This window comes from Scophthalmus maximus, chromosome 1 (assembly GCF_022379125.1).
Source record: "Scophthalmus maximus strain ysfricsl-2021 chromosome 1, ASM2237912v1, whole genome shotgun sequence".
In the NCBI taxonomy this organism is placed as follows: Eukaryota; Metazoa; Chordata; class Actinopteri; order Pleuronectiformes; family Scophthalmidae; genus Scophthalmus; species Scophthalmus maximus.
This window is the reverse complement of record NC_061515.1, coordinates 18,799,067-18,913,965: the sequence shown is the minus strand read 5'-3', so window position 1 is coordinate 18,913,965 and position 114,899 is coordinate 18,799,067. Positions and strand designations below refer to the sequence as shown.

Genomic DNA, 114,899 nt, shown 5'->3' with positions numbered 1-114,899 from the left:
ATTCAATATATGCTCATTATTACAAAATGAAGTATCCAAAGTTTTAACTTTATTGCAGAGGTGGGTTATTGATAATCAAATATATTCAACATATTTATGATCAGTCAACTCAAACTTAGATGAAGCACCAGAAGATGTAGGAGATAATAATTAGAGTGAAAGCTTAAATACTTCCAGTGGGTGAACAGTAGCTGACGCATAACTTTTGCAGATTTTTGCTAACATTCAGTCAGCTTGGTGAATGCTGGCCAATATGGGAGTTGAAAGCTTGACCTCGGTGGGCAGAATGTTTTTTTCTTTCTTCAGGCCTGCAGTTAAAAGCTTGGTGATGCTAAATGTTACATGGAGTGGAAGAATGTTTCTGCCATGTATTATTATTTAGATCATATGAACCCATAACCAGCCCTGTGCTCCATCCATTAGAGCTAACCAGCCATAATTATTAGACTTAAGTTTATTCCATAATTTATCTTGGGCAGGATGAACACCCTTGTGCATATTCAATCAGGTGCAACCCCCTTCCAGGTTGGTGTTGGTGGAAGGGAATTAGCTGCAATAGTGGGATTGCTACCCTTCCTCCCACATATAGATTTATGTTAAGCAATCAGCACTACAACATGCAAACAACAAACATTTTCTCGTTTCACCAGTCTGGGGGGGGGGGCTGTAGTCCCTTTCTTAAAGTTCTACACTCAAAACAATGTCGGACTCTGTAGATTTCTCTGGACCCCTGCCCAACTTGAACAGTGATGACATGTATAGCCGTACATCATCACTAAACTGCTGGTTGTCGAGGTGGTGTCCAGATAACAATGTGGGCTTCAAAGATAATGGGAGCACCTTTTGGAGAATTCCTGGTCTGATGCGGAGAGACGGCATTCATCCAACTTTGGATGGTGCAGCTCTCATTTGTAGAAACCTGACTCAGTTACCTAGACGGTCAAACCCGTGACATTTCAGAGTTGGGACCAGGTAGCAGAGTTGCAGTCTTACACGCTTCTCTGCGCTTCTATTACAGCAGTCGCCCCCACAAAACCCCAAAGAAACTGTTTCTGCCCCACGACCACTTCAACTATCTAAACCAAAGGTAAATAAATGAGGTGTAATTCACACAAATCTCATAAAGATCAACACAAAGCCTATAAATGAACCTAAGAATAGAACAATACAACGTGGATTATTTAATATTAGGTCACTCCCATCTAAATCTTTGTTAGTGAATGATCTGATAACTGATCAGCACGTTGATTTATTCTGTATGACTGAAACCTGGCTACAGCCAGAAGAATATGTTAGTTTAAATGAATCAACACCTCCCTCTTATAATAATACTCATATTCCTCGGACCACAGGCCGAGGTGGAGGAGTAGCAGCAATCTACCCAGCAGACTTATTGCTTAACCCTCGACTTAAACATAGTTTTAACTCATTTGAAAGCCTAACTCTTAGCCTCCTTCACCCAAGCTGGAAATGTCAAAAAACAGTTATTGTAGTCGTTATTTATCGACCACCGGGCCCTTACTCTGAATTTTTATCTAAATTTTCAGACTTTTATCTGAGTTGGTGCTTAGCACAGATAAAGTTATTATAGTGGGTGACTTCAACATTCATGTGGATGTTGCCAACGACAGTCTTAGTTCTGCCTTTAATTTGCTCATAGACTCAATTGGTTTTACTCAACATGTAAACAAACCCACTCACTGTTTTAATCACACCCTTGACCTCGTTCTGACCTATGGCATAGACATTGACAATCTAATAGTATTTCCTCAAAACCCTCTGTCCGATCACTACTTAGTTACATTTGAATTCTCCATTATTAACTTTACTGAATTTGGAGAAAAGTTCTATTACAGCAGGTCTAAATTCAAAGAAACAGTTCCTTTGTTATTTACTCCACTGCCATGTGTCGATACAGTGCAGGATAGTTATCAAAACTTTACTCCCACACAAATTGATGATGTTGTTGATAGTGCAGCAGCCTCACTACGTTCCACACTTGACACTGTCGCCCCTCTGAAAAAGAAGACAGTCAAACAGAGGAGGATAGCTCCATGGTTTAATGCACAGACACGTGCTTTATAACAGACGCCACATAGGTTAGAAAGGAAGTGGCGTTCCAATAGTCTAGATGATTCTCACCTAGACTGGAAAAATAGTTTAATTATATATAAGAAAGCCCTCCGTAATGCCAGAATCAATTATTATTCTTCACTAATAGAGGAAAATAAAAACAACCCCAGGTTCCTCTTCAGCACTGTAGCCAGGCTGACAGAGAGTAAAAGCTCTACTGAACAGTCTATTCCTCCAACTCTAAGTAGCAATGATTTCATGAGCCTCTTTACTAAGAAGATTATTACCATCAGAGAAAAAATTACCAGCTTCTTCCCACTAATAGCACAGACACAATGTCTTCTGAACCAACAGTGTCGCCTAATTTATATTTAGAATGCTTCTCCCCTATAGATCTGGCTGAGCTGACTTCACTTGTCACTTCATCGAAGTCATCAACCTGTCTTTTAGATCCTATTCCATCAAGGCTATTTAAGGATGTATTACCTTTAATCAATAATTCCATATTAGATCAGATCAATTCATCTATATTAACAGGCTATGTACCAAAGGCCTTTAAGGTGGCAGTAGTTATACCTCTGCTCAAAAAAACGACTCTGGACCCAGATATCTTAGCTAACTATAGACCCATATCAAACCTTCCTTTTATCTCTAAAATCCTTGAAAAAAACTGTTGCTAACCAGTTATGTGACTATTTACACAGGAATAGTCTGCTTGAAGACTTTCTGTCAGGTTTTAGAAAACATCATAGTACAGAAACAGCACTACTGAAGGTTACCAACAACCTTCTCATGGCCTCAGACAGTGGACATGTTTCTATTCTCGTCCTTTTAGATCTTAGTGCTGCATTTGATACCATCGATCACAAAATTCTGTTACAGAGACTAGAACACATTGGGATTAAAGGAACAGCACTAGAATGGTTTAAGTCCTACTTATCTGATAGATTTCAGTTTGTTAACGTTAATAACAAATCTTCCATTCATACAAAAGTGAGACATGGAGTACCACAAGGTTCTGTACTGGGACCGATACTTTTCACTTTATATATGCTTCTTTAGGCAATATTATATACACCACATCAATTTCCATTGCCAGCTGATAATACCCAGCTGTATTTATCTATAAAGCCAGATGAAACTAATCAGGTAGACAAACTTCAGGATTGTCTTAAAGACATAAAGGCCTGGATGACTTATAATTTTTTACTTCTAAATTCAGAAAAAACTGAGGTCATTATACTCGGCCCTAAACACCTCAGAGAAACATTATCTGATCATATGGTTACCTTGGATGGCATTACCTTGGCCTCCAGCTCTACTGTGAGAAACCTTGGAGTTACCTTTGACCAGGACATGTCCTTTGACTCACACATAAAACAAGTCTCTAGGACAGCCTTCTTTCACCTGCGCAATATCAAGAACATTAGAAACATCCTATCTCAAAAGGATGCTGAAAAACTAGTCCATGCATTTGTTACTTCTAGACTGGACTACTGTAATTCACTACTGCTAGGATGCCCCACTAAGTCTGTGAAAAGCCTCCAGCTAATCCAAAATGCCGCAGCACGAGTTCTGACAGGAACTAGAAAAAGAGATCATATTTCTCCAGTGTTAGAATCTCTGCATTGGCTTCCTGTAAAATTCAGAATAGACAGAGCTTACAGAGCTCCTAGTTTCATATTATCCCAATAGATCACTTCGCTCTGTAAATGCAGGACCACTTGTGGTTCCCAGAGTCTGTAAAAGTAGAATGGGAGGCAGAGCCTTCAGCCACCAGGCTCCTCTCCTCTGGAACCAGCTCCCAGCTTGTGTCAGGGAGGCAGATACCCTGTCTACATTTAAAGTTAAACTTAAAACCTTCCTCTTTGATAAAGCTTATAGTTAGAACTGCTCAGGTGTTTAATAAACCATTTCTTTATTATGCTGTTATAGGCCTAGACTGCTGGGGGAACTTATATCATGAGCATCTTTCTCCCTCTCCCGTTCTCTCCTTCTCCCTCTCTCTCTCTCTGCCCCCATGTATCTACATTACATGTCACTAACTCTGTTTTCTCTCTCACCTAGTAGATCTGACCCCAGAGCTGCAGGATCCAAACCCGTCATTATTATTATTACTATTATTATTATTATTATTATTAATAACATCATTGTATTTATAAGTATCAGTTTTCACATATTATAAGTATCTGGTAGAAATTAAAGCAACTGTTATACTACCCCCTATCCCCCGATATGTTTACAGTACATGTCACTAACCCTCTTTGTGTTTTCTATCTCTCCTAGTGTATCTCTGACCCCAGAGCTGCAGGACCCAAACCCGTCATTATTATTGTTATTATTATTATTATTAATATTAATATCATCACTAATAATAACAACAACATAATTGTATTTTTGAATTATAAGTATCAGTCTGGTAGAGATTACAGCGGCGGTTGTACAACTGTCCTCTCTCTCTCTTCTCTCCCACTGTCTCTCCTCCCATCCTCTTTCTGCCCACCTCTCCTCTGTTCCTCATTTTTCTCCTCACCCCAACCGGTCGAGACAGATGACCGCCCACAAGTGAGTCTGGTTCTGTCAGAGATTTCTTCCTGTTAAAAGGGAGTTTTTTTCTCTCCACCGTCGCCAAGTGCTTTGGTCATTGTGGGATTTGTTAGGTTTTCCCTGTAATATTGTAATATTGACCTCACTATGTAAAGTGCCTTGAGACAATGTATGTTGTGATATGGCGCTATACAAATAAAATTGAATTGAATTGAATTGAAAGCAGTCAGTTTTGTTTTCTTTTTTCTCACTTAAGTCACCTCCCCTCTGTCTGCACGAGCAATCAGCTACACCCACCTCATCACCTCACCTGGCCCCGCAGCTGCAGCTCATCACCAATCAGGTCTGTATTTAACCTCCTCTCACTCAGTTACTCACCGCCAGATTGTTCTTTGTACTCCATGTCAGACTTTCCAGCATTTACCCACGGACGGATCTCCCGGTTTCGACTCTGGTTCTGCCCCCGACTTCCCCGTATCGTCTCAGCCCTGGTTACGACCCTGCCTTTGTCCCTGGTTTCGCCTGAATCCCGGTAAAGACCTCTGCCTGCTGTCCCCGACCTTCCCATCTCGCCACGATCCCGGAAAAGACGTCTACCTTCTGCCCCTGACTCTGAGCCTTGCTTGTGTTCTCCACAATAAAGTTGATTACCGACTGAGCTACGTGTGTCTCGCGTTTGGGTCTAAACTGGTTCATTACATACAGACATCATTACAATTTAGCTGTGGATCTGTGTAGGAACAAGATTCAAATAGAACCCTCATTGGCTAAAGTTGTTTTAGAAGTAACTTACAAATTAGGGTATTTCTGACAAAATAGAATCAAACAGTAGTTGTACAATAAAGCAAAACAAACAGAAACAAAAATGACAAATAGAAAAATAAAAAATGTGACAATAACGAAAAATATAATATATTAAAAATCAACAAGGTGACATGAGCTTCCTCCCTTAATTGTAGTGCAACATCATGGTCTGATTCCCGTCCTCCTAATTTGTGGTGTCGTTCAGCTTTCCTTTACTCAACCCACTTTTCCCACATTGACTTAAATTTCCCCTCCTGGAGTCTCAGTATGTGTGAGTCTTTCCATGTCAAATATTTATTATATCCCCAGCCATTGTTCCTTTGTAGGTGGATCTGTTTTGTACCATGCTCTAGTTATGCCTTTTGTCTTTGGGGTTATGAAATATCTAATATTTTTCCACCCGAACTCCCTCCATACCCTTGAGCCAGTGGTTGAATGCTGTACCCGTTTTGCTCAGTAGCCTTGTTTATTTTTTATTTTCCTTGTATAATAGTCTCTCACTTGTAGATATCTAAAATAGTCACCTCTTTCCAATCCAAACCTATCTTTCAAATATTGAAACCTCAGCATTACCCCCTTTTCTACCATGTTGTACATTGCTGTGATGCCCCATCGGGCCGATCTCTTAAAACCTTGATCTTCTCTTCCCGGCAGAAATTTATTGTCATTTATTAACCATCTCAAGATCTGTCTCTTTTTCTAATTTGTATCTCCTTACTAGTGTGTTCCATATGTTAAAAGTGAATTTAGTAATTGGGTCTATAAGACTTTGTTGTGTCCAATCTTTAAATAGTTCTATATCTCCTACTAGGTGTTGAATTTGGTGATTACCCCTCCTCATTTCAATGTCTTTCCACTTGGCTACGTAATCCACATTACAACAACATACCACAGCTCTTATCTGTGCTGCATAATAATAATTGTTAAAACTCGGCACTGCCATTCCTCCTCTCTCTTTGGGTAACTGAAGTGTCACAAGCTTAACCCTGGGTCTCCCCCCCCAGATGAACCTTGAGATCCATTTGTCCCACTCCATAAATTGGCTTTGTGGCACAGGTACAGGTAAAGATTGATATAGGTATAATAGCCTTGGCAATATGTTCATTTTAACTATTTTGATCCTCGAACTGAAGTCCAGTGTCTGTATTGACCACCTTCCCAAGTCCCTCTTAATGTTCTGATTAATCTGGGTGTAATTTGCATTATATATTTTGTCTACCTCCTTTGTGATATTCACCCCTAAGTATTTAATCTTGTCCAAGTCCCATCTAAGGTTGTATTTGTCTTTGATCCTTGTTGTCGGTGTGTTGTTTACAGGTAAGATCTGTGTCTTTGTCACGTTAAGTTTATACCCCGAGTAGTGCCCATATTCCTCCAGTAAGTCCATAAGTATTGGAAGGCTCGTGTCTGATTGTCCTATATATGCTATAACGTCGTCCGCAAATAAACCCAGTTTGTGTTCTGAGCCTCCTACCTCCACCCCCTTGATGCCCTGGTTCTGCCTAATTGCTTGACCGAATGGTTCAATAAAAATATCAAAAAGGTGTCGGAAATAGACAACACCCCTGTCTAGTTGACCTCTCTAACTTAATCCGGTTTGTCAGACTCCCATTGACCTTCACTCTTGCTGTTGGTTCAAGATACAATGACTTTATGCATTTGATAGAATTTTAATTAAAACAAAACTTTCCTAAGACATTATATAAAAAGGTCCATCCCACACTATCAAATGCCTTTTCGGCGTCCATACTGACTAAAATTGCACTCTGCCAACTCTTTTGTATCGCGTCCACTACATGAATTGTTTTTCTTGTATTATCTTGTGCCTGCCTTCCTCTAATAAAGCCAGTCTGGTATTCGTCTATAATGTGAGGCATGAATGTCTCAAATCTTTTTGAAATTATTGAGGTATAGATCTTATAATCAACATTAAGAATGGAAAGTGGTCTAAAGCTACTGCAAAGTTCTTTATCCTTTCCTTCTTTAGGGATGATAGTTATGATGGGTTCTTTCCAGGACGGGGGTGTTTTTCCCTCCTTCATTGTGTACCTAAGTGATGCTAACAATAAGGGGCTTAATTCCTGTCTAAATATCTTGTAGAATTCGCCAGGGAACCCGTCACTACCTGGTGATTTGTCATTTTTGTTTTCATATGTAGAATTTGGCACTAAACATATGTATGGCCCCAATGAGTTCTATTTTGAAATGCTTTGCTATTGGAAACTCTTTTGTACAGAAATGATTTGTCAAAGGTCAAAGTTTACAAAAATCTGGTCAGGAAACTTAATTGCCCATCATTATGAAATGCCATAATTACAATATAAAAAACTTGAAATTGACTGATGGGGTTGGGGATGCTTTTCATCACTGGTAATTTCAATTCATATTGTGTGGCTATTTATTTCCGTAGTAATAAATCCAACGAAGTGACTACTAACTCCATAATTTAATGTTATGGTTTTTCTTTTTTCTGTTCCTTATTATTTTTTCCTTCCTGTGATCTCACGTTTTTACCTTCACTCATGTGAGTGTGGTTACTCTCCGGGATCACCAGGGGCGCTGTCGCACATCAGCGCAACTGGTCGACCGCTTCCTAAACTAAAGAAAGACTCTTGACTAGGCGTGCTCAAAGTACGCCAACTAAACCTTAATCAATGACAATGGTTTTCTAATAGTCACTCTAAGGCTAACGATGCGAACGAACTCACTGAACAGACAGCAGTTTTAGAGTATATTTTGCGGGGTATGTAACTCGACGTTTGTTGTGTCTTTATCCTGCGTGGTGGGCAGCAGAGCCTCCCCGGTTAGCGGTGCGTTAGCTCAGCTAGCATGCTAAGCTAATGCCCACCAACGGTGACAGCTGGGTGACTCAGTGTTACTTGATGAATGAAACACCCTGAAATTTGGTGATTTAATGTTTTTCTGCAAGGTGTAGTTTAGTTTTTATAGACGACAGCAAAGCCTGTTATAACGGAAACATTTAGAATAATGTAGATTTAACATTTGAGGCGAAACGATCTGTTTTAAACAGGCGCGTGTGTTAGCCACACTGAAGCTCGTTGTGACTTGATGTTGTCACACCAGCTATTAACGGTTAACTGCCGCTTTGACTTTAATTAAAGCCCACGAAACCGACTTGAGGAGTATTTCAGTTCTGTTTGATGGTGATATGTCGACGGTGTTCATGTATCTGTCAGTAAAAGACACGGGCAGCGTGCGTGCTAGCATGATGAAATAATGCTGGAGTCTCGTGCACACATCTGATAATAACATCAGAAGATACTTTATCACTTTGATGTGAAATGGAGGCTATTTTTTTATATAATCCCACTCGTGTAGTCTCGACAAGTACATTTTCCACAAACTCTTTTCCACTTCAAAATTCAACGATTATTCAATGAATCGAGAAGTCAGTCGACAGAAAATTAATTAGCAGCTATTTTGATGATCCGTTCATTATTTCAGCCAATTAGCAAGCAAGGATGCAAATTATTCACTGGCTTCAGCATCTAAAATGTGCTTATTCTTATATAAGTTTTTCTTTGTCATATTCATGATAAACTGACCGGCATTTTATTTTATACGGTTTATGAGTCTTGGACTGTCAGTTGGGCCTAACAAGCAATGCGAAAATGCTTATTTGGGCTTTAGGAAATTGTGAATTTTCCACTATTTCTAAACATATTTAAAGACAAATATTTGAATTTTTACTGTAGGAGCCAATTGGAATATTACCTGATAGCCAAAGTTGTTGGTTGTGGCTAGTATATATATATATATATATATATATATATATATATATATATATATGCAAAAAATCTGTAGACAGGCACTTAAATATATCCAATTTAAACTTGAAACTCCTTTTTTCAGGGGTGGACCTTTACAAATGATAAGCGATGCATTAACAAATTAAAGCAGTGTTTTCGTGTGGAAAGGGAATCATTTATATAATGACTTAATTGATGACTTTATTATCAAAACAGTTGGTCCCTTGTTGAATCAATAAATTAGTTAGTGGACAAAATACTAGTTACCTTAATATTAATACATTCTACTTGTATCTAATGTTTTCAATTTATCAGTGATAAGTCTTGTGTGGTTGAGTTATTTAGTTGAATGTAGGACAAATGGAACCAGCAAATTAATAGATAATGAAAATAATTATTTGTAGAAAACCTATAGTACCTGAAGTACCTATAAATTAATAAATATGTATATATGATTGAATTATTTGTTACCATGTAGGATTTTAATTATTTGTTTCTATGTTTGATTTGAAGCTGCAAAAAAACTTTTTGTGATTTAAACCACTTTTTATAAAATGTGTGTGCCCTGTGCCTTAAATAGTTCTGTCCATTTCTCTGGCTTGTATTCAGTTAATTTGTGATGGCTGCTATTGAGATGGTATCGAGTTCTTCAGAAAGCAGATCAGAGCACGGGACTGGAGACCCTGATTCAAAGTACCCACTCAAAGTTCTTTATTGTGGAGGTACAGTGTATTGCCTTTTACTAATTTTGGCATCTTAGCAAAATTCTAGGTGTGGCACCTTTTTAAAATGTGACACAACTCTCTCTCCCTCTCTCTGCAGTGTGCTCTCTGCCTACTGAGGTGAGTATAACTATCATACAGTTTGGATATCATGCTTCTGTTAAAAAGCTCACATATATGCTGCTGAATGTACTCTGTCGTATCTGCAGTACTGTGAGTACATGCCTGAGCCAGCCAAATGTAGACAGTGGCTCGAGAAGAACTTTCCTGATATATTTGCCAGGATGACTGTAGGTGAGTGCCACTTATGATTATTTCTTCAATTTCCACAATGTTCACATCGTTTACTTTAAACATCTGGGACCTAAGGATAGAGCTGGGCAGTGTAGATTTATGATTATTTATTCTTAAATTTATAATCATGTTTCACCACAATGACATGGCTTTAAAAACTTAAAAGTATATTTAATGGTACATATTATTTACAATACACTGTTCATGCAAAATCAAACTCACAATACACAAGTGTATTGTGAGTTTGGGTGTATAGGGATATTCACCATATCCCTATACACACAATGACATAGCTTATTTAATTGAAAAATTCCTGGTGGAAGTAAAATGTAATGGAAATGCCTGAGCTTGTTAAGTCATATCAGCTAATGTTTTCCTGTTTTGGAATAATTTTTAGTGCTGACAGCAACTTTTTATTGATATACTCCAATGTGGTAACATGCAGCATTTCTCCTCATCCTACACTTTCTGACTATCATATCCTGTTTATTCTGCCATATTTTCCTGCTGGTCATTGAAACAATACATGATGTAACCACTGAGTGAAATATTCATCCCACCATTTATTTATTTGTACCTTAATTCTGTTAAATAAATAAAAACCTCCTTAAATATTTGAAGAATTCAACCTGGCACATTGGTGTCTTTGGAAACTTTTGAGATTTGCGCACCCGGTTGTAGATTGATCAGTGTTTGGCTGCACACAGCAGTTTGTAATGATCACCTGCAGTTAGGTGACTTTGTTTGCATGAGCTTTCAATTAGTTGCAAGTTGTACTATTGACTTGCCTACAGTGGTTTTAGTTGTACTGTAACAGCCTCAAAGAGTAAAGACGTTCATGTTCAGCACAAATTACAGGTCCCCACGTCTCACTGGAGAGTCCTGAAGGTAAAATTAGATTTTACTTGAAGATGAGGGGAGACGTATATCAGAAATGTTTCTGATTAAAAATCTAAACACACATTTGTGAGTGTACACCTTTGAGAGCTAGGTCCTGGAATCATAATGCCTCTGACAAGGTTCAAAAAATTGTAAACAAGATTCAGAAATTGCGTCAAAATAAGGCTAAAACCATTTAAGTAATAGATTTATCTCTGAAGGTCTTTAATGATGTCAACTGGATTCTCAAAGGATTTTGGTGTGTAAATACATTGTATAAATAATTGAAAATGTAAGTAGTATTTTTGCTGGATTGGTTTTAATATCTCCATTGTACTTCTGTCCTACTGGCCCTGCAGCAAATGCACCCAAGCAGGAAACTGGCCCTGGAGATGCTGCCCCTGCAGGCGAGGAGGAGGAGAAGAAGAAACAGAAGAGAGGTATCTCAAAATCAAATATTAGCAGTCAAAAAACTCAGGATTAAGTGTATGAAGCTTATTGTAGTGTATTATGATGATTAAATATACATTGAAATTTCAGCTTACATCTCTTATTACTGTATCAAACGGCACGTGTGGTTCAGCACTGCAGCAATCTCATTCTAAGCAGCCACTTGACACAGTGCGAGTAGTTTTCCACACAGCCACTGGACACTGTTAAGTTGATTACTAGGCTAGTGAGGTTTGTAACCTGTCGCCTCAAGACTTGCACAAACATGGCCATCTCTTGTGGATTACATGATGCATCATAAGTAGGCCATTTGAATCCAGCATGGAAATGGTGGACACAGAAAGATAATGTAAATTAAACAGATGAATAATGCAGGAATGTTATATCAGACATGGGATTTGTTTTCATGGAACTATCAAAGGATTATAACTGACAAATTACATTTTCCTGCCGTCTGTATTTAAAGGTGACATATAATGCTCATATTCAGGGTTCATACTTTTAATCTATGTTACCACTTGAAAAGGTTTACATGCTCTAATGTTCAGGAAAGGCATCGGTGTTCTCATACTGCCCATTCCTGCAGCTCTGTCTGCTCTGATTGGCCAGCTTGCCCAGTCGGTTGTGATTGATCAACCAATTTCAAGACGTGTAGGAAATGTCACGCCCCTTCCCCAGAAAAATGGAGATTCTCAGCTTGCAGGCAGGGTTAACCCAAAAGAGTTTTACTGTGACATCAAAGGGGGCGAGAAATCTGAACTAGTTGTTCAGAGCCAGGCTGTAGGGTTTAGGCAGCTTACAAGAAAGGATAGGGTTGTCTTTTTCTCAGTTTGTGGGCCGGCAGTCTCCACAGATACCCACATATATCTGCACAAACACTGAAAAGTTGATTTTTGCATAATATGTCACCTTTAAAGTCTGTCTTGTTGAACGATTACAGTAACATTGTGAGTCTTTAATCTGGTTTAATGCTGTTTTTAAGGTGGAAGAGGCCAGATCAAACAGAAAAAGAAGACTGTGCCTCAGAAAGTTTCGATAGCAAAAATCCCAAGAGCCAAGAAGAAATATGTCACACGGGTGTGTGGCCTGGCAACATTTGGTGAGAGTCTTGTTTTATTGCTCTCGAATATTGTTTTATTCTGTTCTGTTTTTATTATTAATGGGAATCCTGTGTTGACTCTTGCAGACATTGACCTTAAAGAGGCTCAGCGTTTCTTTGCCCAGAAATTCTCTTGTGGTGCCTCAGTTACAGCCGAGGATGAAATAATCATTCAGGGAGATTTTACAGATGACATAATCGACGTCATTCAAGAGAAGTGGCCTGAGGTGAGCTGTCTTAACTTGTAGAAAACTTTAGTAAAGCATGTAGTACAAGTTTGAATTAAGCTGCTTTCAGACATGAACTGAAGTCCGGACATTGTCCTGAACTTCTCCGAAGGAACTGTATGTGAGAACGGAATAGTCTGCAGATGTAGCTCTGGACATTCTCTGGATTTATGCCTAGTATTATCTGTCTGAGAATGTCAGAGCCAGCCCATGTGAGAAAACAGCAGGAGAATCTCCAGAGAATTCACAGTGAGCGTGACTGTGAACAAAAACACTGCTTTCACAGCAGAGTTATCAGCGCCTCCTGCTGCTCTACCCAGACACCACAGAATGTTCCAGGGATTGTCCTGCTGTTTTGTCATACAGTGCATCTGCAAAGTATTCACAGTGCTTCACTTTTTTCACATTTTTTTATGTTACAGCCTTATTCCAAAATGGATTAAATTAATTTTTTCCCTCAAAATTCTACACACAATACCCCATGACAGTGAAAAAAGTTTGTTTGAAAGTTTTGCAAATTTGTTAAAAATAAAGAACGAAAATATAACATGTACATAAGTATTCACATCCTTAGCCATGATACTCAATATTGAGCTCAGGTGCATCCTGTTTCCACTGATCATCCTCGAGATGTTTCTACAACTTGATTGGAGTCCACCTGTGGTAAATTCAGTTGATTGGACATGATTTGGAAAGGCACACACCTGTGTCTATTAGTGTTTGACCGATTTATCGGCCGGCCGATAATATTGGCCGATGTTTGCGTTTTTTACGTGTATCGGCATCGGCCAATGCGCGGCTGCTATGTTCGCCGATAGTTTTTTTTTTGGGAGGATAGATCCAGTCTCCTATCGGGCCCACCCCCACTCCCTCCGGAACCATTTACCCAGCGCCGTCGCGGTGCCTCTGCCCTAGGCTGCCACGCTGCACGCCCGCCGGGTACCAACTCTCCTTCTCCTCCGGAGAGCGGGAGGGGGATTCAATGTCCGTCCGTCCGCCCTCGAACGGGATCCTCTGACCGCGCCGCAGGCTTTGCGCAGGGGATCCCGTTCGCTGGCGGACGAGTCCCGGTGTGGTGGGAACTCCCAAGATGCTCCAGAGCGACGTGAGCCTTGTCTCCCTCTACCTATTTAACTATTAAATTGAGGGAGCAAAAGTAGTATCGGATCCAAATATCGGCTCAAGAAATCGGCAGTCCTTATCAGTCATCGGCTAAGGCTGAAAAATCGGTATCGGCATCGGCCGATACCGATGTCTATATAAGGTCCCACAGTTGACACTGTATTTTAGAGCACAAACCAAACCATGAAGTCCAAGGAATTGTCTGTAGACCTCCGAGACAGCATTGTATCGTGGCACAGATCTGGGGAAAAATTTCTGCAGCATTGAAGGTCCCAATGAGCATTCCTCCATCATCCGTAAATGGAAGAAGTTTGGAACCACGAGGACTCTTCCTAGAGCTGGCCGTCCGGTCAAACTGAGCGATCGGGGGAGAAGGGCCTTAGTCAGGGAGGTGACCAAGAACCCGATGGTCATTCTGACAGAGCTCCAGCGTTTCTCTGTGGAGAGAGGAGAACCTTCCAGAAGGACAACAATCTATGCAACACTCCACCAATCAGGCCTGTGTGGTAGAGTGGCCAGACGGAAGCCACTCCTCAGTAAAAGGCCCATGACAGCCCGTCTGGAGTTTGCGAAAAGGCACCTGAAGGACTCTCAAGTCCATGAGAAACTAAATTCTCTGGTCTGATGAAACAAAGATTCAACTCTTTGGCCTGAATGCCAAGTGTCATGTCTGGAGAAAACCAGGCACCGGTCATCACCTGGCCAATACCATCGCTACAGTGAAGCATTTTGGTGGCAACATCATGCTGTGGGAATGTTTTTCAGCGGCAGGAAATGGGAGACTAGTCAGGATCGAGGGACAGATGACTGCAGCAATGTACAGAGACATCCTTGATGAAAACCTACTCCATAGCGCTCTGGACCTCAGACTGGGGCGAAGGTTCATCTTCCAACTGGACAACGACCCTAAGCACACAGCCAAGATAACAAAGGAGTGGCTACGGGACTACTTTGTGAATGTCCTTGAGTGACCCAGCCAGAGCCCAGAATGGAACCAGTTTGAACATCTCTGGAGATTTCTGAAAATGGCTGTGCACCGACGCTCTCCATCCAACCGATAGAGCCTGATAGGTCCTGCAAAGAAGAATTGGGAGAAACTGCCCAAAAATAGGTGGGCCACGCTTTAGCATCATACTCAAAAAGACTTGAGGCTGTAATTGGTGCCAAAGGTGCTTCAACAAAGTATTGAGCAAAGGCTGTGAATACTTACGTACATGTTTTATTTTTAATAATTTTGCTAAAATTTCCAACTAACTTTTTCACTTTGTCATTATGGTTTATTGTGTGTAGAATTTTGAGGAAAATACTGAATATAATCCATTCTGGAATAAGGCTGTAACAAAAAAATGTGAACGGCAAACTCAGGAGAATGTGTGAACGCAATTCTACGTTGTTCGTAGTTCATGTCTAAAAACAGCTTTAGTAATTTGGCTCTGAGTTTGAGCCTCTCTGTACGTCTACTGTGATGTTGTAAGATGTCTGCATGAGGATAGCAGGGGCTTAGCTGGATTGCTGAGACTAATCTTAAATCTATCCTCAACTTTCTTTCTGTAGTGAAAATTGCATTATTTTTAGAGCTCCAACTAACGATTATTTTCATTATCATAGAGGAGCAAAGAAATCTGAAAATATCCACATTTAAGAAGCTGAAATTTTACCTCTACTTTTTGATAAAAATGTACGTGAACCGATTAATCAATTATCAAAATAGTTAATTATTTTTAAAGGGAATAATGAATATTATGAGTAGGTATGCATCGATTGTGAAATTCTGGGCCAATACGATAACAATGTTTACAATAATAATTTGGCCGATACCGATATGAAAAATAACTGAACTGGTTTAAAGTCTATCAGCCCTTCATCACACTATCTTTAAATGAGCACAAATTCAATCATACAAATTTATGAAACGTTCACATTTATGTGTGAAAATTTACTTGAGTGACGGGACTAACATAAAGCCTGTCAAATAGATAAAATAACAACTTATTATGTACAGACAGACTGTTACCTAAAGCTCTTGGACTCTTCTGTTGTAAAGGGTTGTAGGTCATTCACTATGAACTTGGTCACAGTGAGGTGGAACTCATTCACCCTCTCCTCACTCATCCTCCCACTACCTGCACCTGTGAAAGACTTTTGGGTTTAAATTTACTTTCACTTTCACCAAATGTTTTGACAGATCGCTCGTGTTCCGCCTTTACTTGCAAAATATTTGTTACACTTGTGGCAACGAGCGTTGTCTCCAATGATTTTGGTGAATTACAGCCAACTTGAATGCGACGCAACAGATAAACATCGGCCACTGATATCGGTGAATGTTATCTTGTTTGCCGATAAACCGGCCGAAACCGATGTACAGCCGATATATCGGTGCATCCCTTATTATGAGTAGTTGTGGTAAGGTCCAACCAAACAATGGCTGTCCACTCAAACAAATTCAATGAGCTTATTGTCACTATAGCAACATATTTTTCTTGCTCAAACATTGATGTGTGAATGGGAGTAATGTGCCATTACTAAATACTAATACAATAGAAAACTGTTTTCAAATCACATGTTTTAGGTTCAGAAATTTATTTTAAGATATGTATGAAGACATTTAAACATAAACCCAAATATTGGACCATCGACTATTTTAAAAAAAATCGACGTAGACTTTGGATCCAGAAAGTGAAGCCAATGCGTAAGTGCCTGAAAGTTGTATTCTTTCGCATGACCACCAGAGAGCAACTCTACTTGTTGCAAAAGAAGTACGTTTATAGAAATCCATAAGAAAAGGACCGACTTCTCACTTACTAAACTTCTTTCCTGAGGAGTATATTCATCAATACAGCATGATGTTGATTTTTTTTAAATTATGGTGCCATTTAGAGAATTATAGACGATAAAAAAAATTGTATGTAATGGGGCGTAGATACCGTGTGATTGACAGCTAGCACCGTCCAATCGATTTAGGTGTAGGTGGAGGTGCAGTGTCCTCTGTCAGGCCACAGCCCCACTCCTCCAAATATGGTCACTTCTGGTGCCAAAAAAAGAATAGCGCTGACCAAATGCAAAACTTGTGGCTGCAAAATGACATTTCATAAATAAATCGGTGATGATTTATTGGACAAATTAAAAATACTGAACCTGATGGTGGTGCTGTAGAATTTGGGAGGATCTAATCAGAAGAAATGTTATACAATATTCATAATGATGTTTTTATCAGCGTATAATTGCCTGATACTAAGAATCGTTGTATTTTTATTACATTACAATGAGCCCTTTATATCTAGATGAAGAGCTGGTCCTCTTACATGTTGTCCCACCATTTACAGTAACCCTGAACAGAAAAACCAAACCCTGACTCTAGAGATGGCCTTTCACCTTTTCTTTAAGCCACTGTAGGTCTTCCTAAATGCATGGAACTGGAGGGTATTCCGTTTAATCTGCAACTTTTTTTCCCTTAGCATATAAAAAATGTTTCTTCAAATCACAAACACAAATCCTTAAATGCAACCTTTCTGTTTCAGGTGGACGATGACAGCATTGATGATCTGGGTGAAGTCAAAAAGTGAAGACCAAATATGCACTTTGAAACTGATGTGACCTGTAACAGCTACAACCTGGCCAAATGTACACATTAAGTCATTTTATACCTATTTTATTTACTGTACATAAAAAGCTGTGGACTTGGCCACTAACTTGGCATTTTTTTCAGTTGATAGCCACTTTCACTCGTTTGCCAAAGGTGTTGTATGGCCAGATTTCCTCCCCAAATGTTCTTCACTCAAGCAACTGTAGGCTAATAAATTTCAGTCTCCATCGCCTGTACTCAAGTCTTCTTTCCATATTTACTCTATCTTCAGTGCGTCTGTGTCTGACTTTCAAAACTTTTAAAGGGATTTGTTTTTCAGGGTCAGTAACCAGTAGTTCACCTATAGTCACCTTATTTTCTGGTTTGTAGGTTACTTGTTTTTCATACATCATTCATCGATACCCATGGGTGCACCTATTCCACAGCATAATAGTTTTATAATGAAGGCCGACTCCCCAGAGAGATAACATTTACAGTTGCCGCTGTGCTCCTCTGGGTCGTCACCACTTCCCCATAGATAACACAGTGCACAGAGGGTCACTATACTCGAGAATGAAGATGTTTTTGCTTATGCAAATGATTCTCAGACATCATTCCCTTCCAAAATTGTCACCTGGTAAAGCACATCTACGTTGACGCTATAAAGAGCAGCAGGTTGGCGTTGTGCCTCACTGGTGGTTAAAGCCATGAATCTTACACACTCTGTAAACTGCTGCGCCTTCGAGTCTCCCATCCTGGACCAGGTCTTGCCTCCAATACTGATCCTGGAGTTCATGTTTGGACTGATGGGGAACTTAATTGCCCTGTGGATGTTCATCTTTCACATGGACACATGGAAGCCCAACTCGGTGTACCTGACCCACCTGGCTGTCGCCGACTCCATTGTGCTGTTCTGCCTACCTTTCCGAGCAGACTACTACAGACGTGGAAAAAACTGGCTGTATGGTGATGTGCTGTGTCGTATCCTGCTCTTTCTGCTGGCAGCCAACCGTGCAGCGGGGATCTTCTTTCTCACTGCCGTGGCTGTTGATAGATACTTCAAGATCGTACACCCAATGAACTGGATCAATCAAATGGGCCTGGGCTATGCTCTCTGGGTCTCTCTTGCCCTCTGGGCTCTGATTTTTCTTGCGACCGGATACCTTCTAGCCAATAAGCACTTATTCCCCAGTAACAACCGCACACAATGTGAGAGTTTCAACATCTGCATGGGGTTCGGACCCCTATCTACCTGGCACAATGCCTTCTATATCATCCAGTTCTTCCTGCCCACTGTGATCGTCGCCTTCTGCACAATCAGAATCACTTGGCAGCTGAAAAGCAGGACTGTGGACAGAAAGGGGAAAATCAAACGGGCCGTTCAGTTCGTGTTGGCTGTGGCTTTGATCTTTATTACGTGTTTCTTTCCCAGCACTATATCGCGAATCGCGGTCTGGATCCTCAAGGTATGGTATAATGAGTGCAGATACTTTGAGGAGGCCAACCTGGCATTCTATACGTCCGTGTGTTTCACTTACTTCAACAGTGTCCTTAATCCTGTGGTGTATTATTTCTCGAGCCCTGCCTTCAGTGGCGCTTTTGATAAGGTACTGAATAAACTGCTAAGACGGAGTGACGACAAAGATCAGACAGAGTCTACCGACAATGACATTTCCACTGTTGATGGTAGAAGGATGTGAAAACCTGGGGCTTTTTTGTTCCCTTCTTATATCGCACAGAATTTTACCTGGTTAAGTAAAATGATAATGCACATTAAAGGCCTGGCTATTAATACGATTTCTGTTAAACCAGGTTATTATGTTATTTAAATGTTGGAAAGTGGTTTTGCTGTTGTTGTGAACAATAAAAATGACCCTCCCCATATTAATTGCAACTTAGTGCTGTATACCTTAATCTGTATAATATAAACCCTTGTGAGTGTGGTTGCAGTGTGTAATAAAGCTGATTATAATAGATCATTATTAACAGTGAATTTTAAGTGACTTATTTTTTTTAGATATTTACTGGAAAAGCTTGTAATTGATAAATCTGTTAAGAGCTATATATATGCATTTTCCTCAGTTAAGTATAAAACTTTCCTTTGTCAATCACTTTCATTTTAAACAGCAAACACTGATTTGCCAGAAGAAGAAAAAAATATTTACAGTATGAATCAGTTGAAGAGCCGGAGGGATGTTTAGATTACTTCAGTGATAATCAGTAAACTGTCAAAAAACATACAACCCATGGATCGGTTTGTGGATTTAGGATGGCAGAGAGAATATTTTGTAATACCTTATAATTTCCATTTGTCCTTTTGTGAACACATTTCAACTACCTTTTTTGTATCCTGACACATTCTGCTTTATTTTCAATAAATAAGAAAATTAGGACAACTAAAATTTCCTAGTAATTCAGTGCTATTTTCCCATTGGCTCTCTGGCACTCTCTTTTCCAACCAGATAAGACGTGTATCATTTTGCATATTAATATTTTTATTGATTTTCCAATGAAAGGTCTGACACGACGACAGAAACATCTCCACCTCGCTTCAGGGTCACACACACAATACATAATACTAGAAAAAAACAACTAAAGCACACAGTGGTGCGTCATCAATAAAATGAAAAGAAAATATATAAAGGAGCTTTTTGGACTGCTTGAATTGTAAACCAAAAAAGAAGGAGGTCCCATCTTCCAAACATACCATGTAGTACATTAAGCCTACGCTCACACAGGATGCTGTTACTACATTCTATCTGTCTATCTATCTGCCCGGTCTTTCCAATGCCTCAAAGCAATTCTGGATGTAAAGCCTCTGTCAAACCCATTGTATTAATGAAACAGAAAAGGCACTTTTTGACAAATTTGGTATTTGAGATCTGTCCTCTAATAAATATTAAACAAGAGGGAGAGCTAAAGAAACCAATAACGACTCCCATAACTAAATTAGTCAAATGAAGTGAATATCATTGAACGTTACAGCCCTGCTATTTCAAAATGTCCTCCTTCGGTCACTATTCTTCCTCTGTGGCTCAACAGGGAAATGAACGCAAAGAGATTTGTATATCATAAAAGGTTCTAACTTAGGAAAATACTCACTTTATTTGACCCGACTCGGACTGCTGATACATCACACTGTATAAGCTTTGGATCAAGGTTTTTTATTTTGTACAAAATTCACAAATGCAGTTACATAAATGAGTTTGTGTGTCAAAAAAGTGTTACAACAGAGATCAAATTCTACTGGTGATTTGACAACTCTGGTTTGAACAGTTTCAGACTGAGATCAGATGGTTTTTGTCTCATGGTTCATAATAACAATATCTGGGCTTTTCCAAAACACAAACGAATATGCTAATGAGGCTGGTGTCAGTCCACATCAGTTGCTGTTAGTTGTTTTATTGACAAACCTGAGGATCTTATGTGTAATCGGTTGCCATGCAGTTACCGTTCTGTGATATCCACTCCCAAGTCTTCCTGTCATTGTTTGCGAGGATCAACTGTTTAATGAATTTGTGTCCTGGGAATGGGTGAGGGGCCATTTACAAGTCTGTTCCCAGTGGTCGTCCATGGTGGCTACGATGAACAGGAGGAATAATTACAGCAAAGAAAATCTCAGACTAGAAAAAAAAAAATTTAAGACAGATTTGACGAACCAAATCTCAGATGCAAATCCCAAGGATATAAGTAATACCTAAATAATTCACTGGATGGCGATAATGATTCACGTGGTTGCGACTCGCCAGTGACACAAGAAGAAGAAATCTCAGCTGATGGTGACGATGTACGTGCTCATGTTTTGGTCCATGAAGGCAGCACTAGTTCCCAGGATGACGTCATGCAGTTGGGTTGGGGCTGGGAAAACATGGATCGGGAACTGGTAGAGCGATTCGGTGCACCCACCCACGACATCCCGCACTGAAAACCAGCTCGCAGAAAAAAGACCAAGTAAGCCTGCACGGAAACTTGTGTGTGTTTATTCTGCATAAATGTTGTCTCAACATGTCGTCAGCCTCCACAGCGTTAACCTCAGTTTAATGCCACTTCGCTAATCTGGAGCTAGCTAGCTTTGGTATTCCAGCAGGGACACTAAATGTGACGAGGGGTACAAAGTTAAAGCATCCACAAAGCTCCGGGAGTTAGCCGCCAGGTACCAGGTCTGCTCGCGGTTAACTGACACTGAAATGAAATGCGTAGGGTGCTGAGTGAAAGTTATCAGACCAGCTCCAGGGATGCAGTGTGTACGTGCGAAGAGAAAGAGCCCAGCCCAGACACTAACTCACGGGCCCGGTTTCATCGTCTATCTGCCAGCTGCAGCAGGGGTTTATGGTTGTTCTGTTCATGGTTGAGTGGCTGACTGTGTGAGGACTGGAGACAAAGCACCGGCAGCGCGGGTGATCCCTTAGAAGCCACAGGGTGAGGTTTGACAGCTCCGGGTGTGCTTGTTGTGTTGGTGTGGCAACACCGGTTGGGCGAGAGGAAAATGGTTCTCTTTTTACTTGATCCATTACTTGGGATTAGTAACCAACTGAGAAAAGCGGGCAACTATCTAAGTGACCCAGAAGCCACAGTTCTGCTCCACATCATCAAGATAGTAGGTGTGGTCTTGTAGAGGGCGCTCAGTGACGACATCTAGTTCATTTTTTCGTTAATATTGTCATATAACTGTCTATCATCACGTCTTCCTTTTTTTGACTGTCAGAAATTAAAACACAGAAAAACATCAAGCACATATTATTCCATCATAGATGTACAGTAAGGCTTCAACCAACAATTATTGTCTTTATCTATGCATCTACTATCAAACAATTTTCTCGAGTAATCACTTGATTGTTCAATCAATAAAATGTTAGATGATAGTGAGAAATGCCATAATTATTCCTTGAAGCCCAAGTAAAGCTATTCTGCTTTCTTTCATTGTCTGAAAACACACCAAAATGTTGAGTTTACTATCACATAAAACTGATATTTGAGATTCTGGTACCAGAGTGCAATTATAGTGAAAACACAGCAGATATTACTGAATGGATCATAAAGTTGGCCTTGACCTAGTTGCAGAAAGAGTGAATTACCAGCCTCATGAGAAAAATAGCAACCTGGTCAGGCCACTGTCCACCACCTATACAGACCAGCAGGGGGGAAAAAAATATCTGTCCTAGGTCGTTAAAATATTTTTTTACTTTAAAAATTAGTCACACTTGATTTGACGAGTGCAGTAAATGCCAATGCATGTGTATTCCTGGCTCTTGTGCAGGGACATTTCCAGAGTAACTAACATGTGCATGTGATGCTAGGTCACGTGTATTGAATGGGTGATAATTCATATCTTGGGAATAAACATTGGGATGGAACTTGTGGGAGGTGTTGGGGCCGTCCAGAGAGTTCAGAGGGTGGAGGCTTCGCTGAGCAGGGGAGCAGCTCCCACTGAGATCCTGTTGTATTTATGGACAGACAAGGTAGTCTGCTCCCTGGGAGGTCGTTATGTCTCATTGGTTTACAACATTGATTCAAAGATGATGAGGAATTTTTTTGACACACAAACTACTACTACTACTACTAATACTGACCAGCAGTAGAATAAAATGAGCCTTTAATGTCAAAGTGAAAACATATCTCAACAATCTGATGATCCAAATTTATTACAGATATGAAATACAAAATGCATCAGGACCTTTTAATATGACTCATCTAAGTCATTACTAGTGCAGCCATTTGGTTTTATAAGTCACATCCTTAGCATCAACTAATAAATCTCCTGTGATATTATTTGATTCATCATTTCAGTCACTTTCTTTAGCAATCATTGAATTTAAATTGAATCTCATCTTCTCCATGTAAGGATTTGATGCTCTTCTTTGTCATTTCTGTTAGTAGACTGAATAACTTTGGGTTTTGTAATAATCTGCAGATTAATGGATTATTGATGTAATAGTTAATTGCTGTCCTAAATTGATGAATTGTTTCCGTCATTTTTTTTAAACAAAAATTTGGTCACTTTTATTAGCATCTTAAATCCAAAGATTTGCTGATCTTCTTTGTTTTTTAACGTTGTAAATGTAACATCTTTATTTTTGTTGCATAATTCATTAACATTTATAATATCGAAATAGACTAAGGTGACCTCTTAAAATTTCTTTTTTTTTCTGGCCAGCAGTCCAAACCTGAAAAAGAAAATCACAAAATCCTCATATTCGAGAGGCAGAAACTAGTGATAAATAACTCAAATGGTTAATTGATTATAAAAGTTTTTTTGTTGATCAATTAAACGACTAAACATTTCAGCCAAAGGAGGTTTATACTGTATATGTTAGTCGTTTCTTATCAGTCCCTGCTCATGACTACATTGCCAAGAAAAAAAAAATTCTCAAAAAATGAAGCTGGATAAAAATTGACTGTGATGACTTAGGTAATTTTAAAGGTTTTTTGAGTGGTCGACAGCAATACGTAACTTAAAGTTAAAACAATACCAAATTAAGTGGCTCTTGTGTGGATGTTTTTTTTAATATTTGGATTGTCTGAGTGGACTTTCTTTTAACCTTTCAGCGCTCTTCCATCATATTGGGACAGTGTGTGGTGGTGGGGAATGCCTAGTCCTCCACCTTGATCAGGCTAGAAACCCCACATCTTCCCCCAAACAAGGCACCATGAATACATCAGGCAAGGTCAGCGGACTCAAACCCCCCAGTAAAATAGTCCGTACAACAGGGGTGGCATCAAGGACGTCTCCAGCATCTGGTAAGAACCAAGCAGTTCTTTAAACAATTTACGTTATAATATATGGGTGGCAATATGCCACAATATTTAGGATGTGGTGAGTATTTTTGTTTCAATACTAAAAGAATAAAACTCATACTGCAACAGGTTGAAACAGGAAAGGTAACTGAAAAGAAAATTTAAGAGAATATTTGTGTATATTAAATTAATGTGACTATAAGTGTTATATGTTGTGCTATTTGCGCCAAAGCAGGGCATCAAGTGGTGGCAAAAACAATTTATTTAACCCGGAGAGAACCCACACATACACGAGGTCAACATGCAAACTCCACACAGAAAGGCCCTGGTTAAACCGGGATTCGAACCCAGAACCTTCTTGCTGTGAGGCGAAAGTGCTACGCCACCGTGCAGCCCGTATATCACAACATATACAATATATATATAATATATGGTTGTTTTTTTTACAAACACACTTGATCACTCTTAAGCTAGTTATTATAATTTCTTAGCTCAAACCGGTTAATTAGCAATACTTTTTGAATAACAACCAAACAGTTCCTGTTGCATCAACTATGGAAAACTGTTAAAATGCTGAAAGTTTACATCTTATGTATTGTCACATAATTTAAATTAAATTAATTCTTTCATAATTTATATATTTGATAATTTAAACCGTGTTTTTTATATACATGACTGTGCAGGTTATTTAAGTTGTAAACACACATTGCTGATATAAGTAAATTGTGTATTTGTTTGAGACTGTTTTAAGTAGTGGATGGTATTTAATGTATTTCTGTAGCAGAGTATTGAAAAAATCAAGAATCAAGAGGTGACATTGAACACACATGATTGTAATCTTATCAACCTTTTTGTTGATTTCATTTTTTTAATATAATTATGCAGATTTTAGACATAATTTGATACTGTTCTCTTCCAGCTGTTTTGCATTAAACTACACATTTAAATGCCAATGTGTTTGAGAAATTCGGCATCTTTGTTTAGTATTAAATTGGTTTTGAAAAATCTTCCATTTTGAACTTAAATAATAAACTATCATTTGAGAGGATGCTACGAACTGTCTAATGGTTAAAACTACCAAACTCACAATGTTGCGGAGAATAGGCGAATAAAACAAAATTGTGATTGCAGGTACTCCAATGCCAGTTCCTCCTGAGAAGTCCCCTGGAAGTGTGACCCTCCCAACCCCGGATGGAAGTGCTGACTTTCAGGTTGGGGAGAGGGTCTGGGTCAATGCCAACAAGCCCGGCTGCGTGCAGTTCATTGGGGGCACACAGTTCGCACCTGGGCAGTGGGCAGGTATTGTGCTGGACGAGCCGATTGGGAAGAACGACGGGTCGGTGGCAGGGGTCCGGTACTTCCAGTGTGAGGATGGGAGAGGGATTTTCACGCGGCCTTCTAAGCTATCCAGGACGGACTTGCCAGAGAAGGAGGCAAACGGGGGCCATGCCATCCCAGCACAAGGAGCCACTGCAACAAGAGAGTCACCTGTTGGCTGTACCTCAACCGGTAACATCTCGCAAATTTATTGGTGAAATTACAAAAAACACAGATACTTTTGTTGTTCTTCAGTTAAGTAAAAGCAGTTTACGTCTCTACTTGTTTGATTTGTGCTTAATTAATTATGTCACATCAATGCACTGAAAACTGTTTCCTTTGTTCAGCTCAGGGAACTGGCATAAAGACGAGTGGTTTGCTTAACCGAATGTCCAGCGACTCTGTATCAAACCTGTCAGACACAGAATCCATGAAGAAGAACAGAAGGGAGCTGAGGCTGGGAGACCGCGTGCTGGTAAACCCATCTTAACAGTTAGTTTCTGAGCAAAAAGTCAGTAATCATTCAGAATGAATATTTCTATTGTCTTAAAGTCTTTTAGCTTCTTGCAACGGCAATTTTTTTCTGTAATATTTCCTCATACGAGTGCTCCATGTCAGATACAGCAAATTCTGTTCACTGCACAAATGTGTTGTAAATTGCTTGATTCATCTTGGTGAATGTGATCCTTTCACAAGAGATGCATGTGCAATTTGATCATTAGCATAATGTGAACTTAAAACAAGTTATTAAACCATTTCTGCTCCAATTGCAGGCCAGTTTCTCTCACAGTGTTTAGGAGATTTAAGTTTTATGATGTCAATAGTTCTAATCTGGACCTAAAATGTCCTTACAGCTCAAGGTGGCAAGTCATCAGAGCAGGATCATACTGTGACAGAAGTAAAGTAAATATACATCTACAATACCAGCTGCACCAGGGTATTGATTAGCACACCTGACTTCAATAGTCTAATCAGTCCCCTGGTTAAAACGCCTTGAGAAGCTTCCACAGGGGGAGAGAGACAAAGGAGAGAGACAAAGGAGAACATGTTTGACAGAAACCGACAGAGTCGCACATAGTTTAAGTTGGTTGTATGTTTTGTTTTTCCAGTAATAAAAGAGTTACCGGTGAATATCTGTTGTTCTGGTGTGTCTTGGGTGACCCGAGGTGGCAAGGATGGTTGTCACATATGCACTGGGGGTAAATGTAGATGTCCAATAGGAAGCAGTGTCTTTTTATCAAATCACAATGTAAAGAAAATGTAAAAGAAATAATGAATCGGCATCACCATGGCAACAATGTAAACAGTCCACCACATTTGCAATACGGATTTGAATTTGTTTTTTCTCGGGTTCTCATCCGCTTCTGTTTTGTAAATATAAGGAGTTTGTTCATTGAGATGAGGAGTACCGGTGACATTATACCACTACAGAAGAAGAAGAATTGGAAGCTGAAATGCAGGAAAACCCTGAATGTATTAACGTGATGAAAGCTCAGTGACGGACAGAAGGAGCGTTTCAGTCTCCTCATTGGTCCACAAAAGATTCAGCTTTGCTGTGACATTTAAGTCATTGGGCCTCATGCAAGAAGTGTTCGTACGCACAAATTTGTTCTTAAACTGGATGTACGAGTGATTTAGGAGAACTCCCGCAGTCATCTTTTTTTTTCGTATCTTATAATTTCTTTCAAATACGCACATAATTGACGAGTGGTCAAGACTTGTCGTAGGAGTCATGTGATTTAGTCTGCTGTTGATCTAACCACGTTTTTCTACTTATGAGTTGTTTTTAATAATTTTGAAGCAATTATGCATATTTAAATTAAATTAAATGGAGAAATTTAGGATTAGAATACGAACATGTTCTTCATGAGGCCCATTGGATCTCTGTACGTCATTATTTATTCACCGAATCTGTTTCTAACTACAGTAACCTTTTAACGATACACCAACTTTTCCACTACCCAAAAATAAAAACTTTTTTTTACGATATTTCAACCTGATTGAAATTTTCAGGTTATCCGCTCGTGTTTTTTGAATGCGCAAATTGAAAATGTGCAAGAGAAAATAGAGAATAAATAGAGAAAATGTGAAAGAGAAAATAGCCCAGCGTATCAGCCAATCAGCTCGTCTTACAGGTTTTAAGTAGAACAAAAACAATTATGCTAAGCCAAACATTATTTATTTATTTATTTTTTAATGTGCAGGTGGGTGGTACCAAGGCAGGAGTTGTGCGGTTTCTGGGAGAGACAGACTTTGCCAAGGGAGACTGGTGTGGAGTGGAACTAGACGAACCACTTGGCAAAAACGATGGAGCTGTAGCAGGGACCAGGTAAAGAGCATTGACAGAGGACAAATATATGATATCTGTTTTAACGGAATTATACAATAACCTGTAACGCAAATGTTCCTGCATCAACAGCTGTTATTGTATCTGTCTTCGGCCTCTGACTGTGCCATTGAACCTGTTTGTCCTCAGATATTTTCAGTGCATGCCGAGGTTTGGCCTGTTTGCCCCGGTCCACAAGGTGACGCGCATTGGCTTCCCCTGCACGACACCTTCAAAGGTGAAGAGCTCGCGGAGGAGGTCCACCCTCCTCGGGAGGAGCCCCAGTCCCTCCTCCATCAGCTCGCTCAGCTCCGCCACCTCCTCCATCAGCGGCAAGCCCAGCCGAGCAGGACTGGTAAGACACACTCTGTGTTGTTGGCTTTGTGCTGACTGGTGAAGCAACTCATTCCAAAACTTCACTGAGTCAAAGCTGAAAATTTCTCTCCAAATTTAAAAAAATGTTTGGCTTATTTCTTGAACCAAATTTGAGTTTCCCTTTTTTCCAGAAGTTTACATCTGCTGAATGATTTTACACACACAAATCATACTACTATTATGTAATGGAATATTGGCATGCATAGCTGAAATTATGCCACAATTATCCAAATCATCAACTGAGTTATATTTTATGTCAAACATTTAATGAATAAAAATATCTGGTAACCTTTTACTGAAAACATACACATTTAATTTGTTTCCTCATAATTTCTGCTCATCTAAAAGAAAGCATAATTTGAACATGCATGACATTTTTTATGCACCCACAGCAGTGTTACAGTGAGGGAAAGGCCATAGTGTCTTGGTTAAATGTTGACAAAGTGACTTGAAACACAAGACTGAGAAGAGTTTATTCAGCTGAAACCAAAATCTGTGTTTCAGTAACTTTAACTACAAGTGGGTGGGAATTCTGCTAAAATACAAAAGGACAATATTTTAAATGTTGCCAGTGAACTAAAGACGGATGGATATTCATATTTCCTTCACAATGTTTAAGGCAAAACAAATAAGTAGTAGATTATTGTAGTTTGTTGAACACAGGGCTGCTCACTTGGGGCTTGATTGTGTTTGGTGCTCTGCATTGGTTTATCTAAGCAAAATGGTCTGTTTTGAATGAAGATCATTCTTAATGAATGATTATTGTTTGATGAATACTTATTATTTCAAAGATATGTGTTTTACTCATGTTAAATCTGACTTTGTTGTGTGTGTGGTTACCTTGACCACACTGTCCTATTCCCTATCTCGTCACCTGCAGGGATCTCAGAGACAGTTTATACACTAGCAATATAAAATTCACTGGAAAACATTTGCACATTTAACAGTATGTTGTGTAAGTCTAAGTATACTGTGATTTTGCCAGCTCACGGAGACATCTGCTCGGTATGCTCGGAAGATTTCCGGCACAACTGCGCTGCACGAGGCTCTGAAGGAGAAGCAGCAGCACATTGAACAGCTGCTGGCAGAGAGAGACCTGGAGAGAGGTGAGGTCGCGAAGGCAACCAGCCACGCAGGGGAGGTGCAGCTGGAGCTGTCTCAGCTGAGGAGAGGGCGGGATCAGGTAAGATTCATGTGTGTCCTGTGGTTTTAACCCACACTTATTTATGTTTGTTCCACGCAATTCAATCAGAAGAATTTCTTAAATCTGAATGACTTTGGAGTCAGCAAACATGACTCGGGATGACGATGTTGCTCCTTGTCTCCTGGATGTGTGATGAAGCAGCTGTTGTTAAACATAACCGTAACCATAACTGTACATACTTGTATGTGTGTGTTGTGTGTTTTTGGGTTAGTATGCCGTGGAGATGGAGGCAAAGCTTGATCAGCTGCGTTTGCTGGTGGAAGCAGCAGATCGAGACAAAGTGGAGCTGCTCAACCAGCTGGAGGAGGAGAAAAGGTAAGGTGGTTCAACTTAACCTACAGCCTGCACATGATACTGTATATGGATACTAATGTCAGGGGTGAGAGCAGACACAGCAGACGGTCATGACAGTTTTCAGTTAACTAAGGCTTAAATGTTAAAATGTAATTTTCTCACAAACTTAAAAATCTGTTTTCGTGCATCTTAAAGATCCAGAGGTCTGATCGTAAGAGGTGGAGTGTACAAAGGTAGTGATGATAATACCTTACCTGAATCAATATGCAATTCAGAATTTATTTTTAACACCACTCCTCTTTTTGCTTTCATCATGTTACACATAGCAACAATAATGCTGGTTGATTTTATTTGCAATCACTTCACATACATCTTCATTGGGTTCACTTGCCAATGTTGTTCTACTGTAAGTTATCTCTCTGTTTTTTCTCTGATGTACACCAGCAGCAGAATATCTTTCTTGCTCAATATTTATTAATGGTTAAAAAAAAATTGAATAACAATATATCCGCTAATAGTAATAGTTGTAACAATTGACTCAGCTGATATCCTCAGTGATATATAATATTATATAAATATTATATTAGTAGTACCATTATATGTATCTGCACCAGCGTGTAATATGTACAATAGAGATGCTACTTTAGAGTTTGACTATCGTCCCTGATTGACAGAAAAGTGGAGGATCTGCAGTTTCGTGTGGAAGAGGTTTGCATCACCAAAGGAGACCTTGAGGTATCTGTCTGAATGTCTGTCTGCCTGACTGTCTGTCTGTCTGTCTGCCTCACTGACTGACTGACTGACTGACTAACTGACTGTATGTATGTATGTATGTATGTATGTATGTATGTGTGACTGCCTGTCTGTCTGTCTGTCCTATTTTCTAGTAATTATTTTTACTTTTACACCTATTTACTTCCTCTTTCCTTCTATGTATTGTTAATCATTTTCCCTCAGGGGATCAGAAAAGTTTTGGTTATGATTATCAGGCTGACGCTTTTAAATTAACGTCCTGACAAACAAGGTGACGAGTTGATTAACATATTTTACATTACCTCATCCATTTAGTTAGTATTAAAACAAGCCCTCCTTTGCACTATTTTCATAACTCTTTTGCTTTTAATAACTCTGTTCTCATTTTGCTAAGCACATTAAGTGAATTCAAAATGCTAAAAAAGAGGTCACTGATTTACATTACTGCTCATGTTTCCTCTAAAAAAACAACAAGATCTGACGATTGAATCAATCATCAATCAAGTATTTTCCTTTTCCTGTACTCTTTGACTCATTCATTTGCTTTCTTGTTCTCCTTTTATTTATTCATTCACGCTTTACTCACTTACCCTCCCTCTCAGATTTTCTACCCTCCCTCTCAGATTTTCTACCCATCTGTAGCACTCGCATTACCATCCTCTCATCAACTTTTCATCCGCACGCCTGTTCTTGAAAGCTGTTTTTGCCTCGCCTCGCCTTCCGTCACATTCTTTAATTTCCCTCTCCCTCATCTGCATCTTTGTCACTCTTGGAAGGAAATACTGCCTGAGTTAGTTTCCTTCAGGTGCTGGAAATACAAGCAAATGAGTGCCAGTGGGAGAGAAATAAAACATTTCTCAGGAAGTTAAAAATCAGAATTAGATGATCAAAAGAGTTGATTCCTGATGTTCCTCAGAGAAGATTAAATAAATTATCTTCACTTTTTCAACTGACGAAAATGAAAAGCTGGAAAACCATCAGTGCTTTCTTACCAACTGACTGCTCTTCTCTTTACAGTCGTGTCCTGTTTCTCTTTGTGGCACAAGGCTGGCATGTCAACGTTGCATTGGTTTGTTCTCTTCCTGCTCTCTCTGACTAACAGACGCAGACCAGGCTGGAGCATGCCCACATAAAGGAGCTTGAGCAGAGCCTGCTCTTTGAAAAGACCAAAGCTGAGAAACTCCAGAGGGATTTAGAGGACACTAGGGTAATGCTGGCAGGCCCGGTCACACCACAGGGCTGAGCGATGTGCTTTTGATTTACAGAATATTTTGAAGGAACCACAAACTGCAAACATTATGTAATTGTCCTATTTATCACAAGTTGCTTCCCATGTAGCCGAGTCCGGACTAGCTCTGGCACTCTCTCATCAGCCTCATGCTTTTCTAATAACCCAAGTCCACAATTCTGAACATTATGCATGTGTGCATGAAAGTCCCTTTACAGGACAGATTGTGCAAATGCCTGTGCTTTGAACATTGTTGGTCTGAAAGGAGAAGGCTAGCATTGTGCTGCATTTTCCCTCTTCAGCCAATCCCATGAAAAGACCAACAATGGGTTACTTCTTTCTTTCTAAGTTCCAACTTTGCTGCCTCTTCTGTTCTACTCAGAACCAAACCCATAGGTTCCACCAAAGATGTAAAAACACCTTACAAATATATAGTTTTAATCAGAACAAGTCTTGGTAATTCCCTAAAACAGCCTTTAATGCTTTAGTTTTATTTATTTTTAGAATGTGTCACTCAAACAGGAAGAAATAGTGCATTTATTGGGGACTATTTTCAGCTGTGGATTAATCCACATTCAGTGCTCTCGTGAGTATTTGGTGCAGCAGGACAGTGTTTGTGTGGAGATCAGTCAAGATAACCTATAGTGCGTGTAGGAAGATGTTACCCAGTGAATACATACATAGTTTTCTTCAAATTTAGAAGAAAGCAGGAAACGTTAACCTTTATTGTGTTTACTCACATATCCACTTAACCTATAACTTAATGACTAATTCAAAATGTTGATACACTGTCAGGTTAGGATGGCTTAACCATTGACCTTTTTTGGAATTTGTCTTATTAAATGCATTCCTATGTATTTCTGACTATGACTTCTCCCTGGTAAACCAGGAAAGATGAGTTAATGGTTGTAGATCATTTTTATATTTTATTCAGAAATGTGATAAATATTAAAGCTGAAAATTCCAGTTGATTAGATTTGCCAAATGACCACCAATAATTTTGATATTGGAATAAAATAAATGTGTTTATTAATATTAATAAATGGGGCTGCACGGTGGTGTAGTGGTTAGCACCTCACAGCAAGAAGGTTCTGGGTTCGAATCCCGGTTCAACCAGGGCCTTTCTGTGTGGAGTTTGCATGTTCTCCCAGTGTATGCGTGGGTTCTCCGGCTTCCTCCCACAGTCACAAGACATGCAGAATGGGGTTAGGTTCATTGGAGACTCTAAATTGACCGTAGGTGTGAATGTGAGAGTGAATGGTTGTCCGTCTCCCTAGGCTGGTGACCTGTCCAGGGTGTACCCCGCCTCTCGCCCAATGTTAGCTGGGATTGGCTCCAGCGACCCCCCGCGACCCTTAAATGGATAAAGCGGTAGACGATGAATGAATGAATGAATATTGATAAATGCCAAACTATGGCTTGTTCTCGTTTCTTTTTTTCTTCTTTTCTTTCTTGTAAATTACAACAAAATGATTAAGCCGGGAAAAAATTATAATGAAGATAATATTAGTTGCAGCCCTATAATTTTCACATTTTAAATGATTTTATATTATCCTTTTGTAACTTAACCAATTTGAGGTGAACCAAACACCACTGCTGCTGACAACTATTAATTTAACTGTTATATATTTAAATAAGTACAGAGCACAATAATCAGGTTGAAGCATTTGCTTCACACTATATATCCCAGGTGTCTTCTCCTATGTCAGCTCCTCCTGTTTCGCCCTCATGCCTCCTCTCTGCTTTTGCTGCTGTAGGTGGCCACTGTGTCTGAGCGCTCCAGGATCATGGAGCTTGAGAGGGAGGTGGCAGGTCTCCAGCTCAGGCTCCGGGCGTCCCAGCAGAAGGAGGATGCTGCGTCTCTGTCTCAGCAACAGATTAGCAGCCTCAAGGCCCAGGCACAGTCTCAAGAGAAAAGGGTTTGTGGGAAAACCTCAGAAAATAGGCATATGTCTTTGTAATGTGTACTTTAAGCTAACGTGGCAATGCATTATTTATGGCTCTACTCAGATGTACATGTCTGCATTGTATGTGCTACACTGTGTCCTCAACAGATCAGTGAGCTGAGTGTTGACCTGGAGAGCAAACAGAAAGAGCTTCAGTCTGTGCTGCAAGATAAAAGTTCTCTGGATCAGCAGCTGAACAGCCTGGTAAGAAAGGAAGAAACTAATACAAACAGTATATAATTAATCACCACAGAGGCCGAACAGTCCACTGAAATTCATTCGAGGCGCACCAAATTGCACACACACATAGATATCAGTCCCCTAAATATGCCTAATTATTTTCATGAAGATCCCTGAATTATTCCCTGGAAATGTCAAAAACACCAAATCTCACAATGTTAAAGAAAGTTAAAGAAATCCTTGACCCCCCCCCCAATATTCTTTCTTGTCCCATGTACCATCTTTCCACCAAGTTTCATGGATATCCATTTAGTGATTTTTGCGTAATCCTGCTGAAAAAAACAACTAACAAACAATCGGACAGGGGGGAAAGCATAAACTTCCTTGGTGGAGGTAACAAACAAAGAAAGAAAAAGTAACAAAAAAGAGTTGCAAATATGTATGTATATGTAAAATGTATCTGTATCTACAGTGCCCAAACAGTACATTTAGTATAACATCAAAATAAAAAACATTCACTGCTCAGTTGCATTCGAGTTGATTTGCTTTCTCTGATAATCAATAGAGGACAATGCCCTGTTCACTTTCATGTGAAGAGCTGTCTCCCTTCGTCAAACCTGTGAGGCTGCATTCAGACAGATGCGGTCTCATTCATTAAATATGGTCAGGCTTTTGGAACAACAGGTGATGCCAGTGGGGTTGGGGGGTATATAAAACAACAAGCACATTTCCACAAATAAGTGCATCATGTCTGTTGCTGGAGATCTGCCCAGGCTTTGTTTTTTTGCACTGGGAGGTGTTTTGCTCGTGGGCATCGTGAAGAGTTATTTCCTCCACAGAGTTTGCATTTTTTCTGCACCCGTTCATTATTGCCCGGTTAGCTCAAGGTAAAAGAATGTGACTTTGTAAGTGATTAGCTCGTAGTCAAGCTGATGTTTCTCCATTTCAGAGAGAGAGGCTTGAGGTCGCCGAGGAAGAGAACAGGAGGACAGCGAAGACCATGCAAGGTAAACATATATGATGCATCCCGACTGCCTTTATGCTCATTCGATTTTTAGATAGTTTCATGATGGTTATTACAGTTGACGACCTTCTGCTTTTTATCAGAGTTGGAGCAGAGGGTGGAACAGTCGAAGAAAGGCTATCACACCATGAAAGAGGAGAGCCAGTGCAGAGAGAAGGAGCTGAAAGCCCAGCTGACACAGGTAGGTTCACACACGTCCAGGAAAATCACTTCGTACTGTACTTTGAAATAAAAAATTGTGTAAAATGCATTGTCTAAAATTCAACCAGGGGTTTCCAGCACTTTTGGCCTGTGACCACTTACAAGAAAGCAGCCAATGTCAATGTTTCAGAGCTCATGTGTTGTTAGCAGTCCCAGCAAAGACACACTCCCCTGTAGACTTTGAAGATGGTTTCATTTAAATAACTGATTCAGGCCCAAAGAGAGAAAATTACCCAATATATCATGGAGAAGATGAAAGAAAATAACTCAATTAATATATAGATTTTTTTCTTATTCCTTGTCCTAATAATCATCTCACAATCCCTCAGATTTATCTCGTGAAACCACGGAACAAAACTTCATAACTGTATAATAAGTAGTTAAAACCAGCTCCACCTCGAGCAGCTACCACAATGAATTGCTGCAGAAGCACTAACGGGTCCTTATCAATAATCCAAAACCGTTTTTATAATAATATTTTATTGCAGAATGACTACCTCTGCTTTACTATTTAAATACATTTTGCTGATGATACATACTTCATGTACATCTACATCTTAGGTAAATGCATAGTGTACCTGAGATGTACATTTTACATTTACCGAAGTCAAATTTTGAATGCTGGACTTTTGGAATATTTTTTTTAATTGTTGGTCTTCCACCGCTGCATGTTGTGAGTTTTTAGTGCTTTACTGAATCAGTTGTTACATCAATTCAGTAGATGATACTGGTTCAACTCCTTCACCTCATGTGACCAGTCTCCTTATTATTGTACGTAAACTGCACACAGCAGAGCCTGGGACCTAATCTTGCTTTTGCCTCCTCTGTCCTGGCCTCCGACTGCAGCTTGAGTAATGCTGTACGTAGATGATGAATCAGTGCGTAAGCATTTTCAGACTCCCACCGCAGTAGCTCAGTGTGCTTCTGGCTTTCAACAGCAAATCATTGTTCGTATTCTGTATAAGGAAATGGAAAAGTGATCGTTCTGATTGTGCTAAATTCAAACATTTTTCCGGACCTTTAATGATCCCTCTTAAAGTAATCCTCCCTCTCCAGTGTGCTTTCATTCAGACTTAAAGAAGCTCTACTGCTTCAGAGCCTACACTCTACTCAGGCTAATTTAACATCGTTAAAAAAATTACTAACACATGCACACATTACACTCCTATTTGGTTTAAATAATACACAGACGACGACCACTCACTTTTTTGATTAAAGCTTGACAGTTTTCAAACTGGATGCTTATCAACACAGTTTCAGTGGAGTGATGTTTTAAATGTTTTATATTGTAATATTGGAGATTATCATGATGACATATTTTTTAAATGGCAGTGGTGCAATATTGATTGTTTGTCAATAATTGTAGAGGAGATAAAGACGGCAACCTGATCCGACCACATGCAGCCTTAAGGAATTACTAGGTATTGGAAATTCCTTCACTATTTTTTTTTTTACTTTAAAACCCCTGAAGACTCTGTTTTGAAAGCTTTGAAAAACCATTTGGATGTGGTTTTGTGATTCATAGTCACACGCCAACAACCCCACAGCTGTCATCACATTATGATCGATATAGATAGATAGAAACGAAAACTCGAGAACGAAACTCAGTTGGAGCAATCCACTTTGCAGCATAAAAAAATAAAAATAATATATAAAATATATACACATACACAAGCCCAAGCACATCTCTCACATGCCCGTGACCACATACCTAAAAAGCTTTAAAAAATAAAATGTAATAGATCAGTGTTTGGAGGGGGGGGGGGCACTGGAAGCAATACTTTGGAAAGAGGGGCGTTTGTTTTAAGGCGAGTTTACACCAAAGATTCGTTGTCCAGGGCGACTGCGTATACGCCCACCAACCCCACACCGCAGAAACCAAAGAAAAACATTTCATTAGGGGAGCGGCCTGTGCAGAGCCAGAAAAAACATTTGACAGCGTAGTCCCGAAGATAAGCCGCAATTCGGTGATACGGGAGTGTTTCGGGTGGTAAGGGACCTGGAAAATGGATAGGGGGACGGTGGCCCAAGAAAAGGTTGAGAACTACTGTAATAGATAAATAATGAATAAAGGGCAATGAAACACGTAAATTATTCCGGGGTCTGGGGGTTATGACAGTTATGATGCAAATGTTTCTAAACTGAGATGATTCACAGAGGAGCTTGACATTGCCTATTTAAAAAAGCAAAGAGGAAAACACAAACAGAGAAATCCCTCATTTGTAATATGCAAAACTTATTTGAAAAAGAAAGTTTTGTGTTCTTGTACGAACTCATCACCCAATGAATAAAATACAGGAACACTCTGCTTCAACTTATTTAGTATTAATGCTCTTACATTTCTAGTCATCTGTGATTTTGCACGTCAGACGTCTGTAGAAGAGCTGTAGAAAAGAGACTCCGTGCATTCACTGAGGGTCAATACAGCCTAAAAACGAACTATTGAATTGGAGGAGTAGTGCATACTGTACATGGCGTCCGCTTGTTCTACTGATCCTCTGCTTTTTGATGTCAAAATATAAATTACAGTCTGCTGTGTGACTCGGGAGAGCACCGCCAGCTGCACCAGGGGAGTGATTAGCACACCTGACTTCAATTGTCTAATCACTCCCCAGGTTAAAAAAAATCCTGTGAAGAAGCTTCCACGGAGCAGAGAGACAGAGAGACAAAGACGAGCGGTGTGACAGAAGCCAGGCAGTGTCACACTGCATTTCAGTTGATTGATGTTTTGTGTTTGTTTTTAATAAAAGAGTTACTGGTGAGCGGCTGTTGTTCTGGTGTGTGATGGGTAACCCAGTGTCGCAAGGATGTTTGCCACAGTGGCGCCCAACGTGGGACCCAACACCACCACACATGGAATGCAGCCGCAGCAGCTGTCAGTGACCATGCTGGCTAAATTTGCGAGGGAGTTTGCGCCGATGCAATGGCAGCAGGCGACATAGAACAGACGGCAGCTGGAGGCTCTTCAGGCACAGGCGCAGAGGCAGCTCCTGGAATGTCTCCTGGCCCGATCAGGGATCAGCACCTCACATTGGCTTGTGCCGTCAACTCTCTCTCCCTCGCTGGGTCACAAGTTACCTGCTCTCTCTCTCTCTCACATCGCTCCAACGTATTTACAGTCATTGCCTTTCCACCATGTGGATCACCACAGATGTATTTTACAGAAAAACCACAATGCTCCTATTCACAAGACTCCGATCTCAATGCGTCCTGAGTGTTTTCACCTGTACTTAGAGCTGTCCACTTGTGATCGGATCACTCAGGACGGATGTTACTGCCAGGTGAAAACGGGGTGTGCGGGGAGAGCTGAAGGTGAAATTACAACTTCTAAACCAGGTTCTGTTTTAGAAGTAAGAAAACCTCATTCAAATTCTTACTGGCATTTTTAACTATGCTAATAACTAAAAACCCGGGATAGGAACAGCCTTTCTCAACAGGATCAGTAATATCATTGTTGATTGAAATGTCGTTATTTTTTAGGTCAGGGTTTTTTAAGTGGCTTGTATCAAAAATAGATAAACATAGAAAGACAACTATCCAAGAAAAATTGGCTTAATTTTGTCAATTTTCTTAGAAGCTGTGGCTTAACTGTGCTCACAAAGTAATTTAATTTTCTGAAAGCTACAAAGTTTTCACCAAGACGGAAAGAAAGAAACGCTGAATGTGTAATGCCAGCAGCTAGTAACGTGTCATTCTAACATAACTCCATTTGGCTGCTCCGCTCGACGTACATACTCAGACAAGTCAGATGTTACGTTGTGCTTTCCATTTTTTAATGCTGCAAGAGAAGAGGCTTTTCGGATGAGGACTGGCTGATGCTTACACTTGTGCTGTTGTATTGCGTGGAAACTCTTTTAATAAGTTAGTAACGCTCACTACATCCCCATGTAAAACGTGCGCATGTGTTACTTTGTGTATCCACGGCCCCATGAAAGGATTTGCACGTGCACATAGAACAAGTTTAGCATCTGTAGCCTGCAGGTTTTTTTTCAGTGCATTCACATCAGAATTCCCACACTGACTGCATGTGACTGTGTCCCAGTCATCGGATTAATCAGTCACGCATGGACTACTGTAGTCTGCCTCTTCATCTCTCTTCCTGCTCTGATGGCCAGTACATAACTTCATATTTTCATAATTTCACAAATATTCAATGCCATTGCTTCAAACTGTGGTCCACCTACAGACGCTCAGTCAGTCTGTGGCTCTCTGCTGCCCTCTCTCTTGTCCGCTGTACACTCACCTCTGACTCCAGCTGCCTGTGTGCTCCAGATGGTCGGCCTCACCACAGCCAGAGAAATGCATAGGAGATTAGAGCGGGAGCTCGGGAGTGAACATAAACATGCTTCCTGTTTGGTTGTTTTTATATACGTCATTGTGTTGCTTTTTTTCCTAGATGTTTCTGCACTGCAGCTGTCCTCTACTGCTGTTTGTGGATATAAATATTTTACCTTTTTAGAAATTGACTAAAAGTGAAAACAGCTGTGAGAATGCTGTTTAACTATATCTCGATTTTCTACAGTAAGATTTTGAAATAAATGAAATTAACGTTCTCTCATCGTCTTCATCAGTTGATGGAATTTTCTCAGCTGTCATGGAAAGTGAAGGGTTTCTAGATAAATAAATCAATAATTTCTTTATACATCAAATAAACACATTTAGACTAATACAATAAGTAAATGTTCGAATTTTCATTTTATTATTTGAGGACATGATAGTATGTCTTTTATTTTTAATCGTTCATTGACTGTATGCCAGTTATGGATAATTCAGGAGATTTAGTTGTTGATTTATTTATTAACAATTAAAATGTCCTTATATTGACATCCAATCATTATTTTGTTATAAATCATTAATTGTACAGCTTTTATAAGCTTATACGTGCTTTATTCAGTTGTCAGGATGAACAGAAAATAAATGTCTCTTTCTCCAGGGAATAGTTGCACATCCAGTCAGTATAATTTCAGATAGGATAGTAAAGAAGAGTTATTATAAACGGTAATATTCAAAGCCTCTCAACAGGAGCACATGTGGAAAAAAACAAACATTTGCAGTATTAACAGTGTGAACGAATAACCAACTGGTTAAAGGGCCCATATTATGCTCCAGGCACCTTTTCAGCCTGCCTCCACGTATATTTCGTTATCTGGGGTGTCTGCCAGCCCACGGAAAATGAAAAGAAAACAATGAGTCGTTGATTCGTGGTTTGGGTGTTGTCCGTGCAGACGGTCTGTAAACGAGCCATTCACAGCCCGGGCGTCAAGTGACTAAGTTGACTCCTCCTACTGGGGCAACCACGCCCCCAACCTGAGCAGCACCTCCCCCTTGAAGTGCGAAAAACAGATCACATCTACGCCATAATTTTCTCCCCGCAAGCGAACGACGACCGCGGGCATGGCCAAGCTAGACTCACGGCCGGCCGGCGTAGCTAGACTCGTGGCTACCGGCCGGCCGCGAGCTACGCAGGCCGGCCGGGATATCGTTAACGTTCTATCGCCCAGCCCCTTGTGCTCTGTGTGTAATTATGGAGAACGTGTTCGCTGTGCCTCCCGGGCCTCTACGTCGTGTTTGTGCCTTGTCACGTGCAACTGTTGTCATGGCAGCGCAACGGCGTAGTTGCGCAGCAGACCCGGGGAGGAGCGAGGCGGAGCTTTGCGGAACACGAAGGGAGGGGGGCGAGGAGTGAGCAGGAAAGCGCTGGAATCGACCATAGTCTCACAGGGCTGTTTATACAGAAAGAGGAGGGTGCTGTGTGGCTTGATCCTTGAGGTGTTTTGACATGGAATGGCAAAGACATGTAGTTCACACACCTGAAAACCAATGTAACTTGTGTAAAAGGGGGCATAATATGGGCCCTTTAATGTATTTTAAATGCACACACATCTAGAAAGTAGAAAAAGAGAAACGTGATTGTCATCAAAAAATGCCCAAAAATTGTAGAGCAATTATTCAGCAGGACGCTCTTGCATCTGCCTCTTCTCTCCACTTACCCATGACACTGTAGCCTGTGATGTAATACTGCGTGTGTGATGCTGGACAGAACATTGCTTTAGTTACTGGATGGTTGACTTGATATCGGCTTCTTTTGTCTGTGTGCTGTTCAGACATCTGTAGTATTAAGATCTGGAATGATAATTCGGTTAATCTATGAGTTGGTTTTATGACGTTTTAGCCCCTAAACCGTGGTGATGATTGTGACTTTTTTTTTTTAAACAAAAATGCCAAACAATTCTCTGGTTGCAGCTTCTCAATTGTGAATGATTGCTCGTTTTTAGATCGATTAGATTGACAGTAAATGAATGGCCGACTATTTTTTATCGGTTGATGGTTTAAGATCCTCTGTTTTCGACTAATTCGATGCCTCAGATGTTATTTTTTTATGTGTTTGTAAACTGGATATCTTTGGGTTTTCAACTATTTGTGGGCCAAAACAAACCTTGGCCTTCGCACTGTCTGACCAAAGGATTAATCAAGAAATTAATCGGTGGATTAATTAAAAATGATAATGTTGTTTTCTTACTGAACATCTCTAGACATCTCTCTGCTTGGCTTTTCAGTTGTGGATATTTTTGCTTGTAATGTCTCTCTTCTGTAACATTAAGTGAATATTATTGGGGTTTGAAGTAATGGTCAACCAAAAGAAACCATTAAAAGTTTATATCATTTTCTGGAATTTTATGGTTTGTAAAAATTATCAGTAGTTGCAGTTTGTGTACAACTGCTCAGTATCACAGAGTATAGTATGAATGGCTGGTTGTTTATATCTGACCTTGTAATGTGAGAGCAAAGCAGTCGCCTTGCAGCTGATTCTCCGATGAGATTCTGTGGATTCACCATGAATGAATGGCGCTGAGGAGTGTGTGCACATACAATGTTGGGGAGTGAGGAAACAAGATTGTGAGCTGCAGAATGGTGGTGGGTGAGTCTGGGAGGGGCTTGTTCAGGCTTACATAATGGAAGTGCTCAGCTTCTTTAACCCGACAGTGAGAGGGAGCAGGAGAGAGGCAGGCTGCTCAGGCGACACATGCTCTCCGTTTGCCTCTTGTGGTTGTGCATGGCGGGGGGATGAGAGCTGATGATTTATTGATGCCCAGCTTATGTTAGTGTGTGCATGTCACAGTGCAGAGAGAGGGAGAGTGTTTAGCAGATGGACGTCAGGTTGAAGTCCGGCTGTGGTGAGCTGTGCGTAGGTATGGACATAGCTGCTCTGCATCAGGGTTACTCCAGTAACATCTAACCGCCTCACTATCAGGTAGGACTGTCTGTTGCTGAGCACGGGACTCAAACTGAACTGTCGGCCAATGAAAGAGCAGGTTATTGGCATTGTAAGCAGAAATAGGTGGAACATAGTTATAGAGGTTATCTATGTTTATTCTCACCGAGCAATCTGCATGTTTGTCTTCATTTGCGTATGTTTATCAGGTCTATTTCAGCATGCACCAGGTAACCTGTGTATGCGTTTCTGTGTGTTTATGTACAGTGTGCTCATGTATGTATTTTAGCATCCCGTTGTGTAGATTTCACTTTGGAGGTTTGGATGAACCTTCATTGATCCACCATAGGGGAAATTCAGGATCAACACAGCACCACTAAGTGTAGCAGCACAGGGGAAAGTGTGATGATATAATAAAGTAGAATAGAAAGAGTCTGAGGTAAATAACAAAATAGAAACACTATGCCTGAAAATATAACAATAACAACACTATTTACAACAATAAAAATATGTACAATAATGTGCAAAGTTGTTGCGCAATATAAAATAAAATTTAAATAAAATAAAAGTTAGGTGGATGTGCAGTTGAGATTTGGACTGTATAGAGTAAATACTGTATAGTGATAAACACTGAGGTTGTCACGAAGTCAGAAACTCACGTGCGAGGCATCCAAAACACAGCTGATGGCTCTGAACAGTGTTTTGACAGAAACATACTGCAGGCGGCGGCTCACAGTGTGACTCATTACGAGTATTTGATGCCAGTTGCAGCAAAAGCATAGATTTTTAAAGTCGTACTTGTTAATTAATTATTGACTGTTTGCAATGTCAAAACTGCTGGTGTCACAGGGCTGCACGTGTCTGAGAAGCGGTTTTTAGTCAGATTATGATTTTTCTCGATGCTCTCGGAAACCCCAGACGTCTTACTCAGACAAGAAACAGAAGATTGTCTCGAGTGATCTGATGTCCGTGGGTTTTTTTTTATTTTTAGCTCCATGTGGATTTAACCCCATACTGCTGTCTGCTGACTCATCCGGAATACTGAAAGATGGTGCATTTTAGGTACTACATGTCATTAGGTGTTAGTGGGCCACAATTTATCTTGTCTATCTTGTCTTTTTTTTCCTTGAATATTTGTGGAATACATTGTTTGTGGAATACATGTACGTTTTTTTACTGGAATATTTGTGGAACACATGTATAACCAATCACGTTGATCCCTAACCAGACTCAAACTGGGCACTGAGTTCATGGGTGGTGTCTTATTCCCTAAGCTGTGGGAGTGGCCCACACAGCAAATGTTTTGATAATTGATTAATCCCTTAAAAAGACCAAGCCAAAAGAGAGTTAATGGGGAGGCAAAGATAGTGTGAGGGGAATTTGAGTCAAAAATCACTCCTCCACGGACATGACACATGTTGATGTCATTCAGTTGATCACAGTACACTTCTTAAGGAGATATATATATGTATATACAATGAACAAAATTATAAACGCAACACTTGTGTTTTTGCCCCCCATTTTTCATGAGCTGAACTCAAAGATCTAAAACTTTTTCTTTGTACACAAAAGGCTTATTTCTCTCAAATATTGTTCACAAATCTGTGTTAGCACTTCTCCTTTGCCGAGACAATCCATCCACCTCACAGGTGTGGCATATCAAGATACTGATTAGACAGCATGATTATTGCACAGGTGTGCCTTAGGCTGGCCACAATAAAAGGCCACTCTGAAATGTGCAAAAAAAAAAAAAAGGTGTTGCGTTTATAATTTTGTTCAGTGTATATATATATATATCAGAACTTGCTTGAGTTGCCACATATTTAAGTTTAATTCAGTATCACAGTAATCAGTAAGTGATTGATGGGTGAATTGCAAAAGGGAACTGATAGATCTGTAACCTGGCCAATTTTCCAAAATCAACATAAAACATATATGGGTAAAAAAAGACGGGGCCAAGGGGACAGCAGCACCAATTGTATATTACAACAGCACATTTGAGGAGGTTTTAAGGGTCTTGCTCTTCTAATGCCCACAATTTGGCGTGAGCATGTTTCCATCTGCAACATTTGAGCAAAACTTTTTTTACATCTTCCAATTTCGCACACAAGTCAAATTTCACACAGAACTGATTAAAAAATAAAAATAGAGGGACAAGCAACACTTCCCATAGAGAGCCACCTTAAAATACAAAATGTCACTACAGATGGTATTTTTTTAACTTACAGGAGGTCTGTGGAGTTCACTGAAAAACAGTAGGCCATTATGCTTGTAATCATTAATAAGGCGGGGGGTAAAATAATACCCACATGTGGCTCTAGGCAGGATTAACATCACTGACGAAAACTAGTAACGTTAAAATCACCCAGTTTCTGGGAATGAGGCCAATGTCTAACAACGTGTTAGCTGGGAATATAATGTTAAATTGAGCAAAAGAGAAAATCTAAATTTGGTGGGATGTCCTTTGTTGTGTTAACCTGGTGTGTAAGGATTATTTCACGTCCTCTTACATTTCCTCCATCTGTGTCTGTTCCTCCGCTGCAGCTTGAGGCTTTGAAACAGCAGAACTCCAAGTACCAGGAGGAGCTCAGTCTGTTGAAGGAGCTGAGCAGTTCAGAAAACCAGAGATTTGGAGTCCTCTGCAAGGAATTGTAAGTAGTCAGGGGATGTACTGCCTTTTTCCCCCCCTTCCCCTGGCTCGTGTCTCCAATAAAAGGTGGCTCCAGCCAGTCAGTTCATTAGACTGGTGTGGTAAATTTGGCAGTTAAAAATCCAGTCTGCATTTTCAAGCTCTTCTGTAAAAAGAACTAACTGTGCGAATTTGGCTCGATTTAATTACATGTCGTCAATGCACACATGTAAACAACCTCTTTAATGGTCTACTGCTGAAATGTCAAATGTGTAATTAAGGTAGATCCATCTCTAACTCTTCAGAGAGACGCCCTCATTGGTAAATTGTTGCGTAAAGCCCATAATGAGCTACAGGGTGCTATTATGTAATTAGGGATATGATGTTGAAGTGGATAACAATTCTCAGAAACGCCCCCCTTGGGTATTATGGGTTTCTATTAAACATTGCTGAACCATGAGTCCTCACTCAAAATGCGTGCATCCATAAAATACTAAGTTTAAGATCCTGTCCACTGGACTTGGTTTCCATCCCTCTCCCTATGAACTGAACATCAATTAGCATATTTGTGAAACCAGCAAACACCAAGTCTGCAGTAACACAATTAATCTGTTAAGTCTTTTGTGTGATACCTCATAATGATAATGGAACTGAGATGAATCCTGACTAGATTCTCAATGCAATGAATGCAAGACAAAACACTTATTACTATTAATTGATATGATGATGATTCATACATTTTCTCTGTATCAGAGGTACACGGACACCAAAAAAAAAGATTTTTCATTTCAGTGTGACTAATCCTCTCAAGGATATCATTATCTTTGAATAATGAATAAACATCCAGAATCCCATATAGAGATCATTATGAAGAGGAGGCTCTTATAGCTGCAACACTTGCCATGAGAATCATCAGGTTTTGAAGTTTTCCTCAGTATCAAAGTAGTTCAGGGAGAGTTGCCTTACATCCATGGACACATCACCATTAAACCGCTAACAGCCAGTTCAGAATGCAGCAGACTCCAGACAAACTGATCCTGGTCAGAGAACTAGTGACAAGTAAAATCCAAATAAATGCCACAACTAGCAGAACGACGTGGTGTCGAGCACACGTCCAGCCTCAGCTTTTAAGCAGCCACTGATGAGCAGATTACGAACAGGTGCGCGAAACAGCCAGGTGCCCAAAGAGAAAGCCATGCCCACTATTGCACCTACAGCCACACACACCTGCACACAAAATCAAACCATGGGGAGGAGAGAACTCAAAAGGGAACTACAGAAGAGACACAGCATGAGCCGTGAGAACTTTGCTGAAATGTAAACAAATGCAGGCAAAAAGAAATGACCAAAGTTGTGGCCCAAAGATAACTGATCCCATTGCAATATCATACTAAATGCCCCACAGTGTCAGACTTTAAACGGCTTGGGGCTAAAGCATGAAAAACTCTTCCAACAGTAAATAATATACAAAGCAAGACAGATTACCAACTGCTTTTGTCTTTCTCACAGCTTTTGCATAGAAATATATATTTTTTTCATTTTCAAAACATTAATTAGCAGCAGATATGTGACTGATCGCTCAGCTTTTTTTTGTACCAGCATGATTTTACATTGCTTTGTTGTGTTTGTGATTTCCAGCCTGATGTCAAGGTCTATTTTTAGACCATGTGTATGTGTGTTTGTGTGTTAACGTCATCCTGCCCTAGCCCCCCCCCCACACCCACCCACGAGCTGTGACATCATAGCTCTAGCTGGATCTAACAGGCTGAATTATAGTCATATAGAGCATCCTGAAGGAGGAGCAGCGGAGGGAGAGCGACATGTCAACAACTGTCCTTAGTTACAGTGAAACAGAATACAGCTTCATCCACCTTAAGGAGCAGAACTTTATCTGCTCTTCTATGTATGTCCTTGGAGGAGTCATTTGAACCACCTCGGTTACATTTTCACTCCCTTTACGTCCGCCCTGTCCCGCACCAACAGTGTGTTCCTCCATTCTGTCTGAGGCACGTCCTTCCTCAGTCTGCTGCTGTTATGTAATCGCTGTGTCTCCTCCTAGGACCGCCTGGCTCCAACAACATGGCCATTTCTCTCGCAATGACATCAGAGTTTGTCTTTCTGTGTGCGTGCGTAAAGCTAATTGTGTTTGTTTGTGTGTAATCAATGTGTCTTTTGTGGCATCTGAGAGAACGGCTGTAAACATTGCAGCAGTGTCAGTCTCTCACACACACACACACACACACACACACACACACACACACACACACACACACGGCTACACCTATTGTCGGCTCATAGAAAAAACTCTCTAGATGTGGATTAATCCGCCATTGAAAATAGTTCCCCAACAAATGCACTGTTTACTCCCGTTTGTTAAATTGAAAAGACAGTGTCCAGCTGTCGTTGTTTTGCCATTTCATTAAATGGCATCTTAAACTGGAAAAGCTGAATCCTACCTGGTTCCTTCTCTGTTTGAATCTGTTTCACCTGTTAGAAGTACTTGTCCGTGTCTGTATGTTTCAGTGAACAAACAATACAACTGATGGACATATAGATCAATGGAGTCTGTAGAATTTTCATGATACAGAATATGAAAAAAATAATTAATTATATATATATCCTCCTCTAACAACCTTCTCCTGCTTGTGTTAGAGTGCAGGATGTTTAAGTGGCATGGTGAATGTAATTATACTTCAGGCAGCTGAATATTTCACCCAGATGGGGATCAGAGTCAGAGTGGGCTATTTGTCACGCTGAGCTTCAGAGTTCCTCATTGGACACAAATCCCGAAAATGACCCACATGGAGCTAAACTCAATTTCTCCAGCAAATCATTCCATCATCCAAAAATATCCAGATTCATAAAGTCCCAGACAAAATTGTCTAACTTTTGACAAAACAGATGGGAGTAATCTGCTTTAAAATATGCCGTTTGACTTTTACAGCGTGTAGTCGTCAACATAAGCTGCAGAGATACACCAACAGATGGCTTTTTGAGAGATGAGAAGAATCTAGAGTCTGTAGATTTTATAATTATGAATATGAGTGTGGTTCCTGCAGTAGATTTGCTTTTAATGGTTGAATCTACTCAAGATGCTTTTAGTCCAAACTGACTTTGCCTTTGACTGTGGCTCAGGGTTAAGAATATAAAAAAATTGTCATGGATAAATCAGAAAATGTTAAACCTGCACATTTTGATACACTTGTTTGCGTTATAGCTGCTATAATCACATTTTTTTATATCAACAAACATAGAACAACTGTGTGTGAGCTTTGATTGTAGTGATGCACCCACAGAGAGTTATCACCTGATTCGGCAGCTGCCCTCAGATATACAGAGCTTTTTAGCCTCTTTCAGCTTAACGTGTTGGTTTTTGGTATTTTTGTAAGCCACAAAATATCGTGATGTTAGAAATATTCATATATAGATACATAATAAAATAACAATCATAAAAATATGTTAATTCTTTGGTTTTCTCAGTTTTTTTCACAAGTTATGTTACTATAAATAAAATGTACCTATTTAGTGTATGTTAGGATAAATCGCTTTATTGATTAGTTGTACTCAAGGCAAACTGAATGAAGCCTGTAATATGATATTGTGTGCTACTTCAAGGCAAACTGAATGAAGCCTGTAATATGATATCGTGTGCTACTCAAGGTCAGGGAAGAAACAGCACATGAGGCGGAACGGCACACCACGGCCTGCACTCCTTTTTCTTTGATTGTGCGAGTAGTAAAAATGTTATGCAACCCCGAAAGGCGGGGACTGTTCGTCTGCTCAATAAAGAGTCATGCAGGGGGAAGTGCTCTTTGGAAGACGGCTCGGTGATGATCGAGTGGCAGTGCTTCCCCTTTGCAAAGTTTTTAACAAAATGCGACTTGTCCGTGTCTCTCTTTGTTGCTCTAGATTGGTTGACTCGAGGAAATAATCCAACAGTGTATGACAAGAAAGACCCCAAAATACGTATAAATATCAAAATATTATTTTTCTGATGACTGGCTAATTGATTGTTGCAGCTCTTAGAGAAAAGTGAAAGGCTTTGGAACATTTAGAAAAAGAGAGGCATTGTATGTGTGACTCACTGACACTGAGTCACACATTTGAGAATAATGAGAGATTGTCTAACATGCAACAGCACTTTACTGCTCATAATCAAATGTGAAATAGAAATTTAATTTCAGATTTGCAACTTTCCACTGACGTACTTAATGCAGAATATATTTGGATCATACTACAGTAACTGTACAAAATCAAGTTTTTTTTGTGTGCATGTTAAACAGATGTGAGCCCAGCAAACATCTTGCACCAGACTTAAGATTTAAGCATACACTGTAGCCGTGATTGTGACACAGATATTACAGAATTGTGCAGCACTAAGAGATGCTACTTTCTCTCTCTCCCCTCTCAGTGAGGAGCTGAAGCTGGCCTCCCACAAGTCTCAGCATCTTGACGAGGTAATGCCCCTTTCTATTTTCTCATTATGTGAACTATTTCCTTCATCCTGTTATAGTAGATGAGGGTTTGTTAAACCAGCCACAGTGATTTGATTAATAGGTTTTGGCATTGTGAGCCTGAACTTCCTGCTGTGACTGGACTCTTAAAGCTCAGACGGGCTAAGCTTCTATTTTAATGCCTCTATATTTGTGTGTTTCTGCCTCTCAGCACAACGACGATCGCAACAATCAACAACCAGACATGAAGACCAGGTAAGAAACTAGATCATATGATCTTTACGTGTGTCTTACTTTTATTTCACTTTCTAATGTGCACTGATGAACTCGGACTTTCACGCAGTCGTTTTCTAGAAATTGAAATCCCTACTAACTGAGGGTCATTGTCCCATTTATTAAACATATAAATGTGTGTGTGTGTGTGTGTGTGTGTTTTTATTACTTCTTTGATAAAGCATTTATAACTCGTATAAAGACATCCTCCATTTAGACCTACAGCTGATTGTTATTGGTGTTATTATTTCTTTTTTTTGTTTTACTAGTCATCGAGAGCCAGGTTCGCTGATTCCCTTTGTTAACAGTGTTTCTGCCAAGCTATGCTAACTTCCTGCTGGCTGTAGTTTCACTGCCAATGAACAGATATGAGAGTGGTGACAATCTTTTAATTTGACTCTTATGAAGAAAGTGGCTAAGCATATTTCCCAAAATATATATATTTTTAAAGGCACTATTTCTGTTTTTTTGTTGTTGTTGTTGGTGGTGGTGGTGGGGTTTTTTGGTATTTTTTTGTTCAGATTTTAATCAAAACGTAAAAAGAAAAAGACCATTATAGACCACAAATGTAACGTGCTGCGATCAGCTGATCGTTTCTTCACTCTGTTGAACTACAAAAACACAGTTCACTAGTGGTCATAGAGATACAGTATATTTCAGAGTGATGTGTCTCTTTCCTCACAAACAATCTTTGACAGAATCCAGATAAACCAACAGACTAACATTTCGGTGGAGCTGTTATGGTATTAACATTAATTAGCTGCTGGCTGTAAATGAGAAGCTGCTGAGGTTACCTCCGTGTTTTCAACATTGTTTTTTGTTAATAGAAAATCAGGAGGGGAGATAAGAGCAAGTTGTTAGTGTTAGAGCTTCACAAATCCAGGTATTGTCCCAACTGGTAGCTGGATTAAAAATGGAACCATTTATCAATTTCCATGTTTTACAAGCTTAGATTATGGGGTTTTCTTCGTCGGAACGATATCAGGGTTTATCACATCAGGTATTTTGAGGTATACAATGAGGTATAACATGTGGTTTTAGTTTCTGCATATTTTCATTGTGGCCTTATTTTGAGCTCTTTTTAAGTCTGGAGAAAAAGAAGCTCCTAATATCACTTTGTGGACTCAGTTTTAATAAAACATCTCACCACTTCCACAGAGCAGCAGCTGAACACGTGAGAGTGAGCGTGAAATAGAGTGAAGGTTGATGGACGGCTGAGAGCAGATGACAGTAATGGAACAAGGACATAATTGTTGTAAGATGGAAGCGACAGGCATGTGAAGAGAAGCCGACAGCTCTGTGGTTTTGGGCGGAGGAAAATTAAGGTGTTGTGAAATGAAAGGAGAAAGAATGGATGTGGAGGGATATTGTGTGTTTTCAGGTGAACATTAAAAAAAGGAGACGTGATGCAGTGAAACGACGAGCTGCACATCCAGTTTCATTTACGTTTCGCAGGCTGTAATGAAGGAGTGGTCGAGGCGTCAGCTGGGTGTCACTGTTGTGCTGTAACTGATTCTGGAGGGAGCTGAATTGACCAACTAAGACACAGCAAAGAGGATTCTGGGATGTGAATTTGTATGAAATCCTGAGTTTGTTGCCACTTGTTTTTATACATATATTTTAAGTGTTTTTTTGTTTTTGTTTTCTCTGGAAAAGAAACAAGATAAAAAAGTTTAATATAAATGTTAAAATCTGAGGAAGTACATAGGCTTTTTCAGCAAAGTAAAACTGTGATGACCCATTTCATTCATCCTATGAATCAGTTCCACTTCACTGTATGTAAATGTAACAATCCCAAATGTGAAAACAGGTATTCTATATGCCTGAGATGTTGCATGCAGACTGCTTATGTTATTATCATATTATTCAGAAGTATTCAAAATAAAAAACAGGATTTAGTTGTGATTAGCTTAAAATTAAAACAAAATCCAGGCAGGAGCAGCTGTAATACTTCTGTAATATTCCTATAATGTCCACGGTGGTAGGTTGTAGTGATTCTACTTTGAGCCTGACATACATATTATTTAATTTCTAACATCCATATAATATTTATTTTTGTATTCTCAAAGCAACTTATAATATTTTTCTCCATGTTATCAATATTTTTGTTCTAATGATTTTATCCAACTCTGTGTTGTTGCTGACTTTATATCTCTTTTACGAATCTCATTTGGATATCTCATGATATCAGCATAACATTATGTAACAGGGACTTGTCTGTTTGTATGACATTTGCATGCCATTCGTCTGTCATGGTGCCACTGCAGTGGTAAGAGCGGATTGAACAGGGGGTCACAGTTAAAATGGCCGAGACTTTCTCTCCTGCGTTTTGGCAGAACTCGTCTGATAATTTCATTTCTTCACAGCTCTTTTTTAACAAAGATTTCCTTGCGTTTGAGTTTTCTGCAGTTTCAGAGTAGTCAACATTCAGTATTTTCTCTAAATCGCCAACTTTTCCACAGAGAAAACATCTCTAATCAGGAGGGGGAGGTGAAATTCCAGAAGTCCACTGCAGCCTTAATCTCGGACAAAGATCAGGAACTGGAAACTCTAAGGAACGAGGTCCTCACAAATGACTTTTTCAGCCTGTCTTCTCATTTCTTGGAAAGTGTTCCCTGAGCTGCATGAAGGATTTATCTGTTTGCTTTATCGATACAGATCGCAGTTCTGCGAGGAGAAAACGCCATGGCCAAGTCCCTGCTGTCGGCCATGGAGACGTTGGAGAGAGACAAAGGTCAGCTGCAGATTCGTGTTAGCAGTCTAGAGCAAAGGCTCATGGGAAGGCAGGCCTCGGAGGGAGAGGACAGGGAAGCTCCGCCGCCGGGTGAGGAGACGACAATTGGATCATTCACACTACTCTGTCAAGGAGAAATTTCTTCTTTTAGACGCTTTTTCACATTCACATTCATTGTGTTCTTGCAGGCGATGCAGTTCTGGAGCAGCTGAAGGAAGAGAAGGAATTCGCTGAGGGACAGGTGAGACTGTCAGGAGGCCTCCCAACATATCTCATGCTGCTATAAAATCTGTTCAAGTTCCGTTTCTCAGTTCTCCTCTGTACCACTTGAAGGTGACCTGTGTACTTTAATTGTTTCCATCAGATCATCTTCCTGAACAGTGTGATTGTGGACCTGCAGCGGAAGAATGAGGAGCTGAAGATCAAACTTAAGAAGCTCGCTCTGACTGAGTTCAATGGCAACGACGGGACCGATGGGTAAGGAAGACAAATGTAAAGATATACAGACAAAGCATTGAATAAAGGCAGTAACTACTACAGTTAGACGATGATAAAAAAGAAAAGGTGCAGCCGAACTCTAAACCTATTTTCTCCCCCATTTCGGACCTGGCATTAACATTCGTCTGATCACAAGTAGACAGTTCACTTCCCTGCTCTATATGCAAATACTTTTATACATGGTTTCTGTTAACATGTAGTTTTTATCCTGTGTGTGTGTGTGTGTGTGTGTGTGTGTGTGTGTGTGTCTGTGTGTGTGTGTGTGTGTGTTCAATAAACTGAACTTAATGTGCAGAATTGGTAAAAATAGTGTTTCTGTTCTGTAAATGTCATAGCCCTGGTGTCCGTTGAGAGGTTAAGATTTATATTTTACAACCAAAAAGTCACAATGAGTCTAGGAAATCGGATACAGTTGGGTTTTTTTAGGTTGGTGGCAGTGGCCATTGCCACAGGCGTCCAGTACAGACCCCAAAACACCTAAAGTAGCTCTTCCCACAGATCAAAACTTAGATTTGTTTTGTAAAATCTAAAATATGTCTCCTCTTCATCGCTTCAGTTTCGATGAAGGTGTGTCAAAGCGGGACAAGAAGGTGACCCCCCGTCTCTTCTGCGACATCTGCGACTGCTTTGACCTCCACGACACCGAGGACTGTCCCACTCAGGCCCAGAGCCCCGACTCCGTACCTCACACCACCTATCACGGCAACCCGGCCAACCAGAGGCCCTACTGCGACATCTGTGAGGCGTTCGGACACGCCACGGAGTCCTGCAACGACGACCAGACCTTCTAGAGGCTCCAAAAACTCTCTCTCCCTGTATTCTGATTCCTTTCCTCTCTCGTCTCACCCTTATGCACTTCTCACCTTTTGCTCTCCTGCCATGTTTCCCACCGTCCAGCCCGACATGCCTGCAGATTTTTCCTTAACGTATTTTTATACTATATTTATGCGTATCACTGGTAACCACTGTTCTGATCCGCGGCTCTCTTCTCTGGGGAGAAACAGCTCTGTAATGCAAAATGCTCATCCAAATATGCTGCTTCGGTGCAATATTGATATTTATAACAAAAGGAGTCGGTCTTCTGCACTTGTTGTTTTTCACGTGTTGTTTCGGATTCTAGCATAAGTGATGTTTCACATTCAATGTGTTTGGGGCTTTATTTGAAAAAAGAGAAAAGCACAGATAAAACTGAAGGGAAAAAATTAAGCTCCTCTCAAACTTTACATTCCTGTCCTCTGTAAACCCACCAGAGAGATAAACTGCCACGTTAAATGTATCACTAATGTGTTTTGGGAGTATTTGGGCCACTTTCAAAACAAAAAAATCAATTTAACATTTTGAGTCATCAATTTATTAGAAAAAGTAAATAATCTGACCAAAATACCAAAAATTATATCTCAACCAAAAAGTTGGAACATATTAAAGACAATAGATTTTACTATGATAGTTTTATAAACCTATGTTATTATCTAAACAATATGACTATTTTACCGCTTTATGTTTACTTTATTCTGAAAATATTGCAACCTAATTAGCAATATATTCTGTTACAGAATATTATATATATTCTATTACAGCACAATTGTCAAAATATTCCATCGTTTCTATGATTTTTTCAATGTTACTGTCAAGATATTATTTTCATAACAGCAGTATTCCTTAAATTTTACAATTGTATTCTCAAAACATTATGACTTAATTCTGTAAATATTCAGACTTTTTTAGTGGCCCTAATACTCCCTCTACGACCTAAATGTTAGACCTTAGAAATCGTAATCTCCATGGTAACTAGTTTACATTTGTCGATGAAGACGACAGAAGAGGCAAATGAAGGTTTGAGAAAAAGTTAGTACGTGGACGTTAGGTAGATTTTACATATGAAGGTCAATTATCCGTTTACTTGCTTACTTCACTTGGATCGTGTGGCTCTACAACAATTCTTTGTTTGACAAAATAATTTCCACAAGGTTCCTTTTACTGGAGTCCTGTAGCTTTCAGTCATATCACACAATCTTCCTCAGCGGATGAAGTTTGCACATTTTTCCTGGAATTGTACGGATTCAAAATCGTCTCTTGTTTACTATTCCATGACATCTGGGAAACTGGATTGAAAGCTCCAGAAGAGCTACTAAATGGACCTCATGGTGAGATTATTTTGTCAGATACTGTTTCTGAGGTCACGAGTGAACTTTCCATTATAACATCGTTATGTATTTAGCTTTCCATAGCTCAGCGTATGCGTTAATATCCTTTAGTAATGACACGTAAAGTTACTGCGGATTTGTTGTAGTTATTAATGAAGTTGATGCATTTGTTATTTATTGTCTGTTCTTTCACTAACCACTGATATTCCTTCAGGGAAATAAGCTAGCACTGATTGAAGGTGTATAGTCTGTACTCGGACTACTGTAGTACAAGTGGGCATCTGCCTTGTGTTACAGGAACTCACCCAGATGAAACTATAGAAGACTCGACTCACAGATTTGCACTGTCCACTTTAAAGATTCAGCAGAGACATACAACGCTTTAATGTTTAATGTTCTGACTAACGCTATTTAAAAGTTATCTTATCTAAAAGTTAGTACTGACCTCTTTAAAGCTAAAGTTTGACATTTTAGGAAATACGCTTATTTGCTTTTACATGGGAGGATTTTACAAGTTGCATGAAACGATCAATACCGCTTTCATATCTGTGTGGTAAATTGGAAGCTAATGCAGGTTAGCTCATCTTAGCTTAGCACAAAGTCTGGGAACAGGGGAAACAGCTAGCCTTGCAATTGTTGTTACACATGGGGGCTCGGAGCTGCTGTTACCATAACCTAACTGTCTGTCAAGTTGCGTTGTTGGCAATGTTGGCACCAGGTTCTGACAAGAAAGAAGAATGTGTGGATATATCTGGTTCTGCTGCAACAATTTTGATCATACTTATTCTTGACTGACCATCTTCGGTCCAACAATGTTCTAAATTTAAATCAGAGGACACACTCTTTTTAACAAACAGACAATTTTCCCATGCGGCGGAAAGCAAATAGTCATATTTCCCACCGTTTTGAGCTATTCCTTTATATGAACCCCATATGGAAACGTGTATTTTGACGTATCTTGTTCCTAAGCACAATTTTGGATCATATTGAATCTTCCAGGGTAACAGTGTATAATACATGACTTACCATTGACACCTGTCCTTGTAAATACTCCTCAGAAGCACCCTTCTGATAAATGTGTACACAGTGCCATGAAACAAAAAGAAAGCTTTTATGTGTACTACATTTAATTTTTCTGCCCTGTTGAAAAGACTGACGCTGTATAAGGAGGTTTCATCTCCAGGGGAACAACAAAGCCTGCTTGTATAGACTTTAAAAATATTGTGTACTTTATAAATGATACGTCTAATGAGTAGTTTAATGTTTTATACATGTAACAATTTCAGGTACCATCTATAAATGGTTTCCAAAAGCCTTTTACAGTTGTTGACGTGGTGTAAAATGTCACTGTTTTCTATGTACTGTATACTCTGGAGCAGTCCAATAGAAATACTAAGAACTAAAAGCTTCTGTGTTGGTGTTTGTTTACTCCAGCAGGAACAGTTCCACTCCCTCAAACAGGACGACATGCTGCTCATTGCAGTTTCATTCCCGGACCCATTTACTCCTGAGAGGCTCAGGCGGCACAAAGAGCCTGTCTATTTTTCATGAGCTCCAGAGAGCATGTTATGTTTATATAACAGCGGCTGACGAGAGCCCGGCTTGTTCTCAATGAGCCGAGCAAACTAAGACCAGCACTAATGTCTTTGATAAAGATGACATTGAAATCATAGAACCTGAGACACCAAGACGGCGCTTCAGTCTAATTTTGATTCAGCAGTTAAGGGAAAATTTAACTGACGGTGCTGAGCAACTGATTTTCCATGTCATGCACCTCTCACTGTTGTGAAAGTGTGGTACACATTGTAGGTAAAGCCTTAACACTGTCTGAAAAACACTTTCAAAATGTTTTTTATTTTATTTGAAACAGACAAGGTTGATTCCACGGCAAGACCACCAGACAGGCAGCTCCACTCCGGTGTCTTGTACTAGCCATTGGTCCTTGTGAAGGCTTTTTTTACTGGCTAATCACAGCATTTTTATCAGATTTTTGTCTCTAACTTTGCTAAGAGAAATGAACGAGAAAAGTACCAAACATCAACTCATAATCAGTTGGGTTTTTTTTAAACATAAGGGAGTAATAAATATCAGATTATCGACACTTTCTCCAACCTTTCTGATGTGTAATGCTTCACTTTCCTCCCTCGAACATGTTTTCACGTAGGACTTTTTAGGGAGGATGATGGCTTTCATCCAATAACCATTAAATCAACAACAAATGAAAAGGATGACGCCACTGTATGATTTTCTAATAGTCAAGAAAACACCAATAAGTTTTGTGAATTTTATTAAGAAAACAAAACCATTGGACATGATAAAAACCAAGCACTACTGATGGAATAAATAAGTCAAACCAAACCATAAATCTGTACAAGATCTAAAGTGAAACAAAATGGTCCCATAGGAAATGACATACAAGATTTTATATCTCACAGCTTCTTTTTTTTCCTTACGCAGTTATGAGCAAACTATAAGCAATCGGCTCGGTTAGGTGAGAGCTACAACATAAGTGAGAGGTTGTTTTTTTTTAAACTGAGTGAACATAATGCTGTTTATAACTGTTAATGTCAATACAATAGCATTTTAAGTTCCAGCGCTGCTGGACTGGGAATGAGGTATATGCTAATCCATCCTCTAAGCCGAGCAATTGTCCTGTTTTCTTTTCTCTCCATCCATGTGAATGAAATTTGACATGGTCCTTCTGTGTCACGACCCTACTCCTATAACCGCTGTTATGTTGACTTGAATCCATATTCACGGGTAAATATTGATTAATCCAAGTGCATCTTACACGTGTGAGGTTGTACATGAGAGGTCGTGGGTCTGAATCCATACTATAAAGTTCAAGTCTGCACAAAACCAAGCGCTCGATGCCGCACGTGTGGATTCAGCCGACAGACAGCACCTTGAGGGAGGAGAGGAACCAACGTTTGAGCCAAAAAACTGGAGCCTTTGTGTCGTGAGCTACAGGAACATTTGTGGGTCGTAGATAAGCAGTGACACAGAACATGTACAGAGAATGTGACGTGAGTAAAATGCAAATCGGGATGGTGGAGTGGACGTGAAAACCAGCATCAGACACTGGTCCGTTTCTACCTTTGAGGAGGAAAAAACAATGACGACGGCAACCGTGTCACCTGAAGTAAACGCAGACCAGGGACCAGGTTTTGTTCAAATGTCCCAAAGACAAAACTAAATTACCTCCTGGGTAGTGTTCAAGCTCCAGGTTCCAGCTGTTGTAAAGGACCTGTTTTGACATTTTAGGGAATATGACAGAAATAAAACTCACCGCTGGAGTCTGTAAACTTGAGTTAGCATAAAGACTGGAAAAGGGGAAATAGCTAGCTTGTCCAAAGGTACCAAATTAAGACAATATTTTTCCACAGGAAGTCACAACGTACAAAATCTATTTCTTGGAAGAAAACTTAATTTCTTTTCGCTTCATCTGTTTATTTGAGTGTTGACTCTAGAATTGGAGGTGTTGATGGACTGATTGCTTAATCTGTTTGAGTCAAGCTAGCTATGTACGCCTGTTTCCAGTATTTATGCTAAGCTAAGATAGCCGGCTCCGGCCACAGCTTTAGCATCAGTGTTGTTTTCCTCTCGGGAAGAGAACAACCATTTCCCAGAATGCTGAACTTTTCCTTTAAATTAAATCAAAACTTTGTAGTTGAATATAAATATTGGATTAAATTGATTAGGGATGATAAAAAAAACATGGCACCAATATTGTAATTCAAAACCTGTTTGACCTAAAACATTTAACAGTACCGACTCAAGGCACACCTTCAGGACCTACGCTATCTATGCATTTCTTCACTACTTATCCAAGAGTTTGTATCTTGACCAGTACTGTCGTCTTCCTACTCTACAAACCACAAATTAACTCTTTTTCTTTTTTGAAACACATGAATGGAGAACTTTTCATGGATAGAGAAAAAAGACTTCCACGACAGCAGCAAATGTATCTGTGATCGATTGTGACATACCATAACAGTGCATTGACCCTCCTGAGAAAAAACCCCTAAACATTTCCTAAACAAATATAGAACAATAGTCTAACAGGAGGCGAATCAGGAGGACTGATGTGACGTGGTCGCCCCCCAGCCACTGATCTGAGACCTGGTTAGCTTTTTGGGTTATCCTGAGCTAAACCATTTAGCAGTGAAACGTGTAAAAAGCGGTCTCAGAGCAGAGTGCGGGATCAACCTTGTCCTGATCTCAGATCCCCAGTGTTAACTCTTTTAGTCACAGATGCAGGTCAGGGTTTGTGGTCTGGCCTGGCACTGGGTGGACTGGGCTGACAGCGCTGCCCCTGGTCACATGGGGGATTGCAGCCTGGGTTCAGAGCTTCTCTTGGCATTAGTGAAAAGGTGTGGAGAACTGGAAGGACGCATGGAGGGGACCGGTGAATAGAGGTAATATCCATTCTCCCTCAGTGGCAGAGGAGTGTTAGGGCGAAGGTGGCAAATTGGACGAGGGGGAAGGGCAGCCGTCAGGGTGGAAGGGAGAGGGGGAGGAAGAGGGATGTCCTTTCTCCCTTTGGTATTGAAGAGTTTGGATAGAGAAGGGGAGATGTTAAAGAGAAAGAGGAGTGGGAGGAGAGCCGGAGTGTCCATTAGCACTAAATGATATAGAGTTAATGGAGGGAAGTACAGGGGAGGTACAGGGGGAGGGAGTGAGGTGACCGGGGAAAATACTTTAACTCTCCTCAAAGTCCTGAGATGAGGACTCCTGTTTACTCTTCTTGTTGGGTGGGGACTCCACCTCATTGTCCTGCAACAAAAACATACAAATAATGTTCAGACATTGGAATAATACACGCATGTGGTACACATTAAGTCCAGACATAAAGTCATAAATACAGAATAATTCTGTGCTCTGCTTATTTGATGCTTTCACAGTAAGTGACACCGACTTCCAAGCAGATCACTTAGCTGTGAGTCTGGTTTTAAAGACATTTGTACCTGAGTGGCTTTGCTGTCTGAAGAGTCCTTCTCCCCCGAGGACAGGCTGTCTCTCTTGGCACTTTGTGCTCTCTCTGAGGTCTCTGATGAAGGGACGGTCTTACCTGAAGAGTGTAACACAGCGACAAGTCAGAACAACAGCGCGTCGCATTGGTTCACAGCAAATACATGTGGAGTACTAAACACTAAACACTGGGTGGTTTGCTGTAGTTTTTTCACTCTTTTGATGACACTGTGTGGTAGTGCAGCGTAACTGCAACGTTTGATGAGTCTAACTGGATTAACCCAGTTGAGACACACTACTGTTGTCGACTGAGACCAATTAATGATCAAACTGAAAACAGTAAAAAGTCTAATTCAGTCTTTGCTGGCTCATCTGTGATGACTTTGTGAACACTTTAACACTTACTGGCTCCTTTCAGACGGGACAGGACTGTTGTGCAAAGAGCCACAATGCGAGACGAAGTTGAAACGGTTCAGAACGGTGCATCACTGAATTGACCAACATGAATGCAAGGCGCACTCACCCTGCTTCACAGTCAATCAACAAATTCTGCTGTACGTCTAATAAAGTTCCACAGAACTCAAAAATGGAATGCCAGGACGTCACGTTGGAGCTCTCAATTACAGAAGACCCTGTGCAGTATGTACAGCTGGATATCCATCCATCAGGTCGCAACGACAACATTGTCTCAACTTGCATGGAATTTCTGACAATAACTCCAACGCTTAATTATGCAAATATAACAGAAAGGTGTTCTCCGGGGCGGACGAACAAGTGTGACTGAATATAAGTCCTCAAGGAAAACCACACATTCATTTTCGGCAGATCCAAAGTGAACCGACACTGCTGAGGATAGAGATGATCAGCCTCGCTTAAATTTGTGTGTGTGTGTGTGTGTGTGTGTCTGTGTGTGTTGTATTGGTGTCAGTTGACGAGTCTGACAGGCAGTTGATGAGAAGAGGTGCACGTTTGTGTGGTAAAGCTGTTATGTATTGGAAGCAGGCATTAGATTTGTATCGTCTGATGTCGTTTTCTTGATGTTACATGACAGAGGTAAGATTTGTGACTCATCATCCATCTGATCAGCCATTGCAATATTACTGCCACCAGCTAGCTGTCCACTGGGTTAGAGAGGAGGATGGTGAAGAGACCTTAAGACACACACTGTGTGTGTGTGTGTGTGTGTGTGTGTGTGTGTGTGTGTGTGTGTGTGTGTGTGTGTGTGTGTGTGTGTGTGTTTGTGTGTCACTGTCTGACCTCTCTTGCTTTCAGGGCTCTGTTCCGTCTTGGCCTCGCTGCCCTCACGGTGAGACAAGGAGGCGGGCTCCGGGGCGGGGCTGGTGCTACAACTATTTTCCTGTTTCACTGGGGATGAGTCAGCGATCGAGCTCTGGTTGCTGTTGTCGTCTAGCAAAGACAGAAAGATTCAGTCATTTTAGTTTCAATTGTGTCACTTTTGAAATTGTCGTCTTGATTGATCTTAGACACAAAACACATGCATCTATGAAAAATATGCGCTAATGTCAAGTAATTCTAACGATGGAGCACAAAACTATTACTTGACATTAGCGCATATTTTTCATAGATGCATGAGTACAAATGACTCCAACACAAACTGAGCAGTAATTACAGTCTATACAGATGTGCTGGCAAATAATTTTTAATTCTACATAAAGTTTCTCCATCTGTAAATAAGTCAGACAAGAAAGAATCAGATTTGGGGTTAGAATAACATACGACAAAAGAAAGAAGAGGTTAAACATATTTTGCAAAACCAATTCAAATACTATTAATCTAAGAGAATAGAACATGGAGTGTGCTGGGTGTTTTAGAAAAGAAGTCTGGTATTATTCCGCATGTCTAAAACCAGCAATGGGCTGTAGTTGGAGAGCCACAGGCATCACAGAGAACTATACAATCACAAAAAAGTATAGAGAGACAGATCATATATCACCAGCCTGATCCTTTAAGGTTTTCAGTACTCACCATGCATGTCCATCATGCCTGGAGAGGAGCTGTTCTCTGGAGTCGTCAACTCTGAGCCGTATTTTTCATCTTTGCCCTTCTTTTTATTCTTGTTCTTCTGCAAACGAGACACAGGGCAGATTGTTCAAACGCACCATTGCTCTATTAAAATTCCGTTAACATGCATTAATGTGATATGAAGACAAACAAAAATTGAAAATGATGGAGCTTGGAGAAAGTGGTAAAAACATTCTGACCTAACCCTTTCAGTTCAGATAACAGAAGATAAGAAAATCCTTTATTAGTCCCAATATGGGGAAATTGGACATGTTATAGCAGCAAAGGGGAAAGTGAAAACAGAAACATAAGTCATCAATTAATATTAATTACTCAATTGTACAACATGACATGTACATATTGTCAAATGTTAGTTTATGCAGTCTGTATATATAGTTTGACCTGTATATAGAGTGTCGTTTTTAATTTAATTTACAATTTACTCCCACTTTCTTACCAACAAGTAATAACCATTATGTTTATCTTTGATTTTAGGCCAGCAATGATTAATGTCATTGTAAATAAAATTGATTAATCGGTTGGTCTATTAAATTTCAGAAAACAGGGGAAGAACTCTGAATGCACTTTCCATTTCTGGAATTGCATCAGTATTCAATGTAGAAGCAGTGTTTCAGCCTGAACAATATTCTTCAACAATTGATCAGATATAAAAATAGTTAAAGGGCCCAGGCACTATGCTCCAGGCACCTTTTCAGCCTGCCTCCACATATATTTGGTTATCTGGGGGGTCTGCCAGCCCACGGAGAATGAAAAGAAAACAATGAGTCGTTGATTCGTGGTTTGGGTTGGCCGTGCAGACGGTCTGTAAACGAGCCATTCACAGCCCGGGCGTCTACGCCATAATTTTCTCCCCGCAAGCGAACGACGACCGCGGGCATGGCCAAAAGATATAATAATGTTTGCTCTGTTGTTGGATGTACAGACCAACATAACGCCGGACTGGCAACCCATCTCTTTTTGACAGACGGAGCCTTTCCAACTGTCCGAGGCGAAGCCCCGGAGCGGCCAAATGTACGTATTCAAGATCGTATGTGCTCTAGGGCTGGGCGATATGGCTGAAAACTGTATCACGATAAAAGTTTCCCGGCCGGCGTAGCTAGACTCGCGGCCGGCAGGCGTAGGTAGCTCGCGGCCGGCCGGCGTAGGTAACTCGCGGCCGCCCAGGGTAGTTCGCGGCGGGCCGGCGTAGGTAGCTCGCGCCCAGCCCTAATGTGCTCTGTGTGTAATTATGGAGAACGTGTTCGCTGTGCCTCCCGGGTCTCTACGTCCCCGGATCTCTACGTCGTGTTTGTGCCTTGTCACATGCCACTGTTGTCATGGCAGCGCAACGCCGTAGTTGCGCAGCAGACCCGGGGAGGAGTGAGGCGGAGCGAGGCGGGGCGAGGCGGGGCTTTGCAGTACACGAAGGGAGGGGGTCGAGATGAGAGCAGGAAAGCGCTGGATCGACCATAAACAGGGCTGTTTATACAGAAAGAGGAGGGTGCTGTGTGGCTTGATCCTTGAGGTGTTTTGACATGGAATGGCAAAGACATGTAGTGCACACACCTGAAAACCAATGTAACTTGTGTAAAAGGGGGCATAATATAGGCCCTTTAAAGATGAATTCTCTGCCAATGATTTTTATTTAATAATTGTTTCAGCTATACTTGGTTTGGCTTTGCTGTCTTGGTTTATCTGTATGTCAATATGTAACATCTGGAGATAATTGTCAATGGAAACCTGTAGGTGCATTGAAGGCTACTGGGAATGGGAGTCGCATTAATTGTGAGCAGACTCATACAACAAAAACAGCCGATTGTGGTGATGGGTGGTTTGAGATGTATTGATTTATTATGTCACAGAGGCTGGACTCACATCATCTGATTTGGGCTCCGTCACTGGAACCCACTTGTAGATGCGAAGGGACGTGTCTCCAACGGTCACCCATTTCTTCTCCCTATATGAGATAAAAAAAAATAAAAAAGCAAACAAGATGACTCGAAGAATCCAAGTACAATCAACCTGTTACTTTTAAGTCAAGAAGCTTTTGAAATATTGTTAATGCAACCCTGGATGCAGTTCCCTGCCACTAAGCACTACAGTCAGTCTATGAAACATTCCTTTTCTTTATCAGTTCATCTCAAATATTTTTTTTTTAAACAACAGTCATCAACTTCCAAGTGCCAAATATCATGTCGAAATATTTGTTTTGTCTGACAAAACCCAATATTCAATTTAAAATGCAATAAAACCGAAAGAATAAAATTGTCAAACTGCTTGATAACTTGAGCTGTGAATTGAAAATATTTTGTTGAAATAACTACCACCACGGAATCGCCTCTACAATAAGAGGCTTTAATAGGCATCACACTGAGCTTTAGAAAATTCTGATGGCTACTGTTCCTTGACATTTTAAACACCAACACAGGTAGGTGAAAGAATTATTTGTTATCAATAATGAAAATGAAATAGTCATTAGCTGCAGCCCTGACAAAAAAGTGTTGATCATAATTTCACTTGGGATTTGACATATTCAAATATTCTATTTTGAATAATCAACACCCGAAAGCCCATAGAAAACAATGATAATCAAATATTCATGTCAGAAAAGGACTGACATCATCATTTTGACTGATAATTTCTGTTCCAAAGCTGTAAGAACACTTGATAATAGGACACTGCTCACATGGTAACATAAAATCAACATAGGAATTATGGTTTTGGAAATATTTACCCTAATTATTAATCTGCAAATTATTTTCTTGTTTAATCAAAGGATTAGTTGGTCTATAAAATGCCAGAAAATAGAAACAAACCTAAGATATTATAAAAAATACTATAAAATAATCAGTGTACTGTTTAATAAAACTGCAAATATTAACATTTGTGAAGCTGATACATTTGCTTTAAAAAGCACTTTTATTGATTATTAATCAATTAGTAAAGCAGCCGAATAACTGTCGGTGTCGACTAATGGATCAAAGTCACTGTGACGAAACTTTTTAACTGGAGGCAAAAAATGTTACAGCCGCAGAAAACAAATCATTATCAAGAAATGTAAAGGTCAGAACAAACAAATCACCCCCACGCATATTTAAGTTTCATCAGGTTGAATCCACATGAGTTTGACACATTTACAATAAAAAAATTCAGTGTACTATTACAAAATTGGACAGTTGTGGAGCTTTTGTCTGTGAATTCTGTCATTTCAGCTTAAAAAATATATTAATAAACAATTAGATTAAAATGAATTAAAGTGAAATAATTAGTAAAATGGCTGCTGAATAGTTGCCCGTAGGTTGACTAACCGATTAATCGTGAAATAATTAGTAAAATGGCTGCTGAATAGTTGCCCGTAGGTTGACTAACCGATTAGTCGTGAAATAATTAGTAAAATGGCTGCTGAATAGTTGCCCGTAGGTTGACTAACCGATTAGTCGACTATCTTGAAATCACTGTAAAGTATTACTTTAGCTGGAAGCAAACATTTGTGTTGTTATTTCCATTTACAGCAACGGAAAACAAATTGTTGTGACACACGTATTATATGTCAGAAAACGAATTAATCACCCCAACATAATAATTTCCATGTGGTCAACATTCACCCAAAAGCATATCTAAGATTCATTATTTATTTAACTTGATAAAACTTTTTCAGTCAAACGCCAACTTCTACTGACTTTGATGCGAGGACGTTTGATTAAACCACCTGGTTTAAAAAACAACAACAACCCAACAACACATGGATCATGCCGCCGGGCGGGGTTTCGTGTGTAACTTCATGAAGAACACACTGTCTGATGAGCTGTGTGTATATAAGAGCAGTTAAATGTGGATGTAAATGTCTTTGTTCTTGTGTTAAACGTTGGGACTGAGTCACTGTGCGTGTTCAGCCATGCACCACAGCAGCAGCAGCAGTCCTACTTCCCTTTCCCAACCCCCACCGAGCCTCCTCCTCTGTGTCAGACCAAAAGAGCGCCTCAAAGCGCTTAATTTAAAACTCCACACGGACTAAACTGCTCCGGCTCCGGTGCGCCGTCGTCGAATTGTTCGCCGGTCGAGAGTTATCGGACGTTTCGGCGCTAAATTTGGCGCCGCCGCCCGCGCGACCAGCTCTACGGCGGGCAGCAATGGCTTCATGTGACTGCATCGAAATGGCTTCTGGGTTCAACCCTTGCCGTTAAAATCGGCGAGAGCGAAAAAAAAACACCGGGTACATGTCTGACACCGCCGCCAGACGACGGACGGGCGGCTGCACCGTACGAGTGCGCCCCGGTGCACCTGAGCTGCAAGTACATCTGCCGCGATCCCGAGCACAAATCGTCCTTAAATTTCTTTCACTTTCATCCCTGTTCCGTCTCGCTCCTTCCCTCTCCTCCCCCAACAAGCGGAGCCCTTTTCGCGTTAGACAACCGAGCCTGCTTCTTTCCCGCTGTCCTCTTACCATTTTCGTACTTTCTCAATAGCGGCCATAACCCGCTTGATGTCATCCTTCGCCCTGCTCCGGGTCTCCGCTCGGACCGACCTGCCCGACATTGCCGCGGTGGTTATAATATTTTTTTAAAGCTCGCCGGCAATTCAGACACAATGCAAACAGTAGAGCGCACAGGGGAACCACTGCGCATGGGCGGACTGATAGAGCACAGGGAGGGAGGAGGAGAGGGGGTGCACGGCTGCAGCTGCACTATGAAGAGGGAGAGATGTGTCTCCCGCTGGGTGTATGGGAGAACAAAGAGCCCGAGAAGAGCCTGATACCCTCAGCGGAGGCAAATTACCCAGTAACGAAGCTGGATTACCATCCAGCCGGGCAAACTTCCACACACCGTACAACGACGTTAGCACCACTCACTAGACTAAAAGTCAGAATCTGCTCTATTGGTTAAGGATGTGTACACATACAAGAAATTTGTACGGTGGCCCTGAGAGCTCATAGCATTGCAACTTAAGAAAACACATGCAAATAGACACAACACAAGCAAATTAAGAAAACATCTTCATCAATTTGACAACACATGCGCAGCATTTAGAAAACGCGCTGCAAAGACTGCAACACATTAAGAAAAAGCGATGCAAATAGACTGCAACACAATGGAAGTGTTTCCAGGGGACACTTTTTTTCAAGTCTGGTTATGAATCAAAAACACTTACTTTTTGTCTCATTTTCCCACTGACGGAAAGAGAACCTTAATAGCGCTGTGAGTCAAAATCTGCCTCAACAACAAGCGTGTCCAGACGTGTGCATCACTTTTAAGTGTCCTCTGGAAACAAAAAACAACAACAACAACAACAGAAGTGCCAAGGCCCAACAGTAACCTTAAATGAAATCAAGCCACACCAAATTGCACAAACTCATAGTTATCAGTCCCCTAAATATGCCTGATTATTGTATTTTTTTCATCAACAGCCATGACGGCTTCCCTGAAAAAAATCTTTGAAATGATGAAAAACGACTTACCTGTCATGTTAAAGGAAGTGATAAGAAACTAAGAAAACACATTCAGTAGTTTGTATAATCCTGCTAACATACAAAAAATCAAATAAACAAAAAACAGGGAGAAAACATAACCTCCTTGTGGGTGGTGGTAGAGACAAAGACGAAGCAGAACAACTATTGGGCAGATAACACAAAGTTAATGACATGCAGTAGTGTGATATAAATGTGCTCAGATGCATGATGGGAGTTCCTCCAGCAGTCTAGACCTATAGCAGCATAACTAAGAGATGGCTCAGGACCAACAGGTCCTCCAACTCACGCGAGCACCTAGAGGTCAGCCGTCTTTAAAATTATCATATAGGTCATAATAAGCTGCTTGTACAAACGACCTACGTGGTTATTTTTCGGGGGAGGGCAGTGAGTCTCTTCTGGACTCACTTGAGCAGCTCTAGCTATAAGCTTTTTAAAGAGGAAGGTTTTAAGTATAGTGGAGATGGCCATCTGCATCCCTGACACAAACTGGGAGCTGGTTCCAGAGGACAGGCTCTGCCTCCCAAAGTAGTCCTGAGTTTAGAGAGAAGTGATCTTTTGGGATAATATGGAATGATTCATAAACCCTCAGCTGTCAGTTTATGAGGTACACCCAGCTACATTAAATCCCACAATCATGATAATGTTCAGTTTCTGTTGAAATTTGTTGAATCACATTTCAACACAGACACAGTTTATGTTAAACTTACTTTTTCAACTATTGTGTGATGTGCTATAGGCTTAACAATTAATGGCACATTAGTATATTTTCCTGTTCATTGCACACATGCACACTTGGAAATAAATAAATAAATGATTAAGTGTTTCCCTAATCTAAACTAAAATCTCAATTTGTTTTATAAAGTTTACATCTGTTCATCAAATCACCTCAAAGCTCAAACTGATTTCGACTTTTCCGGCAGCACGTGAAGGGACCACGACGCCTTTCGTCATCTCTTCGCGACACGTTAACGCCGCACGACTGTAGAAGCTAATGGTTTGGAGCTCCGCAGATACTGACAAAAACAAAACTGTCCTGAGATAATTCAGCCTGTTCCCGTTTGCGGCAGTTCAATAAATTGTTACCAAAATAGTCAGTTGAAACGAGACTTATGACGGGAAGTGTTATATACACCGTGGACTGACTGAAACTATCGGAAATCTAACGAGTGTGATTCACCGCGGTTAGCTTTTAGCCCAAAACTACACCTGTTAGACTCAGCGTGGTTTTTCACGATGGATGAAGAAGGTAAGTTATGTTTTGCAAACTTCCCATTTAGCATCACACTCAAAGGTTAAGCGCATCTGTAACCAGATGTGTAGTAGTGAGGGAACAGTGAAAATATATGTTACCAGTGTGACATTAGACGTTTTCCAGCGGCCGTTGAAGATATTCCGTTATTTCAAAATAGGTCAAGTCAGGCCCGAAAGGAGCGAAGAAGAAAACAGTCAGAGGAAGATGAGCTGTGCTCTGGATGGTTACCTGTTACAATATTATTACAATAGCTGTAAATGAATGCAGGACACAGAGTTTATCAGCTCACTGATGTGAATATACATCTACAGCAGTTGCACAAGTCAGACTGGATTGTTAATACCGAAGTCAAAGACTGGGTTGCACATGATGGACACTAAATCATCTGAATACTGCAAAACAAATAAGTAATGTATTATTTGATCATGAATTATAGTAATCCATTACCAGTGAAGGGCCTATACTTTTATGGTTTATGGGGTTCGATGTGTTAAGTTTTTGGTTTAGTTATTTGTACATATGTGATGGTGAATGTCTTAAAAGACAGAGGCTGCATATAGTATAGACCATAATATTGTTTTTAGTCAGACTCAGATCCTAAAAAATTAAATTGGTATATTTGAAAAACATGATTGTTACAGTAGTTACATTATAATGAAAGGTCCATGTTTAAGAAACAACCCTTCATTAGAGATTCTTTTCTTTTTTAACATTTTGTATGTCCATCTTTATTTTGGAAGACAGAGTCGACCGTCCTGTTCAGTCGATCAGTGGAGAGCTATCCTGCTGTGCTCTTTTCTGGAGGGGATTTGTTGCTCAAAGATGTGTTAATTTGTTGACCGAGGTATTCAGACAGTCGTACACAGGTGTAACAATGGATGCATTTAAAATTGAGGTCAGAGCTCAGATTTTTTGTCCCGCTTTTCTGACTGTGTCTCACTGTTCCCCCCTGGTCAGAGCTGGTGGAGTATTTCAAGGCTCAGATGAGGAAAAACCCGGACATGGCCTCAGCCGTGGCCGCTATCCGCACTCTGCTGGAGTTCCTTAAGCGAGACAAAGGTACATTTACTACCAGCACCAGTAACCCACTCAGCTACTGTACTGTAGTTTTTTAGATTCCAGCTGCATAGTGGTCTCAGGCCCAAGCTCTTGTTGCCCCTTCAGGTGAAACTATCCTGGGCCTGAGGGAGAACCTGACATGGGCCACAGACTGCCTGACTGGAGTGGACTCTTCTGTGGCCGTGTCCTCAGGAGGGGAGCTTTTCCTGCGCTTCATAAGCCTCACATCCCTGGAGCACCAGGTGTGTTGCCTATTGCCTTGGGAAGGGGTGTGCGATCTGACGCTTGCATACTGTGGACCATCGTAATTCGGCATATGATCTGCTTTTCCGAGGGATCGTACAGTTCGCCGGGAAGTTACTCTTGTTACAGAAAACTGCGTGCATTCATTGCAACCAACAGATAATCATTTTTTATTATATATTATCATATTCAGTGCTGCTAATGGTATTGAAGAAATCAAAAAAATTGTCTATGATGAAAAAAAGGTGCGCAAAAAACCCAAGTGAATTTCTTATGTCAGAAAAAGACAAATAACAATAATATGTATTTAAAAAATAACAGATCCTGTCTTTGACTTGGACCAGCAGAAGTAGCGGGTACTTTCAATTTCTGTAAATGCTTCAACAGATTGCTCATGTCACCGGCTTTACTTGCAAAACATTTGTTACACTTGTGGCAATGAGCATTGTCTCTTTCGACTGGTTCATTCTGCTATCCCCACACAGAGCAGCCGGTCTGTCTCTGTGTCTTTCCATGCTGCGTGTCGGGTCGGCAGAGGGCAAGCTCCGAGACACAGGCACAGAGCGCTCAGGATTGGGGAAGATTCATCGTAGACGAATGCATTTTTCTTCAATGCTGTTAGCAGGGCCAAATATGATAATATATATATATATATATATATATATATATATATAATAAAAAACAAATATCTGTTGGTTGCAATGAATGCACGTGCAGTTTTCTGTAACAAGTGCAACTTCCCAGCGATCTGTATGATTCCAGAAAGCAGATTATATGGGAAATAATGATCGTCCACAATATAAAATCGTCAGATCGCACACCTCTACTCCAAAGAACGTTTTTTCATGTTAACACACGGGAGAAGTGACACAGGGAAATATTTGATACACACGTGAAATCGAATGTTTGTCACTTTCACAACGAACGTCAAAAATAAACTTTTCAATATATTGCAGGATACTCGTATGTTGAAAGAAACAGGAAGTAATTTTAGCTGACGTTCTCTGTGCTGTGCGGACGGAGAGAAAACTTGATGCGTTAATATGTGGTTCCACATTGAATCCAGCTCGAGGTTACGCTCATCATCTGTTGCAGTGAAAACGCACATGACAGAAACAAGCCTGTCATATAGTATTTTTTTTTTCAGAAACACGAAAAAGGAAAAGGCAGAGAATATGGGTGAAGAGTGTTGTTGTGCTACAGTTCCTCCCCCGGGTTTCTAGGTTGACGCACTCACTGCCTGTCACGTCACAGCTCACACTACAGGTGATGGGTTCCCTGACTTGTCCAGATATTTAGCCTGCTTGATATCTGAAAAAAGGTTGGCGAGGCCTTGTGAGTAACTTTGATCGCGCCCTGGTAGTTAACACATAGCGATCGAGTGCTGATTTGCGAGACCCAATTTCACACTGATTTTCCTCCAATTTGCTGCAACTCAGGATTTGTTGGCGAGCTGAAAATCGGGCTCAAAACCACGAAATAAATATAACGAATAAAATGGGTCAATTATTTATGGGCAGTGTTGAGATTCAAGCAATATGTTCACAATGTAGGGACATGAAATTGACAGGAAGTGGAATTGAACAGTTAAATTAATAATAAAAAGGAAATCCCTTTTGTTTGTTTGGCAGTTTGTTGTTCAGTCATCGAAAAGTCTCTTGGTGAGATGGGATCATGCTGATAAATGTTGATTCATAAACTCAAAACTTCTCATTGCTGGCTCACGGAGGAGTATGTTTGGGGACCTGTTTGCAGTAATAACAGAAATCCTGTCCTGTGTCTCAGTCGGCTGTATTCATTGCTCCTAAATGACACCAAGCAATAAACCAGAATCCTGTCTGGATTATCTTAATCAACAAGAAAGAGTTAATTAGCCTCTTTATACAAAATATGTACAAAAATGTTAATAATTTACAAGGCAATTGCTAACTTGTGTTTCTCTGTCTTTCAGGATTTGTCACGCTGCAAGAAGGTGATGGAAGAGAGAGGAGAACTATTTCTAGAGAAGATCTCCATGTCCAGGACCAAGGTTGCCAAGCTCTGTCACACCTTCATCAAGGATGGTACTGTAAGTTCAGTATTCTGTTATTGCAGAAGAAACAAGCTTGTTTTTTGTTGGACAGCTGTCTAAAGAAATGCGTAAGAATTTATGATACTGTATTGGATGGATTGTATTACCATTATGAGTTTACTGTATGAGTAGGAACTTCGAAACAATAAAACATAAATAAATACATAGAACATAAGAACTGATAAAGTTTAGTGAATAATAAACACATGAATAAAAGCTATTAGAGGGAGATAAACAATAGGATTACTATAAAGAAAAGAAGTCTTCCTGTACGCATATATTTTGAGGAGTGATTTAAAAGAAGAAACAGATTTTGCTTTCGAGTTTCCTCAGGTTGAGTTCCACAGTTGCAGGACTCTAGCAGAAACTCTCAGATCCACCTCTGCCGGTCTCCTCTCCACCCCCAAAACAAAACTTCGCAGCTTTGGAGACAGAGCTTTCTCCAGGGCTGCTCCCAGGCTGTGGAACTCCCTCCCCCAAGAGATCCGGGATTCCGACTCCCTCACCACCTTTCAGTCATGCCTAAAAACCCACCTCTTTTCCTCTGCATATCCCTAGCTCCCCACATTCCACTTTTTTTCTTCTGTTTGTTTTCTTGTTTTGTTTTGTTTTGTACCAGCGCTTTGGGTTCATGAAAAGCGCTTTAAAAATTAAATATATTATTATTATTATTAAAATGCCAAGATTCCCTGTTAACAATTAACAGGTTACCAATTAGTTTGGGCTCATAAGGTGCAAATAAATCTATAATGCAAATAGGCTGTAACAGTAGTTGGTAAAAGTTTAAAATCAATTCTATATTGGTGCATCAAGGAGGGGAATGATGTGGTCTTGTCTCTGAAGTTGTATTTCAACAAGCTGAAGGTGGCAGCTCAGGGACCTCGAATACAGGGAATTACAATAATCCAGATGTGACAACAAGATAAAGCATGGATGACTTTTTCAAGGTCTGCTTTTAACTGTTGCAATGTTGCTAAGATGGAAAATTGTACGACCATCGCAATTTGTATGTCTAAACAAAGCTCAGAGTCAAAGACCTAATCGTACAGGTTCTGTCTAAATTGCAGGGGACCTAACCTTTATCCTTGTGGGACACTTTATTAGCCATTTGAGGAGATTTGATTTGATGCTACAACCGTCTGAGCTCCACCAAACAAAAAGCTGTAGACCAAATCATTAAAACTGTCAAAAGCAACTTATTAAATAAAATATTGTCCTCAAGAGTAACAAAAGCCTTGTAAAAATCCCAAAAGACTGCAGCACAAAATCAATTTTTATTAAGCAGGTTAACAATGTCATTCACATCAGCAGTTATTGTACTGTGAGCAGGTCTGAAGCCTAACGGCTGTGACTGAATGTTAACCTCCTTCAGAGAGATATGTTGTAATTTTCAAATGATTCTAGGATTTAAGCAGACGGACAGAACACATACAGTATCTAGGCAATACACCAATTTCCCCCCTTCTCTTTCAAATATTTCTCCCCCAGAAAATCCTGACTCACTCCTACTCCAGAGTCGTCCTCAGGGTGCTGGAAAAAGCTGCAGCTGAGAAGAAACGCTTCTCTGTCTATGTGACTGAATCGCAGCCTGACTCAGCTGGGTGAGTGAATAGTGTCAGTAAACTGAGTCCCAGTTTTATCACGATGGGGCACACGCTCATTGAATCTGCTTTTTTTCTCCTCCTCTCTGTTCAGGCGACAGATGGCTGAAGCCCTGAGAAAACTCAATGTTCCAGTAACAGTAGTCCTGGATGCAGCTGTGGGGTGAATAGATTTACAATCAGTGTCATGTGTCGTCAACATGGACTTTTTTGCATTCATTTAGTAAATTTCTGTCATTTTTTCACAGGTATGTCCTGGAGAAGGTGGATCTAGTTATTATTGGGGCAGAGGGAGTTGTGGAGAGCGGTGGAATCATCAACAAGGTGAGTTTCAGGAAACAGTCTGGAGGCCTGTATCACAAAGCGAGAACATCTTAGTCGGGCTGACCGAGTTAACTGGCTTCACTGAGCCCAACACCGGTGATACCTTTGTGAGCAACTCCAGTCAAAAGTGAGCCAACTGCTAAAGAAGACAGTAAACGATAAGCTGACCTAACCGCTTCACTTTTGTTCCCGCAGATCGGCACTTATCAGATGGCTGTGTGCTCCAAAGCTCACAACAAGCCCTTTTATGTTGTGGCCGAGAGTTTCAAATTTGTCCGGCTGTATCCACTCAACCAACAGGATGTGCCTGACAAATTTAAGGTATCACGTCATGATGACAGACTTGCTTTGTGTTGTATAGGTGTGTGTAAAAAGGTCAGGCGCAACCGAGGAAATGTTTGGCCAAGGTAAAACAAGTAAATCCCATCCCTGCAAACAGACATTAAAAAATATTATTCAACTGTTAATGAATCTGGCTCTTGTGAATACTAGTTTTGCGATTTTTGACCGATTTTCAGCTGATCATCCTGCAGCTCACCTCATGTTCCTAATGTTGAAGATTTACCCACAGATTTTCAGAGTTCAGTTACAAGGGGCGTTCAGAGGCTTCAGCTTGTCTGGTCTGGAAGTAGTAACTGGTAAATTCTGCTTTGGGTCATTGCCAGCCTCCTTTTTTGGGCTCTCACTGTCCTGCACTCTACCGAGTGCCATTCTAGTTGCCATTTAGTTTTCTTCAAACATGCCTTTGGTGATTGTTCATAAAATAAAGAGGAAGAGTGCCTTAACATTAGAAGAAAGGCCCGTTGCTGCAGGGGTTGTTTTGCATTTTCACTTCAACGTAATTGTCCTAACCCTTACAATCACATCGTCTTCTCATTTTCTCCACAGTACAAAGCAGATACCTTGAAGACGGTGCAGAACCTGTCAGAGGAGCATCCGATGATTGACTACACACCTCCCTCCCTCATCACCCTCCTCTTCACGGATCTGGGTGTTCTCACTCCGTCTGCTGTCAGCGACGAACTCATTAAGCTTTATTTATGACCATGCCTCAGAATTCTCAAATAAAAACCCTTATCAAAAGGTTATTAAAAAAAAAGTCGGAGGCATTGCTCTGGATTTATTTGAATTCAGCTTCTTACGTGGGCCAAGTTGACGACAGCAGTTTGGTCAAACATCCTCTGAGTCGTCGTGTGATGGTCCCTTTGCTTTTTGTTTTGACTTTGGTTTGCTTGTTATCTGTTTCTCAAAGTCCTCCTCACTGATTTGCCCTTTCTTCAATTTCTTGAGGAGGCGAGAGTCATTTAAAAGCTCCTTCATGTCTTCATCGTCCACGTCAGAGTCCTGCAGACATGGAATAGATAAAAGAAGGGAAATGCATAAATATAGTTCATTAATGCACTTGGTTTTATCAATTAATTAAAGGGTCGCTGAATGGAAATACCTCATCGTGCTTCCTCTTGGCCGACCTCTTTTTCTTGCGATCCTTCTTGTTGTTCTGTTTGGACCAGGCCTTATTCTTGACGAAAATCCTTTTAGTAGGATTCTCTTCTTTCTCTTTCAGCATCTTCTGCCTCTGCTTCTGCCTGTTCTTGTCCTTGTAGCGGATGGTCTCTGTGTCGACTGTTGTTTCGGTGAAATCGGGGAACATTCTCCCTCTCAGTTCAGGCATCTTCGGCAGGCGAAGGAGGGCAAAGCCGCGAGCTAAGGAGGCAAAGTCCAGATCTAGACAAAAGAAGAAAAAAAAACCTTTTTACTTTTGATTCACGCATATTATATTAAATCTTAAGATGTCAAGTGGCTTTTTCACCTTTGATTCTAAAGATGAGACTACATTCGTGTTTGGCGTAGGCCTGGACGCATGAGACGAAGGCCCTCATGCCTCTATCGAACATGGCGCGGTCTGCCAGGGACATGGCCTTCACTTTGGGCAGCACATCCACAACATCCTTTACAGGGGGCATCTTCTGGAGTGGACACTGCGGAAGTGACAGAGATGTCATTTTTGTTTGCCGTAAGATGACGTTTCTTGATTTAACTATTATTTAACTCATGAAACCGATGTCTGAGCGATTTGAGTCTGCATATTTATATGTGTGATAAAAACACAAATCTAACGGTCGCAGAACAGAATGATCATCAGATTTTTAGCTGAAGGCACATTGGCACAGACACGGGACGCCGCTGCAGCAGAGTTGACAGTCACTAGCAGCTCAACATGGAAAGTCATGACGAAAGCCTGCTCTCTGCTGTTGAGGATTTCTCACCCACGCCTGCGGATCTAACTGATGAATGGGACAGCATAGGTTCCTGTGTGCTGGTTGCTAGCTGGCAGAAATAAGTAGTCATGCAGGAAGTAAAAAAAAATTCTGCACAGCACTCCTTGCTTCAACACTTGACCCAAGACACAAACACCTTTGATTTTTGGAAGCAGCACTTCGCCTCACAAGGCAAAGCCCAGACAACATGGAGGCGAGGGCCTGTTCTGGGTATAGGCGACTTAGGTGTGCAGCAGCACAAAAATGCGCACAACTGGGCGGGGACAGAGATCCGGGGGGAGAAGTGATGCTTATTTCAGTGAGCCATGCATTCGTCCTCAGCAAAACCCACTGAAGTGCTGGAAGTCCAACAGGCACCGGTACAGAAAACTGAGCGTTCAGGTATCAGCCACCTCTGTGCCAGCGGAGCGCATCTTCTCCGCAGAGGGACTGATCATAAACAGAATGCGTTCTCGCCTTTCTCCTCAACACTTTGACATTTTATTAATTTTAGGTTTTCAGAAAAACAGTGTTTCCAAATTTTATTTTCTGTGCCCATGGTTTCTTCTCTTTTAAAACTTTTTTTTTTACTGTTACAGGCCGACAGCATTTGTTCGACGTTAAGTCAAGTAAAGTGTGACCCGTGAATTTAATAACTTTTTTGTAAGGAAAAATGTTTTGAAGTTGGGAAAAATAAATCTTTACAGGGTGACTGTGACAGTTTTGATTGAGAATAAACATTACATGTTAGGTAGACTGTATTGTTGTGCATCGTTATTCCTGCAGAAAGATGCTTTGCGTTCTTAAAATAGATTTAGAAAAACGAGTACTCCATTGGTCCTCGAGGAATTGATGCAATCCCTCGATCTTGGAATTTACTACTTGTGCCCATCCCTACTGGAAATCAGTCTGAACAAACTGGCGGCTAAAACTGAGGTTGTAGTAATGTTTCAAGAATATGCATCTGGCATTCAGAATAAAATAAAAGCTCGAAATTATAATTAAAAAGATACATTCAAATAGCCGATATTATATATTTATTATGCACTGATTATCAAGTATGACTTGCAGTGTCTAATTAATGCACCGTGGCAAGACTAATTTAATTTATATAGCTCAATATCTCTCTCTCTCTCACTAATTTGCCTCAAGGAACTTTACAATCTGTACAACATGTCACCCTCAGTCCTCGGACCCTCAAACGCGATTAAAAGCCCCCCAGGGCCACTCCAAGTGTCGGATGTGCAGTTTACAAAAGAGGACGTTGTTATAGTATTCAAACTAACTGTTTATCACCCCCTCCCCCATCAACAAAAATCAAGCAATCGCTCCAATTATTTTATCTCCTCATTATATCTGTTTACTGATCTATTCCTCATATGCAAGAATGGTTGTAGTAGGAGACCAAAAAACAGGTGGCAACAGTCAAGTCAAAAGCATTTTTATAATGTTTGAAATTACTTCAGAACAGATGGAGCAGAAATGGATTCCTCTGGTTTCAGGACGTGTTGACCGTTGTAAGAGAATAAACTTAAGTGGCAATGAGAAGAACTCACTTTCTGGTTGATGGACAAGAAGGTGACGTAGGTTTCCTCCATCGGCAGCAGAAAGACGAGGGCACTGCCCTGATTTCCGATACGTGCTGTTCGCCCACACCGATGGACAAAGGCGCTGAGACATGGACAAGGAGAAATATATGAATAAATAAAGGGAAAAAAAAACACAATAAAGGAGGTAGCTTATTTTATCAGTCATTCACAAAGTTTAAGTTCAGTGTCTGTTTTGACAAGTTTGAACCATCAAATGAATTATCTGTAAATCGCATGACATTATTAAACAATAAGGCTGGTGGGAAGGGTAACAGTTATGTATTATCCCACTGTCACTTTCGTTTTTATTGAACATAACTTACACAGGAGGAAAATGTGCCTATATTTTCTGCAGTGGATGAATCGTAAAAATAAGGAACATGTGATACAGAGGAATAAGATGCATCAGGCTTTAGATTAATAGTGGTTTTGGTCTTTTTTGGTGAGATCGGTTAATAATAAAACTCTAGAATCAATAAGATAAATACTGTCAACCACATCCTGTAGAATGAAAGATGAAAATAAACAACTTTTTTTAACAATACACTGAAACTTCATTCACCTGGCACTGCTTGGAGGATCATACTGCAGCACCCAGTTCACCTCAGGGATATCGATGCCTCTGGCCATGACGTCTGTACACACCAAGATCCCACTGCAGCATGATACAGGGACACAAATGTGAAATAACAGACGACCAGAATCACTGTACAAGTTCATGCGCAAACTCGCTCTCACCTTTTCAGGGCCCGAAAGTCTGCAAAAATCTTGTTGCGTTTGTTTTTCATCTTGCCATGGATGCAGCAGACGGCGACCTTCTTCACCAGCGCCTCCAGAATTCGGCCGTAGTACTCCACACACGCACACGTGCTGGTGGCGAGACAGCAACACAACACGTCAGGTGAGAACCTGAACCACACATAACTAAAATAAGAATCAACAAGTCCAGAGGATTGGTTGAACATCTGGTCGACTCTCAAGTTTGAGAAGCTCCATCGCCAGATTTTCTCTCATGGCTGCCGTCACATTATCCGTTTAAAATTGTGGTGAGCTTGTTTTAATTTTACCGGAGTAATATTTTTTAGCGATGTGACAATTAATTGATTTGTTAATTGAAGGAAAGTAAACACCCCTGTTCTGTAGCTTTTCCACTGTGATGATTTTCTACTCATCTTGAAAAGTTTTGGTCATTTCACAAACCGATAGATTGAGCGAATAATCTGCAGATGAATTGATAAAGAAATAAACTATTAGTTGCAGTCCTAGTACGAGACCATCATCTCGTCTCATCATCAGCGGCGGCCTTATGCATCTAGGGGCCCGTTTCAATGATTAATATGAGGGCCTTAACCACATAAAACATAAACATAAAAGAGCAGAATAAAGCAAGGATTGGCCACGAACCGGTGCCTCGGAATGGGAGTTTGCCGCACTAACCAATAGGCCAAAACCGCGGCGTTGCAGTGCCACCCGCCAGCACATCTCTTAAGCTTGACGAGTGATGTTTACAAACTGCACTTTCATTGTTGTGTGGTGCGACCCGAGCCATTTGTTTTTTTGGGGATTTACGGAGCCAGGGCTGAGCCGAAAACAGATTTTATTTCGCCGCGCACAAACAGAACCAACAGCTAGTGGACAGTGAGGAAATATTCGCAGATTTTGACAAAACGTGTGTTTGCTTTAGAATTGCTTACTGCCCCTTTAAGCGTGCGAAACTCCTCTCGCTACAGGCACTGTCACCATGAGTCAGAGAGCAATGCTGAGGTTTGGATACAGTTCAACTAAGTTCTGTAAAGGTAGCTCAGAATCTAGGTTTATTTTGAAAACAGACATTTGACACAAGATTAACGCAAATCTGCCTGGGGGAACATACCTGAAGAAGACCAGATTCTTCTCGTGCTTGTGTTGCCTCAGAAACGCCACCAGGTTGTTGAACTTCTCATCTGATCTACAGATCTGAAACGAAAGCCATCGCGTGAGTTTTTGTGTCGTTACCTCTGGTTGAATTTTGGGCTGATCCACGCGCCAGACTCACGGTGTAGTAGTTGGAGAGCCTGGAGGGTGTCTTCTGAACGGGGGCAGCGGCGGCGGCGGCAGCCACGCCTTTCTCTTTGACGGTGATGCGCACAGGATTCCTGAGGCCAGCCCTCACCAGCTTCTCCAGCTCCTGTGTCTGAGTGGCTGAAAACAAGCCTGTACGGCGCTGTTTGGGCAGGAGGCTGAGGATGCTGTTCAGACTGGATGCACAGGCACAGAGTGTTAGTGGAAACAAAGGAAAACAAATACAGCACCGTGGAAACGTTTTAGAGCGGTGGATTTAATGGAGAATTAACACAAAGGAAGTATTTAAATTCAAATATTATTGTTTAATAGCATCTTTTTAACTTTGAGGACAGATTAACTCCTGTGAACTACAGATTTCCAATAAAACCATCAAGACCAAAATGGACTCAGCGAGGGCTCGCCGACGTGTCCAGATATTTATCAGCTAAATATCTTGACGTGTCGGGGAACCATCTCCTGTGTGATGTGACAGGCAGTGAGTGTGTCAGCCTGGAAACCACAACAACACTCTTCACTCATATTCTCTGCCTCTTCCGTGTTTTTGAAAAAAATCATGGCGCAGACTTTATGCGGGGCTTGTTTCTGTCATGTTGCAACAGATGACAAGCGTAACCTCGAGCTGACTTTAATGCGGAACCACAATAACGCTTCAAGTTATTTCTCTCTCTCCGCATAACACAGAGTGTCTGCTCAAACTACTTCCTGTTTCCTTCAACATAAGAGTATCTTGCGATATGAGTGATATATTGATATTCTTTTTGACGTCCATCGTGAAATTGACAAACAGTTCCTGTTTCCTGTAACTATTCCAAGACAATGACCCCAAACACAGAATTTTTGATAGAGCCCCATTGATATGGATTTTGGGGGATTCAATAGGCAACAGCAAGTGACACCACTGACTTAGATACAGAAGACAGGGGGCTCGATTCCTGGACAGGATTTGGCAAAAAAAAAAATCCGGTGTGGGCCCTAAGGAAAGAGCCTTAATGCTACCTGCCAACCTCTGATACTGTATGTAACTGATTATTGTAAGTCGCTTTGGTCAAAAGTGTCAGGCAAAAAATTACTGATATGGATTTGTAATGATTCCTAAGATGTCTCTTATGTCAAAGAAATGTAATTGAGGGTTGATATTTTAAGGTTTAACCATAAAACTTGTATTCTTCTATTATTATAGAACTTCTTTTATACATAACTATAAATAAAACACAAAACAATGAAATATATAGAATTTTAATTAAGGAAAAAATCTTTTTTTATATGTAAAATGTAAACATAAATTCAAATAAAGGTTTCAATTTCGGCCAGCAAATATTCACTGTTATCCCATACCTGGCCTCAAAGCCCATGTCCAGCAGCCTGTCGGCCTCATCCAGAACCAGCACCTCCAGACTCCGGACTGAGCTGGCCAAGTCCAGACCATCTGGCTTCCTCCTGAACATGTCCTCCAGACGACCGGGGGTCGCAATCAAGATGTTCGCCCTGAAACACACGCATTGTCATGTTGTCGTGCGTGACTCTGTTGACACATTATTGTGAACCCGGCACCTCGACACAGAGTAGGCCATCTGATTACAGATATTTGTGTAGTAATAAAAACGATTCTTTTAGATCATCGTGGGACAATTGTTACAGCATCTCACTACATGGCGTTTCAAGTGGTCATAAATCGCAGTGTTTCACATTTGAGTCTTGGGACCTTTACTGCATGTCGCTCCAGGTGTCACTTACCCTTGATCCTTGAACTTCTCAACGTCCTCTATTGGGTTAGAGCCACCAATCAGTAAAATCTGCCTGAAAAACAAACATACCTGAAACATTTGAATTATTTAAAAGGAAACACAAAAAAGGCAATGAGAACGGTCTAAATAAGATTAGGGTGCTTTTGTGTCCATCAGTGAATAACGTTGTTGGAGTTGATGTTCAACAACAACCGAGATCTCAGAGATTCAGAAGAAGCCAGTTAGTGGATCTTGGTAATTAGTTTATTGTGAGTTAATTGTCACCCAGATTTGGTTTTCGTGAAAGAGTGATCACTCTCCTTTGAAGAGTGATAGTGAATACTGAAATACACCCTCAGTAGTGGTTACATTTTTAGTAGGGTTTGTCTCACATCTGATTATTCATCTCAATAGTGAAAGTGAAATACCCTTTAACTAATTTTCCTTCAAAAATTACTTTCATGATCAATTGATACTCAAAATAGTTGCATATTCACAGACTAATTGTTTCATCACTAATTCAGTCACATCCTCACCCTGTGGTGACTTTGTACTCACGTAAACTGTGGGAACTTCTGAATAAACTGCTCCATCACTTCACTGATCTGAAGGGCCAGTTCTCTTGTGGGCGTGATCACCAGGGCACCGACCTGCCGAAAACACAAAGCCTCAGCATCTTCCCCCGAAATGTCCAACCCCACCCCTCCACCAGTCAACAGGGAAATGTCCACTTGGTTGGGGAGCAACACTCTCAGCATCAGGGAATATGAAACTACACAGTGAATGCGACCATGTGGCCACTATCAGGCCCTATGAATAATGCAGTATATATCATTGTTACTTTCTGTGGATATTCTCATTCATCCAGGTCAAGGTAATCAAAAGATGATGAATCAGGAGCAACTGCACTTGATTGTACACGACTACAGCATCTTCATCACCAGTTGTCATATGCAACCACCCACCTTTGTAGTCTTTCTTTGTTTTGTTTTTTATGCTTTGTTACAACACTTTTTGCACTTTGGCCCGTCACAGACGACACAAAACTAGAAAAGTAAAGATACCAGGGTGAAAATCAATATCAACAGTCGTTACCTGCATCTTCTTCAGCTTCTCTTCTCTCTTCAGGAGAAGTTCTATGATGGGGATGACGAAAGCAAGTGTCTTTCCGCTCCCAGTCACCTGCCAATGACACGACAATGGTTAGTAAACGCTGCACAAACCCTGAAATTGAGTTGAGACCAGGGCTGAACACGTATTCTACATACGAATGAAATTGTAATCCAACCATGGTAGTTTAAAGAGTATGGTCTACACCTGCTCTATATGAAAGTGTTGTGTGATAACTTGTTGTGATTTAACTCTAAATAGTTAAAATGGACTGTGGCCAACTGCAAGATCCAAACTGCAGGAGCTGATAATAACAAAATATTCTTAAAAACAGTGAGTCCTTTAAAACCCATAATGACACACGATCATTGGTTTATTGGTTATAGGTTGTAGGGCTGCAACTAACTATTATTGTCATTATCGATTAATCTGTTGATTATTTTCTTGATTAGTTGTTTGTTCCATAAAATGTCATAAAATTATGAAAATGTTGATCGTGTTTCCGAAACCACCAAAATGATGTTATTGTTTTGTCCACATACCAAAGATATTTAGTTTACTGTCATAGAGAAGCAAAGAAACCAGAAAATATTCACTTTTTTCCCATAAAAACTACTTGAACCGATTAACCGATTAAAAGCGATTGATTTAGTAGTCGATTTTTAATCCATTAACTGTTGCAGCTCTAATATATCGTGTTATTAATCTGTATATGCTAAATATTTTAGAGGTTTCAAATGCATGTAGTGGAGTAAAAAAGTAGAATATGAGCTAACGAACTGTAGTGTGGGACACACAGTAGATAAGTAAAGTTCAAGTGGCTCGTTGCAGGTGGAGTTAGAGTCGCACTTACCGCCTCAGCAGCCACGTCCTTGTTGCTCATGAACAGCGGGATACACGCGGACTAGAAAGAAACAACGGAGATGAGTAAAGCTGTAGTCGAGCTTGTTGTTAGGAGACTCGGGTGTGAAGTGTTGGTGTTACCTGTACAGGTGTCATGTGAGTGAACTTCAGCTCATCGAGTGTTTGTAAAACTCCGTCGTTCAGTCGAACAGGTAACGTGTCCCACGTCCCGTCCGTCGTGTTGTCCATCCTGGAAACAAACCTGCGGCGATCCCTGTTAGTTTTAAATGTTTTTTTAATGTTGTTTTACTGTGGATAAGTCCATGTGCCGCTGCTGCAGGAAACGAGCTCCACGCTGCTTCTTGTTCCGGGCGCGCCGATGTTAACAAGCCGGGTGGAAACTGAAGCGCAGCCACGAGCATCGTTCCGCGCAGCCGTGTATTTTTTTTATTTATTTAATCCTTTATTCAGCTAAAAGTAGCAGTAAGAAATCAGTCGCGAGTAAAAATCACGTGTAAATAAAACGACATAACTACCAGTGGTGGAAAAAATATAATAGTTGTATTCAAGTAGAATCTTGTACTTTACTTGATATTTGTTATATCAATTTATAAGTTGTTATAACAAGATACCCCTCAGTGCATGACCTGAATTAGCTCCACCCTCACCAACTGCAACATCAAAGTGACTTTCACATAAATACATCACTAATCAAAATATCCTTAATATAATGTGCATTATTCTGAAATGGACCAGTACTTTCATTCACTTAATAATGCATTCACTACAATCACTATAGCTGACAAATAATTGTAGTGGAGTGAAAAATGTGTAATATTTGCTCTGGAAAGGTAGTGGAGTACATGAAGTATGAGAAAGCGGATATGCTTGAGTAAAATACAAGGAACTCTAAATTGTACGAATGTAGTGACATATTTGATGTCCAAGCCTCTTAACCTGTTTCCTTATGAAGCTCCTCTGCCCCCAACTCGTCCACCAGCCAATGCTGCCCTGTGTGCCCTCTTGACAAAAATGAAACAGGTTTCCTTGTCAGGATGTGGCACACTGAACTAGTCCTAAAGCCTCTCAGATTAATGGCTCATGAAGTTCGACTGCCTCCTCGTCCTCTACCTGCTGACACTTGAGCCCCTCTCACACTGGCCAAAAAACCCGTTTAAACCTGCCAACACCCAGCGTTTTCTGCAGTGTGAAAACGTTTAATCGGCATTCAGCCCCGGTTCAAATTTGGTCAGACATGGGAGACACTATAGAGATCTGAAGAACATAATATTTCCTTCTCTGGATGATGACACAGATCACATCCTCTCTGGATGATGAAGTGGACAGTGAGGTGGCCTACTTCATTACCCAGCGTGTCAGTTTGATGGCATGTGAGGTCTCACTGCCTAAGAGCCCCTCCACCTGCTAATGCTGCACATGGTTGGCCTGGTTTGATGCCTCTCAGTTGGCTGGCAGACAATCCGCTGCCAAAATCCTCCACTGACTGAGACACTCCCAGATTCATCATATGATAACATAAAGCTTTTCTTTGGTTGTGTAATGTCTTTGCAAATATATTTGTGGATAAAATGTTTGAAATAAAAAATATCTCATATATTGTCAATAATTTTAATAGTAAGGCAAATTATAACTCTTCTCGAGGGGTTAAAATAAGGAAAGTACAGCTATGAATCAAGCAACCATTAAAAGAGCTACTATAATGATATATAGAGGCCAGTGTGAACTGTGACAGGCTAATGATGTCATCATGACATCATTTGAACCACAATTGCTTGAGCTAAATAAGCTGTAGATCATGCATCTAATGTTACCAGTTGTAAAAGTTTATACATTCTTACCATATGGTCACAAATTATTTCTCGATCTATATATAGGTCATGGATAGTTCTTTGATGCAGATACCCAGAAAAATGAATTGACTTGACATTAATAATTAATACATTTCAGATCAATATAAGCTTTAGATTGTCTGTATTTGTGGAGATATCTTGAATAATATTTTCCCCAACAATATTTTTGTTGACTTTAATCTTTGACCAATCAGCTTCAAAGGTGAATCATCTAGAGATATACTCTCTAGAGAAACTTATGTTGCTGTGGTATCATTCACATTTGAGCACAACTTTTTTTTTTTTTCTTTTTTGATCAGCAGGCATTGACTTTCACATAAAAATAAGCAACTAATTACATAAATAGCTCAGTTCCAGGTATTATGTCAATGTAATGGATCATATTTACACTTGTTGAGTCAACTGGCTGAAACAGCTCTGAAAATGGTGTATTCAAATGTAGCTTTACTCTACTGAATTAGATGATTTGTAGTCAAAACCTCCCCCCATTTTCCACTTGTTTATGAACACATCTGGGTAATTGTACAGAATATTGGCTTTATTATGAAACCTGGGGCGTTTTCCACGGACAACCAGTCTACATTTGTACAGATCCACCGATCAGATTTTGTTAAAATCACAAAAAGGCATACCTACCCGGGCTCACCAAAGATGTTTTTTAAAAAGAAAACTGGAGCACATTCAGGAACATGCAACACCTTCTGATGCTGTAGCTGTGTGCTAGATGTGAAGTGCCTTGGACAGAAGCTTTTTTACCTTGTATGAGGAAAACAAAACGGGTTTATCATTTGAAAGGCATCATCAAATCAGTTGCATGTCACTGGATGTGCTCCATAAAAAGAAAAGAAAAAAGTATACAATCTTATAATTTAAAATCCCCAAACAAACTATAGAAGCAACTTAAGCACACAGCATCCAATAGATGACCCACCCCCCCTCCCCGACCCAGCCAGCCTCAATCAACATGTAACATGTATTTCAGAATTCCTCTACACTTTTTGTAGTTCAGTTAAAATCCCACCCAGTCTCAGCTCTTGCTGTTTGAAAATTAAATCAATTCGTGACCTTTCAGGCCAGTTGCCTTTTTTCTGAACTAAAAAGGGAGTCAAGCCGTTTACCCCACAAAAGACGTCCACTGAAGCCCCCTGTGGCCCACTATGAATCAACAGACAGCAACAACCTGTAGTTTCTCTCAAAGATCAGCTGAAATATAAATCCTTATCGAGGTTGTCGAGACACATTCTTCAGGAGTGCAATTTGTTGTTTGTGAGCAGTAACGCCAAGTACGGAACACCGTCCGATTTGGCTTAGACATTGGAAACAAAGCCCCCTGCATCTCAGACAGAGAGCTACTGGAATTGGAACTAATGGTTTTCATTTTTGTCATTTTTAGCATTTGAAAAGCATCCCATTTAAATCTAAATTAGGGCTACATTCTCCTGTGTTTAACTCCACACATGCACACACTTTTGTGCATTTCTAAGCCATTTGCATCTGAGTGCTGTAAAAAATGATGGGCCCCACACTACTTCATACAGGCCAAACTGTACTGACCTGTGATTGGTATCTAAGTTTAATTAGCAAACAATGTTGGACAAATAAAAGCCTGGTAAACAAAATAAACAAATGAACCTTTTGACCATTCATTCCAAAATCAATTACATTTATACAGAAGGAAGTGAATGGGTAACATGACGACAAAAACATCTGAGATCCGATCATATGTGGGCTTTACTCAAACTGCCAGTCTCATTTGCAGAGTGTGAATAACTGTCTTGGTGTTGGAGAAAACAGTGGTGGACACAGAGGGATAATTTAAGCGCACTACACCACTCGTCGCACTTCGAAAAACCTCTTCAGGTAGTAAATCTGTCCAAGCGTCATCGCCACCAGAACCAGAGCCTCGAAGAATGACCACAGCACCACTCTGCTGTTTGTGTTGTCATTGACTAGAGGGAGACAAAAAATAACGTTTGTGAAGTTACGCACTTAAAATAAATAAAAACTGGCTTCCCATGCATGTTCTCCCTCTTCTCTTACTTGCTCTGTGTATCCTCTCTCGGACCTCCATGTACTCCTGCTCATGCTTTACAGCCGTCATAGCGACTGCCAGTTCGTTGATCATCTCCTCCAGTTTGTTTTGGTGGGCTGAACCAGGAAAAAGTTAATCAATCAGCAATAAGTCACACCACAATACATTCACAGAAAACAATGCACAGGGTCTGCAACATGTGCGTAATCATTTGGGATATGTGACAGGTGATGCTGTCCCGCCAATGAAACTCACAGTTCAACTTATTTCCTCACTGTGCAAATAGGCAAACCATTCACAAACACCACAGATTCACAACTACAAATAGTCATACTGCACAATATTAGTTTATGCTACAGACACAACACTGGTTAGAGAAAACTCTGCAGTGCATCACAAACTCAAAGCCTGCCCTGTGCCCTACCATCCCAGCCATCACCACCTACAGTGGGAAAAAAGAGTCCAAATACAGTCACAAAGAAGGATATTACAAAAACAGATTATACAAGGTTAACAGAGGTAGACTATAAAAAGAAAGCCGTCTGATTTCTACATTAGCCACCAAAAGAAAGGCTGTAGGACAATGATGCACTTTCTTGGGTTCTTTTGCATAGACACATTCAGTAACTTTCATATACACTTGTACTTGTACCTTCCGTCTCCATGTCTTGGCCTTTAGGCGCCTCTCCAATATCAATGGTGAACATGACAATCTTGGGTGTCATGGTTGACATCTTGTTGCTAAAGCAGAACTTGTAGGTCCCGTCCATGTGGGCGGCCACTGAGTACTTGCCACTGGACTCCCTGTCGCCTTTGTAAATCTGCTTACCATCAGGGCCTGTTATCTGGAAACAGGACATGAGCGAAAAACACCCAGTGCTGCATTAGGGCAAATCATTAACAACATGTGCAGGACTGTTGGCGACATATGGCAGAGAAATTTGGGTGCACAGTGTCTCTGTGGTGCAGCAATGTTTCCAGAAGCGACAAATCAAAATAGGAGATGAGCTTTGTATATTCTCAGTGGATAACCTGGTCAAACACCTTTGATTGGCTATGTAGATGTGCTAGCACGACTTAGCCAGAGACATGCTAACACTGCACTTCCTGTATCGTTATGAATAATTTAGTGGTGCGTGTCAAACACTCCGTAACACAAAACTTTTATATATTACCCCTAAACTATAATATCCACATATTAATATGTCAACAATGAGTTAAAAGCCATAAACCCGGGCAGCAATGGACTAGTTCCACTTGACGTTACGCAGGCAGCTAACATTAGCACAGGCCTTGTGTATCGCCAGACGAGTTATGCATATAAATAAACGTTTATTTCACTCTGTTAGAGGGCTGGTTTTGTTTCTCAGCAACATGTCTCACCTCAACATCAATGTCCAGGAAGCCTCCTTCGGCAACCTCAAACATGAGGCCCATCTTGGTGCCGGAGTTGACCCGCTCGTAGAAGCACTCCTCGGCATGGGCGTCTATGCTAACGAAGTAGCCGGACGCGGTGGCAGAAAGGACGGCCAGCAAGACAACGAGCTCCGACACGGTAAACATGTTTCGAATGCACCGGCGCGACCGTCACAATGAGTTTGACGATATGAAGAGTACCCTCGTCACAATGTATCCTGCAGGAGTGCAGGAAGTCGGGTTGTACGTGAGAATTGTTGCGGGAGAGGAGCCGCTCCGGCTTCGGCTACGCTGTATCGTTCTGTGACTGCCACGTACGGGCTTTAAACAGCAACCGGCGAGGGACAAACTTCAGAGGGCGCAGTATGGAAGCGCACACATTTAGTTTAGAGTTAGATGTTAAATAGTGAATATATGTCAATAATGAGATGCACTCACATTTTCAATGCTTCAAATGTGTTCCATTTTAGTATAGTATTAGTTTAATGCTAAACATAATACTATAGCTTGTTTAAGTTGAAGTGGAGGGTATTTTATCTTATTAAAAACAAACATGGTCTGCTAATCTACATTGAAAATACTGTCCCTTTAAGTGAAGCCTTAATACAACAAACGTAGGTTCACCTGTGATCACTGCAACAAAGTTGTTACTCCTGTGATTTTCAATCAAAGTTAACTGTGTAAACAGTAAACACTCCAGCATCCTGAGTTTTGGTCTGAGCTGTTACAAACTGTAACTCTAATGACTCTATAAATATGGAAAGAATACAAAAAGCATCAGTAGACGACTACAAAACAGTTGCAGAATTGGTCTGGAGGCACAGGAAGAGCCATAGGTCCTTTTCAAGCATTCAATTTTGATATGTCATGGTAGGAAACGCACAGGCGTTACTGATAACACTTACAATGGCTCTGGTCAGTGTCCCAGTGAGACATGACAGTGTGACAGTGAGCAAGCATGAAAAATACCAGGACCTTAAAACTGAAGAAGCTGAATGGAAATCAGTCATCTTTCATTTTCAGGTCAGAACGTGTGCTGTGAAAAGGGTCCATTAATAACAGAAAATGCTCGATTAAACTTTGCCAAAAAGACCTGATGAAGAGACCGAATGTATGTTAGCAGCACACTCTTTGATTTGATGAAACCAAAATAAATTAGTTTGGGGTATTTTAATTGTCCATTTTGATATCTTTATTTGACATCAGTTACCTCACTTTACAGATGTCTATTCCATGGCATGAGAGCATGTCATTTTCAGCCTCGGGCAAAAAGACATGAGATGTGTCACTGTTATTTTACATTGGGGGTATAAACCAATAGAAACAAAACACAAAGGTTACAATACCCAAAATGTTCCTTAAGATTACAAACATAGCCTGGTTGATGAAATGTCCATCCATCCATCCAGCCATCGTCTACCGCTTTGTTATTATTATTAATAAGATGAGTAAAGTTTCTGTTATATGTCCCCCTACTTTCAGAGAAAATGATTGTGTGATAACATGTAATTGTGCGTCAAGATATCGGTTTTGACGCTAGCGCGGCGGGACAGTTCGGTAAGCGTCGACGCTCCGTACCGCTTTCTGCCGCCCTAATCATTAAAATAAGCTTTTTAATGAGCATGCGCAAATAGAAAGTGATGGGGCTCTTTGGTTTATATTACGCTGCTTGGCGGAGGCGGCCGAGCTCTGCGGCTACAAAGGAGATGGGCGACTCAGCAGCAGTGAACGGCCGCGCGGGGTGAGGAAATCCGAGCACCCTCTATTCTGTCGCATATTTGGTGACGTCCAATAATCGACTTACTGTGGAGTGTCCAGGGCCGAGGCCTTAAGACTTTTTTTGTTTTTGTAAACGCTCGCTCGTTAAAACTGTGTGTGGATGCCTAGACTTCGGTGCCCGTTTTGACCGGGTGTGAACCGATGAAGCACTCCACCCCCTGAAGCAGAAACGGATTGGAAACGTTAGCCATCTATTTAAAGCTACTGCTAACTGCCAGCGAGGAAGTGAGGAGCGAAAAAAAATGACATCTCGGAGGTAAGTCTGGAAAACGACGTCTCCTGTAAATGTTGGCTGAGCGAGCTTTAACTCATACCGGCTGCATGTATGTGTAGACGTCGGCGAGCGGGGTCTTAGTAGGCTGCCTTTTCTGGAAAGAAAAGTGGTGGCAGAGGAATAGCTAGCTCAGGAGCGCTTCATTTAGCACTCACCGGCAACTTGGAGCCAAGTCTGAAGATGTTTTGTGATCGCTGTTAACGCATTGACACTAATGCCAAACCTTACACGTCTGCTTTGGTTATTCGTCCTTAGGTTTTAGTTATTAGTGGGCAAATGAATCCTAGCTAGGATTCGGCCAATGAAAACCGAGCACAACTGTCAACTCAATAAACACAGGGTTGATGTGTTATGAGCTCCTGTTCCTACCCTCACAATAATTATATTACCTCCCAGTAAAATATCTTTTATTCACAAAGCGTACAATCCCAGATGGATCTAAAGACAAGCCTTTGTTCAGACCCTTGATTTGAAAAGGAAAATAACTAACTTTTAATGGGAAAAGGGGGTTAATCTCAAGAAGAGCAACAGAAGTGGAATCCCTCCTTCAGGCCAGTCAGACGTGAAAAATATGTGATACAGAAATGGCAGCAAGTCGAACAGTAAGAAAAGGGTGACACTGCAAGCACCAACGTGTTGTATCTTTTTAAATGTCATAATCCCCAGCAGGCATGTTTTAGGACATGCCAAAATAGTCTACTGTGAATAATTCATAGTAAAAGAATCATTAATCTGGGAAGACATTCTTGAATTGACATCCATTCCCTCTCCATTATTGTATAATTCATAATCTATCAAGTTTATCAGTTGGAACAACATCATGTCCCTTTCTTCACTGAAAAGTCCGTTCTCAGTCCCTGTGACCTGGTGGCTTTGGGATTCAATGTCACACTTTAGTAAGTTGTGTGTTTGACCAGGTTTCAAAGTGAATATTGTGCAAGATAAAGTGATATTGGTGGCTGCCCACTGAGGCTGATCGTTGTTGTCCTCCTCAGGTGGTTTCACCCCAACATCACAGGTGTGGAGGCTGAAAACCTCCTCCTGACTCGTGGTGTAGATGGGAGTTTTTTAGCCAGACCCAGCAAGAGCAACCCAGGAGACTTCACCCTCTCAGTACGGTACGTGATGGCATTAACACAGAGCAGCGAAACCACAGTATACAATATGATACTGAAGAAATTCAACAATTTGAAGTCGCCAAATAAACTTTCTTGTGCTCTCTACTGTGTACGAGATTTATATTGGAATGAAAGAACCATCAAATTAGCCCCAACTTTTCTGTGCCTCAGTTAACACAGTTGGCTTCATGTTTTTACATTAGTGTTCTCTTACTTTTAGTATTAAAATATTCTTGTTTCCTCGAGTGTAGTAGCTGTACATTTAAGAGCGTCTTTGGATAGTTGCTGGTATTTAGTGTTTTTATACTTCATTTAATAGTCAAAATTGAGATTAATAAGCTAAAATCTTGTTAAGGTTACAAAATATACAGGTTATTAAAGGTGTGATTCCTGGTCCAAATGTAAACACGGGGGCAAACCTGCGAAACAGAGGTCAAATCATGGGATCACACAGTGCAGTCAGTTCCAAACTGGTCAGTGGGTCTTTTTACCAGATGACACTCATTTTAAAATTATTTATAGATTATTACCTGCATTAGGGCATTAAATTATATACTATTCAAACATCGTGCAACAGTATACTAACAGCTTAACAGAATGTTCAATTACCATATTTTCCGGACTATAAGGCGCACCGGAGTTTAAGCCGCAGCAGCTAAATTTAATGATTTGTACATCTATAAGCCGCACTGGACTATAAGCCGCAGGTGTTTTAATGGTTAAATACCATATGTAAGAGTTCGTGCACAGAGGGGATTGTCGGGAAAGAGATGGCTGCTTGAGGAAGCTCCCATTTATTAACATTTCAACAAACAAGTTGCATATTTGCATAACGTACTAAAACCACCAAAGTCCTCATCTTCAGTGTCGGAAACGAACAGGCTCAGGGTGGCTTCGTCAGCCACTCTCCTCTCTCCTTCGTTGTCGCTCTCAAAACCAACGAACTCCTCTTCGTCACTGTCGGAATCGAACAGCCTCTGAAGGGTTGAGCCTGTGGCGGCGTCCTCCTCTTCATCACGCAGCAGTCCAGCCTTTCGGAACCCGTTGGTGATCGTGGATGTTTTGACACTCCTCCACGCTATCAGGATCCACTCGCAAACTTGAGCCAAAGTTGCTTTTCGCTGCTTTAACCGTGGACCGCGGACCGGTCATAGAGCCCGTAGACTTAAAGTTGGTGGACTGTAACCTGTTAGATTTAGGAGGTCCCCTAGTGGCCGTTAGCTGTAAAAATCCATAGATTAGCCGCACCGTTATATAAGGCGCATGGTCGAAAAATGGGGGGAAAAGGCGCGGCTTATAGTCCGAAAATTACGGTTTACATACTGTACTTTGCTTTTAGGACAACAGACTTGATTGCTGCTTACAAGCTTGCAAATCAATATTTTTGATATGAACAGTGGGTCAAGAGATAATGTATAATATGGAAGGGATCGTTTCAGCTCATTCGTTTTGATTGTCTCAATAGCAACTCTGCCCCCATCAAATCTTTCCCAGTAGCGGTAGGCAGCTGTAAAAACACTGTGCACTCCCTGCCCAGATCCATGAATGAAGTAAAATGTGGTTACAGCGACACACTAAACTGATATTCAAAAAGGGGAAATGTAAACGATATGTTTACATTATTAGAATAAGGATATATTGTAAATAACTACAGGATTTTTACTAAGTTTCTCACGCAGTATTTTTGCATTTTTGTCTGATGAACAAACTAAGACAGAGTTGGCCAGGATTTATTAATGTTAGGTTACAGGCACCAAATGATGAACGTTAGATATTCCAGGAAGAAGTTGGATAGAGATCAAATCAGAGATAAAAGGAGAATAAATATTATATTTGCATTTATCAGGTGGGCACCAATTTCAATGTCCATTTGGGTGTGTATAGAGGCGACCGTTTGCTTACACATTTGATGTAACTTAATAAGATGATATTATGTGCCAGTGTTGAAAAATCAACGAATGCAGGTTTAAATATGTTGTGTTATTCACAGCATTAAAGGTGCAGTAAGGGATTCTAAAGCAATACACGTTTTGTACGAATATTTCCTTTACGGCCGGCTAGCTGTCGCTTTTGTGTGCGCCGATAAAAAATCTGGGTTTTCGGCTCAGCCCAGGCTCTGTAAATCGTGCTAGCGGCTTCGCTGCCCAGCCTGGGCAGTATTATCACAACAACAACAAAATTGCTTACTGCCCCTTTAAGTAATGCTGGTATAATTATTTTAAAAGTCTTTATTATGAACTTTGTGAAATGATCGTGGGAAACCAGCATTATCCAACAATCCTCAGAAAAAAAGTTTGTGGTTTTATCTCGGGGCCTGTCGAGTCATACCTATTTAAGACAAAGTATCATCAACTCAGTTTAGCTGATGTAGCCAAAGTTATTTTTGTAGCAGTCTCATACTTTAGCAGTACGGTCTCTCTCATCTCGTGCGGTATTTACTTCCTATGGAAACAAAACAAGTCACGCTGGAAATGTCAGAGTGACGAGTCTCTGCTGGTTCAAACCCGCACATCTGTATGTGCACATTCTACAAGACTTCATCAAAAGGCGTTCAAGGTTACGTGCTATTGAGCCTCAGATCTGCCACAAGTTCCCCTTTTCTGTTTCCCAAAAGCAGTGGTGGTCACCTGCAGTCACTCAGCACAGTATACAGTGTGGTGTCTGTCTGGTTTGTGTTAAAAAAATAAGGCAGCGTTTTTTAGTTTCTTATCTCTCACGTTGTGCAAACAACACAGGTGTTACCCATGTTGTTACTGGTACATGTAACTTTTTAGCTTTAATCTGATCTGTAATGTGTCAGAAACGTCCAAGGTGAAGTTCTTAATATTCAGTTTAGGGCTGCAACTAATGATTAATCAATCTACAAATATTTTTTTCAATTTTTTGTCTGATTAAATCTCATCTCTTGTTTTGTCTGAGCAATGGTCCAAATATGTTCAGTTTACATTGATTAAAAAACCCACACTGGAGATTCGTTGCCACACTTTCTTAAAAAAGACTTAAATGTTTTTTTGATTTGTTTTTTGGTGATTGACAAATTGTTGCAGTTCTAAATCAGCAAATCCTCACAACTGATAATCTGCAACAAGGCAACGTTTGAATCTATTATTAAATTTGTTCTAAAAATGCAACATTCTATCAACTAATCAATGATTTGCCTAATAATTCATCCTAAATTGTACCCAAATAATATGTTGGTGATCTTCACTTATTTGTGGGAGTTGTTGGGAGCAACATTGACTTGTTTGTGTCGTGATGATGATGTTCTTGACCCGATGGTAACGTTTCTCTGAATGACTGATCTATCACAGGCGGAATGGAGCCGTCACCCATATTAAGATCCAAAACACAGGGGACTACTATGACCTGTATGGCGGGGAGAAGTTTGCCACTCTTGCGGAGCTGGTGCAGTATTATATGGAGCATCATGGACAACTGAAAGAGAAAAATGGAGACGTCATTGAGCTCAAGTATCCCCTCAACTGTGCTGATCCCACCTCAGAGAGGTGAGTGGTAATGCTGGATGTTTTAGTTTAGTTGTTGAGTTTTTCTTACTGATATAAATGGGATGGGCAAATTATAAGGGGCCCGAGCGCGACCAGCAAGAGGCTGGCAAAGGCCCTGTTGTATTTCCTCCTTTTCTTCTTATTTTTCTCCTTTGCGCGTTGTCCTCACTGGACTGCCTAAACGTGAATGAAAATTCCCCAAAATTTGCACACTTGCCAAATATATGATGTTATTCACGTAAAATTAAGCTTTAGTCTGGGTGTGGCAAAATGCGTCTATAGCGCCCCCAATTAGATTTAGAAAATCGAGCCCCTCGTTCAGGTTTCACCTACATGCACACAATTTTGTACACATATGTATCATGTCCAGACTCACTAAAAAGTCCCTTGGAGGCATGTCGTAATCTCAACAGGAAGTCAACCATTTTGATTTGAAAGTGACATTTTGGCACTGTTTTCCCATTTTCACACGTTAAATCTTAACGAACTCCTCCTACAGATTTCACATGGCCTACTTCAAATTTGGTGTGTGTCATCTAAAGACCTATTGGATGAAAAGTTATCAAAATCCTGACTTTCCGCCAGAGCGGGTGGCCTTGACGGTGTGGCGAATTTCGATCACTCGCCATGAAACAGGAAGTTGTTTGTGATAAAAGCAGCACATCCTCATGTCAGAAATGGCTCTTTAGTGTAATGGTGGCAAAATGGCTCGCTAGCGCCCCCTATAACTTCTCAAAGTCAAGGCCCCCACCTTTAAATTTGATGTAGATGAACAAAATTTGGTATGCACATGTATCATGTGACGACCTACAAAAAAGCCTCCGGGAGCCCAACCTTTTTTTTGCATCAAATATCACACTATCATAACTTAACCATATGTTGTCATATCGTCACAAAACTTCTCAGAAATGATAACTGTCCCACCCTCAACACATTTACATCTCAATATTGAGCCATGGTCATAGCGCCACCTACTGAAAACAGAAAGTATGACTCGTGACAAACATCATCCGATTTACATGGTGCACTCAGCGCATCGTGTACACGGACACGGGACGTGAAATCCGCAACACATCCTGACTTGCGACACGTGAGCCAGGGCCCGCTTGACACTGCGCACAGTTTGAAAAACTGCAAGGAGGTGACTTGCTCTAGTTAGAAATACTTTTCAGTATACACCAACACACAAAAGCTTCCAAAACTAGCAACAAGCCTTTAAATCCAAATTTTGAAGAAAAACTGAGCATTGCAACCTTAATGAAGGTAGGGTTTTTCTGCAGGGATGTTGCATTACTCTGCAATAGTTTAGGATCGGTACACCAAAAAAACTGGTGTGGTACATTGTTAATAACTGAGGAGGCCTGTAACCCATCAAAACACACTTTCCAGTTTCTCTTGACAATGAAGCAGTTTAATATGCAGGGAATAAGCTGAAATGTAACAAAGGTCAGCGATAAACACCCCAAGGTTTTAAAACTTAAAAGTTTAGGTCACCATGCAAATTTTTATAGATAACAGGCCCTTTTGATTAATTACACTTTTACTGCAGTAATGGAAGTAAATGAAAACCTTGAAACCTTGAAATGTGTCCCAACTTTTGTCGATGACTAATATACTAAATAGCATCACGCAGAATTGGTGTGAAAATCGATTTTTCTTTCATGCCGAGAAAAAGGAACAGATTGTGTAGTGGTTATACACTGTGGCAGATGGTTACCATTACATTCATCCACTTTGTCTTTCCCATCATAAAATATGTGCAGTTTTAAATCCAGTTGCTTTGTATTATAAAAAGATGTGCCCATAAAAAAACAAAAACACTACCACATTTTACATTCCCCAGAGATTAAAATAGGGTTTCTGTCAGTATGTTATAGTGGGGGTACCATAGATGGTGTTCAGGGACGTGAAGATTTCCCTGAATTAGGGCTGCAACTAATGATTATATTTATTATGGATTAATCTGTTGATTATTTTCTTGATAAATTGATTAGTTGTTTGGTCCATTAAATGGTGAAAAATGTTGATCGTGTTACTCAAACCCCAAATTTAAGTTTTGTTTTGTCCAAACACCAAAGATTGATTATTTACTGTCATATTGGAGCAAAGAGACCTGAATATATTCCCATTTAAGAAGCTGAAATCAGAGAATTTTGATTTTTTCATAAAAAAGTACAGATTAATCAATTATCAAAATAGTTGGCGATTAATTTGGTAGTCAATTAAATGTTGCAGCGCTACCCATAATAATCATGTTCAGTGTTTCCTTTAGGAGTTTTTTCAGCAGCGGGGGCAGGCCAAGGGGCAAATATAATAACTAAAGTGCCTCAGTGCAACACATCTAACTGCATGTTAAAGATAACGTAATTACCGCACTTTCCCTTGTTGTCGCTTTAAGTACAGTCAGACTATTGACCGTTTAACTCGGTCCATGTTTCACTTGGACGTTAGCATGCTACGTGCTAGGTCCTATCAAAACACAGGCACAGTTACATTGACGCGTGATGTATATTAAAATATATATATCTTCTAGGAACCGATAAGCGGAAGCAAAGTTTAACTTTTTCTCACAGGTAACTGGTAAGACATCTCTGACTCCTCTCTCCCTCCCTCTCCTCGGGGGCGTGTCGCCTGCAGTGTTCCATCGTTGTGTCTTGTTGTGTCAAAATAAAAGCCCACGCAGGGTCTTGAAATTGCGGGCCGCCGCCGCAAAATGAACATAGCGGAAACCCTGATGTTTTTGTGAATGACTCATTTCTCTCTGGGCCACACTGTGTTATGTAAGTCATGTATAACTCGGTCCATTGGTCGACTTTTTGCTGCAGAGCTCCGTCTGAAAATAATCAGAGTTCATCTAACTCAGAACTGCTTTTCTGGAAATGAAATTCTGAGAGTGGATCAAGTCAGAGTTCAGGTTTAAGTTCTAAAAAGTAAGTTTTTTAATCCTGCTTCCTGGAATAGGTCCCAGGTCGACACACTCACTGCCTATCACAGCTCACGCTACAGGAGATGAGTTCCCCGCTGGTTCCCCGACGCATCCAGATATTTAGCATGCTAGATATTTTTGAAAACGTCGGCGAGGCCTCGGTGATTCACTTTGATCGCGTCGTTGGTAGTTCACACATAACGATAGACTGCCGATTTGTGAGCCTCGATTTCATGCTGATTTTCCTCCAACTTGCTGCACCTCCAGGATTTGTCGGCGAGCTCAAAATCTGGCTTAATATTGTTTAGTGTGAACTCGGCATTAGTTAACCTGCAGACTCCACTTCAGCTCTTTAATGCTGTGCATCCTGAAGCTTCTTTTTACATTACATTCATTTAGCAAATGCTTTTGTCCAAAGCGTGTTTTATTCATGTAATGCATTACTAGGCCTGTCACGATAATTACGTTATCAACTTATCGTACAAGATATAAATATGAACTCAATCCTTTTTATAGACCTCAATAATAGCAATTGTGTCTATATGCGTGTTTGTTGACAGAAGAATGAATGTCAACAAGTCTTGCTGCTTCTTCCTCTAATCTGTTCTTATCATATGATATATCAATTACTGGTTTGGTCTATAAAATATCAGAAAATAGGGATTTCTTAGTAAGAACCATTTTTTGTAATTGTTTGTTTTGTCTAGGCCTAAACGCAAGTCTAAACATTGGATAACATTTCTCTCAGCAGCAATACAAATCATGTAGGACTTGCATGTTCAACGACCAACAGGCTTATACTATAAGCTCACATCATTCACTATCAAAAAATATTCTTATAATGACGATAATATTGTTTATCAAAGTAATTTCTGGGACAATATATCGTGTATAAAAAGTTTGTTAGTTATTGTGACAGGCCTATGTGTCACAATACGGATTCTGTCACATCACATTTTGAGATATGCTGTGACAATTGACAATATACTGTATGAAATAATTTTTTCAACACAACATTGCCTATATGATCAGACAATTAATTGTATATAAACATATGTGACCCAAAAACACTCAACACACATCATGAGATCTGATCATGCTGGAATGATTGCAGACTCCAGAGGCTTAATTTTAAAATAAAATATAGCATCATTATGTCTGATGATGTGGCTCCGACCATGGGGGTTTCCATACTTCATCTAAAAAAACAAAAGGTTCAGGGAAAACGTAATGTATGATGTAATGTGGCATTACGTCACACAGAAAAGGGAAAATATTTGAATGTTTAAACTTTTGAATGAAAGTCATATTTTCATAGCTCATTAATTTGATCATTATTTTCAAGCGCAACTGATTAGATGCTTATCATTTATTATATGTATCAAAAAACATCTTTATCATCGAGATAAATGTGACAAATTTAACAAACTTTTTTGTCAAACAAAAAATGTGAAATCCAATCATTCGGTTTATTATCATGGAGGACTAAGTGAAAAACAGTGGGGGGGGTTTTTAGCATAGCACATGTCTTAAAAAGGTAAACAGTTATCAGACTTGTTGCTTGTTAAGTTTGTTAAATGTATATTTTTCTCTTTTTTCAAACTGTCATGCCAAAGTTATTAGATGTTTGTGCCTTTAGCTGCACTTTTGTTGCTGCAGCTCTGATCTGAGGATGAGATTTATTTTCGTGTGAAAGAGAAAACAAAACAAAATCTTAAATATTAAACCTAGCTGCTGATTTTCACCCAAAATGGGACCTCAAAGTTTGGAACTTGATGCTTGTACACAATGAACGTTTTCTTTTTTCATGAGTGATGACATTAAAGTAATAAAGTACGATTTTACCCTCGTCATCAGTGTACGCAGATGCTTATTTTTGTCATGTGAGGTGCTCTTCAGTGATTTGAGTCTTAAATCACTGAAGAGCTTAAACATGATTTTTTCCAGATGGTTCCACGGACACTTGTCGGGCAGGGAGGCTGAGAAACTGCTGACAGAGAAAGGAAAGAACGGCAGCTTCCTCGTGAGAGAGAGCCAGAGCCATCCTGGCGATTTTGTCCTGTCAGTTCGTACAGGAGATGACAAGACAGACAGCAGCGACAGTAAACCCAAAGTCACTCATGTCATGATCCGCTGCCAGGTAAGTCTGTATGTCCCTGCCTACCCTAATCTTCTGTCACATTAGAATATTTCAAATTGACGGTTAATGTTACTGTAATGCATGCAGTTGCCAGAAGTGTCGAGCTAAGTAGAAACGTTAAAACTTTCTATAAAGCCGGATACAGATGTTAAAATGTGTGTAAAGAAGTTTTTATTGTTGTATTTATATTTAGGAAGGCATACTGTTTTTTGTGGGGGGTTTTACCACTAAGCCTTCACCCATAACTACTTTTTGTGGACAATATATTGTCTCAAAAATTATGCGCTAAATGACATTACTATAAATTTTCAGACCACGTTTTTCTACTGAATAATTTGATCTTATTTGTCTTGCATGCGAGAGTCACAGCACTCTTCTCCTCTTCTTGACAGGTCAATTTACAACTGCCAGAACCTCTGTGTTGACATGCAGTTAGGTAACCAGGATACAGTTGGGAGTAATCTGGTTTCTTAAATATCATGTAAACAAAAAAAGGTTTCTGTAATCGGGTTTGAGGATAAGAATTCTGGGGCCTGTACCACAAAGCAAGATTAGTGGGTTTTCCAGCTGCTGTTTCTTTGGACTCATATCTTGTTTTCCTTTCCTTATCATCAAGCTGGCTCACTTTAAACCAGGTCACTTTTAACAGCCCAAACAGTGAACAATCGGAACACTAGAAAAAATTGTCTAGGGCTGCAACTTTCGATTATTTTTATTATCGATTAATCTGTTGATTATTTTCTCGATTAGTTGTTTGGTCCATAAAATGTCATTAAATGGTGAGAAATTTTGATCGTGTTTCCCCAAACTCCAAGATGACCTTTTGTTTTGTCCACACACCAAAGATATTTAGTGTAATGTCGTAGAGGAGCAAAGAAACCAGAAAATATATTCACATTTAGGAAGCTGAAATTAGAAAATTTTGACTTTAATATTTTTTTAAAGAAATATCTAAACATCTATCAACCCCTTATTACTCGTATAAGAAGCCGACATGACAGTTACAGGGTGTTGCAGGTGAACAAAAGGGAAGTAGCGCAGGCATAGCAGCTGATGTTACTTCCACTTTTCCCGAAATCCTCCTGGTTTAGTTCAAAACTCTCACTGAAGCCATGTACAGGGACCTGCAGCGCTACAGCATAAAATAACCCCCAAAAAACTATATATCAGATACTGATCGAGGCTGAATCTATATCAGATCAGCTTTGAATCGCAGTATATTGTATCATTACACATTTGTCTTTATTGTTTCCTCGTCGTCTTAGACGGAGACATTCTCACTTCAAATGTAAATGTTTTTTTTTCTTTGAGTAACCAATTTTTGTTGTGCATCTGAATATCTTGATTACCTTATGTTGACTTTTCTGTTGTGTCTATGGCTTGTTACGCAGCATGACCTCAAGTACGACGTGGGTGGAGGCGAGAAGTTTGACTCTCTCACCGACTTGGTAGAGCACTACAAAAAGAACCCCATGGTGGAAACTCTGGGCACCGTGCTTCAGTTAAAACAGGTACGTCCCGTCTCTATCTATCTATCTATCTATCTATCTATCTATCTATCTATTCATTCATTCATTGCAGATATTCATGTCTGTAAAGGTGAATCAAAGTCTGTCCCAGGCCTTTCCTGATTTGTAATTTCTTCCTTGTATTCTCCTCTTCAGCCCCTAAACACTACTCGCATTAACGCGGCAGAGATTGAAAGTCGAGTGAAGGAGCTGAGCAAACTAGCGGATCCCACAGACAAGGTCAAACACGGCTTCTGGGAAGAATTCGAGGTGAGTGGCTCATCTATGAGTATTAAGATTACAAGTACTCTTTATGGACCAAAAAATATAGATATAGAAAGTCATAATAAAGGCCCCTTTCAGATATTCAGCTCGTTACATAAATGTGATGATAAACATGTCTGTTTCAACATCTGAATAAGCTCCTGAGTCACTTTTATGTAGAAGTCAACAGGGTCAAACCTTTCTGCAAATCATTCGGAATGGCACGAATTTGTATTGAATGCACAAAGCTGAGAAAGGCTTAACTTGGTGCCAGTGATGATTGGACGGCTCGGGATTGTTTTTCCTATCGTCTTTTCCTATTTACTATTCCTTGACCTCAGTGGAAAACGTCATAAGGTCAAGAAAAGGTGTAAAGGAGGATGCATAGGACTTAGGAAAAGCAGACAGAGCTACTTGGAGAATCCGTCTCCACTTACACTATACTTCGTCATGACGCAACGGCAGATGTTATTAACCTGCATGTGCCGTGGTGAAACTACAAATTTTTGTGACTCTGAATGTCATCACTGATAACAGATACTGTAGATTAGGCCAACTGCGTGTTCTAAATGAAGATCAAGCTGTGTAATTAAAGAAGAATTGGTTGCACACCGCACGTTGAAATGTGACCGTCTCTCCTCTTTTCTTCACCCAGACCTTGCAACAACAAGAGTGCAAGCTGCTCTACAGTCGCAAAGAGGGCCAGAGAGCAGAGAACAAAAACAAGAACCGATACAAGAACATTCTGCCATGTGAGAAACAGTCAGTGCTCTTTCACTTGAAAACACCTCACCTGAGGCACTGACTGTTGACTGTTGTTGTTTCCGTTTTCAGTCGACCACACGCGCGTTGTGCTGAATGATGGGGACCTAAATGAGCCAGGCTCTGACTACATCAACGCCAATATCATCATGGTAGTATCCGCTGTCATGGTAAGACTCACTTCATCCTCAGGGGACTCACACACAATTTTTTCTGTAAATGATAATATGAAGATGATTTAGATGTAAAATTGTATTAGTCAGATTCATCCGTGTGTGTGTGTGTGTGTGTGTGTGTGTGTGTGTGTGTGTGTGTGTGTGTGTGTGTGTGTGTGTGTGTGTGTGTGTGTGTGTGTGTGTGTGTGTGTGTGTGTGTGTGTGTGTGTGTGTGTGTGTGTGTGTGTGTGTGTGTGTGTGTGTGTGTGTGTGTGTGTGTGTGTGTGTGTGTGTGTGTGTGTGTGTGTGTGTGTGCGCGTGCGTGCGCGCAGCCGGAACTGGACCCAAAGTGTAACAGTACCAAGGTGAAGAAGAGCTACATCGCCACTCAGGGCTGTCTGCAGAACACCATCAGTGACTTCTGGAGGATGGTGTTTCAGGAGAACTCTCGAGTCATTGTCATGACCACCAAAGAGGTGGAGAGGGGAAAGGTGAGCAAAATTATTAAGAGGTTAAACTGTAATTTAATGTGGGTCCACCCTGAAAGCTTATATATACACAAGATTTTAAACATCATATATGATATATGTAAAGATTTTGTGGATTAACGACATCCTGAGCAGAGAATCAAGTTATACTCCGTCTGTGTGTGTTGTGACCTGAACTTCTCTGGGGGGTTTTTTTGGTAGCTGGTCCAGGCACAGTTGGCTCTCATTGTTTATAAGGGAAATTGACTGATATTGGGTGGCTGTGGCTCAGGAAAGGGGTCTTCCACATGCCAAATTGTCCTTGGGCAAGACTCTGAACACTAAATTGCCCGGCGGGTGTGCCGGCAGTGTAAGAATGATGTGTGATCATGTTGCAACCCACCGTGACGTCACCCGTTGTTTTTGAAACCTCGAATTTAGCATTTTACCAGCGCCATCTTTATTTGGAAATAGATGTAGAATTGGGGGTGGGTCTGACTGAGAGCTAGTCCACTGTGCACCCAACTACACCTGCAACCATGCAATGATTGGATGGTACTAGCTGTCAATCGCACTGTATGCATTGGAGCGTGGATACAGCGTGGTTAGCATTTTACCAGCGCCATCTTTATTTGGAAATAGATGTAGAATTGGGGGTGGGTCTGACTGAGAGCTAGTCCACTGTGCACCCAACTACACCTGCAACCATGCAATGATTGGATGGTACTAGCTGTCAATCACGCTGTATCCACGCTCCAATGCATACAGTGCTTTATAGTCTATTTTACTCAATGCTTGCGTCATTGGTTCAGATGTCTGTCACTTATGTTAAAACCTTGTCAACTGCCAAGCACTGATTTAATGTCTTTATATTTGAGGCCAATCTTAAAATAAAACTCTCCCACAGGTGTGTGCGCGCTCCGCTGTTGTGGAGGTTCTCAGTCATCCCTGTCATAGTTTTCCGCGAGGGTGTTGAATCTGGAGCAACTGTACTTGGTTGTAATTTCTTGAAGACGTTTCACCTTCATCCAAGAAGCTTATTCGGTTCTCGGATAAGAGGTGAAACGTCTATTAAGAAATTACAACCAAATCCGGTTACTCCGCTGTTTTGTTTGGGTTCCGTGCTGTGCTGTAACTACCCTGAAGCACATTGAAAGTTTTACGATATCTCGCAAAAGTACATCTTGTGTTTTGTTTTTTTATCCTCTCTGCGGATCTGTACCAACTTACGATTAAGACCATACACTCCTCAGGAAAACATTTACTGATGTTATTAAATCAACTGAGAAATAGAGTAATTTTATCATAGACTTCTATAGAAGCTGACTTCTTTTTGCAACCAGGGAGTCGCCCTCTGCTGGTGATTCGAGAGAATATCTTCAGACGCAAAAGCTTGATTTATGCTTGACGCATCGGTCTGTCCGAAAGGCCGCTGTAACGTCATTTTCATGTCACTTTCCGTGACGCACAGTGCGCATCTTGGCCGTTTTGCGAGGTCATGCACCTCTCAATTTTTGTAACTTGGCCCTTGAGGCACATTGGCAATATGGACGAGCTGGAGGCAAAACTCGAACCGCTCCATCTGTACAGACTCATATGATCCGTCAATGAGGCAGATATTCACAAATGGTAAAAACAGAGAATAATTCATGGACCGGATGAGATCTCTCCTACACCGCAAAGTTTAAAAGTAAAAGCTCGAGCCAGACAGTGTTGTTCAGGGAGAATGAGGGGAGGTTTTCACTAGGACGCCCCCGACGTTTCTGTCGTCGTTCAAAAGGCGAACAGACCACCTTCTTCTTTTACGTTAAGTTAAGTTTGAAACCAAAATTTCTTCCTCATCTACCGATCCCAACACCAGCTCTGTCGCCGTTATCATGGTGCGTGACGCCTCCTTCTTCTTCTTGTGGCGATTCCAGTGGTGTAGATAGTGTTTTTTCAGCAGCGACACCCTTTTTTTAGGAGAAGACTGCACTTTGTTAGACGTGCCTGAAGCGCGAGTATAAACTAGTTTGGTGCTGCGGTGACGTCACAGCCGCCGTCGCACGGACCGATGCGTCCAGCATAAATCCAGCTTTAGGTTAACCCTGGTAACTACGCCGTTTGTCATATACAGTCTGTGTGATAGAAAAAGCGCTGCGCATAGAAGCGATCTATGTGAATGTGATTTGTACTGTGAATCGAATAATTTTTGCCTCTTTTCTGCACTGTAAGGTCTTTCAGATAAAAACACTATAAAAATTGTCAAATGCCCACCACGGGCTGTTTAACCAGAAACATTGTGGCTGCAACTATTTTTATATAGTCAATGGGCTCCACACATCTATCACAGCTATGATAAAGATGCTAGCTTTGCTTACTGCCATGCAGGCCCGCTGAGAGTGTGCTGCACTCAGGGCAACAAGAGTGAGTGGGCCTTTTTAAAAATTACATTGACAATTGATAAACAAACGAAATTGTGATAGATTGATTCTCTGTCGATTGACTATTAATTTATCTGTCCAATACTTAAGAAGGAAACTCATGTTTATGTACTCAATTGATTCTTGCACTTTTGGGTAATATCTTCATGGTTGAATGCACTTATTGTAAGACGCTTTGGACAAAAGCGTCTGCTAAATGAACGTAATGTAATGAAACGTGACGAAGTGAATGTTACTGTGTCTCAACAGAGTAAATGTGTGAAGTACTGGCCAGACGTGTCGGCTCTTAAGGAGTACGGCGCCATGCGCGTTCGCAATGTCAGAGAGACAGCTGCACATGACTACATCTTAAGAGAGCTCAAACTGTCCAAAGTAGGACAGGTAAGTTGGTGTGGGTGTATATACGGATAAACAGAGTGGAAACTTTAAGTTATCAGTGTAATATTAATTATAATACAAATTTTATTTTTTATAGCACCTGTCATATAAGAAATTGAATTTTACGTTTTTCTAATATGAATTTAGTGACTGAATTCAAAATATTTAGTTTATCTAATCAGGCAGGGAAAATATTTTTCCCTATTGGTGTTGTAATACATATTTATTAGTTCCTGTTAGGGCTGGGTAATATGGCTGAAATCTGTATCACGATATAAGTGTTTCATATCGGTCGATATCGATAATTATTGATATTTTTTATGACCGAAGAAACACAAACACGAGCCAACGAGATGGCGCAACCAAACATGATACTGTTACATGATTGGCTATTAGGCGTGTCACTCCATACGTTGCTAGGTACCAGAGGACGAGTGCCGGCGTATCTAGCGGCTGGCGTAGCTAGGGTCTTTGCTCCGGTTTCTTCCAACGGGGAAAAGAAATTTATCGAAACGTTCTATTGAACGCATTTTCTATTGATATTGATAACGTGTCTATCGCGATACATTTCGTTATCGTTCTATCGCCCAGCCCTAGTTCCTGTCTCTAAAAAAACAAACAGGTTGAGGCTTTGAAATGTACAAATTAATTTGCCCATTAGTTTTATTCATGCTGTTGATCATAGATGTAGAGGGTCATAGATACAGGCTGTGTGAGTCGAAATAATCTACAGTGTGTGTGTGGTGATGAAGTAATATGAGCAACTGTGTGACTCACTGATGTGTTCTTAATTTTTTTTGGAAATAATGAAGCTCTATGGCACAGAGGAATCAGGCTTCTTTTAAGGATCAAGTTTTTGTTGGTTTTGTCTCTACTTGTGATATGATAAGAATAAGAAAACTTCAGAATACCACCAGACAAAAATGATTCAATGATAATGTCATATCAAAGTCTGTTCAGTGACGACGACGGATTGTAATCAAGCTTTGCTGAAGCTTCGTGTCAACTTGCTGCAAGATTATATCCTCCCGTGTGTGTGTCTGTGTTCAGGGGAACACAGAACGTACAGTTTGGCAGTACCACTTCAGGGCTTGGCCGGACCACGGCGTCCCCACTGACCCAGGTGGCGTACTCGACTTCTTGGAGGAAGTCAACCTGAAACAGGAGAGCATATTGGACGCTGGGCCTATAGCGGTACACTGCAGGTACAGCCACAAGTCAAACACTTAAACGAGCCTTGAAGCCTCTCTAATGGACACTGTTAGTTGGAACATGTTAAAGCAAAGACTTCCTCTTACGTTCTGCAGTGCTGGGATCGGGCGAACGGGAACGTTCATAGTGATTGACATCCTGATAGATGTGATCAGAGAAAAAGGTTAGTGAACGGTGAACACCACACACACACACACACACACACACACACACACACACACACACACACACACACACACACACACACACACACACACACACACACACACACACACACACACACACACACACACACACACACACACACACACACAGACCCCATTGACATCTGCCATGTCGTGTCTTTTATCCGAATGAAATCCAGATGCTATTCAATACGGTTTAGTTTACACTTAGGCACATACACTCAGTGGCCACTTTATCAAGTTAATCTATACAGTGTAGTGTGATCCTACACAACAGTTCTTTGTTTTGAACTCTGTCATTGAGGTATTGATTTAATGAGGTCATAATAAGTTATGGTCTTGTACTGGACTGCATTATTCTCAGTGGTGTTTTTAGTAGAGCAATACACCCTGGTAAATGTTGATATTATAGCAGAGATGTTACATTAAATTGAAATAGATTGTGCAGGTGTAGCTAATTATGCAGCAGCTAAGTTTAAATGCACCATCGCATTTCTTCAACAACCATATCTTCTTCTTCATTAAAAATCGTATTGCGATCTTGCTGTAATTCAGTGGTTGAACCATAAACTGCAAATAAAGATGGACCACACATCTCCACTTGCTCTCATTATACAAAAAAAGGAAAATTGCCCTGATACTGGTGCTGCCATCTTGCGCTTTTGATGTAATTTGGAGCCAGAGCCTGCGCAGTAGTGAGGGTGGAGTAGACCAACATACATCAGTGTGATAAAAATTCAACCATCTTTGGGGAAAGTCTATTAAGCATCTTTTTAGGTTGGTCCATGTCCCATCCACTAACATTGAAGAAGTAGTGTTTATGACCTGTACTGCAGTCAGCCACCAGGGGACAATCAAGAGGATTGGGCTTAACTTTTGGGGAGGTATATCTGAGGCCGCCAATAGATAAGAATGAGGTCGTTCATTGGTTCACCGCTTGCATATGCCTGTTATCACATGTATTTTCTTTGTTTTTACACTCAGGTAAGGGTCCGTTGTCATTGCAGACTAAAGTGATTATCGAACGACAACTCTTTTAGAACCTATCAAATTGAAGAATATATTGGTTTTAAAAACAACTAACTACTACATTTTTATAACGTCAATGTAGTTACCTCTCGTCTTTTGCTTTTCTGCCACACTTTATATCTGCTACTGTCAGAGGAAAAGGTAAAACTCTGGAACAGAAGGTGCCGATAATGTACCTATTACACTGGTTGCCAACCGTCATTAAAAACGAGGAGGAAAAATGTACAACCATTCACGTTGCTATCTGTTATTGTGTTGTGGCCATTCAACACGCCCGCAACCAGAGCTCCTTTTGGAGAGCTGTCAGGTTGTCCATTTTCATATACAGTCTGTGGGTTGAACTGATCAGGAATCAGAAACTTTACAGCAGCTCAGATCACCTTTTGTGTGATTCTTTGTGTTCAAACTGCTGAAGCAATTTTTTTTTTCCTGGTGTTTTAATTATACAGGAAGACTGAGAGGTAATTTCTGTGTAATTTACCAGACCTTGTAGAAGAGCCTTTTTACATAGAGCACTTACTGACATAGTTACACTTGGCAGGAATGAAGCTTACGTATTGGGCAGTTGCATTTACATTTTTTCAATATGACTTGGATTTGTCTCAAACCATCTTCCTCGGATTCAGCAGTCTGATTTCAGTCCAGCTCTGATGCTTCTCAGATGTATTTTATTGAGCTATTTTGATACAAATGGGTTGAACACTATTCACCTCAAATCAAAATCACAATAGTGTTTTACATTTTCCTCCAACGATTAATGAAACAATATCGTCTAACAACAGACCTCATACACAAGCTTCTCCAACCTCACAGTGGAGTTTTAATGAATCCTTTCTACTGAACATTGAATTTTGTCATAAAACAACTTACACAGCACGATTTTCCAAATGAAATCTAGGAAAACAGGAAAAGTGATTTGATTCAAACCATTGTCAATCATGGACTTGCAGAAATACGAAACAAAAAATATATAACGATCCAATAAAAAGGAAACCCTGAATTATGAGAGAGTAATACTTAACATCAATTTTTAATTTAAGAACACTTTTAGGTATTTATTTGCTAAAACAGGAAAATCTAAGTAAAACCAGTCTGCTCATAGTCATGGACTGTATTTATATTGCGCTTTTCTAGTCATATAGACCACTCAAAGCACTTTACAGGAAAGTCACATTCACCCATTCAATCACATTCATACAGCGCTGCTATTTACCGCACTTTTTTCTGTCACATTCATACACATTCATACACTGTCGAAAGAGCCGTCAGAAGCGTCAAGTCAGGGTTAAGTGTCTTGCTCAAAGACATAACGGCATGTGGACTGGCGGAAGCTGGGATCGAACCGGGTTGGTGAACGACTCTACGTCCTGAGCCACAGCCGCCTGCTCATGTTGCCAGTGCTCAGGATGTGTCAGTGTAGAATGTTGTTTTCATGCTGCAGGGGTGGACTGCGACATCGATGTGCCAAAAAGCATCCAGATGGTTCGTTCTCAGCGCTCTGGGATGGTACAGACTGAGGCGCAGTACAGATTCATCTACATGGCTGTACAGCATTACATAGAGACATTGCAGAGACGCATCGAGGAAGAACAGGTGTGTGACGGGCGGACGACCCTTAACGTTTTTATTTTGGATTTATTTGATCTGCTCCTGTATCCTGTGTCTAACCATCCCCTTTTCTCCCCTGTACAGAAAAGTAAGATTAAAGGGCGTGAGTACACCAACATTAAGTACTCTATGTCTGACCTGACTGGAGGAGAGCAGAGCCCTTTGCCTCCTTGCACTCCTATTCCTACTCCCACCTGCACAGAGTAAGTAAAGAGCTGCTGCTGAAGACTGTTTCATCACTTTTTCAGACATTGTTAAGAGACCCTTGTGGGTAGTTTCTCACCTAAGTGTGTGTGTGTTGCCAGGATGAGGGAGGACAGCTCCAGAGTGTATGAAAACGTGGGCCTGATGCAGCAGCAGAAGAGCTACAGATGAGATTCACCTTTGACACCAGTTCTCTATCAGTTCCAAGTAAACACAACAACATCTTAGAAAATAATGACATGCTGTCAATTTTAAGTAAAAACTGCTAAAACAAGCAAACAGAGGCTGTGTAAAAACATTGTAGGTGTGGAGCTGCCTCCAATCTATACATGATAGATTCAGCATAGTCGAGTATTAGAGATTTTGACAGTAATTCATATTGCATTTCTGATTTATTTTTTCTGTCAACTGCAGGATCTTGATACCTGACAATTTATTCGCCAGCCACACCTTGACGCCTGAGACTTGACCGCAATGAACAAGGAACAGTGGACACACACACACACACACACACACACACACACACACACACACACACACACACACACACACACACAACAGAAATGTGAGAGAGATCAGACTCCAGGGTCCCCCTGTTCTCACTCATCTTCCATGAACATTCACCCTCTAGTTGAATTCTGAACCACTGTGATCATCAGAAGAGCCTTTGAGAAGCCTAACACACTAACTCCCTCACTTAAACCACCGTCTGAGTTAAGCTTCTGTAACTCACACTCGACAAGGGCTGCACACAGTGAGCACTCGCCTCAGACGGAAAGACCTAGCTAACCTTTGCTCATCTCACATTTTTCTGTTGTTGTTTTTTTTTTTTTTTATTAACCAAAGGAAAGTTTAGATTGGGTCATGTCGATGGAAGTGAGGAGTGACCCTTATATGGCCTGTATCAAAAACCACAAAAGACTTGATCCATATTTCTGGGCCAATTGAAAGTCTCTTACTTGGCCTGATGAGCATTTAACACGGCAGGAGACGAGACATAACTGGGGCAGAATTTCCAGTGACTATTTTCAAGTTTTCACTGTTTATACAGAGAGCGATGTTTCTGAATGAAGAAGCGTTGCAATCATTGTAGTGTAATATCATATTTACAGTTGATCTGTTTGTTCATAATCCGCTGACTTCTAAACATGATTTTCTTTTCTTTGTGCCAGATCCACCTTGAAGAGAAATGTAAATTCAGGCTGTTCAGAGTATGAATTATCTTTTATTTCTACTTCACATGGGTTTAATATGCTTTTGTTTGGATACACAATGTCTGTTAGTTAACCATTCCTGAGCTCAAGCCTAATGTCCTTAATGCTGCACTTTTATTTAGCAGCATAACAGTTACAGTCGAGCCTTGATTCACCGGGTGGATTTATAAATAATCTAATCTGGAGTTACTGCAGGAGAATCGGGAGGGGAGGGGCCGAACATGTTTTGATAATTGCCCTCCTCTTTCACGCCTGCACGTCGGTGTCAAAGTGTGATGACATGACCTGACCCGACTCAGGGGGAGTCTGTTGTACATCTCATTTGCAGGCATCGCCACAGATGCACGACTGCCAAAAAGACAACAACTTTGTTTTTAAGGTTTTTTTGTTTTGATTTTTGTGTATATTACTTTATTTTCTCATTCTTTCTTATTCTTTTTAAAGAAAATGCCTTTTGTGTACCATTGCCTATTTTGAGCACTACATGTACTTAAGTTTAAGAGTCACTGTTATAAAAAGCAGTCACACCTCTCAGCCTTGGCTCTTAAGACAGCCATTCTATGGTTATAGATTGTTGGGCCTGTGATTGTTGCCTGGATTCAGTAGTTACCCAATACACACACACATGCACACACAACTATACAGTTTTGTTGTTTTCTGTTAACATTAATTGAAGAAAACTATTTAAATTTTACATTTTGGGAATTTTGCTCATCCCGCTTTCTTCTGTCAGATAAGAAGCTGTACTCCACTCTTATGACCATGCACTAAATATGAAGCTAGCCAGGAGCCTGGTATCCTAATATTAAAACAAAAGAAAAGGGGGAAACAGCTGGACTTGCTTAGGCCAAAGGAGACGGCAAGACTCCAGAAACTCTTTGTTTAACACAAATGTTTTTTTTAAGGGTTAAACAAACAAGATATTATGTTTTGATTATAATTTTTTTTTTTTAAATGGCCTCAAAAAGATAAAATCGATACCACTATCATGTCTGTATGCTAAAAATGAAGCCACATACAATGGCTGATTAGCTTAGCTTAGCATAATTAAGCACAACGTTTGGAAACTGGTGGAAGGGGCTAGCCTGACAAAAACCACCAGCATCTCCAAAGCTCAGTAATTAACTAATCACGTCCTGTTTGTTTAATCTTTAAAAAAAAAAAAATTTAAATTAAAAATGTAAAAAGGACTAGTTGCAGTTCACAAGGTGTTTTTAATCAAGATGAAGCTAAGCTAACTATTTCCTAGCTAAGACAAGCTAATTGCCCGCCAGCTCTGGTGTCATATGTAGTGTAGAAATATGAGAGTTGTGTCAAGCTGCTCATCTAACTCTGTACAAGGAAGCGAATAAGCTAATTACCAAGGATGTTGACTATACTTTTAACGCGATCTTCTCAATCAGTTGCAGTATTTAGGGACATTGAATATTTTCTATTCTAGTGAAAAACCCACTCGCACTCGTAACTCATTTCAAACATGTGGCTTAAGTATTTTCATTTGTCAAGCCTTCCCTGCTTCTGCAAATTCGCTCACCATCACTCGCCTTGAGAAACTGCAGTCTTGTGATTGAACTTACCGTAACAGTGCTGACTCCCGACTATCGATTAAGAAAAGGAAAGACGCAGCACTTCTCTTTGCCTTTTGAGGGACAGTTCTGAACCACCACTGATCCAGGATTGAACAGCTTCTTCGTGTGACATTAAAAAAAATCATGAAATGAGTGTTGTTTTTCTTCCGGGGCTGCTTCCTCCCACCGGAAGACTCAACAATATCACTCGGCTGCTGCTTCACAGCAAGTGTTCTTTAAAACTTCTCTGAACGCCATCCACTGACTGAGCTAACGTGATCTGCAGTGTGGTGTTTTGTATGCAGTTTTATCGTGGAATGGATGAGTTTGTACTTGTCTCATGTTTAGTGCAGTGCTTGTTTGTGGTGTTTTGTGTCCTGTGGTATGTGTGTGCAGGGATGTGTGGATGAGCTGTGAGAGTGGCTTCCTTATTAGCCATAATTTCTTGGATACATTTTTTATTCTTTGCAGATGATAAAACTGCTTTCCATATATCATGTAAGCAATTTAGATGCATAGATGTGCCTTCTATGCATATGCCTATGTGTATGTGATAGGTATTACACAAAACAGTGCTCTTTAGTTTCCACCGCCATTCAAGAACCTGTAACACTTAAATGTGAATTCTGTCATCTTGAACAAAAAAAAGGAGAAACGGTGATCGCGATGCAAACACACTATATTTTTTAACATGTATACTGTACATGAGTACCAGGTAGAGGAGAATGTACTTACCAAAATATATCTACTTGCCAATAAGATATACTGTATGTATATTCCTACAGCTTTCTCTCTGTGACACAGGGAGGGACCTCTCACAGCGCTTAAGAGGTTTATTGTATGACTTTCCATGCAGTTAACCATGTTAACTTCCTCTAACAATAAATGGCTAGCTCATGCCTCATTAAGTTGGTCTCTTTATCGTTATTGTGTGTGCGCGAATGGCACATTGGTAGAGCGCCATTGACCACTGTGCTCAAATGCTTTCACAAGATGGAAATGTTTAATTTGATGTTATACTTTTGAAATGGCCCCAGACAATAAGTATCGGTGTGTAATTTGCATGTTTAAATGAGAACTATGTTTTTTGGAGATTGATTTGTTTCTGGATGCGTTGCTGCTGTAAAAGTAAATGTGAACCTAATCAAAGAATACCTCTTTGGTTCAGTAATTTAAGATGAAGTA

General features: G+C 40.5%; 8 protein-coding genes across 12 annotated transcripts; 5 read left to right on the top strand and 3 right to left on the bottom strand.

Annotated features, from left to right (window-relative positions):
* Window positions 1-7,999: 7,999 nt before the first annotated feature.
* Window positions 8,000-17,806, top strand: denr (density-regulated protein). Of its 2 annotated transcripts, none has more exons than XM_035633991.2 (8): window positions 8,000-8,167; window positions 9,804-9,916; window positions 10,017-10,036; window positions 10,126-10,210; window positions 11,449-11,529; window positions 12,522-12,638; window positions 12,726-12,865; window positions 17,506-17,806. In XM_035633991.2, the coding sequence occupies exons 2-8, from the start codon at window positions 9,814-9,816 to the stop codon at window positions 17,548-17,550; spliced, it is 591 nt and encodes a 196-aa protein (XP_035489884.1). In that variant the 5' UTR covers window positions 8,000-8,167; window positions 9,804-9,813; the 3' UTR covers window positions 17,551-17,806. The 2 variants fall into 2 exon arrangements, with proteins under 2 accessions (XP_035489884.1, XP_035489876.1); XM_035633983.2 differs by having other exon boundaries at window positions 8,002-8,167; window positions 11,440-11,529.
* Window positions 17,807-17,955: 149 nt separating this feature from the next.
* Window positions 17,956-19,928, top strand: LOC118310737 (hydroxycarboxylic acid receptor 3-like). Its single transcript, XM_035633968.2, has one exon. The coding sequence runs from the start codon at window positions 18,257-18,259 to the stop codon at window positions 19,247-19,249; it is 993 nt and encodes a 330-aa protein (XP_035489861.1). The 5' UTR covers window positions 17,956-18,256; the 3' UTR covers window positions 19,250-19,928.
* Window positions 19,929-21,325: 1,397 nt separating this feature from the next.
* Window positions 21,326-56,482, top strand: clip1b (CAP-GLY domain containing linker protein 1b). Of its 2 annotated transcripts, XM_035632697.2 has the most exons (22): window positions 21,326-21,500; window positions 24,096-24,287; window positions 25,416-25,793; window positions 25,949-26,076; window positions 27,806-27,930; window positions 28,078-28,282; window positions 29,288-29,485; window positions 29,718-29,821; window positions 30,475-30,535; window positions 31,656-31,760; window positions 33,539-33,700; window positions 33,836-33,931; window positions 34,857-34,914; window positions 35,015-35,112; window positions 44,890-44,996; window positions 49,386-49,431; window positions 49,640-49,683; window positions 52,164-52,263; window positions 52,360-52,525; window positions 52,624-52,676; window positions 52,800-52,912; window positions 53,490-56,482. In XM_035632697.2, exons 2-22 carry the CDS (start codon window positions 24,197-24,199, stop codon window positions 53,722-53,724), a joined length of 2,673 nt encoding a protein of 890 aa, XP_035488590.1. In that variant the 5' UTR covers window positions 21,326-21,500; window positions 24,096-24,196; the 3' UTR covers window positions 53,725-56,482. The 2 variants fall into 2 exon arrangements, with proteins under 2 accessions (XP_035488590.1, XP_035488597.1); XM_035632704.2 differs by lacking the exon at window positions 31,656-31,760.
* An 865-nt stretch (window positions 56,483-57,347) lies between these two features.
* Window positions 57,348-67,017, bottom strand: bcl7a (BAF chromatin remodeling complex subunit BCL7A). The gene is made up of 6 exons (XM_035633418.2): window positions 66,515-67,017; window positions 63,946-64,027; window positions 62,035-62,131; window positions 61,306-61,455; window positions 60,045-60,148; window positions 57,348-59,853 (listed from the first exon to the last, which is right to left on the bottom strand). The coding sequence occupies exons 1-6, from the start codon at window positions 66,604-66,606 to the stop codon at window positions 59,779-59,781; spliced, it is 600 nt and encodes a 199-aa protein (XP_035489311.1). The 5' UTR covers window positions 66,607-67,017; the 3' UTR covers window positions 57,348-59,778.
* Window positions 67,018-67,454: 437 nt separating this feature from the next.
* On the top strand, window positions 67,455-75,186 carry eif2b1 (eukaryotic translation initiation factor 2B, subunit 1 alpha). 2 transcript variants are annotated; one of them, XM_035633382.2, is made up of 10 exons: window positions 67,455-68,783; window positions 69,530-69,633; window positions 69,747-69,848; window positions 69,954-70,090; window positions 72,043-72,159; window positions 73,651-73,763; window positions 73,858-73,926; window positions 74,012-74,087; window positions 74,283-74,408; window positions 74,976-75,186. In XM_035633382.2, the coding sequence occupies exons 3-10, from the start codon at window positions 69,773-69,775 to the stop codon at window positions 75,129-75,131; spliced, it is 870 nt and encodes a 289-aa protein (XP_035489275.1). In that variant the 5' UTR covers window positions 67,455-68,783; window positions 69,530-69,633; window positions 69,747-69,772; the 3' UTR covers window positions 75,132-75,186. The 2 variants fall into 2 exon arrangements, with proteins under 2 accessions (XP_035489275.1, XP_035489269.1); XM_035633376.2 differs by lacking the exon at window positions 69,530-69,633 and having other exon boundaries at window positions 67,459-68,783.
* On the bottom strand, window positions 73,418-84,069 carry ddx55 (DEAD (Asp-Glu-Ala-Asp) box polypeptide 55). The gene is made up of 14 exons (XM_035633363.2): window positions 83,817-84,069; window positions 83,686-83,736; window positions 82,818-82,904; window positions 82,281-82,372; window positions 81,733-81,795; window positions 81,334-81,483; window positions 79,970-80,171; window positions 79,808-79,890; window positions 78,673-78,804; window positions 78,497-78,589; window positions 77,902-78,016; window positions 75,898-76,066; window positions 75,532-75,812; window positions 73,418-75,431 (listed from the first exon to the last, which is right to left on the bottom strand). The coding sequence occupies exons 1-14, from the start codon at window positions 83,922-83,924 to the stop codon at window positions 75,258-75,260; spliced, it is 1,800 nt and encodes a 599-aa protein (XP_035489256.1). The 5' UTR covers window positions 83,925-84,069; the 3' UTR covers window positions 73,418-75,257.
* Window positions 84,070-86,063: 1,994 nt separating this feature from the next.
* On the bottom strand, window positions 86,064-89,324 carry tmed2 (transmembrane p24 trafficking protein 2). Of its 2 annotated transcripts, XM_035633394.2 has the most exons (5): window positions 88,962-89,324; window positions 88,231-88,423; window positions 88,003-88,020; window positions 87,587-87,694; window positions 86,064-87,495 (listed from the first exon to the last, which is right to left on the bottom strand). In XM_035633394.2, exons 1-5 carry the CDS (start codon window positions 89,139-89,141, stop codon window positions 87,371-87,373), a joined length of 624 nt encoding a protein of 207 aa, XP_035489287.1. In that variant the 5' UTR covers window positions 89,142-89,324; the 3' UTR covers window positions 86,064-87,370. The 2 variants fall into 2 exon arrangements, with proteins under 2 accessions (XP_035489287.1, XP_035489297.1); XM_035633404.2 differs by lacking the exon at window positions 88,003-88,020 and having other exon boundaries at window positions 88,962-89,323.
* Window positions 89,325-90,711: 1,387 nt separating this feature from the next.
* On the top strand, window positions 90,712-114,622 carry ptpn11a (protein tyrosine phosphatase non-receptor type 11a). The gene is made up of 16 exons (XM_035633352.2): window positions 90,712-91,029; window positions 92,043-92,165; window positions 95,477-95,671; window positions 100,545-100,737; window positions 102,129-102,248; window positions 102,402-102,515; window positions 103,165-103,261; window positions 103,344-103,441; window positions 103,759-103,917; window positions 106,566-106,697; window positions 107,745-107,899; window positions 108,002-108,069; window positions 110,562-110,713; window positions 110,813-110,931; window positions 111,034-111,139; window positions 111,347-114,622. The coding sequence occupies exons 1-15, from the start codon at window positions 91,016-91,018 to the stop codon at window positions 111,101-111,103; spliced, it is 1,809 nt and encodes a 602-aa protein (XP_035489245.1). The 5' UTR covers window positions 90,712-91,015; the 3' UTR covers window positions 111,104-111,139; window positions 111,347-114,622.
* Window positions 114,623-114,899: the final 277 nt, after the last annotated feature.

Excerpts from the sequence above, each read along its gene's own strand:
- denr (XM_035633983.2), top strand. The coding sequence starts at position 9,814 with ATGGCTGCTATTGAGATGGTATCGAGTTCTTCAGAAAGCAGATCAGAG. Across the intron at positions 10,211-11,439 it reads ATTTGCCAGGATGACTGTAG|GCCCTGCAGCAAATGCACCC; the intron begins GTGAGTGCCACT and ends TCTGTCCTACTG. Across the intron at positions 12,639-12,725 it reads GTGTGGCCTGGCAACATTTG|ACATTGACCTTAAAGAGGCT; the intron begins GTGAGAGTCTTG and ends TGACTCTTGCAG.
- LOC118310737 (XM_035633968.2), top strand. The coding sequence starts at position 18,257 with ATGAATCTTACACACTCTGTAAACTGCTGCGCCTTCGAGTCTCCCATC.
- clip1b (XM_035632697.2), top strand. The coding sequence starts at position 24,197 with ATGAATACATCAGGCAAGGTCAGCGGACTCAAACCCCCCAGTAAAATA. Across the intron at positions 26,077-27,805 it reads GGCTGGGAGACCGCGTGCTG|GTGGGTGGTACCAAGGCAGG; the intron begins GTAAACCCATCT and ends TTTAATGTGCAG. Across the intron at positions 49,432-49,639 it reads AGTCTCAGCATCTTGACGAG|CACAACGACGATCGCAACAA; the intron begins GTAATGCCCCTT and ends TCTGCCTCTCAG.
- bcl7a (XM_035633418.2), bottom strand. The coding sequence starts at position 66,606 with ATGTCGGGCAGGTCGGTCCGAGCGGAGACCCGGAGCAGGGCGAAGGAT. Across the intron at positions 64,028-66,514 it reads ATTGAGAAAGTACGAAAATG|GGAGAAGAAATGGGTGACCG; the intron begins GTAAGAGGACAG and ends TATCTCATATAG. Across the intron at positions 60,149-61,305 it reads GAGCCCTGAAAGCAAGAGAG|GTAAGACCGTCCCTTCATCA; the intron begins GTCAGACAGTGA and ends TACACTCTTCAG.
- eif2b1 (XM_035633376.2), top strand. Across the intron at positions 73,764-73,857 it reads TCGCAGCCTGACTCAGCTGG|GCGACAGATGGCTGAAGCCC; the intron begins GTGAGTGAATAG and ends CTCTCTGTTCAG. Across the intron at positions 74,088-74,282 it reads GCGGTGGAATCATCAACAAG|ATCGGCACTTATCAGATGGC; the intron begins GTGAGTTTCAGG and ends TTGTTCCCGCAG.
- ddx55 (XM_035633363.2), bottom strand. The coding sequence starts at position 83,924 with ATGGACAACACGACGGACGGGACGTGGGACACGTTACCTGTTCGACTG. Across the intron at positions 80,172-81,333 it reads GACATGGGCTTTGAGGCCAG|TCTGAACAGCATCCTCAGCC; the intron begins GTATGGGATAAC and ends CTGTGCATCCAG. Across the intron at positions 78,017-78,496 it reads GATCCTCCAAGCAGTGCCAG|CGCCTTTGTCCATCGGTGTG; the intron begins GTGAATGAAGTT and ends TCCATGTCTCAG.
- tmed2 (XM_035633394.2), bottom strand. The coding sequence starts at position 89,141 with ATGTTTACCGTGTCGGAGCTCGTTGTCTTGCTGGCCGTCCTTTCTGCC. Across the intron at positions 88,424-88,961 it reads TCCTGGACATTGATGTTGAG|ATAACAGGCCCTGATGGTAA; the intron begins GTGAGACATGTT and ends TCCTGTTTCCAG. Across the intron at positions 87,496-87,586 it reads AGAGAGGATACACAGAGCAA|TCAATGACAACACAAACAGC; the intron begins GTAAGAGAAGAG and ends GTCTCCCTCTAG.
- ptpn11a (XM_035633352.2), top strand. Across the intron at positions 102,516-103,164 it reads GCTTCTGGGAAGAATTCGAG|ACCTTGCAACAACAAGAGTG; the intron begins GTGAGTGGCTCA and ends TTCTTCACCCAG. Across the intron at positions 110,714-110,812 it reads GACGCATCGAGGAAGAACAG|AAAAGTAAGATTAAAGGGCG; the intron begins GTGTGTGACGGG and ends TCCCCTGTACAG.